Consider the following 117,269-nt stretch of genomic DNA (forward strand, 5'->3'; position numbering starts at 1 on the left):
CACCCATCTCCCTCCCGGCCCAGCCAACAGGGATTTTCAGGGTGCGGCCAGCAGTCCGGGCCTTCGTACACCGCCTGAGTCATTTGTCCTCCCTGCCCGGGGACCCAGCCCCAGTCCGCATCCTGTCTGTGGCTTCCCGCTGAGGCCTGGCGCCCCCCGCCCCCGGGAGGTCCCCGAGACACAGTGTGAGGGACACACTGTGGTGGGGGGGCGTCTCCGGGCCCCTGGCCTGCCCTCCTCGTCAGGACCGTCCGGTTCCACGCGGTATGATGGTGGGCGCCCGGAGGCTTTGTCAGGACTTCTTAACGATCTCTCTGTGATGCTACCCAGGGGGTCCTGGTCTTTCCCCGGCTGTGCGCCCTGTGTCTGGGCACAGACCCTCTCTGCGGAGCCCCTCTGGGTCCAGTTCCATCCGGCTCTGGCCTCGGCCCCGCCCCACCTCCTCCTCCCTGCCCCTGCCAGAGATGCTACACCCATCTGTCCCTCACTTTCTGCCGTTCCTTGATTCCCAGTCTCCTCTGCTCCCTCCCTGGCTCATGATGGAGTCCCCCGCACTGGGAACACAGCAGCACACAGAGCCGTGTTCCTTCAGTCAGGAGAGAGACCTGGGGGTGCAGCAGAGCGCCCCACGGCACCGAGAGCCTGCAAGGGGCCCGGGGAAGCCGCCGGGGACAGGGTGACGGCAGGGTGGTGACACACCGCGTCACCCACGCCGCTTGCCCTGGCTTCCTACCGTCATCCACCCCGACTCCCCGCGGTGTGTCTCCCCCCACTGGTAGTTCATTTTGCGGCCTTTTCTCGTATCCCCTAACTCCAGCACCCCCGGATCCGGTATGGTCTTTCCCGACTGATGTTTCAGCACCCTGACAGCGGGGGAGAGAGTCAACCCCACACCTCGGACTCCATCCCCCTGCCCTAGACCTCTCCACCCCTGCCTGCGTCTCTCCCTACACTGCCCGCCCCCTACGTCTCTCCCTACACTGCCCGGTGCTCAGGACTGGCAGTTTGACACCACCACACTCTTCAAACCACAGGTGCTCCACGGTGAGTCCTCCTCCCCCAGGCCAGCCCCAGGTCACCGACCGTGACCTCCTCGTCATAACGACACCGTCACCAGCCACACCGGGCCTGCGCGCGGCTCCCCGTGAGGGCCTGCCTGCCAAGCAAACACGCATCTGTTCAAACGAGGAGGGAAGCTGAGAGTGTGCCGTTCCCAGGTTGTTTGCTTTGGAGCAAAATCAAAACACAGTATGAAAAGTTAGCAAACTCGGTATCCATTCTGCGTAAGTTACATTTGCAGTTTCTCGTTATTCGCACCACCAGTAGGGGTGTGTATGTGTGTGTGTGTCTGTCTGTCTGTGTGTGTCTGTGTCTGTGTGAACCGGGTTTGCACGTTGAAGGGACTCAGATGCTAAACCCAGGCCACTTCAGAGTTAAGACCGTAGGTGTTGATTTTCCCCCAGCAGTCCATGGGAATGGGTTACCTTGAGCTGACACCCATAGTCTGTGGTTCTCTAGGGTATGGGGATTCTCAGGGGAAGATCTGAACTCAGCTCTCTTGCCTCCAACTCCGACTTGGGTGTTTTCCTTTCCTTGCTGGGTAGGCACTAGTTTCTTGCTCACTTGAGCATAACAAACATTGTGATTCAGAGGTAGCAGCCATCCTCATTAGAGCTTTCTGATTACAAGTGACAGACACCAGCTCAGCCGCCCTAACCCAAGGGGCATTAATCATGAGGCCAGAGGAGAATGTGGAGGGACCATGGGACTCAGAGACTAGGGGAGCCTCATTTTTCCCTCTTTGACTCTTTCTGTCCAGCCCTGATTGGGCCTCCGCCCGTGGGGCCTGCTCAGCCATAGCTGCTGTGAGCCAGTGGAATACACAGGTTTCCAGACAGACACACAGACCAGCAGAAAAGACGGGAGGACCCAGAAACAAACCCACACAGCTAGAGCCACCTGATTCTCAACGGAGGAGCCAAAATCAGACATCGAGGGAAGACAGCCTCTTAACCAATGGTGCTGGCAACACTGGATAGTCACATGCAGAAGACCAAAAGCTAGCCTCCCATCAGCCACAACGGGTCCAAGACTTAATATAAGACTTAAAAACATTTAAAGCCGTGGACACGGGGAAACCTTGAAGACAGAGGGACAGGCAACTGTTTTCTGACTAGAATTCTAGCTGCTCGAGAAATAAGAGCCGGAATTACCTACTAGGATTGCATCAACTCCAAAAGCTTCTATACAAATCAGAACGACTCTGAGGTTCCACCTCACCCCAGTTAGATTGGCCAACACCGTGAATTTGGACAACAAATGTCGGCAGGGATGTGGTGAAAAGGAGCCCTGTTGCACTGTAGGTGGAAATGCAAACTAGTGTAATCATCCTGGACGGCAGTCTGAAGGTTCCTCAAAAACTAAACACAGATCTTTCCTACAACCCAGCCAAACCATTCCTGGGCATCAACTCAAAACATCACAAACCAGGATACCGTCAAGACGCTCCAACATCGGTGATCACTGCTCACTATTCACAACAGCTAAGTTGTAGAAACAGCCCAGATGTCCTACAGTAGAGGAGTGGCTCTGAAAACGCGGTACCTGGACACAGTGGAATTTTACCATTAGAAAGAACAAGATATCTTCAAGGAAATGGATGAACCTAAGATAAATCATGCTAAGTGAGGGAAGCCAAGCTCAGAGAGACAAATGGGGCATGTTTCTCTCATAGGCAGAAGCTTGATGTCAGATACCGTGAGATATACGTTATACAGATCTCTGAGCAGTCACACAGTAAGACCAAAGGAGGACGCGTTCAGGAGAGGAATACAAAGCCCCAGTGCTGTGTGCATCTGATCAAAGTAGTACGTATCAAGATGAACTCCAGGAAATGGAGATGAGGTGTTTTTTTCCTTTTTTGCTGTTTTTGCTTTCTTTTCTTGTTGTTCTGTTTGTTTGTTGGTATGTCTCTGGGAGGATACGAGGGGACAGAAGGGGAGGGACAAAAGGTGAACAAATGCAGCAGTGGACACTGTTGAAAACCCACGATGGGACTTGTGGATGGGGAGTGGGGGGAGCGACTGGGAGAGAGCGAGGGAAGGATTACTCCTTGTCTGACTTATGTAACCTTAACCCCTTTGTACATCACTATCCTAATAACCATAAAAAAGTAAAGTAAAAAAAGCTTCTGCACAGAAAAGTAAACAACCAGAACCAAGAGAGCAGGAGGAAATCTTCCAGTGATTCCTCCGGTGAATGATCGGCATCCAGAATATATCAGATTAAACACCTAAAGAACAACGTATCCAACCAACCAAGAACAGGACAAAGCTGAACAGACAGTTCTCAAAAGAGGAGATCAAGTGCTTAATAACCACAGTAAGCAACGTCAGCCTCTTCATCCATCGGGTAAATGTAAGCCCCAACCACACGGACAATCTATTTTATCCAGTTGGAACTGCCGCCGTCAAGAAAGCAAGCAACTGTCGACTGGCAAGGATATGGAGGTGGAGAGGAACGCGTGTACAGTGTGGGCGGGAAGGTAAAGTAGCCCTCACGCAATGGAGATCGGCGTGGAGCTCTCTGCAAAGGCTAAAAATAGAAATAGCCTGGGATCTTGATATCCGCTCGTGCATGCATACCTAGGACTGAAGTCAGCACTTAGACACCCACACCCCGCGCTTAGAGAGCTCTGCTCACAGGAGTGTGCAGTCAGCCTGGGTGCCCAGGACAGATGACTAAAGAGAAGGTCATCCAGAATGCCGCAGAGGAGAGCCCTCCCCACAGGAGCGCAGAGCCAGGCCACCCGCAGGAAAACGCACCGTTCTGGAAATCACCGTGTGAACTGAGACTGGCTCGGAACGGCAGGTGTCAGCGGCATTCTCTCCTGCCTGGAAAGACATGGAGACACGGGCCCAGGCCTCGTTCCTCATTTCTGGGGGCCATCCCGCTCCCTGCTGGAGGTGTGAGCTCTGGGGTTTCCGGAATGTGCCTAGAACTGAGGATGCAGGCGCACTTCAGGAGGAGGACTCTGTGCTCTCTTGAGCAGGGCTCCCTTGGCCTTTGTAGTAGCTGGAGTCTGACCGATGATCCCGCTGAGGATCCCTCCCGAGAGAGGCCTACCGTTTCCCGAAACCACACTGGCTGGTAGAGCGCAGGGGGGACGCTTTCTGGGGGACGGGTCTGACATCCCCATTCTAGCCCAGCGAGAGCAGAAGTCTGCTGACCTAGGGGGTCCAACTAGTTTGAAAGATGAGGGGTGTGTCGCAGTGGGGAGGAAATCCCAAAGGTTAAACATCAAGTGAAAATGAACTCTAAAACATGAAACGAATCTGTCCTTCTGTCTGTGGTATTGGTGGGTTTGTGTCTCAGTGGTACTGGAGTTTGAACTCAGGGCCTCACAGGTGCTTTGCGGGTGCTCTACCACTTCAGTCATGTCCCCATCCATTTTTGCTTTAGATTTTTTTTGTTTTTAATAATGTCTGGCTCTGTCCGCATTGACCTCAGGTCTCCTGTTTGCTTCCCACGTCCCTGCGATGGCAAGCATGGACTGCCGTGCCCAGCTCTTGGTTGAGATGGGGTGGGGGGTCTGTCATGAACGTTTTGCCCAGGCTGCTGCCGTGGAAACACGGCCCTCCTGACCTCCACCTCCTGGGTGCCTCAGGTGGCAGGTGTGAGCCACGGCCCCGGAGTGTGAGTCTATCCTCAATCTAGTTGGCAGGTAAGAGGAGTTCTCAGATTCTCAACTCCCCTTCCCCGGTGTGAGGCCGGGGTCTCCTGGAGGGAAGGTGGACTGTCCTCCTCCTGACCTTCCGCCTCCTGACCTCCTTCCCCGAATCCCAGCCGCCCATGGGACCTGAGTGATAATTACGCAGCTTCTGTGCACACTGGGAGGGCCGCACGGGGGGACAGGAGGGACACATCGGAGCAGCCAGCTGGTCAGCAGGTCAGCGGGTCACGGGGAGGAAACTGAGGCTCGTGTGGGTTAGACAGGCCCAGGTCAAAAGGTTGCGGAGGGGCAGGCCTGGCCTGACTCAGTGTCTGATTCACTTTTACTATTTCACGGGCCTGAGGAGAACAACAGGTCCACCGAGATGGAGCAACGTCGCACCGGGCACCCCTCCGCCGCGTAATTCTGGGACGCGTCAATCTTTGGGTCTAATTCACTAGAGGGATGATTTTAAAGTGAGCCTGACAGCCTTCCAGGGAGACGGTCCACCGGCACGAGGCCGCACGGTCCCCTTCCGGCAGACAGCTCACCAGCGGCAAGTGCGCAGTCTTGCTGGCACCCCAGGGACGTGCCACAGCGGCAGTTTTCGTGAAAGGGTCTCCTAGGAGCAGGGCAGGAGGGAGGTAGGGAGGTCCCAGCCCCGCGTGCCCGTGCAGGCCTGCGATCGCAGCACTGCGCTCAGAAGGTAGGGCAGGGGAAGAACTCTGAGGGCAGGACTGTGATCGTCGTGGAAGGGCAAGGGAGCAGGAGGAAGGAAGGAGCCTATTTTCATTTATTCCCTTGGCGGGCGGTCTCCAGCCAGAGCCCTTCCCCACCTGCCCTTTGACCTCGTGTCCCAGCCCTGTGCCGGCTGGGGGCTGCCGCGGTCGGGCTGTGGAGGCGGTGGCTCTCCGCCCAGACGCTTCCCACGGGAGCGTTGCCGTGCGGCCGAGCCCTGAGCAGAACAGCTTCCCGCTGCACATCTGTCCTGTCCTGCTGGTGACTTCAGTGTCCTCGGGGGTGAGGATGCACCGCCACGAGGGCCCGTGCCAGAGCCCCATTCCCAGGCGGTGAGTTCACCTCCACGCAGGCCCGCGGCCCGGCCACCAGCTGCGGGACTGGTTCTCATGGACGTCAGACTCCAGCATGGCAAACTTCCCACCGAAACTGAGGGAGCAGAAAACTCAGGTTACCACTGCTGTTGCCCTGGGGGATTTTTATCAGGAATAGCCGCATTGCGGAACAGTGGGGAGACAGACAGACAGACAGACAGATAGACAGACAGAGACTGGCTGTGAGAGTCTCTGCTGGCCACAGCGGGCAGTGCCCTTCCTTCGCGCCTCTCAACCCAGGCACAGGAGAGCTGCATCTGGACAGACTTCACCCTCGAGTCTAATATAAACACCACGCCTCAGATTTCCTCCCCAGAAAGGGAGTTGAGATTCTACGGAGCTGAGTCACACAGCCATGCCTCCCTCCTCTGCATTAGCTCACAAAAGCACAGTCGTTTCCTCTGGGAGCCCTCCCGGCAGCCCGAGCCCCGTCTCAAGTGAAACCCTTAGCCCGGCCCCAGGGCCCTGATTTGCTCCGATAATGCCTCCGGAGTGATCTGGAGGCGATCTTCTCAGACCGGGGCGTTGAACCGTTGTCTGAGGTACGCCTCTGCGGTACACACATCGTCTGGGGTCCTTACGCTGCGCTCAGGGTGGCACCTCCCCGAGGAGGTTCCTCAGACTCGGGGGTCAAACACGCTCGGGCAGGAGAGGCACGTTGCCCTTGGTCCCCCTGCACAGGGGCAGACCCTGGCCCCTGCCTCTCCTCTTCAGCCAGGGCAGAGGGGCTGGCTTCTAACCGGGCTGGCTTGGATGTCCGGCACACCCAGCAGCAGCATGGGGACTATGTCCTGCCGACAGCCTGGGCGAGGTACTAAGCAGATCCTTCCTGGGACTCTGGACGTGAGATCTGCGCTCTCCATCACAGCATCTACCCAGCTAGCTCCCCGGCCCACCAAAACGGCGCCGTGCTAAATGTGCGCCGCTCGTCGGTCAAGTACAGGGCAGCCTCCTGGGAACTTCACAGAATGGACCTTCCTGCTGGTGAGGCAGCAGGCAACCTCCAGAGAGCTGCAGATGGAAGGCCAAAAGATGGCCAACTGAGGCCAAGTAAACGTGAGATGAGACCCCCGGCCTCCGCCGTGCTCCCCGTCCTCAAATGTGCAAATGACAGTGCTGTACAAAGACCACAGGCCCCTTCCCCCTCTCCAGCAAGGACCCCTGGCCCCTCCAGCTCGGGCCTCTGCTGTCACCGTCCTACTCGGAACATTTGTGGTGCATAAGGCTAGTTCATCTCCACGTCTTCAACAGAATCTAACCAGCACGACATTATAGGTAAGTCCCAGCATTTTTATTTCAAATGTCCATTCAGTGTTTAGCTTTCCAGTGCAAGTGTAAGTTTCTGTGTGTCAGGATCAAAACAAGGGCTGTGTGTGCTGATGGAGTGGTGTGTGTCTGCCGCTCTCCCTCCACCCCCTTTCAATTATCTGTCACTCGAAACCCGAGGGGCTATTACCTGACCTCTCTGTCGTTCCTGAAATCGGGCACCTGGACGTCCCTTCTCCCTCCTGCAGGGGGCGCTGTTCACCCTGAGGTCTCCACAGTCAGCCTCCTGCCCGGGAGCCAGAGGGCCCAGCCGGCAGGCAGCCAGACGGCTGCCACAGACACGAAAGACACAGAAATAACGGCACCAAGACACGGCTCTTCACTCTCAGACTGGCCACGGCACCCTCGGCCCAGGCTGCAACGTCCACATTCAGTTACAAACGAGTTCCCAGGTGCGGGGGGCAGGGGGAAGCGCTGATTTTCGGTGCCGGTAGTGTGCAAGCAGGGCCCAATCACCACTCTTTGAAGGAGGACATGAACACTATGAGATTCCATCCCTGAGCGTGTCTTTTTTCTTCCCTCAGGAGTTTCCTACTGTTTCTGAAGTGAAGCCACCTTTGGGCAAACCACAGTAGCAAATCACCCTCATCCAAAAGTAGGAGACAGTCAGGCTACCAAAGTCAAATGTTTGGAGGGGAAGCCTGCATTTGGAGTCCCGGGTGAGGATGCTACAAGGAGCAATGGTTTCCAAAACGATGCAAGCTGCCAGTCAAGTAGAGCGGGTGAGGGCTTGTCTAGGGCTTTTGTATAAAAAACACACTCTTCGTACCAGCCTGCTGTATATGCTGGGCAATATTTTGCTTGGAAGCCGAGTGAAGTTTCTTTGTACCACAAACAAAACTGCATCGTGGTTCTGCTGCAAGAACTCCCAGGAGCAAAATCATTTCAAATCCAAATGCAACGTGATTTTTGTGGTCAGCTCTGGGAAACTATTCAAGGTCTCAATAGAAACCCCTAGCTTGTGTGTGTGTGTGAGAGAGAGAGAGAGAGTATGAGATGGAAATCGTGAGCAGGATGCAGAAATCTGGGGTTGCTGTCACGGCACTGGAGGGGGGTGGAGGGGGGTCCGGGGGTCGTCTGGGGGGGTGGGGGGGCTCCCTGGAGTGCCAGCCCCCCAGCAGGCATGACTTCGAGATGAGCCAGGAAAGCTCAGTACCTTCTCTAATCTCATAGGAGACCTGGCCGTCCACTAGGGGAAGGTCAGACTTGGCTGGGAAACCCGCGGAGCCAGGAGCCAGGGCGGCCGGCGAGGCCCCGAGCTCCCGGCCCGCGAACTCCAGGCCTGCAGTCAGGCTGGGAGGGGAAGCGCACAGGCCGCATCCTCCAGGCCAGGAAGGGGCCGTCTGCACACCCGCACACCCGAGGGCATAGAAGAACCACCAGCGAGACTCGTCAGGCGCCTGGGCTGGTTTGCGTCCGTGCCCGGCTGAAGAACCGCGAGATGCTCCCCCCCCCCCCAGCCCCGAGACTAAGCCCACGTGAGCAGAGGGTCCTGACACAGCCCCCGCCGGGGACAGACTTCGGCGATAACGCAGTGCTTGTCAGCTGACGATGTCGTTGTAAGCCCGCTCCGTGGACAGCTGGGCCTCGGTGGCCAGGAGGACACAGCGGGCAGTGCTAGCTCTGGTCAAGGCCGCTGCTCTTGCCAACCTGCCTAACTGCCCTTGCAAGCGTCCCCTCCCCTCCAGCTTGGCTCTCCGCCCTGACCCCCCTCTCCCCCTTTCCTGGGGGTGGCACAAGAACCAAGCTTCAGCAGTCTGCTCTTTTCCCCAAGGGTAAGGAGGGACTCAAACTGGGTCCCCGCGGCCTCACTCACCGGCTAGGGCTCCACCGGCTGAGCCACACCTCCAGCCTCAAGAGGGAGTTTCCAAAACATGAATGTTGACACGTGCTGTTTGTTCAGTAGGGCAGACAGACAGATGGCAGAGGTTATGAGACTCATTCCCCTCTTCTTGGGGCATGGGGGCGGGGGTGAGGGGCAATGCCAGTGTGTATAACTGTATGAAGATGCGTTGATCCGAGTGCTGTGCACCACGTCATGGTAAAAATAAACCCTCCGAGCACCCCGTGAAATAATTGCCCAGACGGTGGTGTAGTGGGAACTGCCTTGAGGTCGTAGGGATGACAGTAGAGATCCCGCGTGTCTGTGGCAGTCCTGAGGTCACGGGCAGACATTCGGCTTTTACGGCTGTTGATGACAGGCCCGCCCACGGACTGACAGCCACACTCCCAGCTCAGGAGATCCAGCCGAGGACGGAGGGAACTCCGTCCACACCCCTGGAGCCCCAGCTCTGCCCTGGACTCTGACAGAGGAGCGTTTGTGCGGTGGAGGCATGGGGTCAACACATCCACCGGCCCCACGGAGGAACCCAGGCCTCTCCCTCGCCCCGAGACGCTTTGCTTCTCCCTTCATCCTCCGTGAAGATCGTGGCATTATTCTTTCTGGAGCTTTCACCCAAATGCATCCCGGAAAAGTGCAACGGGCACACGTGACCCCCAGTGCGGAGTCCCGCAAACTTCACTCCGCACGACGCGGACCCAGAGCCTCCTGCCCGCTCCTTCCTCGGCCCCTTCGTGGCTGCTCCAGCAGCCCCCAAACAACACAAGGTCCCCCAGGTGGCTTTTACCCCTCCAGCCAGCCACCCGCCCGTCCATCCACAAAATGCTACGGGAGGATTCTGGAGGTGGTTTCCCCAGGGACCAGCCGTTTATAGGGTCTCCGGAGAGGGGCCAAAGGACACAGCGGCCTGTAAACATCTGCGGCATCGTCGTAAGACCTTCACGGATCTGCCTCCTCTTTGGCCTGCGTCCCGCCAAGCGCTAGTTACGCGGGAGCCTGGGCTGTGCTGTGTGAGTGGTCATTCCCATGACTTACACACTTATCTTTAAGGTATAATGATATGTGTGGCTTATCATTCCATTCCTTCTACATTTAATATGTTTGGATTTTCCTACGATAAAGGCCTAAAACATGACATGTCCAGCAGAAAAATAAGTGTTTCATATTCATGTGTAGAAGTAAGTAAAAATAAAGCAACCTGGTGTATCTGAATATTTAGGTTCTAGCTAAAAAATATGGCTACTGTAGATTCTAATTTTTTTCTGGTGTCTTTTTTCAATAGAAGGAAATGACAGACGCAGTCAGGGAATCTCTCTTTTTCTTGCTGGGTTGTTACGACTTCACTGGAGATTTCTTTCAGTTATAGCTGTTCAAATACCTGTTGTGCTTTATGATAGAAAGCTCGCATAGCTTTGTTCTTCTACTTTGAAAATGTAGGTGGTAATCAACAGGGTAATAAATCTAAGAGTCCTGTGTATAAAATTCAGCATATATTTAAAGCAGAATTAAAACTCGTAATGAAGACTGTGTTCAATGACATCATGAACCCCATTATTTTGTAAAATTAATATATGTTAATAAAAAAGGCATTGTATTGTTTATTGAGTGGTTTAGAGAGTTATCTGATACATGAGACACACGCATGGCATTTGAACTATTAAGATATCTAGCAATAGCAAGGTATGAGTGAGACTTGGTTCAAGAAGATGTATCATGACGTAAATAATTCACCACTTTATCTTGTAGCCCAGCCATAGGCCGGGTATGGAAGGATTATCTCCTAAGTACATGGAACTAGCAGTTGAGGTTTATTGAGGCAATACTAATTACTCACGATGGCCCACAGCAAAGTGCGAACCAGTCTTAGGCCTGCTCCTCTATTGTTTCTCCATTTCCCCTTTCTTTGGCACCATTGAAAGTTTGTCGAGGATGAATATATGACACTCAGGAAAGATGGCCAGCATCCGGAGGGAATGACATTTTTTCCATGTATTGTCCATTGGCAAAAGGGTTATTCCTTCCGTCACTTTGTGTGGGGGGCTTGAACTCAGAGCCTAGGCACTGCTCCTTTTGTGCTCAAGGCTAGTGCTCTACCACCTGAGCCACTGCCCCACTTTAAGCTTTTTTTGGGTGGTTAATGGGAGATAAAAGAGTCTCACAGCCTTTCCTGCCTGGGCTGGCTTCCAACCATGATCCCCAGATCACAGCCGCCTGGGTAGCTAGGATTGCAGGTGTGAGCCACCGGCGCCTGGCTTCCTCCCTAATGTTTGATGCGATCAGGTGACTTCAGTGATGTCAAGATCAGCTTCCTGCGTAATCATGATTTTCTCTGGGAACCAGGAAGTCTTTCTGCACCATCGGGGGCCGGAGTGACGGGACAGGAAGTCCTGCCCATCTTCCTCCGCTCCTGTCTCCCGGGGGCAGGTGAGTCAAAGGAGTCCCAAGTTCTCCTTTAAGGAGATCTAATGTGTCAGAAATAAGTCATGCCTTTATCCAGCAAGGATTTCCTTTCTGCTTCCATTTTTATTGCTGTGATTCAGTTCATTACATAAAAAGTGCCCCCAAATGAGTCAGGTTTGCCACGGTGAAGGTTTTCAATCACAACAGACGCATAGCTTTCAAGACCACATTTTTAAAAAAAAAAAAAAAAAAAAAAAAAAGACCACATTTTTCTAAGGGCAAAAAAACTGAAGGACAGTGTGGGGTATAAACTTTGTTAAAATGACCCCATTGTGGTCTTCAAAGTCCTGCTAAAGCCAAATACAAGCCATGGAGAAAAGGATTATAGGACTGTTACAGCTAACGACCAGACTGAGCTACTTAATGCTAAAATGGAGAAGTGTTACTACTACCACTACTACTGCTACCTGGGGAAGTAGGTGAGCTGCCTCTCCCGAGGGCCAGCCCCTCGGCCCTCCTGGCATACTGTAACGTGGCGACATAGTCACAAAATGCTGAGTGATCTCAAGTCGCGTGCGTGGTGTTTCTCCTCTCACGCCCCAGCTGCCTGGCGCCAGGCCTCCGCCCAGGCCTCGGGCCGCTTGGCCCGCTGCCCTGCAGAAAACCCGGGCTCTTCCGTGAGTTCCCAGGCTCAGTTCTGCCAAGCATTCTCCACGGGAGAGAAGACTCGAGTCAGCTTTGGAAGTAAAAGAGAAAACAAACGCCAAGAAGCCAGCATTTGGTGTTGCCGAGGGAAACGTCGCTCTGAAGCCAGGGAGCTGTTACTTTTAGCATGTGAGGACAAAGTCCGATCCCCACGCAGCAGTGCTGAAGTGCCCTCCACAAAGGACCCGGATGGGAAGAAGCAGCAGAACGCAGCCTGTGCTTCCCATGGCAGGGTGACGGCACTGCGTTCCTGGGTCCCAGAACAGAAGTCCAAACAAAGCTGGAAAGTCAACACTGAGAGAGAAAGCAAACAGGGCTGACTAACACACTCCGGCTCTTCTGTGAAAACACATTGGGAAATAACTCCTGGCCGACACAGGTTCTTACAGTGGGGGGGGGGGGGGGGGGGACTTTTCACAAGAAAGTTCAACCCCTGTTTTTGGTTTTTCAGTTTTTGTAGATTCATCCGCCCAGCAGCCTTTCTATGTTTGCCCGTGAGCGCTTCCCTGAGACCTAACTCAGCTCTGATACTGCCCAGCGGCCTGCTGCCATTTCACCAGAGCTAGACAGAAGCCATCAGCTTCTTGGGTGGGACACATGGGATCAGATCGTGATCACCACATCGGAAGGAGGACACGGAGGGAAAGCCGGCCGGCTGGCTGCTCGTGAGGGAGAGCTTTGCACTCTCCCTGCGTACTTTACAAAGGACACAGTCCAAGCCCGTCAGTGGCTATAGTCATAAAGCATGCAGAAATGTGGGAAACCCAGGAAGGATTGTCCCCTCTGCCAGGCACGAGAAGGATGCTAAAGAGATAAACAGTACAAAGGAAATACCATCTGAGCTGAGGGTGTGGCTCAAGGGGTCAGAGCTCCTGCCTGGAGAGCACCAGGCCAGGAGTTCAAACCCCGGTGCCAGCACAAAACCTATCTGTATCTAAGGACGGACCTATGCTTGTATCAGTATAGATACAGAGACCTATGCCGTGGTAAATCCAACCACGCTCGTAAGTTCAGTTGCAACGCGTGTGGAGTTTTGCTTGGCAGCCTCCTGACGCTGATTCTCCCTGAGAAGCTTGATGAGGGTTGTGCTGGGCAGAAATCCTGCCCTTCCGTTGCCAGTGTGCGTGTGAGTGAAGTGCTGGGCGTTCAGGGCCGGCAGAGTGGAGCTCGGGGCTCGAGGTTGCCTGCCCGGGCGGCCCCGGGCAGCGTAATGGTCCTGGTGACGCCGTGGCAAAGGTCGTTGGCAGGGGCGGCAGATAACGGTGTTTGAGGAAGCAAGTGAAAGCGGTTGGAAAACACTCCCGGGAGCACACGCCCCTTCGGGTCCGGTGCTGGGACGTGGCAAGAAAAGGTGTTTTAGAGTCAAGCCATGGCGGCGTCCTGCCCGTGGAGGCGCGGTGTCCCGGGACCTGGGGAGGGATGTGTGCGGATGCCATCCAGAGCAGCGTCTCCTCCTCTTCAAAGTCACGGCTTGTTTTGACGTGGGTTGACCCCCGCCCCCCATGACAGCCCTGCTCCCGGGCTCTGGCCTGGCCCCCTTCATTCTGGCTTCGTTTTCTACAAAGAAGGACTCGCTTTCCCAGCAGGCCTTCCCTGAAGTGAGGGGGGAACTTCTTGCCCAAGAACCTGAATATTCAGGACTCCTTAAGAGTGCTCCCCCCCCACTCAAATTAGATCATTGGCAATCTGATTGATCAATTGGTCTTTTGTGGATTTATTTAGTACGGGCAGGTCCATCCGGGTCTGATTTCCCTTGAGAGACCTAGAAATAACTGACAAAACAACTTTGGACAGCCAAACATGCTCAAAGGGAGCCTGCCCCACCGCCCCTGGCTGGGTGCGTCAAAGCTGCCCTCTGGGGGGTCTCTGGTCCCCACCACAGGCAGGGACGGGGCCTTTGCCAGCTGCCAGTGCCTGAGCAAGGACAGGAGACCCAGCGGAGCCCCGAGCCTGGGGACGGGGGCGGGGGGGGACAAGCAGGGGAGAGGGGGACGGGAGGGGAGGGGGGAGGGGAGGGAAGCAGAAGACCATCTTATTCCCACTGGGCAGATAAAATCCTTATTGATATTTTAGGTGTGTTGTATTCACAGCAAGCTATGCTCAAGGCTCAAAGTCCTTGGTAGAACATGCCAGCCTTTCTGAGTTCCCCCCGAGGGAGTCTTCTTCCGGGTCTGACAGCCGTGTTACGCGGCTCACATGTTTGTACCTCTTGCGGTTTTTCCCTCTTCCTATGTGGCATGTTTTCGCATGCGTCCACCTTCTGCAGCGTGGCACGCTGTGCAGTGCACCCCAGAAAGTCGTGTGCCCCCTGAGAGGCCCGTGCCCTAATGTTGTCAGGGAAGGTGGGCCTGTGCCAGTGTCACCTCCCGACAGGACGTTTGTGCAGCGCCCACAGCCACCTCCCCTAGCCACAGCGCCACGCACAAACCCTCCTGACAGATGCACGCCAAACAAAGGCAGTGCACTGCAAAGACCCCAGCATGGCTGCTTCATGATCAGGACGCCGAGGGGCAGCAGAAAAGACTGTCTTTCTACCATGTCTCCACATGTGCACACAGCCGCTTACATCAGGCTAAGCATCCTGTCCTCCACCACGCACTACTTCAAAAGCTTTTCTTCTAGCTTTGGGAGTCCTGGAGCCCAGTTCTAGATGCTAAGATACAGCGAGGTGTTTGTTTCATTTTACGGAAGATCTCACAAGGCTTCGGGGGGAAAATGCTTGTCCAGAAACCAGGACATTTGCAGAGCTGAAATGCAGAAGGAGCACGGAGTGATTATCAAATAATGTAAATAAAGTTATCGGTGGTTTGATAGCGTATGAAAACAGGAGGCCCCACAAAGCCATTTCAACCATCTGTTCAGCCACAGAGCCACCCAAGCCCTGGTTTCTTTTTTCTGTTTTAAATGTCTTATTTTATTGTGAAGGTGATGTTCGGAGGGTTACATTTCCATAAGTAAGGTGATGAATACATCGCTTGTTGAATAGTATTACCCTCCTTTGTTTTCTCCCACTCCCCCCCAACTCCCCCCTAACTTGTAAAGTTCATTTCCAACATATTGTCTTATAAATATCGACGCTGCATAGGTTCACACTTTGTCCTTTGTCTCACCATTTTGTTTTCCTCATTCTTTCTCCAAATCAAGACACAGGAAGCCAGAATCAAAAACTGACAACAGGGGATAAACCAAAGGAAATAAAACTAAAGAAATAACTTCACATAATATATATAAAAAAAGCTATTGTTTCCATATCTTGGAGTTCATTTCAATTAGCATCATTTTAAATGGTCATATGTACATACCACATATTCCATTTGTCTACTGAGGGTCATTTGGGTTGGTTGCCTATCTTAAGTATGGTAAATAATGCTGCAGTGAACACGGTTGTGCTGGTAGCTTTAATCTGGCCTTGTTTGTGATCACTTGGGTAAATGCCCAGCAGTGGGATTGCCCAGAGTGGCTGAACCAGTTTACGTTCCCACCAACAGTGCAGTAGCGTTACATTCCCCCCCAGCATCTGTTGCTATCTGTTTTCTTGATAATGGCCATTCTGACTGGGGTGAGGTGGAACCTCAACATAGTTTTCACTTGCATTTCTTTTATCCAAACCCAGGTTTCTGAGGGTCTAAGGCTGAGGAGGACTGGCGCCCCACGGTCTGCACCTGGGAGTTTGGGGACACAGCCCCTCCCTTCCCAGGGGCTTGGGGACACAGCGGACCCCAGAGCGGTCCTTCTGGGGGCTAGCTGGCTCAATGTGTAACACAGGTCAGGAGGAAAATAACTCGTGCTTTACGAAGCGTCAGCATTTCCACATATACTCAATCTGACTCACTCTTGGCAAATCCTTTGCTATGGGTCTGGTATCTTAGGTTATATTAATATGTGCTATTGATTCATTCAATAAATGTTTTTCCAGGGCTTGGTGCCAGATGTCCTCCTGGGCCGGGAGTGAAAGGGCAGACACAGCCTCCCGGGGCCTACATTCTTGCAGCAAGACGGAGCTGTCACTAAGTGACCAAGCCAAGATGACAAATGCATGCAATAGCACGGTAGCAAAGAGACCTGCGAAGGACGCGAAGATGGGTGGAGAAGCCTAGGGCAGTGCCCAGGGTAGGCGCTGTCTCTGGAGGCCGTGGCGTACTGAGCACTGAGCCCCAGCATGGGCCGTCTGGGGTGAGGAGGGCCAAGGCTCCCTGCACGCCCCCTGTCAGAGGATAGACGCTACCCGTGGGAACGGCCGGTCAGCGTCCTTAACCCCCACGCACTGCCTGCACAGGGAACAGAAAATATCCATCTTTTCCATTCCTCCCTCTTTGAACTTTAACCTTGTTAAAACTTAAAAATAAATAGTAACACCCAAGTCCCGCCTGACCCCGAAGCCTTGGTTCTTTCCAGCTCCGTGCTACTGCCCACCAGGCAGTGGGGTGGGCGTGAATTCTAGCTCAGGACTGGAGATCAGGATTGAAACGGCGTCTGTTCCAGACAGCCCCACGGAGAGCCGTCTGGGATCCGAGAAGGAAGAGAGAACTTGGGTTTGAAAGAAAGGGGGGAGGGAACGCCCAGAAGGTTGACGATTCAAGAAGAATTGAGCCGCCGGAAGGACTCAATAGAACCTCAGCCGGCTTGGTCTCAGGAAGTAAATCTCCTTTGGCTGTGACATAGGACGTGAGTTTCCACATTTTCGGGGAGCGCGGGTGTGTGCGGGTGGAGTGTGAGAGGAGGCCGCGGAGCTGGGGACGGGGTTGCCCGGGGACTCTGAGCCGGGGAGCAAACAGCTCGTCTCTGCAGCACAGCACCCAGACGGCGCGGGGCTTCTTCCGACCATCAGATACCTCAACGTACCGTCGCAGCCGACATACCGACTGCTTCTCGGACATGAGAACAGGCTCTCGAAATGTCCATCTATTTCCTTCCCGGCAGAAGCACGCCAAGCCCCCCTCCCCACCTCCCTCACGGCTCATTTGACAGGCAAAGTGGGGAGTAGAATCACGGGTGCTCGTTTGCATTTTCTTATCTCCAAGGTTACCCTCTGTGGGCTTATGAGTTATGTACTCCTGCTTTGACAAGCTCCCATGCTTTACCTTTCTGCCTGCTGTGACATTCATGCTTTCTCGTCGTGTTTTTAATTAAGATTGTTTTTCTAACCCTCAGCAATCCTCTAAATATCAAGGAGGAGACCGTGTTGCAGAGATGACAGACGCTTGCAAGTATCTGTGCTCTCCAGGCTAGCCTCGGCTAGACTTCCTGCTGCCCGGCCCGCGCCCACCCTCCCTGGATCTGCAGGGTTGACCGCAGGCAGAGGGGAGCAGCAGAGCTCTTCTGTCTAAGGTCTGATTCCAGCATTTGCTCTAGTCGGAGAAGAATGACGTCTTGCTGGTTTTGTTTGTGGCAGTCTGAGGGACTCGCTTACCACACATTTGAATGCAATCGAATGAATGAGAAAAAGAAAAGCAAATGACATCGCTCCGATAAACAAGAAAGCAAATGTCTATTTGCTTATGTCTTTCCCCCCGTGCAACCCTGGGACAAGTCTTCAAAACAAATGACGATTCCCAGTTGCTGCTCAGCGGGGTTTCTGGAAGTACCTGGGGTCTGCAGGGAGAATGTCCAGGGTCTGTGTGTATGGAGTGTAACAGAAAACACGCACACCTGCCACATGCACACGGCACACCACATACGTGCCACACACGTGCACACACACGCCAGCGGTGCACGCAGATCTTCGTATATTCGTAAATAAGTAAAACCTTTGAGTTTCTGGCCTGTTTGGGACACACTGGAATATAAAGCTGCCATCTGAATTTTCTGAGAAGAAGAAAATGTTCCTTTTTCCTTCTAGGTTCTTCACTAAGGCATCTTTTTCTTACAGATTAAAAAAATAAAACAGCTGGGCACTGGTGGCTCACACCTGTTTTTTTTACTTTTTGTCGGTTGTGGGGCTTGAACTCTGGGCCTGGGCGCTGTCCCTCAGCTCCTCAGCTCAAGGCTAGTGCTCTACCACCTGAGCCACAGCGCCACTTCTGGTTTTCTGGTGGTTCATTGGAGATAAGAGTCTCATGGCCTTTCCTGCCCTGGCTGGCTTTGAACTGGGATCCTCAGATCTCAGCCTCCTGAGTAGCTAAGATGACAGGTGTGAGCCACCTGCATCCGGCATCATGCCTGTCATCCTAGCTACTCAGGAGACTGAGATCTGAGCACTGAGCCCCGAGCTCAGGGAGACTCTTCCCTTAAACAGCCAGACTCAGAGGCGTAGCTCACAGGATAGAGCATCCACCTTGAGCAAAAAAGCCAGCGAGAGCAAGAGACCCGGAGTCCGAGCCGCACGACCAGCACAATGAAGTGAAATAAAAACGAGATAAAATACAGGCAGGTTACATTCCCAGAACCTTCGTCTCCGCTGGTTGCTGGCTGTTGTCGATGCTGCGATGCTGCGGAGCAGGGCTGGGGGGAGGGGAGCGAAGGGAGGGCCCCGTGGCCTCACCTGTCTGTCCCACGATCTTTACAGAACAGTTTCCAAAAAGGATCTCCTGGAGCGATGGGCCGACGCGGGCCCAGGCGCTTCCTGGCTCTGGACACGGAGCCGGCAGGTTTGCAACCCTGCATGTAGCGGGGTTAACGGGGACTCATGTCTCTCTGAACACGAGCCGGCCAGGAAGCAGACTCTTGTAGTCTGGAAAGTAAACTCCTATGAGAGACAGCCAGGCTGCGCCGACCGCAGGGGCCTCCCTCCCTGCCGGAGGTTTGGCCGTGGCTCCCTACCGCCGCCCCCCGCCCGCCGCCCGCCGCCCTCCTCCTCTCCCTTGGGCTGGCTTCACGGTGCCAAGGGTTCCATGCGGGGAGGTGTGGCTCAAGCATCTCAGGAGGTGCCCACCACCGGGAGAACACGGGGGTCACTGAAGGTCGAAGGCCTCCCAAGCGTCCCAAGCTTCCAGGCGCACACTCAGACACGGGACCACAGAGAGCACTTGTACTAGTTAATTACTTTGAGGGGTGTTTACTGAATTCCTGACATGGCTGAGACTTCCGGAAGGAGCAGGATTGAGAAAAAGAGGTCACAGGTGAGGGTGGGAAGCGAATGACAGAACTGGCCACGCAGCCCTCCGGGGAAGGGGGCCCACCTGGGCTTTGCAGTTGGTGTAGGAGTCATAGAGAATGGAATGGAGCTGACGGAGGCTGCGCCCTAGAGGAGGGCGAAGCCCTGGGCCGCAGGGGCTCCGGCTCCTGGGGGCGGAGAGCAGAGGTCAGAGGCCATGCCGGTGCATGATGATGTGGGGTGCTGCCCGGGCAGAAAGCTGTGTGTGGGGCTCACCTCCCACACGGGGAGGGGCGGGGTGGACCAAGGGACCCCAGGCCCCCTCGGTAGCGAGGTGGGCGCCGCAGGGAGTGGCATCACCGTGATCGAGGCCACAATACCGCGTCCCGGAGAGATCAGTACCGAGGGGTCAGTATTGCGATCCGTGTTGTGGTGCTCATCGTGATCCATGTCCAACCGATTCTTCCTTCCTACCATGCACGTGGGTCCATCCCGGCCTGGGACACCGTCTTGAGCCGAACTCAGCGCCTCGCTTGTGTGTGTGTCAGGATGCTCGGGCAAGCGTGAACGAGTGTGTTCTCACGCTCACCCGCAGGCTCCCGTCCCATCCGATCGCTAGCACAGCGATCGTCTCCCCAAGCCGCGCACTGGCCTCGACCTCGCTGACCCCAGCCCGTGTCTTGAGCTCCAGGGTCACCAGGGTCTACCCCGCGCTGGTGTGATCGTTAGGGAAGGTAGCCGAGAGCTCCCGCCGTCCAGAGCTGGGACACCCGCGGCCCAGCTGGCTCGTGGGCTGGACACTCACATTCTCCTCAGCCGTGTTGAGACTCTGCACCAAAACTTCATCCACATCGAGCTTGTTTTTCTTACCATGATCAATTCGATCAATAAGAAACGGTATCTTATCAGGGTCTGAATTTACATTTTTTACCAGTGTTTTTCCATCCCCGGCCCCGTGGTTTACACTTCCTCCGGCCGTCTGTCCCCGGCTTCCCAGTGTCCCGGCCCCCGCTGCCAGGCTTCCCGGTGTCCCGGCCCCCACTGCCAGGCTTCCCGGTGTCCCGGTCCCCGCTGCCAGACTTCCCGGTGTCCTGGCCGGCGTCCTGAGCCAGGCTGGAATCACTGCCGACTCCTCGACCCATGGTGCAATGCGATCTGGAAGTGGTTTCCTGGTTCCTTTCTCAAGCAGGACATGGTTTGTAGGAAATCTGACATATTTAAGAGGAAGAAGCCATCCCAACCCACGCCCAAGGCCCCCGTAATTCTGAGAGTCCATGATGGAGGAGGCCGCAGCGTGACTCACGGCAGGCCGGGCCAGCCGGGGCTCCGACTGAGACCCACACACACCAGCCAGCAGGAGGCCCGAGCTCAGCTCCCAGCACCCCTCTCCCCCGACACCCGCAAGATTGAAGATAACCTGGCAGTTAGACATGGGCACTTGCATCGTTTTGAACAGCACATTCCAACCTCAAAATCAGAGATGACTAGAATATTCCTGAGATGTTAATACCTAAGGTTTTAATTGTTACGATAACGGTGCCGTACAGAGGAGTTACCGAGTCCGGCCCGCAGCACATACCGTCCTGGACAATGTCACCCCTTCCCTCGACAGCTAGAATTGTGTGGATAAAGTAACTCGGGCCTGTGCCTGGCGGGCGGGCCGGGGAAGGGAGACTCCGCTCACGCGGACGCTGGACATCTACTGGGGGGCCGCCGTCACCCCGCTGTTCCCTGCTCACTTTTCCCTTGGATCTTCGTTCAGATTGTCTCGTTGGGCCCTCGGTCCTTCCACACGGTACCCGGCGGGTCTTTAACATCCACCCTCCTTCCTGCAGAATCCGCAAGTACAAAGGAGGAGGCCAGCAATTCCCTTTTATGAGAATGTCCTGAGGTGATTAGAACCCTCGGCCCCCAGGCCTCTCTGGGTGTGGTGCGCCCTGCTTATTGTTAGCAGCCTTAAGCAAACAAGCTATCCTAGCTGACTGGTGCCCCGAGGATTTCCATGGAAGTCAGCAGGGCAGGCTGAGGTGGGGGGCAGGAGGGGGGCTGGGAGGAGCTCTCTGCGCTCCCAGCCACAGCTACGTGATTAGGACAGATGCAGATGTTGGAGTCGGTGTTACCCAGTGTCTTCCCGGATCCTTGGTCCAAACTTTGCCAGGTAGGAGACAGGCCCTGCGCATGGTTTCAGGACCCCAGACCTGCCCTGTGGGATGCTGAGCATTAGGAGATGATCACCTGTATCCCCCTACACACACACACACACACACACACACACACACACACACACGCATGCACACACATGCACATGCACACACACACATACGTGCGCGCGCACACACACATGCACATGCACACGTGCACGCACACACGCACATGCACACATGCATGCACACACGCACATGCACACGCACACGCACACACACAAACACATGCACACACATGCAATGCACACATGCATGCACACACAAACACACGCACACACGCACATGCACACATGCATGCACACACACAAACACATGCACGCACATGCACGCACATGCACACACACAAACACATGCACACATGCATGCACACACACACGGCTCAGTAAAGGTATTTTTCATCTCTCCTCTCAGAATTCAACATTACTCTTCCATGAACGGAGGCCTTATTTGATGGCATTAAAAACAGCCTCGTCAAAAAGGCCTCTGCCCACACACACACCTGTCATAGGTTCTTATCAGAGGGGTGGGGGGGCCTCTCCGAGGACTGTAAATGACAACCTGGGGACAAGGGTCACAGGAAGCACCAGTGATAAGGTGCCCGGCCATGACCGAGGTGACTCACGGCCAGCTGATAGCTCCGCTCCAGGCACCGCGCTCCCCATGGGGGCCGGGACACCCGGGCACCGCCCGCAGCCCCGGCCGGCCCGCCAGGCCCCCCATGACCCCGGGAGCCCGGGCTCAGGGTGTGAGGAGGATAACGCTCAGACTGACATCCCCCATAGCTGTCGCACAAGTGCATCCACTCTCCAGAGCCCCCGCAGGCCGCAGGCCTCGCCCGGACCGGGTTCCAGACAGGTGCAGGCAGGCCCCCAGTGCCATGATGGCTCGAGGCCGGGCCGGGGCCCGGAGGAGGCTGAGGCAGAGGCCTGGGCCCGGAGGAGGCTGAGGCAGAGGCCTGGGCCCGGAGGAGGCTGAGGCAGAGGCCTGGGCCCGGAGGAGGCTGAGGCAGAGGCCTGGGCCCGGAGGAGGCTGAGGCAGAGGCCTGGGCCCGGAGGAGGCTGAGGCAGAGGCCTGGGCCCAGGGGAGGGGCAGGAGGACAGGGAGGCTGCTGCCCAAGGCCAGGGCAGCCACTCCCTGGTTGGCTAAAGCAGTGTGACCACAGTGCCGGCCTTGGAATGGACATGGACAGCAGGAGGCGGCCCCCATCCCACCCCCCTCACCCCACCCCTCCCCCTCTCCCACCCCCCTCCCTCCTCCTCTCCCACCCCCCTCCCTCCTCCTCTCCCAGGCCTCTTCTCCCTGGGTTTGGAGCAGAGGGGGCCCCTGGTGTCCCGAGGCTGAGAGGGCCCCACGCTGGGCTTCCAGAGAGCGTGCGTGCGTGGAAGAAAGCAGCACCGTGGGGCTGAGATGCGTCCTTGCCAGCTCACGTCCCAGGCGGCTCTCGGGGAGGCGGGAGGGCATGGCTCGGAGGGTTTGTTCTCCTGGTGGTGAGGAGGAGTTCCTGCCTCGTGGGAAGAGCCCAGGTGAACCTGGAGGACTTCTGAACGGGTTTAAGATAGCGTGGGATCCCCTGAGCCGGGAGATTCCCGCCCCAGGAGTGTGACGCACACACGCACACGCACACACACGCACACGTGCATGCACACACACGCACAACGCACACGCATGCGCACACATGCACGTACACACACATGCACACACATGCACGTACACATGCACACACATGCACGCACACACGCACACACACACACTCACGCACACACAGAGTTAATCCAGAGAGAAATCAAAGCTCAGGGTGTGAGGAGGAGCAGAGGAGCGGGAGGTGGGTGCGTGGGGCCCCGGGGAGTCCGGGGGAGGCCGGGGAGTCCGGGGGAGGCCGGGGGAGGCCGCGGGAGGCCGGGGGAGGCCGCGGGGGAGGCGGGGGGAGGCCGGGGGGGAGGCCGGGGGAGGCCGGGGAGTCCGGGGGAGTCCGGGGGGAGGCCGGGGGAGGCCGGGGAGGCCGGGGGGAGGCCGGGGGAGGCCGGGGGGAGGCCGCGGGAGGCAGAGGGAGGCCGGGGAGGCTGGGGAGGCCGGGGGAGGCCGCAGGAGGCGGGGGGAGGCCGGGGGAGGCCGGGGGAGGCGGAGGGAGGCCGGGGAGGCTGGGGAGGCCGGGGAGGCCGGGGGAGGCCAGGGGAGGCCGGGGGAGGCCGGGGAGGCCGGGGGAGGCCGGGGGAGGCCGGGGGAGGCCGGGGGAGTCCAGGGGGAGGCCGGGGGAGTCCGGAGGAGTCCGGGGGGAGGCCGGAGGAGTCCGGGGGGAGGCCGGAGGAGTCTGGGGGGAGGCCGGAGGAGTCCGGGGGGAGGCCGGAGGAGTCCGGGGGGAGGCCGGGGGAGGCCGGTGGAGTCCGGGGGGAGGCCGGGGGAGGCCGGGGGAGTCTGGGGGGAGGCCGGTGGAGTCCGGGGGGAGGCCGGGGGAGGCCGGGGGAGTCTGGGGGGAGGCCGGTGGAGTCCGGGGGGAGGCCGGGGGAGGCCGGGGGAGCCTGGGGGGAGGCCGGTGGAGTCCGGGGGGAGGCCGGAGGAGTCTGGGGGTAGGCGGGGGGGGGAGGCCGGGGGGAGGCTGGGGGGAGGCCGGAGGAGTCCGGGGGGAGGCTGGGGGGAGGCCGGAGGAGTCTGGGGGGAGTCTGGGGGGAGGCCGGTGGAGTCCGGGGGGAGGCCGGAGGAGTCTGGGGGGAGGCGGGGGGGGAGGCCGGGGGAGTCCGGGGGGAGGCGGGGAGGCTGGGGAGCTCCTCCCCTCCCGGCCCCCAGGCTGTGCCTCCTGGGAGCATGGGAGAGGCGGGATGGCTGCTTGGGCAGGTAGAGCCCGAGAGCACCGCGCACACCTCCCTGGAACGTTGAAACGCTGCAGTGCTCGTGTGCACTGCACTCCCAGGAGACACCCGGGCCGGGCACCGGAGTTAACATTTCACCTGTAACCCTAGCAACACAGCGATGGGCGGAAACAAATCAATATTTAGGCAAAGCTCCCGGGGACAGACTCGCCAGCCAGTGCTCACGCCCCTCAGAGATCACCGCTGTGACCTTCTGAACTGAGACCAGACTCCTAGGGGCCACACGACACCCCTGAGAGCCACGGGCGGAAGGAACCCCAGCCATGCGCTCCAATCCCAGCTCACTCCACATGGAAGCCAAGAGAATTGCCCAGCCGAGCTGGCTGCGGCCGGGATGAACTTTAGTGCCTGTAGGCAGCCCTCTCTGCGCTGGTTAACCAGCAAGCACCATTGGGGGGGGCGGTATTTGGGGGTTCAACATGTGGCCGTGCTCAACAGCAGCCAGAGCTAGAGCCAGGTCCAAATCCATCTCTGGGAAGTGGCGCTGTGGTTCAAGCGGTAGAGCGCCATCCTTGAGCATTTGAAAAGCTCAGGGACCGCACCCAGGCCCCGAGTTCAAGCCCCAGGACTGGTGCAGGCACCCACGATGGATCCAACTCCGGGCCCTGGCTGGCAGGACGCGGGAGGACGCGGGTGGTGCAGAGAGCAAGGGTCGGGCATCACAGGGACTTTTTTAGGGAGCCTCATCCTGCGCTGGCACCGGCCGCACCCTCCGGGTGGCTCAGAAATCCCCGGGTCACCGCAGGTCAAGGCATAACTCTGCGGGGGGCGGGGACCACGCCAGGAGGGGTGCGGGGGGGGGGACCACGCCGGGAGGGGTGCGGGGGGACCACGCCGGGAGGGGTGCGGGGGGGGGGACCACGCCGGGAGGGGTGCGGGGGGACCACGCCGGGAGGGGTGCGGGGGGGGGGGGGGGACCACGCCGGGAGGGGTGCGGGGGGACCACGCCGGGAGGGGTGCGGGGGGGGGGGACCACGCCGGGAGGGGTGCGGGGGGGGGGGACCACGCCGGGAGGGGTGCGGGGGGGGACCACGCCGGGAGGGGTGCGGGGGGACCACGCCGGGAGGGGTGCGGGGGGACCACGCCGGGAGGGGTGCGGGGGGACCACGCCGGGAGGGGTGCGTTTTCTCGCCCCGCGGAGGTGTCTCCTCTCCTCCTCTGCCGCTGCCCACCTGCCCCTCCCTTGGCCTTCCCGTTCCCCCACGGGGACACAGCACACACGGCTGAGCCAAGGGGAAGGAGGGGCAGCGCACAGATACCAGAGCCCACGGTCACCCCGTGGCCCCAGGTCACCCCAGAGCCCACGGTCACCCCAGAGCCCACGGTCACCCCAGAGCCCATGGTCACCCCGGGGCTCACGGTCACCCCGGGGCCCACGGTCACCCCAGAGCCCACGGTCACCCCAGAGCTCATGGTCACCCCAGAGCCCACGGTCACCCCAGGGCTCATGGTCACCCCAGAGTCCACGGTCACCCCGGGGCTCACGGTCACCCCAGGGCCCACGGTCACCCCGGGACCCACGGTCACCCCAGAGCTCATGGTCACCCCAGAGCCCACGGTCACCCCAGAGCCCATGGTCACCCCAGAGCCCACGGTCACCCCGGGGCCCACGGTCACCCCAGAGCTCATGGCCACCCCGGGGCCCACGGTCACCCCAGAGCTCATGGCCACCCTGGGGCCCACGGTCACCCCGGGGCCCACAGTCACCCCAGAGCCCATGGTCACCCCAGAGCCCACGGTCACCCCAGAGCCCACGGTCACCCCAGAGCCCACGGTCACCCCAATGCCCACGGTCACCCCGGGGCCCCTGGTCACCCCAGGACCCACAGTCACCCCAGGGCCCATGGTCACCCCAGGGCCCACGGTCACCCCGGGGCCCACGGTCACCCCAGAGCTCATGGCCACCCTGGGGCCCATGGTCACCCCAGAGCTCATGGCCACCCTGGGGCCCCCGGTCACCCCAGAGCTCATGGCCACCCTGGGGCCCCCAGTCACCCCAGAGCTCATGGCCACCCTGGGTCCCCCGGTCACCCCAGAGCTCATGGCCACCCTGGGTCCCCCGGTCACCCCAGAGCTCATGGTCACCCCAGAGCCCACGGGCACCCCGGGGCCCATGGTCACCCCAGGACCCACGGTCACCCCGGGGCCCCCGGTCACCCCGGAGCTCACGGTCACCCCAGAGCCCACGGTCACCCCAGAGCCCACGGTCACCCCAGAGCCCACGGTCACCCCGGGGCCCACGGTCACCCCAGAGCTCATGGCCACCCCGGGGCCCACGGTCACCCCAGAGCTCATGGCCACCCTGGGGCCCACGGTCACCCCGGGGCCCACAGTCACCCCAGAGCCCATGGTCACCCCAGAGCCCACGGTCACCCCAGAGCCCACGGTCACCCCAATGCCCACGGTCACCCCGGGGCCCCTGGTCACCCCAGGACCCACAGTCACCCCAGGGCCCATGGTCACCCCAGGGCCCACGGTCACCCCGGGGCCCACGGTCACCCCAGAGCTCATGGCCACCCTGGGGCCCACGGTCACCCCAGAGCTCATGGCCACCCTGGGGCCCCCGGTCACCCCAGAGCTCATGGCCACCCTGGGGCCCCCAGTCACCCCAGAGCTCATGGCCACCCTGGGTCCCCCGGTCACCCCAGAGCTCATGGTCACCCTGGGTCCCCCGGTCACCCCAGAGCTCATGGTCACCCCAGAGCCCACGGGCACCCCGGGGCCCATGGTCACCCCAGGACCCACGGTCACCCCGGGGCCCCCGGTCACCCCGGAGCTCACGGTCACCCCAGAGCCCACGGTCACCCCGGGGCCCCCGGTCACCCCAGAGCTCATGGTCACCCCAGAGCCCACGGGCACCCCGGGGCCCATGGTCACCCCAGAGCCCACGGTCTCCCCGGGGCCCCTGGTCACCCCAGAGCCCACGGTCACCCCAGGGCCCATGGTCACCCCGAGGCCCCCGGTCACCCCAGAGCCCACGGATACCCCGGGGCCCCTGGTCACCCCAGAGTCCACGGTCACCCCGGAGCTCATGGCCACCCCGGGGCCCCCGGTCACCCCAGAGCCCACGGGCACCCCAGGACCCACGGTCACCCCAGAGCTCATGGCCACCCCAGAGCCCACGGTCACCCCGGGGCCCATGGGCACCCCAGGACCCATGGTCACCCCGGGGCCCACGGGCACCCCAGGACCCACGGTCACCCCGGGGCCCACGGGCACCCCAGAGCCCACGGTCACCCCAGAGCCCACGGTCACCCCAGAGCCCACGGTCACCCCAGAGCTCATGGCCACCCCGGGGCCCACGGTCACCCCAGAGCCCACGGTCACCCCGGGGCCCACGGTCACCCCAGAGCTCATGGCCACCCCAGGACCCACGGTCACCCCGGGGCCCACGGTCACCCCAGAGCCCACGGTCACCCCAGAGCCCACGGTCACCCCGGGGCCCACGGGCACCCCAGAGCCCACGGTCACCCCAGGACCCACGGGCACCCCGGGGCCCCCGGTCACTCTGGTTCTGCCCTTTAAAGATAAACCAGGAACAGCAGCTCCAACGCAGCTGCATCCAGTGAGAACATGGAGCTGTTTTTGTGCGGAGGGGCAGGCGCGGGGAAGCGGGGAAGGCCGCGGCCGCCCCGTGTCCTCCGTGGGGTCACCGTGGACGGGGACTCGTGGAGACCGGGGCAGAGGCCGCACCCGCGGGCGATGGCTCCGCCGGCTGGGCCACGGTGTCTTGTCTGCGCTGGTGGATTATTAACAGGGGTCATCGGTTGCCATGACGAAGGATTGAACGGTCGCACCGACGTAATCTCATTTATGGGTGCAGAGAGAAAAAAACCCACGCTGCGGGCGGGGAGGAGGTATAAAGGCGCGGCGCCCGCGGGGGCGCGCAGAGCCGACCCGGCCAGCGCGGCCACCCCGCCCGCAGCCCGGCCTCGAGGAGCCAGCATGTGCACCGGCGGCTGCGCCAAGTGTCTGGGGGTCGCCCTCATCCCCCTGGCCGTGCTGGCCTTCCTGGCCAACGTGCTGCTGTTCTTCCCGGGGGGGAAGGTCATGGCGGACAACAGCAACCTGTCCGACGAGGTCTGGTACTTCGGGGGCATCATAGGCAGCGGCGTCCTGGTGAGTAGCCCCGAGCCCCGCCCGCGGCCTGCCGCGTCCCGCCTTCCAAGCAGGGTCCGGCGCGGTGCCCGGCCCAGCGCGGCCTGGCCAGACGCCCCGGCCCCGGCCCCGGCCCGGGACCCCTGTGCGCCCGACCCCGACCCCGGCCCCCGACCCCGGCCCGGGACCCCTGTGCGCCCGACCCCGGCCCCCGGCCCCCGGCCCCGGCCCCGGCCCCCGACCCCGGCCCGGACCCCTGTGCGCCCGACCCCGACCCCCGACCCCGGCCCCCGACCCCGGCCCCCGACCCCGACCCCCGACCCCGGCCCCCGACCCCGGCCCCCGACCCCGACCCCCGACCCCGGCCCCCGACCCCGGCCCCCGACCCCGACCCCCGATCCCGGCCCCCGACCCCGACCCCCGACCCCGGCCCCCGACCCCGACCCCCGACCCCGGCCCCCGACCCCGGCCCCCGACCCCGGCCCCCGACCCCGGCCCCCGACCCCGGCCCCCGACCCCGACCCCCGGCCCCGGCCCGGGACCCCTGTGCGCCCGACCCCGACCCCCGACCCCGACCCCCGACCCCGGCCCCCGACCCCGGCCCCCGACCCCGACCCCCGGCCCCGGCCCGGGACCCCTGTGTGCCCGACCCCGGCCCCCGACCCCGGCCCCCGACCCCGGCCCCCGACCCCGGCCCCGGCCCCCGACCCCGACCCCGGCCCCCGACCCCGGCCCCGGCCCCCGACCCCGACCCCCGACCCCGGCCCGGGACCCCTGTGCGCCCGACCCCGGCCCCCGACCCCGGCCCCCGGCCCCGGCCCGGGACCCCTGTGCGCCCGCTGCGTCCCCGGAGTGCGGGTCTGGGGTCCCCCCGCGGACTCCCTCTTCACCCCAATGCCCCGGGAGCCCCGGGAGCCCGGCCGGGCCGCAGCGTCCCAGGACGGAGGCCGGGCCCCACCGCGCCGGTGGCGAGGCCGGAGCGCCCTGACCCGCCGGACCCCGCCCTGACCCGCAGATGATCTTCCCCGCCCTGGTCTTCCTGGGCCTGAAGAACAACGACTGCTGCGGCTGCTGCGGGAACGAGAGCTGCGGGAAGCGCTTCGCGGTGAGTCCCGCCCGCCCCGCCTCACCCCTGCACCCCCCAACCCCCCGCCTCACCCCTGCACCCCTGAGCCCCCCACCTCACCCCTGCACCCGAGACACCCCCCCCCTCACCCCTGCACCCCTGAGCCCCCGCCTCACCCCTGAGCCCCGAGACCCCCCGCCCTCACCCCTGCACCCCGAGACCCCCCGCCTCACCCCTGCACCCCTGAGCCCCCCACCTCACCCCTGCACCCGAGACACCCCCCCCTCACCCCTGCACCCCGAGACCCCCGCCTCACCCCTGAGCCCCGAGACCCCCCGCCCTCACCCCTGAGCCCTGAGACCCCCCGCCTCACCCCTGCACCCCGAGACCCCCCGCCCTCACCCCTGAGCCCTGAGACCCCCCGCCCTCACCCCTGCACCCCGAGACCCCCCGCCTCACCCCTGCACCCCGAGACCCCCCGCCCTCACCCCTGCACCCCTGAGCCCCCCCGCCTCACCCCTGCACCTGGCCCGGGATACCTGTGAGCCCCCCGTCACCCCTGCACCGCTGGCAGCGGGCCTGGGGCACCCATGAGCCCCCCACTACTCCCCGCACCCCTGCTCCCCTTCCGGCAGCTGTCGCCTCCATGTGCTCCCCTCCTCCCTGTCGCCTGCGCAGTTGGGGCTCGGCAGCAAACGGCGTCTGCTCCCTGCCAGGCCCTCCCCGTCCTCCCCAGAGTCCTCCTCCTCCCCGTCCTCCCCAGAGTCCTCCTCCTTCCCGTCCTCCCCAGAGTCCTCCTCCTCCTCGTCCTCCCCAGAGTCCTCCTCTCCGTCCTCCCCAGAGTCCTCCTCCTCCCCGTCCTCCCCAGAGTCCTCCTCCCCGTCCTCCCCAGAGTCCTCCTCTCCGTCCTCCCGTGCGCTCCTCCTCCCCGTCCTCCCGTGCGCTCCTCCTCCCCGTCCTCCCGTGCGCTCCTCCTCCCCGTCCTCCCGTGCGCTCCTCCCCGTCCTCCCGTGCGCTCCTCCCCTCTGACGTCGCTCCTCCTCCTCAGATGTTCACCTCCATCATCTTCGCCGTCGTCGGTGTGCTGGGCTCCGGCTACTCCTTCGTGGTCTCCGCCGTCTCCATGAGCCGCGGCCCCAAGTGTCTCACGGACAACAGCACCTGGGCCTACCCCTTCCAGGAGGGGTGCGTGCGGGCGCGGCCCCATCCCCGCGCGCCTCCTCCATCCCCGCGCTCCTCCTCCATCCCCGCGCTCCTCCTCCATCCCCGCGCTCCTCCTCCATCCCCGCGCTCCTCCTCCATCCCCGCGCTCCTCCTCCTCCATCCCCGCGCTCCTCCTCCTCCATCCCCGCGCTCCTCCTCCATCCCCGCGCTCCTCCTCCATCCCCGCGCTCCTCCTCCATCCCCGCGCTCCTCCTCCATCCCCGCGCTCCTCCTCCATCCCCGCGCTCCTCCTCCTCCATCCCCGCGCTCCTCCTCCATCCCCGTGCTCCTCCTCCATCCCCGCGCTCCTCCTCCATCCCCGCGCTCCTCCTCCATCCCCGCGCTCCTCCTCCTCCATCCCCGCGCTCCTCCTCCATCCCCGCGCTCCTCCTCCTCCATCCCCGCGCTCCTCCTCCATCCCCGCGCTCCTCCTCCTCCATCCCCGCGCTCCTCCTCCATCCCCGCGCTCCTCCTCCATCCCCGCGCTCCTCCTCCATCCCCGCGCTCCTCCTCCTCCATCCCCGCGCTCCTCCTCCATCCCCGCGCTCCTCCTCCTCCATCCCCGCGCTCCTCCTCCATCCCCGCGCTCCTCCTCCTCCATCCCCGCGCTCCTCCTCCATCCCCGTGCTCCTCCTCCATCCCCGCGCTCCTCCTCCATCCCCGCGCTCCTCCTCCATCCCCGCGCTCCTCCTCCTCCATCCCCGCGCTCCTCCTCCATCCCCGCGCTCCTCCTCCTCCATCCCCGCGCTCCTCCTCCATCCCCGCGCTCCTCCTCCTCCATCCCCGCGCTCCTCCTCCATCCCCGCGCTCCTCCTCCTCCATCCCCGCGCTCCTCCTCCATCCCCGCGCTCCTCCTCCATCCCCGCGCTCCTCCTCCTCCATCCCCGTGCTCCTCCTCCATCCCCGCGCTCCTCCTCCATCCCCGCGCTCCTCCTCCTCCATCCCCGTGCTCCTCCTCCTCCATCCCCGTGCTCCTCCTCCTCCATCCCCGCGCTCCTCCTCCATCCCCGTGCTCCTCCTCCATCCCCGCGCTCCTCCTCCTCCATCCCCGCGCTCCTCCTCCATCCCCGCGCTCCTCCTCCATCCCCGCGCTCCTCCTCCATCCCCGCGCTCCTCCTCCTCCATCCCCGTGCTCCTCCTCCTCCATCCCCGCGCTCCTCCTCCATCCCCGCGCTCCTCCTCCATCCCCGCGCGCCTCCTCCTCCATCCCCGCGCTCCTCCTCCATCCCCGCGCTCCTCCTCCATCCCCGCGCTCCTCCTCCATCCCCGCGCTCCTCCTCCATCCCCGCGCTCCTCCTCCTCCATCCCCGCGCGCCTCCTCCATCCCCGCGCTCCTCCTCCATCCCCGCGCTCCTCCTCCTCCATCCCCGCACTCCTCCTCCATCCCCGCGCTCCTCCTCCTCCATCCCCGCGCTCCTCCTCCATCCCCGCGCTCCTCCTCCTCCATCCCCGCGCTCCTCCTCCATCCCCGCGCTCCTCCTCCTCCATCCCCGCGCTCCTCCTCCATCCCCGCGCGCCTCCTCCATCCCCGCGCTCCTCCTCCTCCATCCCCGCGCTCCTCCTCCATCCCCGCGCTCCTCCTCCTCCATCCCCGCGCTCCTCCTCCATCCCCGCGCTCCTCCTCCATCCCCGCGCTCCTCCTCCATCCCCGCGCTCCTCCTCCTCCATCCCCGCGCTCCTCCTCCATCCCCGCGCTCCTCCTCCATCCCCGCGCTCCTCCTCCATCCCCGCGCTCCTCCTCCATCCCCGCGCTCCTCCTCCATCCCCGCGCTCCTCCTCCTCCATCCCCGCGCTCCTCCTCCATCCCCGCGCTCCTCCTCCATCCCCGCGCTCCTCCTCCATCCCCGCGCTCCTCCCCCATCCCCGCGCTCCTCCTCCATCCCCGCGCTCCTCCCCCATCCCCGCGCTCCTCCTCCATCCCCGCGCTCCTCCTCCATCCCCGCGCTCCTCCTCCATCCCCGCGCTCCTCCTCCATCCCCGCGCTCCTCCTCCTCCATCCCCGTGCTCCTCCTCCTCCATCCCCGTGCTCCTCCTCCTCCATCCCCGTGCTCCTCCTCCTCCATCCCCGCGCTCCTCCTCCTCCATCCCCGTGCTCCTCCTCCTCCATCCCCGTGCTCCTCCTCCTCCATCCCCGCGCTCCTCCTCCTCCATCCCCGCGCTCCTCCTCCATCCCCGCGCTCCTCCTCCATCCCCGCGCTCCTCCTCCTCCATCCCCGCGCTCCTCCTCCATCCCCGTGCTCCTCCTCCATCCCCGCGCTCCTCCTCCTCCATCCCCGCGCTCCTCCTCCATCCCCGCGCTCCTCCTCCATCCCCGCGCTCCTCCTCCATCCCCGCGCTCCTCCTCCATCCCCGCGCTCCTCCTCCATCCCCGCGCTCCTCCTCCATCCCCGCGCTCCTCCTCCATCCCCGCGCTCCTCCTCCTCCATCCCCGCGCTCCTCCTCCATCCCCGCGCTCCTCCTCCTCCATCCCCGCGCTCCTCCTCCATCCCCGCGCTCCTCCTCCATCCCCGCGCTCCTCCTCCTCCATCCCCGCGCTCCTCCTCCTCCATCCCCGCGCTCCTCCTCCTCCATCCCCGCGCTCCTCCTCCATCCCCGCGCTCCTCCTCCATCCCCGCGCTCCTCCTCCATCCCCGCGCTCCTCCTCCATCCCCGCGCTCCTCCTCCATCCCCGCGCTCCTCCTCCATCCCCGCGCTCCTCCTCCATCCCCGCGCTCCTCCTCCATCCCCGCGCTCCTCCTCCATCCCTGCGCTCCTCCTCCATCCCCGCGCTCCTCCTCCATCCCCGCGCTCCTCCCCCATCCCCGCGCTCCTCCTCCATCCCCGCGCTCCTCCTCCTCCATCCCCGCGCTCCTCCTCCATCCCCGCGCTCCTCCTCCATCCCCGCGCTCCTCCTCCTCCATCCCCGCGCTCCTCCTCCATCCCCGCGCTCCTCCTCCTCCATCCCCGCGCTCCTCCTCCATCCCCGCGCTCCTCCTCCTCCATCCCCGCGCTCCTCCTCCATCCCCGCGCTCCTCCTCCTCCATCCCCGCGCGCCTCCTCCATCCCCGCGCTCCTCCTCCATCCCCGCGCTCCTCCTCCTCCATCCCCGCGCTCCTCCTCCATCCCCGCGCTCCTCCTCCATCCCCGCGCTCCTCCTCCATCCCCGCGCTCCTCCTCCATCCCCGCGCTCCTCCTCCATCCCCGCGCTCCTCCTCCATCCCGCGCTCCTCCTCCTCCATCCCCGCGCTCCTCCTCCATCCCCGCGCTCCTCCTCCATCCCCGCGCTCCTCCTCCATCCCCGCGCTCCTCCTCCTCCATCCCCGCGCTCCTCCTCCATCCCCGCGCTCCTCCTCCATCCCCGCGCTCCTCCTCCATCCCCGCGCTCCTCCTCCATCCCCGCGCTCCTCCTCCTCCATCCCCGCGCTCCTCCTCCTCCATCCCCGCGCTCCTCCTCCATCCCCGCGCTCCTCCTCCTCCATCCCCGCGCTCCTCCTCCATCCCCGCGCTCCTCCTCCTCCATCCCCGCGCTCCTCCTCCATCCCCGCGCTCCTCCTCCATCCCCGCGCTCCTCCTCCATCCCCGCGCTCCTCCTCCTCCATCCCCGCGCTCCTCCTCCATCCCCGCGCTCCTCCTCCATCCCCGCGCTCCTCCTCCATCCCCGCGCTCCTCCTCCATCCCCGCGCTCCTCCATCCCCGCGCTCCTCCTCCATCCCCGCGCTCCTCCTCCTCCATCCCCGCGCTCCTCCTCCATCCCCGCGCTCCTCCTCCATCCCCGCGCTCCTCCCCCATCCCCGCGCTCCTCCTCCATCCCCGCGCTCCTCCTCCATCCCCGCGCTCCTCCTCCATCCCCGCGCTCCTCCTCCATCCCCGCGCTCCTCCTCCTCCATCCCCGCGCTCCTCCTCCATCCCCGCGCTCCTCCTCCATCCCCGCGCTCCTCCTCCATCCCCGCGCTCCTCCTCCATCCCCGCGCTCCTCCTCCTCCATCCCCGCGCTCCTCCTCCATCCCCGCGCTCCTCCTCCATCCCCGCGCTCCTCCTCCATCCCCGCGCTCCTCCTCCTCCATCCCCGCGCTCCTCCTCCATCCCCGCGCTCCTCCTCCATCCCCGCGCTCCTCCTCCTCCATCCCCGCACTCCTCCTCCATCCCCGCGCTCCTCCTCCTCCATCCCCGCGCTCCTCCTCCATCCCCGCGCTCCTCCTCCATCCCCGCGCTCCTCCTCCATCCCCGCGCTCCTCCTCCATCCCCGCGCTCCTCCTCCATCCCCGCGCTCCTCCTCCATCCCTGCGCTCCTCCATCCCCGCGCTCCTCCTCCTCCATCCCCGCGCTCCTCCTCCATCCCCGCGCTCCTCCTCCTCCATCCCCGCGCTCCTCCTCCATCCCCGCGCTCCTCCTCCATCCCCGCGCTCCTCCTCCATCCCCGCGCTCCTCCTCCATCCCCGCGCTCCTCCTCCATCCCCGCGCTCCTCCTCCTCCATCCCCGCACTCCTCCTCCATCCCCGCGCTCCTCCTCCTCCATCCCCGCGCTCCTCCTCCATCCCCGCGCTCCTCCTCCATCCCCGCGCTCCTCCTCCATCCCCGCGCTCCTCCTCCTCCATCCCCGCGCTCCTCCTCCATCCCCGCGCTCCTCCTCCATCCCCGCGCTCCTCCTCCATCCCCGCGCTCCTCCTCCTCCATCCCCGCGCTCCTCCTCCTCCATCCCCGCGCTCCTCCTCCATCCCCGCGCTCCTCCTCCTCCATCCCCGCGCTCCTCCTCCATCCCCGCGCTCCTCCTCCATCCCCGCGCTCCTCCTCCATCCCCGCGCTCCTCCTCCTCCATCCCCGCGCTCCTCCTCCTCCATCCCCGCGCTCCTCCTCCTCCATCCCCGCGCTCCTCCTCCATCCCCGCGCTCCTCCTCCTCCATCCCCGCGCTCCTCCTCCATCCCCGCGCTCCTCCATCCCCGCGCTCCTCCTCCATCCCCGCGCTCCTCCTCCATCCCCGCGCTCCTCCTCCATCCCCGCGCTCCTCCTCCTCCATCCCCGCGCTCCTCCTCCATCCCCGCGCTCCTCCTCCTCCATCCCCGCGCTCCTCCTCCTCCATCCCCGCGCTCCTCCTCCATCCCCGCGCTCCTCCTCCTCCATCCCCGCGCTCCTCCTCCATCCCCGCGCTCCTCCTCCATCCCCGCGCTCCTCCTCCTCCATCCCCGCGCTCCTCCTCCTCCATCCCCGCGCTCCTCCTCCTCCATCCCCGCGCTCCTCCTCCTCCATCCCCGCGCTCCTCCTCCATCCCCGCGCTCCTCCTCCATCCCCGCGCTCCTCCTCCATCCCCGCGCTCCTCCTCCTCCATCCCCGCGCTCCTCCTCCATCCCCGCGCTCCTCCTCCTCCATCCCCGCGCTCCTCCTCCTCCATCCCCGCGCTCCTCCTCCATCCCCGCGCTCCTCCTCCATCCCCGCGCTCCTCCTCCATCCCCGCGCTCCTCCATCCCCGCGCTCCTCCTCCATCCCCGCGCTCCTCCTCCATCCCCGCGCTCCTCCTCCATCCCCGCGCTCCTCCTCCATCCACGCGCTCCTCCTCCATCCCCGCGCTCCTCCTCCTCCATCCCCGCGCTCCTCCTCCATCCCCGCGCTCCTCCTCCATCCCCGCGCTCCTCCTCCTCCATCCCCGCGCTCCTCCTCCTCCATCCCCGCGCTCCTCCTCCTCCATCCCCGCGCTCCTCCTCCTCCATCCCCGCGCTCCTCCTCCATCCCCGCGCTCCTCCTCCATCCCCGCGCTCCTCCTCCATCCCCGCGCTCCTCCTCCTCCATCCCCGCGCTCCTCCTCCATCCCCGCGCTCCTCCTCCTCCATCCCCGCGCTCCTCCTCCTCCATCCCCGCGCTCCTCCTCCATCCCCGCGCTCCTCCTCCATCCCCGCGCTCCTCCTCCTCCATCCCCGCGCTCCTCCTCCATCCCCGCGCTCCTCCTCCATCCCCGTGCTCCTCCTCCATCCCCGCGCTCCTCCTCCATCCCCGCGCTCCTCCTCCATCCCCGCGCTCCTCCTCCATCCCCGCGCTCCTCCTCCTCCATCCCCGCACTCCTCCTCCATCCCCGCGCTCCTCCTCCTCCATCCCCGCGCTCCTCCTCCATCCCCGCGCTCCTCCTCCATCCCCGCGCTCCTCCTCCATCCCCGCGCTCCTCCTCCTCCATCCCCGCGCTCCTCCTCCATCCCCGCGCTCCTCCTCCATCCCCGCGCTCCTCCTCCATCCCCGCGCTCCTCCTCCTCCATCCCCGCGCTCCTCCTCCTCCATCCCCGCGCTCCTCCTCCATCCCCGCGCTCCTCCTCCTCCATCCCCGCGCTCCTCCTCCATCCCCGCGCTCCTCCTCCATCCCCGCGCTCCTCCTCCTCCATCCCCGCGCTCCTCCTCCTCCATCCCCGCGCTCCTCCTCCTCCATCCCCGCGCTCCTCCTCCATCCCCGCGCTCCTCCTCCATCCCCGCGCTCCTCCTCCATCCCCGCGCTCCTCCTCCATCCCCGCGCTCCTCCTCCTCCATCCCCGCGCTCCTCCTCCATCCCCGCGCTCCTCCATCCCCGCGCTCCTCCTCCATCCCCGCGCTCCTCCTCCATCCCCGCGCTCCTCCTCCATCCCCGCGCTCCTCCTCCTCCATCCCCGCGCTCCTCCTCCATCCCCGCGCTCCTCCTCCTCCATCCCCGCGCTCCTCCTCCTCCATCCCCGCGCTCCTCCTCCATCCCCGCGCTCCTCCTCCTCCATCCCCGCGCTCCTCCTCCATCCCCGCGCTCCTCCTCCTCCATCCCCGCGCTCCTCCTCCATCCCCGCGCTCCTCCTCCTCCATCCCCGCGCTCCTCCTCCTCCATCCCCGCGCTCCTCCTCCATCCCCGCGCTCCTCCTCCATCCCCGTGCTCCTCCTCCATCCCCGCGCTCCTCCTCCATCCCCGCGCTCCTCCTCCATCCCCGCGCTCCTCCTCCATCCCCGCGCTCCTCCTCCTCCATCCCCGTGCTCCTCCTCCATCCCCGCGCTCCTCCTCCATCCCCGCGCTCCTCCTCCATCCCCGCGCTCCTCCTCCTCCATCCCCGTGCTCCTCCTCCATCCCCGCGCTCCTCCTCATGCGCTCGTGGGTCAGAGCCGTGCGGGCCCGTCAGTGCGCGGGGCCAGGCCGGGGCCCGTGCGGGGCGCGAGCTCCGGAGCCCCGCTCCCCAGCCCGGCGGCGCTTCTGCCGCGTGGCCTCGCTGCACGCAGGCCTCCGTCCCTGCAGTTTTTGGTTTTGATGGTTTTGGTGGTGCTGCCATCACAGTCCTTCCCCGCATCCTGGCCTCCCCCCCTGCACCTCTCCATTTTGACCACCTGGTGGCGCTCCTGTCGCGTTGTTTTGCTGCATGCAGGCCTCCACCCCTGCACCTCTCCATTTTGACCACCGGGTGGCGCTTTTCACATTGCTTTGGAGCATCCAGGCCTCCACCCCTGCACCTCTCCATTTTGACCACCGGGTGGCGCTGCATCATAACCCTTCCCTGCATCCAGGCTCCATCCCTGCGCTTCCCCATCTTGACCACCAGATGGCGCTGCTGCCACACGGCTTTGCTGCTTCCAGGCTTTCATCCCTGTGCTTCTGCGACTCCACCACCAGGTGGTGCTGCTGCCCCACGCATTTGCTGCCTCCAGGCCTCCATCCCTGCGCTTCCCCATCTTGACCACCGAGTGGCGCTTCTGTCGCATTGCTTTGCTACATCCAGGCCCCCATCCCTGCACTTCTCCATTTTGACCACCAGTTGGTGCTTCACCACAACCCTTATCTTCATGCAGGCTTCCATCCCTGCTCTTCCCTATTTTGACCACCAGGTGGCGCTGCCATCACACACTTTGCTGCATTCAGGCCTCCACCCCTGCGCTTCTCTATTTTGACCACCGGATGGCGCTGCACCACAACCCTTCCCTGCATCCAGGTCTCCATCCCTGCACTTCTCCATTTTGACCACCGGATGGCGCTTCTTTCACATTGCTTTGCTGCATATAGGCCTCCACCCCTGCTCTTCTCTATTTTGACCACCGGGTCGTGCTGCCATCACACTCTTTGCTGCATTTAGGCCCCATCCCTGCACTTCTTCATTTTGACCACCGGGTGGCGCTCCTGTCGCATTGCTTTGCTGCATGCAGGCCTCCATCACTGCGCTTCTCCATTTTGACCACCGGGTGGCGCTTCTCACATTGCTTTGCTGTATTTAGGCCCCCCCCATCCCTGCGCTTCCCCATCTTGACCACCAGATGGCAGTGCTGCCCCACGCATTTGCTGCATCCAGGCCTCCATGCTTGTCTTCAGATAATGGGAAAATCGGGCTGCTGTCACCTTTTAAGGTCACTGGGCTTAAACGTTATAACGTTTAAGCCCGGTGACCTTAAAAGGTGACAGCAGAGCTACAGATACCTCGCAACACAGGAAGACAAAGGTCTGATGCAAAGTAAAAGCACTGTGTGGTCAATGATCTGTGTATCCTCCTGGCTCTGGAAGGTTCTGTCTCTTTTCAAGTGACAATGTGAGCTCAGGAGAGCACAGGGCTGCACAGGAATTCACCTGCTGGGAGGGGGCTTGAGTCCAAATGTAGCTTCCACTGACCCCAATCCCAGGCTCAGCCTGGTGCCTCGGCCTACACTGCCATCCCAACTACTCAGGCTGAGATCTGAGGACCACGGTTCAAAGCCAGCCCGGGCAGGAAAGTCCAAGAGACTCTGATCTCCAATGAACCACTAAAAAGCTGGAAGTGGCGCTGTGGCTCAAGTGGTAGAGCGCTCGCTTTGGGTAAAAAAGCTCAGAGGCAATGTCCAGGCCGAGCTCAAGCCCAGGCCTGGCACAAAAGCAAACAGCAAGTTATGGAAGTGTCTGACTTTCACAGACACCCCCTCTCTCTTCTGCTTACTCCAGAAACTACCTCAGTGACCAGGCCTTGTGGACAAAGTGCCTGGAGCCTCCTGACGTCGTACCCTGGAACCTGACCCTGTTCTCCATCCTGCTGGTCATCGGGGGGGTGCAGATTGTGCTGTGTGCCATCCAGGTGGTCAACGGCCTGCTGGGCACACTCTGCGGGGACTGCCAGTGCTGCGGCTGCTGCGGGGTGAGGGCCCGGGCTGGGGCGAGGGCCTGCTCTGCACTCAGGGGCACGGGGGGGGGGGGCCTGCCCGGGCCAGGGGGAGTCCGGGTGGCCATCCACGGCAGTCCTGGACTGGGATGAGGGTACCGCAGGCCGGCAGCCATGCATCCTCCCTGCTCCTAGAAGCTCAGCCCGGGAGGCCTCTATCAAAGGGTCCAATCCCGCCTCCATCTGTTATTCATTCTGGCTTCCAACAGAGCAGTTCTCTGTGTCACTCACCAAAGTTATGTTTAATAACGAAATAGGCAAAGCAAAATAGCCAAAGCCCAGGTGAGTCACCAGTGAAAGACCCAGAACAGCCTGGTCTGGAAACGGCTGCACAGGCAGCACTGTGGGCACGCTGGCCGGGGAGGGAGGAGCAGAGGCCCCAGACTGAACTTGCCTTCCCGGACTCCAGGGTGAAGGACCTGTGTAACCCGGGCGAGCTGCTGGCCCCGACACCCAGCGCGGGAAGGATGAAGGACAGACAGACCCGACGTCCCCGCTCTCGGCCGCCAGCCCCTGCCGTCTCCTCACCGGCAAAGCCGGGGGCTCCTCGTTCCCAAACCGCTTGGCTGCAGATAGAAGCTCATTGAACCACTCAGTGAACTTGAACTTGGTTATGTGACCCTCAAACGACCCCCTTTTTTAATCTAGTAGGTTGAAAGCCTGCGTTTCTTGATGTATTTCCCTCCCGAAGGTGTGAAATGTGTGAACTCACCTTCGCAGTGCCCTGCTCCTTTACACAGGCAAATGTTTCTCTGATTCAGAGGAGCAGAGCATGTTAAATGAGAAGCCAGCTTGCTCCGGGTTTCTGGGGAAAGAGGAGATTGGTGGGTGTATCATAAATACTTTCTATGTGGCATCTTTTGAGCCGATGGAGTTCTTGTGAGCAGTGTTTTGAACTCGCTAGGGGTCCCTTGCCCACAGTAAATGAGAATCTGAACCCGCAGGTGAGTGAGTCCACGCAGCCTGCCTGTGGAGGAGGAGAGGAGATGACCTGGGTGCGGGACAGACCGCTCCTTTCACCAGGCACAAAAGTTGACTGGGAACATAATTCTGCAGCCTTCTTCTCAGAGCTAAGGCACGGCGTATTTGGTTCTACACGTTAGACATATTTGGCTTTGTGAGCCAGACATCAACATGAGGCCAAACCATTTGGCTGGCTGGGCACTGTGACCCTAGCCATTCAGCAGGCTGAGATCCAAGGATTGCAGTACGAGGCCAGCACAGGCAGGAAAGTCCACGAGCTGGAAGTAGAGCCATGGTTCAAGTGGTAGAGCAATAGCCTTGAGCAAAAAGCTCAGGAACAGTGCCCAGGCCCTGAGTTCAACCTCTGTCTGGCAAGAAAAAAGAAGGTGGATTTGGGTTCATAGCTCCACACACTGGCTCTGCGGTCCCAGAGAAGTGGTTTTCTAATCCTCACTGGTGAGACAACCGTCCGGGACACAGCAGCCAGCTTCCGTGCACATCCAGCCCGGCCGCCGCTGGCGGGACCCGGGGCGGCGGAGGAGGGTACCGAGGCAGCTTCCACACCAAGCCCTGCGGGGCCTGCTCTCTCAGCCAGAGGGGCTGTGCAGAGGGCTCCTTGACCTCCCCCAAAATCAACGCCATCTGAAGATGCCAGTAAAGCCAGATACCCCGGGGACGCTACAACAGTGGCCACAGTTAACTTTCTCCGTTGGAGAGCCAAAGATCCCACAGATACTGCAGTCCAGAAAGGAGAAAAGGGGGGAGGGAGGGAGCGAGGAGGGAGGGAGCGGAGGGAAGGGAGGCAGGGAGGGAAGAGGGAGAGAGGGAGAACTCACTCTCTGGAGAATGAGGGTGTAACCCCCCCCCCCCCCCCCCCCCGCTGGCCGGGGCCCACGCCTCTCCTCAGATGTGTGAGGTTTTCGGAGAAGGTACCTCTTGGTGGCTTCTCCGAATGGAGGGGTCAGAGCCTGGGGTGCACGGGGCGGCAGCCTGCAGGTCACCCCAAACCCTCAGGACGAGAGCACAGACAGGCCACAAGGCTCAGGGAAACCCAATTGCATTTATTTTCTTGTACAGAATTGGAAAAGTCACACCCGCCCCAGACGCCAGGCAACAAGGCTGCCCTGCCCTGGGCAGGCCCAGCACTCGGGATTTCAAGTAAACACACCTGTGACTGCCCAGTGTAGAAGCAGGTTTTCTGGAAAGTTCTATCCCATAAGTAATGTCACCTGAGGGAGACTGTCGACCACCCGTTCTTGGGTTTCTCCTGAAAGTGCTAGGTGTGCCGGAGGCTGGCTGCGTCTCCCCTCGGAGCCACCGTCTGCCGACAGCCAGCTTTCCACACACGGGCGCGGGAGCTCCGACTGCTCCATGCGCGGTAAAGCCAATGGCCCCGGTGCTAGCCAGGCCACGCACAACCTCCAATTTAACAGACTTGCAAATGGGTTTTGACCATTTATTTGCTTCCAGAAAATGGCTTCTATCAAAGGAAACAAAAAGCCTTAAAAAAAAAATCTCTGACACTAGTATTTTTTTTCAATTTCACCTTCTCAGTAAGCTTTTTCTATGGCGAAAGTTTTCTGGTGTGAGAATGTGAAGTTTATGGATTGGTTTATTAGGACTAGGAGAAAAAGACTCCATATCCTACGGCTGTCCCGTAATAAGAAACGAGCATGAATAGCACCTTGGCAGGACTCGTGCAGGTGGCCAGCACTTAGAGCAGCCGCCAACGCCGCTCCTGAGCCTGGGGTGTGCTCAGCGGTGGGCTCGCGCTCAAGCCCAGCGTTGCACACACAAACGTGGCTCTTTACCATGCTTTAGCTCACACGTTCTTTTAACAAAGCCATATTTTATGGCTTTAAAAACAACAAAAATTATATCTGGCTTTTATCTATTAGTAAACAGTCAGGTCCACAATTTGTTCTGCAAAAATATTTATCATATCCACTAATAAATGTTCCAACTAATTCACTAAAAAATTATTCTAGTATCTTTCTAATGCCACAAGCTTATTAAAAAAGTACTTCTAAAACGTGGTGATATAAGTCATCAATGATTTTAACTAAAAAAAAAAAGAAAGGCGTCTTTCTTATACATTTGATAACCTGAAAATGAGCCTATAAAAATATTTTTTAAAAAAATACAGTAACACTGCTGAGTTTGGTTAGGTCCCTTGGCTTCCCTCTCTCCTTAGAACGAGTGTACACGCATTTGCAATTTCTGCTAAGGAAAGAAACTGAAAGAACAAGTGCTCCCTTTCATCGGAGCAGCCGCGTGAACGCCCACGGGTGCTTCGAGAGAGTCAGAGGGGTTTGGGGACACTGGGGGGTCCTCAGGAAAAGGTGGGTCCCTCGCCCCCCCCGCCCCCCCCCGCCCCCCCGCCCCCCCCCCCGCCCGAGGCCGTGGACGCGGGCCGTGTGCTCTCATGCCCACCTCCGCTGCATCTTGCTTTTGGGGCTCTGCCTGTCCCCTTCCCTGTCACTACCCCTCTCCCAGTCTCTGCTCAGCTTTCCTTCGCCACCTCTGACCTACATTTGCCACTGTCCGAACCACTCCAAACGCCCGCCGCCGTTAGTCCAGGTGGGGCGGGGGCCGGGCGTGGCTGCCCAGGCTTCTCAGAGGCCCGGGTCCCTAAGGCCCTCCCGACACAGATCCCACTCGCAGAGCACAGGACCCGCCACTCCCGACACAGATCCCACTCGCAGAGCACAGGACCCGCCACTCCCGACACAGATCCCACTCGCAGAGCACAGGACCCGCCACTCCCGACACAGATCCCACTCGCAGAGCACAGGACCCGCCACTCCCGACACAGATCCCACTCGCAGAGCACAGGACCCGCCACTGGGCGCCCAAGGGGCGGATGCCACCGCAGGCGGCAGGCAGTGCCAGGCACCCTCCGCCCAGGACGCCCGTGTCAGCGCGGGAAGGCTCTGCCGGCACGTGCCTGCGCACACTCGCACACACTTGCACATGCGCCGTGCTGCCGGGCCAGGTAAAATGCCTGCCCACGGACAGTGTGAGCACGGGGAGCCACCACAGCTTCAGGGGTGAACCGTCATCGGCCGGCCGTATGCCAGGCGCCCACTGGGGCTCGGCATGGCCCTGGCCTATCTGGAAGTTTCCAAGACAGAATTACAGGTGGTGCTGATGTGTAGAACCCTTGCGGCAGCCCTTTGTCTTCCAATACAGAATTAGAGTTCTTACAGAAGTGTCATCAAATGCTAAGCCATGCGTGGAAGGGAGGGAAATCCAAGTTGCAGTTTATAGAGGAGGTCGGGCTGCTGGGAGCCCCCGGTGGCCCGGTGCGCCGGGGGCTGGGCAGGAGGGGCGCGGCGCGGCCACGGTGGGCGGTGGCACGCAGGCTGTGGCACACGGAAGTACGGCAGAGCCAGCGCGTGCTCCAGGCAGGCTCCGCGTGGCAGGGTTTCCCTGCGGGGCCGTGATTTGTGAGGCTGGCGCTGGACAGCGTGGTTCAGGGAAGCACGCGCTCTCCTGTCGCCATGGCTCTGGGAGCCGTCGGTGAAGTCCGGTCTGGGCATGCCGTCTGCACCGAGCCGTAGGCCCAACTCACTGCCTGCGGTCAACTCTTACGGTCTGCAATCCATCGTAATGGGCGCGTGGCCCTCTGCTGCCCCACGCGAGGCTGGGCTGGAGAAGGCCCGGGCCTTGTCCAGGGGCTGCAGGCCTGACCTATGCTTCAGTGAAGAGGGGGTCGGCTGGACCTAGACCCCGGGAGCCCGGCCCTGGGGAACAGGGCGGCGGTGGCGCCGCAGACCAGCTCTGCTCCCCAAAGGGCCGGGCCAGCCCCTGGCCCACAGGGGCTCACAGCCAGGTCAGAAAGGGCTCACTCTTGCTCAGGGCGGACTCCACGTCGGTGAAGAGAGGAAGCAGGTCTTCGGATTCCAAAGTCCCCAGGTCCACATTGGTCCCCGGCAGGCAGTCAAGGAAGTCGGGGAAGCGGCTCTGCTGGGGCGTGGCGCTCATGGGCACCTGGCCTGCGCCCTCCCCTGGAACAGAGCAGGAGAGCCTCAGTCCCTGCCAGGGCCCCGGGAGCCCAGGCCCCCGTCCACGACTGTCGGGGTCAGTCGGGTCCTGAGCACAGCATGGAGAAGGGAGCCAAGACCACCAGGCTGGCTGTCTGGGAGGCAGAGGCCAGGGCCTGCAGCTTGAGGCCCAGACACAGAAGTGAAAGACTTCAACTCAGGGCTGGGAAGGTGGCTCAGTGTAGAGCGCTTGCCTTGCATGCCTGAGGCCCTGGGTTCGATTCCTCAGCACCACATAAGCAAAAAGAAAAAACCTGGAAGTGGCGCTGTGGCTCAAGTGGTAGAGCGCTAGCCTTGAGCTGAAGAGCTGAGGGACAGCGCCCAGGCCCAGAGTTCAGGCCCCACGACCAACCAAAAAAAAAAAAAAAAAAGACTTCAACTCAACCCATGGCAGGTGTGGCGGTTCCTGTTCCTCCTCCTCCCCCTCCTCCTCTTCCTCCTCCCTCCTCTTCCTCCTCTTCCTCCTCTTCCTCCTCCCTCCTCTTCTTCCTCCCTCCTCTTCCTCCTCGTCCCCCCTCCTCTTCCTCCTCTTCCTCCTCCCTCCTCTTCTTCCTCTCTCCTCTTCCTCCTCCTCCCTCCTCCTCCCTCCTCTTCTTCCTCCCTCCTCTTCCTCCTCCCTCCTCCTCCTCCCTCCTCTTCCTCCTCTTCCTCCTCCCTCCTCTTCTTCCTCCCCTCTCCTCCTCCTCCTCCTCTTCCTCCTCCCTCCTCTTCCTCCTCTTCCCTCCTCTTCCTCCTCCCTCCTCTTCCTCCTCCCTCCTCTTCCTCCTCTCTCCTCCTCCTCCCTCCTCTTCCTCCTCTTCCTCCTCTCTCCTCCTCCTCCCTCCTCTTCCTCCTCTCTCCTCCTCCTCCCTCCTCTCTCCTCCTCCCTCCTCTTCCTCCTCCCTCCTCTTCCTCCTCCTCCCTCCTCCTCTTCCCTCCCCTTCCTCTTCCTTCTTTCTCCTCCCGCCTCCTGCACTGAGCAAGCGCTCAAACCTATCCCTATAAAGAGGGTGTTTGCAGGAGCTCTGAGGAGTGCCCCTGTGGGTTAGAGTGGGGTGAGCCCGGGCACTGTGCGGAGGAGGGCAGGTCGCGGGCGCAGGCCTCACCTGTGTCCATCTCGTCCACGTTGCTCAGGAAGTCCTCGGGCGTGGTGGGCAAGCTGTAGCACCCCAGCCCCAGGCCGCTGTCGGTGCTCTGCTCCCGGGAGTGGTAGGGCCCGCTGCGGGAGAAGGGCAAGACGTCCATCCGTCAGTCATTACCAAAGTCACATGTCCAGGCGGGGAAGCCAGGAGACCTCTTCCTCCCTTTCAATTTGAAACACACACCCTTGTCCCATGGCCACTGACAGAACCGCCACTCCCAGCAGTGGGCACTGATCTCCTGTCCATCACAAATAACCTCTACACCAGAGCCTGCAGGGCAGGCCGCCATCTTCGGGTTTTGCTTTTTAACTTTTTAAGTAAAAAACAAAAGAACAGAAAATAACGCTGAGTCTCTATGGACACACAGGATGGGGAGTAAGAGGGCCTGCAGTCAGGCACAGGGCGGCAGGCTGGCAGCCGGCGTCTGGGAGGCTCGGGCAGGAGGCCTGGAAGCCTGAGGCCTCCCACAGAGCGCCCCGCCATGCCCGACCTCCTGACATCTGAATCTAAGGATGCTTTTAAAGGATAGATTAGTACCTCTGCTTTTCTGTTTTTCCTTCTGCCAATTCCCCCAACTTTCTCTCTGACTTTTCCCCTCGTCTCAAATCCCTCCCTTCTCCCAGTGTCACAAAGACAGTCGCAGTCTAACTGCAGAATGTGGAGAGCAGAAGGCGAGCTCCGGCCAGACGCCGGCTTACCTGCTGAGGAAAGGGTCAGCGTTGCTACTGCTGATGGACCTCAGGTCTGCGGTCATGGCGGGCGGGTTGACGGCCTGCGCAGCCACCATGGGCTCAGCCTCCACCGGGAGCTGTCTGCAGAGGGCTGCTTCCTGCCCAGGAAGAGGAAGAGTCAGCGTCACCATCCGGCCTGGCACACAGCCCTCTGCCAGAGAGCCTTCCGGGATACGAGGCACTTCCTATTTATTTCCAGGAAGCCACTGCGGTGGTCGATGCTCGAGGAAGCCCCGGGCACTGCCTACCCCACAGGGCGAGCGCCGGGCCAAGGCACAGGCCCAGCGCTGTCCCACCTCGTACAATGCCTGCGCCGCTCAGATCCAAGGCCCCTCCTGCCCAGGTTCTCAGCCCCCATCCAAAGCCAGCCAAGCCAGCCCGACTCCCCTGGACCAGCAGGGATACCCTGGCCCGTGCACTCAGACACCACTGGATCTGTGGCCGGCAGCCTTTAGGGTCCACGTTACATCTGGTGTGCGCCCCATAACACAGGTAGAACACACACGCCAGACGTTCGTCTTCAAAAGCCTCATCCATTGTTCTTCATGACCACATCGCTGACCTTGTGCTCCCTGGCTCCCCACAAAAGCCCGCAGAGGGGTGGGAGCGTGGCAGCACTCGATTTACAGCACACACCAGTCCTCCAGTCACCCCAAAACACAAGGCCGTGTCCACCAGTCACTCCAAACACAAGGCCGTGTCCACCAGTCACCCCAAACACCACACAAGGCCGTGTCCGCCAGTCACCCCAAACACCACACAAGGCCGTGTCCGCCAGTCACCCCAAAACACAAGGCCGTGTCCACCAGTCACCCCAAACCCCACACAAGGCCATGTCCACCAGTCACCCCAAAACACAAGGCTGTGTCTACCAGTCACCCCAAAACACAAGGCCGTGTCCGCCAGTCACCCCAAAACACAAGGCCGTGTCCACCAGTCACCCCAAACACCACACAAGGCCGTGTCCACCAGTCACCCCAAACACCACACAAGGCCGTGTCCACCAGTCACCCCAAACACCACACAAGTTCATTCCTGCCAGTTACCCCAAAACACAAGGCTGTGTCTGCCAGTCACCCCAAAACACAAGGCCGTGTCCACCAGTCACCCCAAAACACAAGGCCATGTCCGCCAGTCACCCCAAAACACCACACAAGTTCATGTCCACCAGTCACCCCAAACACCACACAAGGGAAACACGTTCCTGGCCGTGGAGCCACGAGGGACACGAACAGGCCATCGTCTCCGCCTGCGCCACCTCCCTCCAAACGTTTGTCAGGACAGAAACCCGCCGCGGGCGTGCCTCTGTGGGCTCGGGACGGCACGGGGCGCCAGCTGGCCCGCCGTCCCAGGCGCGAGGGGCGGGTGAGGGAGGGAGGGAGGGCGCGGGCTGCCAGGACGGCCGGCCCTGCCGTCTGGCCACGGAGGCCAGGCTCGGTCAGCGCGCTTGTCTGCTCTGCGTTCTCCAAGCCCCCAGCCTTCATTAAGGATGGAGCAAACGTGGGTCTCCAGACCCCGGGGGAGGCCTGGGAGGAGCCAAGCCCTCGTCGTGGTCACCAGCCGCAAGTCCATGAGGCGGCATCTTCCTGGCCCCGGTCCCCCCACGCCCCCCTCCCCAGCAGCTTTCTGCTTCCGTGAACCAACACACGCGTCCTCCAGACCAGTCCACAGACCTCGCCTCCCGGACACCAGCAGCAGAAATAACACCAGCCACGCCACCCCCCCAAACCGCACACACACATGTGTGCACGCTGCAACGCACACGCCCTCCTGTGCACACACACGTGTGCGCTCGGACACACACATATACTCATGAGTGCATTGCGTACAGATGTACGCACGCACAATCTGTACAAGCCACTGTGCACACACACGCACACACACGCAGCGGCTCCCTTGGGCAGACGCGGAGACCCTATGTGCATGTGCACACATACTTGTGCAAGCCACTGTGCACACACGCCGCATACACACAAGCCGCAGTAGACTTGGACAGCCTTTTCTATGCACATGCATGTGTGTACACACTTGTGCAGGCCACTATGTGAACACACAGGCTGCACACGCACACAAAGCAGCACAGTCTTGGGTGGACACAGATAGCCTTCCCCTCTTCTCTGCAGTGTGGGGCCTGGGACCACACTGCACACGTGCACACGCACACACACGCACACACACACCAGCGCAGTAGACGTGGACAGCCTTTTCCCCGCTCTGTGGTGTGGGACTGGGACCACGCTGCGCACACACGCACACACACACACACACACACATGCACTCACGCACGCACATGCACAGGCACACCAGCATAGCCCTGAGTGGATGTGGACAGCCTTGTCCCTGCTCTGTGGTGGACTGGGGCCATGCTGCACAAGACACCCTATCCCACAGCCTCCAGGATGGCCCAGAGGTGAACTCTTGTCATTTCTGTCCTACAAACCATCCACAGTACCTACGTGTGCCCCATGCCCCCTGCAGGAAGCAGGGGTGGGAGGAGGAGAAATACAGGGGCCACACACACTCACCAATGTTCACTGAGATACAAAACCAAACAAACCTCAATGCCACCGTAACCCTGCCTACAATGCACGCCACTCACAAGATAGAGACGTTAGTCCAGGTGGAAATGCTATCCAAAACAGACAACAATAACACAACTGCTTCCTGCCAAGAAACATGATCATGGCATCTAAAAGCAGCACGGACAACTGTTACCCTTAAATAACTGCGCAGGCCCGAGCCTAGGCTCCGGGGGAAGGCCCAGCTGTGCCCACCTGGGCAGGCCAGCTCAAGACAACGGACAAGAACCACTCAGGCCTCCTCCTTTTACTTCCAGAGACGGTCTCTAAGATGCGACTGCTGTTCACCAGGCACCTTTCTTCCTGTGCTGGGGATGGAGCCCGGGGCCTGCGAGGAGCTGTGCCCCCCCCCCCCCCTCACACTCAGCCTCTGCATCCGACGCCTAGCAGTCCTCTCCTGAGAAAGCCACGTGGGAACCGTTAACAGTCCACACATCTGGCTTTACAAGGCTAAGTCGAAACAACGATAGAACAAACCAAAACCTTTCTCCCCAAAATGTAGCTGGAGAAGGTGCAGACCTGCAAGCATGCGTGCGACAGGGAAGGGAGGGTGCTCCCCTCCGCAGACCCAGCCACCAGTGAGGCGCGGCGCTGGCTCCAGTTCTCAGTTCTGCCTTGGCTCCAGGCTGCTGAGATGGAAGGTGTGCACCACCAGGCTCCTCTCATTCGCTCCCGGAATGAGCCCCTGGGCAGCGTCTGTCTGCCTAGTGAACGGTCCAGCCAGGTGTGGCAAAGTACGCCTGTAATCCCAGGACTTGGGAGATGAGGCAGGAGGACCAGACCAGCCCGGCTACACGGCAAGACTCTACTTTATCTGTCTGCTTACCTTGTTTATTATTTTACCCAAGAATGCCCAACGGCGCAGTGCAGGACTGCGCCTTATCCAAGTCCCTTCCTCCCTCACCCCCTCCACATTCCCTTTTCTGTCATCTACACTGGAGCAGAGGAGGTGGCTGACACCATCTCTGTGAGAGACTCCGCCATCTTCCCCCCTAGGACGGGGTGGGGGTGGACATGGCTCCTGGGCGGTGTGCGGGGCTAGGCCTCACTGCGACTCTCTGCCCACACCCTCTCCCCAGACACACGGGGCCCCAGTGGTCTGTTCACCTCAGGCCTCCATGGCGGGCCTCCACCCAACACACTCCCACAGTCAACCGGCAGGGAGGAAGGGCTGTCCAGCTGAGCCCTCTCCTGATCCCTGGCTCTCGAAGTTGTTCGGTATAACCAACGCCACTACGTCTGGGGTCATTTGTGGCCACACAGCGTGGAACCTGCTCTTTCTCCCCACTCTCTCCTGCCTGGGCTTGGACGCGCGCACACATTGTAGTACACTGACACACTGTGACACCCACTCGTGGATGGAGCCGCATAGCTGATGTGCACACAGCCTCTTGCACTAGGTGAGGCTCTCAGGGAGGCCGAGGGCCCCATAGGGCCTGCTGCCCAGCCAAGCCGTCCGCCCAGCAGTGACTGCTGCCCGCTGTACCTGCCGCATGAGCTCCTCCTGCCGCATCCGAATCCTCTCCCTCTCCATCTGGATCCTCTGGAGCCGCAGCTTTTGCTGCTGCTGCTGCTGGGTGGTCAGCGCAGGGGGCACGGGCACCAGCCCCGCGGAGGGGTTCTGCTGGCCCAGGGCACCGGGCGCCATCGGCGGCTGGTGTTGGGAGGTCATCACTAGAGAGAGAAGAGGAGATCAGTGCCCGGGCTCCAGGTTATCATCAGTGAGAGGTCGTGATGTCCCCTTAGCCCACGATGAGGTCACGGATGAAGTCAGCTTCTTGCTTCCCATCTGACCACAGAAGGGCATTCCTGGCTCAGCTAATGCTGGGCTTTTGCGCTCCATTAAAAATCTCAGTGGTGGTGCGCACTTCAAGTCAGAGAAGCCCTCAGGCACGCGGTCACCCCTCTGGAGGATTTCTTCCGGGGAACTGGGTGAGGCAGGCAGGCCCCTGATTACCATGCAGTGGGTATGCAGGAGCTCTAGGACAGACAGGCGAGTGGACAACACTGTGCAAAACACATACAGAAACACTTCCTGAGTGCTTTATTTAAAAGGATCCCGGAAGAGGCTGAGCCAGACTCACAAATGAATGCCTAACAGAAAAGGTTTGGTTTTTTCCCAAGGGAAAGACAGATGAAAAAAATGATACAAAGCCAGGCACCGGTGGCTCACGCTTGTCATCCTAACTACTCAGGCAGCTGAGATCTGAGGATAAGGGTTCAAAGACTGCCCGGGCAGGAGAGTCCATGAGACTCTTATCTCTGATAAACCACCAAGGAAAGGCAGAAGTGGAGCTGTGGCTCAAGTGGTAGAGCGCTAGCCTTGACCACGAAAGCTCAAGAGACAGTGCTCGGGCCCTGAATTCAAGCCCTTGAACTGGTGCACATGTGCACGCGTGTGCATGCACACACACACACACACACACACACACACACACACACACAATGTTAAACCCATCTGTGATTGGACAGAGGAATTACAAGTTGGTTTGTTTTTTTTTTTTTGGGGGGGGGGGGGTCTGGTCGTGGGGTCTGAACTCTGGGCCTGGGCACTGTTCCTCAGCTCTTCAGCTCAAGGCTAGCGCTCTACCACTTGAGCCACAGCGCCACCTCCGGCTTTTTTCTTTTTGCTTATGTGGTGCTGAGGAATGGAACCCAGGGCCTCAGGCATGCAAGGCGAGTGCTCTGCCACTGAGCCACCTTCCCAGCCCGAATTACAAGTATTTTAAACACTGAAGACGGGGGAAAAAGAAAGAGCAGCCCCAACTGGTGCTACGGTAGCTCGCCCAGCTTGGGAGAGCAACTTGAAGCCAGGGGCAGGAGGCCAGCTCTGCGCACACCTGCTCCCTCAGAGAAGAGTTCACACAACCCACCTCAGGCTACAAGAAAGAGCACAGTGGTAGTTCCCAGCACTAAACGGGATCTTACGTTTTCTGACATAACCACTGCAGGCACAGAAGATGGCCAGTGTTTTTATTACCTAAAATCTTCAGGTCAGAAAGGAGGCTGGGGAGCTGGGAAGGTGGCTCAGTGGTAGAGCACGTGCCTTGCATGCCTGAGGCCCTGGGTTCAATTCCTCAGCACCACATAAGCTGTGGCTCAAGTGGTAGAGCGCTAGCCTTGAGCTGAAGAGCTGAGGGACAGCGCCCAGGCCCAGAGTTCAAGCCCCATGACCGACCAAAAAAAAAAGAAAGAAAGAAAGGAGGCTGGAAAAGCACTGGGTGATAATCCTGGTTTTTATTTTTGATTGCTTATTTTCCTTTCCTGGGGCTTGAACTCGAGGTCCTGGGTGCTGACCTGACATTTTATTTGTTTAGTATGCATGCATGCATGCATGTATTGCTCAAAGCCAGTGCTCTATACTTGAGCTGCTCGGCTGTCACTGAGCCCTGCCTGTGTCGACACGGGACAGAAGAAAAGCCGCAGACCCCTCCACTCCCTCTTCTCCTCTCCCCGCTCTCTAACCCTCCTGTCTTGTCTGCCTCTCAGCTCAGCCAACAGCAACCCAATTGTTTCTCTTATTTCCCAGAAACTGTATTAGCCTTCCAACAAGGTCAGAGGAAAAGTAAAAGCAGCTTTTCACTTGAGGGCACATTTGCTTCCAAAAATCTGTAAAGTATTAAACCAAGAAGTGGCCAGGCCCCAACTCCACACCGATGCCCTTGTTCCATTCAGGGTAAGGGGCCTCTGGACCAGGGTCAGTCATGAGGCCCTGGCTCCAGGCTCTGGGCTAAGCCACAGTTGGCCTCGCCTTCCTGGCTAGTCTGCTTCAGTTACAACCGCTTCCACATGCCCCAAGGTGTGGTGTAGCCTGGGCGCTCGGGTGCCCCGAGCCCACCAGCTGTAGGCAGGTCCAGGGTGTGGGGCTGGGTGCCCTGCCCCGCTGGCTTGGGGCTTGTGACAGGACCTGCATTCATTTCCAGGACACCCTGAGCACCGGGAAATGACTTGGCACGTCAGAAATGTGAGCATCTGGAGAACTCTGCTGAGGACGAAAACCCCACATTGCTGGGCTGCAGGCACACCCCACCCACAGCCCATGGACACAGGAGACTCAGACATTCCCGCTGTCTGGGCTGAGGCGGCCAGAAGCTGCAATCCTACCTACTCAGGAAGCAGAGATCTGAGGATCACAGCTCAAAGCCAGCCCAGGGAGGGAAAGTCTCTGAGACTTACCGCCGATTAAAGGGACGAAAGTGGAGCTGTGGCTCAAATCATAGAGCACCAGCCTTGCAAAAAACAGGTCAAACCCCAGTACACACACATACACACGGAGCCAGAGAAATCTGGGGTGGGGGACCTCACGCCCCTCTGGCTTCGAGTTCTCCAGACCCCTGTGCTGTAACAGAGCCTCCCTTTCCTGCAGACAGCAGCCCAGTGTGGGCCTCCAGGGATTCATCAGCCTGGCAGGACGCCCCAACTTGGGGTAGCAGACACTGGTGTTGGGCTGTGGTTCTAGAATCGCCTGCCGCAGGCAGTGTGGAATTTAACCCCTCGCCAGCAGTCCCGGCCAGCCTATCTCCAGACAATAGGTACACTTTTGTCCCGGCAGGAAATGGAAACTCTGATTCATGCGTTTATTTTCACTAGCTGGAGAAGGTTTGTGGAGCTTTTTTATTGGTCGGCTCTGCAGGGAAGATGAGGCGCAGCTGGGCTGGGCAGGCAGAGGAGAATGCCGGCCCGGGCGCAGCGCTGGCCTGCGTCTGCCCCAGGCTGGGCACCTCAGTAAACATACAGGAGACAGCCCTGAGGCCCAGACACAGACCAGCAACACACATGGAAAACTACTGGCCAGCTCTGAGGACTCGTAGAAACGTGAGCTAGAGGAGCCCTGTTCCCAGCCAGGCCATGTGCAGAACCAAAAACAACAATCCTAAACAGGAAATGGACCCAGGCGGCAGGGCTGGGCGATCTGGTCTTCAGAAAAGTCCTATGACAAAGCAGCAAAGGCACCCAGAGGCCTCCAGACAGCACACTGGGCACCGGGGGCCACCATGCTGGGGACCCCCACCCCATGGGGAGAGAACCCTACTGAATGCAGGCATCGCGGCCTCAGACAAGAGCGGGCCAGGGAGAGTGTCTGTCTTGATATTTGAAATAGGAGGCGGTCTGAAGCAGCTATGGGAATGTCTTGTGAGCCAGGCCGTAACCAGCCACTCTCACACTTCCTCCTTCCTCCTTCCTTTTCCTCCTTCAACCTCACTTCTTTCCAGCTCTGCAGACATTTAAGCCTTGGCAAAGTACAAAACTCACTCTTCACTGGTATCTGAGAAATATAAACTGAAAAGGAAAAGGACAAAAAATAATAAGGAACAAAATGCAGAACACATACTGGAAGCAAAATAATTTCCAATGAAACTTCCTTTTAAGGCTTAGTGAAAACATGTGGAAACAGACAGAGGGGGCTGGTGGGAAAGGGAGGGCCTGATTAAAAATACACTTCCCATGCCAGGTGCCAGTGGCTCACGCCTGTCATCCCAGCTACACAGGAGGCTGAGATCTGAGGATCAAGACTCAGAGGCAGCCCAGGCAGAAATGTCCACAAGACTCCATTTCCAATCAACCAGTCAAACAGCAAGCTGGAGGCATGGCTCAGATGGTAGAGCACCAGCTCTCTCTCCTTTTTCTGTATAGCATTATCTTTATCTACAGTGAGTAAAATAACAATGATATGTTTGGTTTTGGTGTTTGGGGACAGCGGCCTAGGCTGGCCTTGAACTCACAAGCCTCCTGCCTCAGCCCCCTGGTGGCAGGCATGCAGCACACCATACAGGAGAGAAGAGGCCGTCCAGACCCAGTGCCGGCTCGCTGCTCACACTGCGTTTAGACTCATCTTCTGGGTTTGCGTCCGGCTCGCTGCTCACACTGCGCTTAGACTCATTTTCTGCGTTTGCACTCCGGCTCGCTGCTCACACTGCGTTTAGACTCATTTTCTGGGTTTGCGTCCGGCTCGCTGCTCACACTGCGTTTAGACTCATTTTCTGGGTTTGCGTCCGGCTCGCTGCTCACACTGCGTTTAGACTCATTTTCTGGGTTTGCGTCCGGCTCGCTGCTCACACTGCGTTTAGACTCATTTCCCTGCCTTGCTCCCAGCCTCCTGGCCTCCTGTGCGGGTGTGGGCCGGTGTCGTCGTCGTGGACAGTGGTTCAGAGTGAGGCCTGGGGAGCAGCTGTCCTGGCCACAGCAGCTGCACAGCCCCCGGGGAGTAAATGTAGACTCCAGAAGGGAAGAAGGAATTGGTCAGCTGACGCGGGCAGGGCACACAGGGGCACAGGGGCAGGAGTGACTGCCCCGCCCACCCCACCCCTCCACTTTGAGCTGTGAACAGGGCCAGGTGCTAGGCAGGGCCGCCCCTGGCCAGCATGACCAGAGAGGGGCTCACAGTGACACATTCTCGCCACAACTCCCCTCAGAGCCCAAGACCGGCCTCCTTTACAGATAAAGGGGCACAACCAACCGGGAGCTGGTCTCCCCTGCCCTCCTGAGGGCAGGGCAGGGCTCTGCTCAGGGGCAGGAGGGCAGGGGCTTGCTTCTGTGAAGGTGTTCAGGGAGTTGGCTCTGTCCCGCAGGCAGAGTGGAGACAGGTGCGTTATGACCCAGGAACCCTCCACAGACCACCAGTAGCTGACTGATGGAGGTGCAGAACTCTGTGAGCCGTGGGGACACCATTCTCTAGGCCCCAAGGGGCACAGACCATGGCAACCCTGAGCCATCTTACTTGCTTTCGATAAAGTATTTTTAAGTGGCTTTAACTCCTAGAGGGAAAGGAGAAAATGTAGCAAACCCAGTTCAGGCAGGATTTTCCATCTTGTCTGAACATCACGCCACACATGTTTATAATTTAGGTACAGACACTCTGGGCTGTGAGTGTGTGTGTGCATACATGTGCGGGAGTGTGCACAGGTGTACATATGAGTGTGTGGACATGTGTGTGCATGTGCATTTAAAATACTAGCTGCAAAAAAGGTAAAAACACTACGGGCTGCACTCTGCTGGAGTCCTGAGGGCTGGCAAGGACCGGCAGTCTGGTGAAGTCGTTCGGTCTGGAGAACTCAGGCCAAGAAAGAGCTGCACCGGTGTGTGCCAGGGCCGGGCGCCCATGCCAGAGAGCAAGGTCAACAACAAACAACTGCTGTCTCTTTCTCCAGGGCAGCAAGGTGTCTGAGGAGGCTGTGTGGTCTCCACCTAGAGCACGGCGCCTGGGCGGGCTGCACTCACGCCTGGGGGGGCTGGCGAGGGACAACAGAACAAGGACCGAGGTGGTAAACTGGGTCACAGCTGTGGGCACCCGACCAGCCACACTGGGGAACACCCAAACCCCTGCTCTGTCAGTGCCCTCCACATTGAGGGTGAGGAGCTTAAATATCTAGCCAAGAAAGGGCGAGCCCCAGGGAAACCCAGTTCTGATTCTGTGGACCATTATCCAAAATGGTCTCCCTTTCCAGAAAAGTCTGTAACATTCTAGCTCCAAGATAACCAGCAAAGAAGCCAGGCTGAAGGCATGACTCAAGTGGTAGAGAGTCAACCCCTGATCAAGAAAGGTGAGAGGCCCTGACTTCAAGCCACTGGATGAAGCGCACACACGTGCATGTGTGTGCACATCCATGCATACAAACATGCATGCACACCTGTATGTGCACGTGCGTGCACGCACACACACACACACACCTGTCAGCCCCTGAGTGACATCATTAGGGACACAGATCATCTCTCTTCTACGCTTCCGACCCGGGGGTGTTTGCAGGTTTGCACTCGAGATCAACCATCTATCTACTCAGACAAAACAGAGCTGTGTAAAACCCAACTTGGCAAACACAAAACTAAAAAATCCCAGTTGACACACTACAGCAATCTGGAGGTGATTATCTGAACTAAAGTGGGGAAAAAGGTTTTCTGTTTGTCAGTTTGGTTTGGGTGTTTTTTTTTTTGCAATTTTATACTGCTGAGTCCATTTTGTTTCCACTAGATTTTTTAAAATATGGTGAAGCTAAACAGCAAATCTCTTTTCACAAAGTGATGGCTTCAGGCCTTGCAACCGGGTTTTACAAGACACACTTCAGAAATGCACCTAAACCCTCAGACACAGCAAGGTGCTTTGTGCACCTTGGGGAGTCTTGGGGCAGGGGAGCTGATGCATTTCCACCGGGGCCACCACCCTCATTGAAAGCAATGCAGGGCATTCCTAGCTCAGAGCACTACACAATCCAACCAGCCCCAAACAAACTTCTTTCTCTCTTGAAATCCCTTAAGAACAATGAAACTGTCCTCGATTCCCTGCTCTGTGTGGAGAAACTGAGGCATGATGTGACTCTTGACAGGGTCACGGAGCTAGTAACCGGCAGTCAAGATGGAAAGACTGGAGTCCAATTCCCAAGTCTCGCTGTCTCACCTGCAGAGAGTTAAGGACGCGGGCAGAAGGTTTGTTTCCGCTGCGCAGTCACCGCTACGCTCTGGATCTGACTGCAGAGCACCGCCACCGAGTGAGCGCTATGAAGGTGCTGATCCTATCCCCTCCTGCCCAGAAGTCACCCGCCTCAAGGGCACAGACAACTTCCTTTCTCCTCTCCATGGAAAAGAACTGAAGTTCCAAATTTAAGAATTCAAAGAGGAAAAGGATCAGCACTTGGTATTTTTAAACTGGTAATAGGGCTAACATGAACCGACATTCGCAGACCACCAGGACGGAGCTCTCTGCTGGTGGCTGGCATTCTAGCCTCCTCCTGCTCCTCCTCCTGCGCTCCGACCTCACGAGTGATCCTCTGCCCTCCAGCAGTGCTCCCTCCAATGGGCAAACATTCAGATATCGCTGGAAGAATCCAGAATGTTCTTATGAAACTCACTGAGAAACAAAGGTACTTAATCCAACAATAATCATGTTTCAGAATGTCTGGGTTGCATTCTGTAGGCGGCTCCTAGTGAGACTGGGCTGTGTGTGCGCGCGCGCGTGTGTGTGTGTGTGCATGTGTTATGTGTGTTACGCTGTGTGTGTGCATGCGTGTGTCTACCTGGGCTGGGAGAGGACGGGCCACCCAAGTTATCTGTTCTTGGATGGAGGGCGAGCTTGATTACCCAGGCTCTTCCTGGATGAGCTCAGCCCACTTGAGTTGAAGCTGGCTTTGGCTAAGCAAAGGCAGAGAGAGGCAGGAGTCTGAGAATAAGGCCTCCCTCCACGTTTGTGTCCTGTCATTCCTGAAGAGCACCAGGATGTTCCTTCACTCCCCAGAGTAGCCCTGCAGTGTCTGGTGGTCCGAGCTGAAGGAGAGGCCATGTGGGAACAGCAGCTCTTTCATAAAACTTTCAATCAGCTCACTGATTCTTAGCCCTGTGTGGGGTGGGGAAGCCCCACAACTCTCCAGGGCCTCTCGGAGCATTCCAAGGAGAGGCCGGGAGCGGGGCCCTCTCTAAAGCGCTACAGAAGGCACTGACGGATTGTGGACTAGATTGAGGTCAGAACTGACAGGGTCCATACTGCAGCAGGGTGGCCCACAAGCTGCACGTCTGGGGGCCCCGTCTCCACAACGGGATTCTGCTACTCCTCGTGGGGAGCGAGGTCGGTCTGAACACAACTACCCAGAGCCCCCCCTCCCCCACTTGCGCTGGTCTGGCTGAAGATGCAGACTATGGTCACTGCCAGACATTGACCTGGAGGACGCCAGAGCCCAAGAAGAGCTGGCTGAGAGGCAGCGGGCACTGGGGCTGAGGCGAGCACTGTGGGCACTGGCAGTCACGGACGGCCCCGTGGGGTGTGCCTGCCCCGGGGGGGGGGAGCGGGGTCAAGACTTACCCAAGTTGGGCTGGGACGTGGCCATGGGCCTCTGTGGCACTGGTGTGGAGGCTGGGGCTGCGTGTAGCGACGCATGGCTCAGGGGGTGACTTACGCTCTTCCGAGGGTCTTGCCATGTGGTGATCTTCTCTATGTGGCTGGAGGAGAGAGCAGCTCATTACTTTGATTCATTACTTCTAAGGGAGGCTCCTCACCCTCACCACGTCCAGGCTCACTCCCTCCCACCTGCTCGTGCACAGCGGGGGACACCTGCACTGGGCCCCATCCAGGGACGCCGTGCCCCTCTGCTCACAGGCTGGCTGTGAGCCTCCCCCTCAGCTGTCAGCCTCCTGCTTGGCAGCTTGGGTGGAGCAGCACTCCCCAGCCCCAGGGGAGGCTTTGACAGTCACCCTCTCCCCAGAAGGCTCCGGCCCCAGACCTGCCTGCTCCCCCTGTCTTGCTGAGGGACAAGGCTGACCGCCAGGCTCTCTGGGAATACTCAGCTGGAAAGGTTGCAGGAAAGGGCTCTCCCCTGGATGAATTCCCTTTAGCAAAGGCGTTCAGAAAGCCACCTCTCTTGGGGTAAATTCTGTGGGGGTTGAAGGGCCCTGCTCTCCCCCTCCCCCTGGTGAGTCCCCTCCCAGGCCTCCCATCCTGCCACACTGCCACCATTCCTGGTGACCTTTCCCCCAGGAGGTGGGGCCTCCACCCCCCCTCCAGGCCCAGAGCCCACGAACACCGGGGTCCCAGTGACCCTGTGCCTCAAGGTCGTGGTGGCCCAGGCTTCATTCTGCCCGAGCCAGTGAGGTCACCACAGTCCCTAGGGGACCAGCCTCTACCAAAACCACCGTCACCACGGCATTGGTCCAGCTCTGCCCTCCCTCCCAGGCCAGGCAACAAGGGGCTCACTGTCCAGGCCAGCTCCTAGTCCCTGAGGCCAGTATCTAGTCCTCCCCAAGCCGGCTCCTAGTCCCCCCCAGACAAGCTCCTAGTCCTCCAGACCAGCTCCTCATCCCCCAGACCAGCTCCTAGTCCCCCAGACCAGCTCCTAGTCCCCCAAACCAGCTCCAGTACCCCAGACCAGCTGCTAGTCCCCCAAACCAGCTCCTAGTCCCCCAGGCCAGCTCCTAGTCCCCCAGACCAGCTCCTAGTCCCCCGCAGGCCAGCTCCTAGTCCCCCAGGCCAGCTCCTAGCCCCCCAGACCAGCTCCTAGTCCCCCAGACCAGCTCCTAGTCCCCCAGGCCAGCTCCTAGTCCCCCAGGCCAGCTCCTAGCCCCCCAGACCAGCTCCTAGTCCCCCCCAGGCCAGCTGCTAGTCCCCCAGGCCAGCTCCTAGTCCCCCCCAAGCCAGCTGCTAGTCCCCCAGACCAGCTGCTAGTCCCCCAGGCCAGCTCCTAGTCCCCCAGACCAGCTCCTAGTCCCCCAGACCAGCTCCTAGTCCCCCGCAGGCCAGCTCCTAGTCCCCCGCAGGCCAGCTCCTAGTCCCCCAGACCAGCTCCTAGTCCCCCCCAGACCAGCTCCTAGTCCCCCCCAGGCCAGCTCCTAGTCCCCCCCAGGCCAGCTCCTAGTCCCCCAGACCAGCTCCTAGTCCCCCAGACCAGCTCCTAGTCCCCCGCAGGCCAGCTCCTAGTCCCCCAGACCAGCTCCTAGTCCCCCAGACCAGCTCCTAGTCCCCCCCAGACCAGCTCCTAGTCCCCCCCAGGCCAGCTCCTAGTCCCCCCCAGGCCAGCTCCTAGTCCCCCCCAGGCCAGCTCCTAGTCCCCCAGACCAGCTCCTAGTCCCTCAAACCAGCTCCTAGTCCCCCAGGCCAGCTCCTAGCCCCCCAGACCAGCTCCTAGTCCCCCCCAGGCCAGCTCCTAGTCCCCCAGGCCAGCTCCTAGTCCCCCAAGCCAGCTCCTAGTCCCCCAGACCAGCTCCTAGTCCCCCAGACCAGCTCCTAGCCCTCCAGGCCAGCTCCTAGTCCTCCAGACCAGCTCCTAGTCCCCCAGGCCAGCTCCTAGTCCCCCAGGCCAGCTCCTAGTCCTCCAGGCCAGCTCCTAGTCCCCCAGGCCAGCTCCTAGCCCCCCAGGCCAGCTCCTAGTCCCCCAGATCAACTCCTAGTCCCCCAGGCCAGCTCCTAGTCCCCCAGATCAACTCCTAGTCCCCCAGGCCAGCTCCTAGTCCCCCAGTTCTGCACTTGGGAGAAAAAGGAAACTAACGATTAGGTTAGTTCCTCCTCCTGAGGATGAAACAGGGCCCACATCACACCTCCCCACTCAGCAGAGATCAGTTTACCTATTAGGCCAGATGCACTGGGTAGGTATAGAAGTGAGAAATAATTTGTAAATATCAATCCCCCACCCTGACTAGCAACAGCACCACTAAAGACAAAGATGAAACCTCATCTACACAGAATGCACAGAATTCTTGTGGCTCAGGAAAAAGGCCTGGTGTATCTGGACAAATGTACCTCGTGTATGGAAGAAGCTAAGTTACACGTTCTGTATGGCAGAAGCTATAAACACAGAAATGACTGCAAGGGTTTCATTTTGGAGGCATTCAGAATTCCTAGTAGCAGAATGCTTGTTCCTACAGCCAAACACTTCATTTTGAAGTACAAGCGTCTTGTCCTTTTGCCTTCCACGTGTGTATGTGTGCGCACGCATGTGCACACGCACACACACGGGTCCTCATAACACAGAGGGCGTGAACCCGGGCCTCCTTGCTTGACCCCTGTGCTGCCCTCAGCCCCAGTCCCTCCTGCTTTCAGGGCTGCTCAGGTATGGACTCTCCAGGCACTAGCTCTCCTGGGCTGAGAGCTGGCCTCCCAGCTCTGCCTCCCCATTAAGTGAAGGGAACCTCAAGCCAGGCATCTACCAGAACAGGGGAGCTTCAGGTGACCCTAAAGCACAGGGAGCTGCCCCCTCCCACCATGGTATCTACAGGCTCAATCAAGGTACTGAAAACCCACCAGTGTTTAGGAAAAGGGACGGTTAAGATTCTGATTTACTAGTTTGGTGCCTTCTCAATGTTACAACGATGTCAGGTGTGGAGGATGTGTTGCTTAGGGCTTTCCTAAAGCCAACAGCTCTGCAACTTGCTTTTCATGAACTGTCCCCACCAGACCCCCTGAGGCTAAAAATGGAAAGGAAACAGATTTGGTGAGGTGGAGACATTCCCAGATAGGGCTTGCCACAGAAACTTGAGCTGTCAGCTGACCACGGATGCTATGTGGAGCTTTAATCCCATACCAGATGGCAAGAAGCCTTGCCCAAGACACACAGTGAAGTTTTGAAATTCCCCCCAATTAGGACGAGAACACACACATGGGAAATCAGATTCACTGTCCTTGTTGTATTTCAAAGGTAAAGAATAGCTTCGTTTCAATTTAACTGCACGTGTCAGCCATGCTCTGACTCAAGTCTCGGACTTGGGAAGAGCATGTCCTGTCGTACACCTGCTTTGCGTGTGCTGGAGTAACAACTCTGTTCTGCTCCATGTCTGCCAGTGGCACTTCACTCCCCTCACCAGCACCGGAGAAGGGTCTGCACAGAGCAGGTGCCCCACACATCCTTCTGGCCCCAGCACCTTTTTCCACGTAGCCCCTATCCCCCCCAAACCAGGCCAGCAGGACCCCAGAGCAACCCCCAGCCCACTGGCCTGGCCCTGTCCACATGACTGAAAACAAGTCTGCTGCCCCCACCCCGTCCGTGTTAATCCTGCCCTCCATTTGGAGCAGAAATGAAGGCCTGGCTCCCAGGAGAGCTACAGGTTTTATTGTATTTCCTTTTCTTTTTTGGCTGTACTGCGATCTGAACTCAAGTGCTTGCCAGTAATGTAATTATGACTCCTGACTTCTTTCACACTGGCTGTTTTTGAGATTTTGCTTTTTTTTTTGTCCAAGGTTCACACTTGGACAGTGACGCTCCTATTTGATGCTCCCAGGGTAGCTAGGGTGACCGACAGGTGACACTGCATCGGCTTTTCCCCGCAAACTTGTTTGTCCTGGCTGGCCTAGAACTGCCATCCTCCAGATCTCAGCCTCCCGAGTAGCTGGGGTGTCAAATACATGTCACCTGGCCAACTCTTGGTTGAGAAGGGATCTAGCAAACGTCCTGCCTGGAACAGCCTCCAACCTGTGTGTTCCAGTCTCCACTTCCGTGTGGCTAGGACTGTGGTGTGAACAGCTGGCCTGGCTTGGCTTATTGGCCTCCCTGCCTCCCAAGCTGCGCCCTGACCGGCTCCACTCCACCTGATAACTGCGTGGGAAGGAAGCCTCGGCGACACATTAGAGGGGCCTCCCCGCTATCCTACTGCACGACAACTAAAAAGTCAGGCCGCACCAACACGCTGCGGATGCGCCACCAGCAGCGTGTTCAGAGCTTCAGCCCAAAGCTGCGTTAGAGGTTGGCAGGCTTGTGCGGGCAGGAGCTGCCCCCTTCCCAGAGTTCACACAGGAGGGTGTGCCTGCCAGGTTCCAGGGGATCTGCGTCTCTGACGCGGGAGTAATAGTTCTTACAGAAACAGAGACGTGAGGCCCCGCAGGAGGGGCAAGAAGATGGAGCGTTTTTCTGGGGGCATGCTTCCGGCCTCCGCCATTCACTGGCCAGCCCAAAAATGTCAGCTGTCCCTGGAATTCCCAGTGAATGGCAGGGGTTGTATTTTTAACTACCGGGCTCTAATCCTCCACTTCCACCCCAGCCACACCAGGGGCCCCGCTTGCTTAAATAGCAGCCTCAGGAGAAGAGCAGGGCGAACCGGCTTCCGCCCGCCCGCGTGGCCAGCTGCGCGGCACTGCCTGGCCCAGCATCCATGTGGGGCCGGCTTTGCTGAAGCCACGGGCAGCAGGGACAGGCCAGCCGGCAGCACTGGGAGTAGACCTGGAGCAGGAATAGCTTAACATCCGTGCTTCCTGCCAGGGCTTACTCACCACCACTTTGTCCCCTGTGGCAGAGGGGACACCATGAATGTGAAAAGCCCTTTGGGAAACGGTGACTCACCCGGCCCCACGCCCTGCAGGGACCGCTACCCTCTGCTCCTCAACACCACCCAACTGGGGCCAGTCTGACTATCCTCTGAAAACCCAGCCAAGTGCTCAACCGCGTTTTCCTAATCTCTGTGAAAACTCGGAAAGTACCAGGACTTCTCCTGGCCTCAGGCTCCATCCCTAGCACAAGGAAAGAAAGAAAAGTTTCCAGCAATGTGGGGTGCAGTGAAGGTCAGGGGGCTGCATACAGGGAGAGGGCTGTGCTTGCTGATGGTCTCCCAATCGGCGAGGGGACACCTCGCCTATTCTACCCCGGCCTCTGAGGGAGCAACAGTACTCCTAAATACACAGGTGGGAACTGCAACAGCACCCCCAATACACAGGTGGGATCTGCTAGGCCTGCCACTTAAATTTGCTCGTGGTACGGGCCAGGAGTCCCCACTTCCAAAATTCATGCTGGGTTCCCTCCCTGGACCTTCCCGCCACGGAGGGTGCCGTGGGAGGAGGCGACGGCCCCGCACAGGGGCAGGGGCCATCTAAGGTCCCTCGGCCTGGAGTGAGGGGAGGGGAAGAGGGTCCTGTCGGCACGCAGCTCACGCGAGCGGAGGGCTCTGCAGGCGGCACAGCCAGTGTCTGCACCCCAACTGTTCATCCAGACGTAGCGGGGCATCTGTGTCCTACCTGTCCACCTGCAGACCCCCAGCTCCATGCCCCTGCCACCCGCCCTGCCCAAGGGCACTGCCTGCACCCCAGAAATGAGAAGAAAGCCTGCCTTGTAGAACACAGCTCATTTTCTTCTCCAACCACCTGGCTTTCTTCTTGCCAACCTACAGCAGCTGTGTTTTTCATTTTAACTCCATGTTAATTGCATGTTTGCGACAAATAACTGTTTACATTCAGTCTGATGACCAGCTGGGGGGGTCCTCCCTTCCCACCGGGCCTGCCAGCCTGTATGTAATCCGGACACAAGAGGGGTGGACGGGATGATGGGTGCACCGAGCATGGCGAGAGGGCAGGACCAGGACATCAGTGCGCGGTGCACATGCACGGTGCACGTGTGCTGAGGGCCGGGTGAGGACACGCGGTGGATGGTGCACGTGTGCTGAGGGCCGGGTGAGGACACGCGTTGCACGGTGCACAGTTCACGTGTGCTGAGGGCCGGGTGAGGACACGCGGTGCACATGCACAGTTCACGTGTGCTGAGGGCCGGGTGAGGACACGCGGTGGATGGTGCACGTGTGCTGAGGGCCGGGTGAGCACACGCGGTGCACATGCACAGTTCACGTGTGCTGAGGGCCGGGTGAGGACACGCAGTGGATGGTGCACGTGTGCTGAGGGCCGGGTGAGGACACGCGGTGGATGGTGCACATGTGCTGAGGGCCGGGTGAGCACACGCGGTGCACATGCACAGTTCACGTGTGCTGAGGGCCGGGTGAGGACACGCGGTGGATGGTGCACGTGTGCTGAGGGCCGGGTGAGGACACGCGGTGGATGGTGCACGTGTGCTGAGGGCCGGGTGAGGACACGCGGTGGATGGTGCACGTGTGCTGAGGGCCGGGTGAGCACACGCGGTGCACATGCACAGTTCACGTGTGCTGAGGGCCGGGTGAGGACACGCAGTGGATGGTGCACGTGTGCTGAGGGCCGGGTGAGCACACACGGTGCACATGCACAGTTCACGTGTGCTGAGGGCCAGGTGAGGACACGTGTTGCATGGTGCACAGTTCACGTGTGCTGAGGGCCGGGTGAGGACACGCGGTGGATGGTGCACGTGTGCTGAGGGCCGGGTGAGCACACGCGGTGCACATGCACAGTTCACGTGTGCTGAGGGCCGGGTGAGGACACGTGTTGCACGGTGCACAGTTCACGTGTGCTGAGGGCCGGGTGAGGACACGCGGTGGATGGTGCACGTGTGCTGAGGGCCGGGTGAGCACACGCGGTGCACATGCACAGTTCACGTGTGCTGAGGGCCGGGTGAGGACACGCGGTGGATGGTGCACGTGTGCTGAGGGCCAGGTGAGCACACGCGGTGCACATGCACAGTTCACGTGTGCTGAGGGCCGGGTGAGGACACGCAGTGGATGGTGCACATGTGCTGAAGGCCGGGTGAGGACACGCGGTGGATGGTGCACGTGTGCTGAGGGCCGGGTGAGCACACGCGGTGCACATGCACAGTTCACGTGTGCTGAGGGCCGGGTGAGGACACGCGGTGGATGGTGCACGTGTGCTGAGGGCCGGGTGAGCACACGCGGTGGATGGTGCACGTGTGCTGAGGGCCGGGTGAGGACACGCGGTGGATGGTGCACGTGTGCTGAGGGCCGCGTGAGGACACGCATTGCACGGTGCACAGTTCACGTGTGCTGAGGGCTAGGCGAGTGTGCACGGTACACAATCGGGAAATACGTTTTCTCTACACGATGTGCAGGTTTTTCCTTTTAGGGACACGTTTGCGTCTTCGGTACAGGTTCCTCGTGACTGTGGCCCTGAGCCAGGAGATTTCCCACTGACTGGAAGGTCTGCTCTCCTGTTACTAATGGAGGGATTTCTGTCTGTGAAGGACTTGCGGGACTGTGCCCCCCACGGAGAGCTCTCATCCCCTGTATTGGAGGACCTCCGAACAACACTGCCAAAGGCTTACACAGAAAGAAACACAATGTCCTCTGAGCACCCCAATAACTCTCAAGTTTTCCGGATGGAATTCCATTTGTGAGGAACTGAGGAGCCACTGACTGAAAACACTGCGTGTGGAAACATATGTGAAACACCCCTCGTGTGGACAATGCCTCTGACAGTATGGCTTGCAAACCAGCCAAGAGCAGGTCAGTGGCCTGACCCTGATGGGAAACTGGGCGCTCTGCAGGGGACTGCCCGGCCACCAGCCTGGGCTGGACACTGGACAGAGACGCCACAACTCCAAGTAACAGAGGCTGGGAGCCGCGGGTCGAACCAGCACATGGATGCTTCCCGGAGACTCTGCTGGCCCCAGAAGCCCGAGCTTAGCGTCCCACAGGATGAATAACCAGGTTAATCACCAAAGTTCACGAAGCCGGCCAGTGGTGGTGAAGGGCTCTGGGTCCACGAAATCCCGCCAGACAGGCACTGTTTGCAAAGGGCTGCGACATGCCGTCTGCTGCCATCAAAAACAATTCAAGGGTGAGGCTCTGCCTGGGTAAAGCTATCCAAAATAAAGAAAGAGCGGGCAGGCTGCCAAGGGGCCTACGTTGGAAGAGGTACAGTAAGTACCAGAACTCAGTCCTAATGGGATCAGAACCAAGTTACCATATGTGAACTACCTGGTACTTAGCAATTACTAGCACTCAGCCCTTATAGGGTCATAACCGATTCACTATAGGTGACCTAGTACTTAGTACGTCCTGAGAACTCAGTCTTCACAGGATCCTGAGTTACCATAAGTGAACTACCTGGTACTTAGCAGGAAGTACTGGTACTTACTAGGAAGTACCAGTAAGCTAAGAAAGACCAGGGGCCAAAAGGACAACTGGCATGCACGCTCTACCCACTGCTAACCCCACGCCTGGCCACTGGGAGCAGAGGTGAGGTAGATACTCGGGCCTGCGGGTGTCCCTTGTACAGCAACTCCTACTCCTCCGACACTTAGCAAGGTCTTAAGGCAGGGTCTAGGGTTCGTCTCCTGAGGGACCTGCACGCGGATTTCCATAGTGGTTGTAGACTTTGTAAATCAGGTCCTGCCCCCTGTGCTAACGGCTAAGCAACCTTCCAGCACGCTTGAGAAATAAATAATGCGTGTCTTATTTACACGGTAAATATAAACCGGCAGCCTTGTGGCCACAGGGTGCCGCGTGACCGCGTCAGAGGCCACGTAATGTACTTTGATCAAATTCACTGCCTCTAGACATCCGTGCCCCTTTAAAACAGTGGAGTGGGAGGTATTACTCAGTTTTCAGACACGGCCCTCCCCCACTGCGCCTGCCGGCTCTTCCACCCTTTCTGTGGCTCCCACCCACCCGGTCCCGTTTCACATTCACGTCACTCTTTTTTTAAGGTGTAGATTCCACATATTCCACATGCAGGAGAAGAGTCGATACTTTTCTTGCTTGGTCATGAAAAGCTTCAAGCGGCCATGAACCCCACCCCACCCCACCTGCTGATATGCTCGTCACTGTCCAAATTAACTTGGCTGATATCCAGATATTTAGGGAAAAGCCTCATTTTAAACAACAACAACAAAAAAGAAACAACAGGATTCTTTATACTCTAGGTTTCAACTATGGAAACCTATTTACAAACGTCAAAAAAAAGTTTTAGCTAAGAACTTAGAAAATCCAGCAAGAGGTTGAGGGTACGCGCAGGTCTTACTTGGAGGAAGCAGGGTCTCTGAGGGTGGGGCCTTCCCTGTCCCCCCGCCCCCCCTCCCCTCCTCCTCAGGCTCCCAAACTGGCCCTTACCACACCAGTAAGACTCTGGCTTCTCCAACTTCTCAAGGAATGATTTACTAGTAAGTTCGGTCAAGAAACCAAATTCTATGAAATAATAAAGGAAGACAGAGTTCATGTCTGAAACCAAGCTGTGCGGAGACATAAAGGGTCTTTTGTTAATGGTTGTACATGGGAATGCAAATCAAGACGGCTTCACAAGGAACACTGACATCTTAATGGAGGTTTATGGAGAAGCTTCCAACCCAAGGGGAAATACAGCTTTGTGATTGCTTTAGCTTAGAAACAATTCCACACAGTTCCTTCCTGATAAGGCTAATAATTTAATTGTACTTTTCCCCTCATTACTCTACTTCCATTCCCTACCCCCCCTTCTGTCCCCGCTCGCGTGCCTTCAGGCTTCAAGCTGCCCCAGAGAAATCATGAGAGATTGCATTCACTGCCCGGCTCCACAGAAAGTTTTGTTAGACTTTTCTTGGTTCACGTTAGTAATGCAAGACTCAACTGACATTTCCTTTGGATTGTGACGGGATTATGAGACGGTGAACGAGAGCGATGCTGCCAGGGCGAGGCTCTGCTGGCGCCACACACACACATGCCAAGAGCAAGATGGCGGTAGGGCCAGGCCAGCCGGACCAGGCCCAGGACCACGCCATGGCCAGAGCAACGACGGAGAGGGCATCGCCTTCCGTGACACAGAGAGTTTGTGAAATGCCCATTCAAGTTTTCAGACATTTCACACTTTATGACCAGTAGTGATGCTGCTATCAATAGCAGAATTTGAGCTGGGCACCGGTGGCTCACACCTGCAATCCTAGCTACTCAGGAGGGCTGAGATCCAGCCTGAGACTCTTATCTCCAATTAGCTACCAGAAAACCCAAAGGGGCGCTGCGGCTCAAAGTGGTAGAGCACTAGCCTTGGACAAAAGAGCTCAAAGACACCGCCAGGCCCTGAGTTCAACCCCCATTACCAACAAAACAACAACAACAACAACAACAAAAAAAAAAGAGTATATTTTGCAAAATATTTTGACATTTCCTCCTACGTAAAGCATTTTTGTCCCTGTCCTGTTCTTATTGAGACAGGGTCCCACATGCAGCCCAGGCTGGCCTTGAACTTGAGACGTCTGATCTCCCTTGGATTTTGCTGGCAGAGGGCAGCACCGCTGCACTGGGGGGGGAGGGGGGCACGTTGGCACAGGGCTTTGCAAGGGGCCTAGCCAGCTTCAGCTTCTACTCCCCATTCAAAGGGGGACAATCAGGAACAGTGTGCACAGAGCCTGCTATACATACACATAGGGTGCCATCAAACGAGGCTAAATTCTGAGCCTGTGGGGCGTGGAGGAAAGCAGGGAGGCAGAGCTGGAGGGCTCCCAGGGGTCACAGCTGCCACTTCCAGGGATGCCTTAATCCCTGCGGCCCGGCCTGGCCCGCAGCCGCAGGCAGGGCAGCTGCTGGGGGGCTCTGTGAGCCGCCCCCTGTGGCCGTTCCCACACCCTTGCAGCACACACTGGCAGGCCGCAGGCAGGTGTGAGGACAGGTGCTGGAGGCCAGGCCCCAGAAAGGCCACACAGGGCGGAGGCGACGGGTCCTGTGTCCTCACCGAGGAGCACACGGCGGCCTGAACCCCTGGAGTCATGTCAGGTAGTGAGCTCATGACAGCCCTCCATGCCTGTGCTCTGGAGGAAGGAAGGGCCACTAAGTGAGGAGACAAGCACTTCACACAGGAGCCCGGCTGTCCCAGAGACAAGGGAGATACCACATGTGGGCCAGGCCAAGCCTGCTCCAGGCTCCAGGGAGCCCGGGGCCGCTCACGTGGGCCAGGCCAAGCCTGCTCCAGGCTCCAGGGAGCCCGGGGCCACTCACATAGGCCAGGCCAAGCCTGCTCCAGGCTCCAGGGAGCCCAGGGCTGCTCAGGTGGGCCAGGCCAAGCCTGTTCCAGGCTCCAGGGAGCCCGGGGCCGCTCACGGAGCCTCCCCCTCAGCCAGGCACCCAGCACCATGCCAGCTGCCACACAACAGCCAGAAAGCAGCCACTGGCTCATGTTCGTAATCCCAGCTTTGAGGACCACGAGACATAGCGTGGCTTCTTCACCAGCCGTGGATGTATTGTAATCTCACAGCGCAGCCTGAACAGCTCTGATCCGTATGAGCACCTGACCACCACTCGAGTCTACGCGTTAAATGGCAGGATGAGGCCAGTACCCACCCAGCATGTCCAAGACAGCATCACTGCCCGGGCATCCAGCCCTGTGCCTCGTGGGCCAGGAAGTTCCTAGGAAATCCTATCATTCCCTCGATCGGAACCTAGCCACGCTTAGCCAACAGACCCTAGAGCCTGGAAGATGTGCAAGACCCAGGCTATGCAGCCACCACCCCACGTGAGAGGATCTGCCAAGGCCCTCAGGAAATGGCAGCCAGGCCTACCCACTCCCAGACTCCCTGCAACCGCACAATGGTTTCTACATTTTTAACTAAAGGAGCACAGGCATCCTTCATGACAGGTTTAGTTAGGTACCCTACCACTTGAGCCACAACCTCAGCCATTGATTTCAGACAGGATCTTGTGTTTTTGCCCAGGGCTGGCCTTAGACCACCTATACCTCCCAGGTAGCTGAGATCACAAACATGAGCCATCGCACAGGGGTTGTTTGTGAAGATGGAGCCTAACTTTTTGGCCATTTTGGCCTTGAATTGTGGTTCTTTCCATTTCCATCTCTCAAGTAGCTGGGATTATAGGAGTGCTGCACCATGCCCATTCCCCACACCTCCCCACAATCCAACCTTTTTGTCTACACATATAAAGTTGTATGGATGGACACGGTTCCACACACCTGCTTGTAAGTTGTGTGTGGTCACGTCACAGCAGCAGGTCTAGACGGCGGTGACAGAGGCTGTGTGGCATTTATGTGGCCATGACAGAACGTGGCTGGCCAGGCTCACCTTCCCGCCTGCCAGCTGTGGTCACCCCCATGCTATTTCCTCTTCTTTGATTCCTGAAACTCCACAGCAAGCTATTGTTTTGCCGGTCACCCAGCACACAGAGATAAAAGTTTCCACAGAGGAAGTAACCAATGTCCACATCTGCCTCCGCTCCACAGAGATGAACGGCAAGGCTTCCTTCTCAGAACCGGTGGTGCCGATCTCCGCGAGCAGGTCAGAAGATGCCCACGGCTCTCCCGCTAGCTCTCAGAGATAGCAGGCGCCCGATAATTCCACGACCCCTGTGGGAAAGGAGAGTCCATAGCACTACCTCCCATGGGAGCCAGGCCTCTTCCCTTGACAAGCCACGGTCCTTTCTAACATCAAGTATGCACGTCTAAAACTGAGCATCGCTAAGACCCACACTTCCATAATCACCTTGCCAGTTTTGCAACTGTGAATAACTGCTCCAATGATTTGAAATGAAATGAAGCTTTTAGTTTGGTACTAGTTTCCTCTTAGAGTATACAGAGCACTTCATGTAATGTAAAAGCTAGGGGGTCAGTGGGGGGGGGGGAGGAGTTGTGTGTTCCCTCACATCAGGAACCCAGCTGTTGAAGTCACAAATGGCCACTCTTCATTGTAATTACACATTTAAAGAAACCTGAAGCTGGTTCAAGATGGTAACCTGTATCCAACACAGAATAAATAGAGTTCCTTGAGCTGGAAATGGCTGCTGAGAGCCATGGAGAGGAGATGAAGGAAGAAGAGGCAGGAAGCGGAGCCCACGGAAGTCCCACAGATGGTGACATGCAGAAGTCAGATCCTGAAGCTGAGGACAAAGCCAGCAGGTAACTTGATGTAAGAAATAAAGCTTTACTAGAATATGACCACATTTACCCACATAGGTGCTGCAGTTAGAGGTAACTGTGAACTATAAGGCCAAAAGTATTTCCAGTGTTTTACTCAGAAGTTTGCCAGCGCCCACAAATGGCAGGGAGCAGTCCCTCCGCCAGAGGCCAGGGGAAGACGCCGGTCTGAGGAGCAGGCAGAGCAACGAGAGGCACCAGGAAGGAGATGGAGAGACTGACAGCAGCGAGGCCCACCCAGACCGCAAGGTCCAACAGGAAGGAGAGGGAGGACAGGAGAAGAGGCTGACAGCAGCGAGGCCCACCCAGACCGCAAGGTCCAACAGTCAGCACAACACGGTAGCTCCACAGCCTTCGTAAGCTAGTCACCATGCATTCCCTCCATGGAAAACTTTGCTGCGACACAGCGAAACCCAAGGTGCATTATGGGAGGTCACAAGTGCTTATTGACTGCTTGCTAAGCTCCATCACAGTTCACACTCATGTGATTTAAAGGATACTTTTCTTTACATTATTTTCTTCATGCACTTGCATAGAAATCTCCGTCATGGCAACCATTATCTCTTTTGGGCAAAGGAAGAAACTTCCACAACCTCAGATCTCAAAGATAATCAGGAGTCATGAGACCGGCCTGGACCCCTGGATTTTTCATTCCACCCCAAATCTTATTTAGATATCACTGAGGGAGAGACAGCATTCTAGACTATCAAATACTGCTTGGACTAGAAATGTGGATAAACACCAAATAGCCAAACAAGTAGCATTTGCTAATACATCCTTGGCAAACCTGAACTGTGGCCTGACACTTCCATTAGCTAAAGCCTGGTGCCACTCAAAATCTAGACCCAAGACAAGAGCAGGGCCAGGTGGAGTGGGGCACACCTATAATATCAGCACTACCTAAGCTGAGGCAGACGGATCCTGAGTTCAAGGTCAGATGGGCTATTGGACAAACTGCCTCTAAAAGCAGCACTCAACAGCAAAGGCTGAAACTTGAGATACACATGTTCTGTGTCTCAGCTCAAGGCAGCCCGGGCCCACACCCTAGCATCAAGTCCTGGGAAAATGTTCACACATATTAAACTAAATCCACAGCAGAATGGGGAAAACACCCCAAATCACAACCCCTACCTGCCAACACAGCCCTGGCAGTTGAAAAACCTTTATTCTGCACTGGAAATAAGGTTCCTTAAGAGTATGATTTCCTCTGTCGTTAATTTCCCTCCTGAACCAATACATGGTGTCTGTACTCTAAAAGCAAGAGCACAAAGTCCTGAGTTCAAACCCTAGTACCAGACCCAAGAAAAGAGAGAGACAGCTATGGATGTTAGACTTAAACTTTAAACACACACAGGGACATCCACAGATAGGTGCCACCAAGCTGATGCAAGTGTAGTCTATGCAGGAGCGACTCTCCACGTGAAACCCCTTTGCACACACAGTGAGTATCAGGAAACCGAAACGCATCTCAGAGCAGGGGGAGAATGGGAGGAAGGCAAGACCATGGAAAAGGACGAAGAGTCACGGAGTTCACCTACGTAGGGGAAGAGGGAAGAGGGATGTTTGATGTCACTGGTGAGGAAGGGGTGGAGGGAGGGGAGGGGAAATGATGGAGGGGAATGGTGGAGGAGGAATGATGGAGGGGGAATGATGGAGGGGAACGATGGAGGGGAACGATGGAGGGGAACGATGGAGGAGAGTGATGGAGGGGGAATGATGGAGTGGGTAGGATGGAGGGGGAATGATGGAGGGGGAATGATGGAGGGGGAATGATGGAGGGGAATGATGGAGGGGGAATGATGGAGGGAGAATGATGGAGGGGGAATGATGGAGTGGGTAGGATGGAGGGGGAATGATGGAGGGGGAATGATGGAGGGGGAATGATGGAGGGGGAATGATGGAGGGGGAATGATGGAGGAGAGTGATGGAGGGGAACGATGGAGGGGGAATGATGGAGGGGGAATGATGGAGGAGAGTGATGGAGGAGAGTGATGGAGGGGAACGATGGAGGGGAATGATGGAGGGGGAATGATGGAGGGGAATGATGGAGGGGGAATGATGGAGGGGAACGATGGAGTGGGTAGGATGGAGGGGGAATGATGGAGGGGAATGGTAGAGGGGGAATGATGGAGTCGGTAGGATGGAGTGGGAATGGGGAGGGGGAAGGATGGAGTGGGTAGGATGGAGAAGGAACGATGGAGAGGAATGGTGGAGGGGCAGGAGGAGGAGATGATGGAGGAATGACCTGATCAAGATGCTCTGGGCACACAAACAGTAGGTTAAGTTGAAACCCACTAGTACAATCACTGCAAGACAAAAATTTGAGTATGAGAAAGATGACTAGAAGAGAAAATCCTCAGAGAAGCCCTGCTGACATGCAGCACTGCCTCCGGATGCGCTCTTGCCCGGCGTCCACCGCAGCGTTGCCTCCGGACGTGCCCCACCAGGCAGGCAGGGTCTTTCTTGACCGCTTTCAAACATCAGGTTGCAGTTGTGTTTCAGCTGGAAAATGGGTTCCCTGGAGCGTGATTGCTGATGTTGCTCACAAGCAACAGTGATGCCTGGATGTTCCTTTTCTCTAGAACCATAAGACTGAGCAGTGCAGCCATTTTAATCCACAAATCTTTTTAAAAACAGAAGTCTTTCAAAGAAGACACCACAGTGACAATTTAGATGGTGAAGGGCATTTGTAACCTTCCATTATCAGAAATGCTGTAGCCCAGCGCTGGTGGCTCGCACCTCCAATCCTAGCTACTCAAGAGGCTGAATTCCTGTTTGGAGCCAGCCAATCTTATCTCCAATTAACCACCATAAGGCCAGAAATGGAACAGTTGCTCAAGTGGTAGAACACTACTAGCCTTGAGCAAAAAAGCTAAGGGACAGCGCCCAGGCCCATTAAATAAATAAGTAAGAAGTGCCTTACCTATGCACCTGTGGGTTGGTTTAGGTGTAGAACAATATGCAAGGTGTTCACTAAACTAAATAAATACATAAAATACATAAATAAAACTCTGACCAGTACTCTGACCAGGTGCCAGAATACTTGAACCTCAGCTGTTCAAACAATTTTAAAAAATACTGGATATGGTAAGACCTGCCTATAAGCCCAACACTCAGAGGACAGAGGCAGGAGGACCGGACGCGGGAGGCTGGCCTGGGTTCCCCAGGATAAGCCTGTCTCTAAGAAACCAAAGAAGCCCAAAAGAAAGACCAGGATGAAGGACCCGGAGTACGGGAATGGTGGTGAGGGAGGAGAGGCGGCAAGGGCCCTGAGGCCTCTCTGCTTGCGCACATCCTGTTTGCACAACGCCAAGGCTTCTCAGTCACCGTGCGTGCCCTGCTCTGGTCCTGAGCCAGCCTCTCACACTCAGCACAAAGACAATCCAGCTCCATGGGAACTCCTCACAGCAGCCCTGCTTGCTTACTGTGATCAGTCCAGGTTTGCTGAGACACTGACCTCTGAAGAAATCGCCAAGTTGGCCAAGAGCCGTGCAGGGGCCAGCCAGGTGGGGGAGTGAGAAGCAGCAGACCGGGTGGGGTCTGCGGCCGCACTGCCTGCTCCCTTTATAAACAAGATTGTACGTGCCTGCACAGGTCTGCCTCAGTGTCGCCCGCAGTATTTTAGTGCATCCTGTTTTTCTTGAAAAATGAATCAGCCTCCCTCTGTTTATCCAAGATAACAAAACAAAACAAGAAAGGCCAGAGAACAATATTGGTGGATGGAGGCCATCCTGACGGCAGGGGAAACCTCAGGAGTCGGTATCCTCTGCGGAAGACACCCCTTCACCAGACACCCCAGGGGCAGCCACGGGGTTCAAGTACGCCAACGTCACAGCTCAGAGGACCTGCGCTCTCCTCGGCTGTGGGGAACTTCCTGTCTCCTCTCTGCCTGGCACATAAACCCTACCCTCCCAGCTTCAGGCTTCAAGGCCTGGCTTAGTTCTCTCTTTCCCACGACTCCCGATCTTCTCTCCTTTCAAAATTCTACCCCATCCTCACCTACCCCACCCACGCCTCCCCCTCCCTGTAACTGAATCAAATCCCCTGTCTAGAACTCTGTTTCTTCTTTGAACTTGCCTAGTTCCACCAATTTCCTGCATTCTGCCATGTGTTTTAAGAAACTGTTTTCCGACTTCTCTTGCTGACTGAATGCCAGCTACTTAGGATATGTTTTGATTATCGGGCCCTACTGGCCCAGACCTCTGAAGAAAGACAGGAAGGAGGACAGAAATGCTGCTCTCCCTGCCCCAGCCAGAGGTGAGTCGAGGCTCTTAACAACCCCCTCCCTCATGCTAGGAATCAGACCCAGTCCTGCATGCGCTAGGCAAGCACCTACCACCGTACCACCCTGGCTGCCGAGGTCAGATCTTACATCACCACCAATGCGGAACTGAGTTGGCGATTGATGAAGCCACCATCCCATTTCCCTCGGGCTTTAGAACAGCTGCTGGAGTTTCCACTTGCCACACTGTGCTGGCCACCCCTCCCCCCAAACCAAGATGAGCAGGGGGAAGAACAAATTCCAAGATCATCTTGCACTCACTCCAGGACAGCTGGATCGGACTGCAATCCCAGCTACCTAGAGGCCAAGGATGGAGGACGGCTCAATGAAGTCCAGCGCTCACACAGCCCCTCGCAGAAGCGCAAGGCACGTGCGGCGTGACTTCACTGACCTTAGCATCACAGCTGTCTGGGTTTACCTGTGTCCCACTACTGCTCTAGCACAGCACATGGAGGCTTTGAAAACTGGACAAATCCAAACTCCGATGTTACTGATGAACTCCAACCCCCATCCCACCGAATCAAAAACAAAGCCTACACCAGGCCATCATTAACAGTCTATCCTTGGCCGAGAGGTCCTGTTACAGCACAGAGGAACCTTGGAGGAGGCAGGGCCATGTGCATATTCAAAGCTGGATATGTGTGTGGCATCGTCCTTGTTGAATAAAGAACTACGGTTTCCTTTTAAGTACTTTCCAAAAGCTACTGTCAAGCCCTTAGGGATGGACTAAAGTGAGAGGTCTGAGAGCCGCACCTGTCACCTCTGGAGCGGGAGGAGCGGGAGGAGCACTCAGGCCGGCGGGCCATCCGTCTGTGCTGGCCAGCCTGGGGCCACGGGCTCCTGCAGGCAGCAGACGGGTCTAGGCACGCCTGTGGGGCAGCAGACACCGAGGCGCTGCTACAGCGGAGGGACCCGCATCTCCCAACATCTAGCCATGCAGGTCTCGGTGCCAGAGGCTCGGCGTGCTCTGCTCTAATCCTCCCACTGCCCCTACAACATGGTCCCCAATTCCCTGAAACTTGCAGATAAGTGGAAAGAAGAAGAGAGAGAGGAATGCCAGAGGTGAGAGAGCCAGCGGTGCGGGCAAAGTCCTCAGCGCCTTGGAGGTGGATGTGCAAGAAAGCTCACAAGGGGCACAGCTGAGATTTGAACCCAGTTCTGTCTGGATGTAGTCTCTGGGCTTATCACTGCAAGGGCGGCAAGGCTCCAGCTGAGGAGTGGTACAAGAAGTCACTGGGCCAGGCCAGGCCTGGGTCCCCCATCCCCGCCCAGTACCACTAAACTCTGGGAGAAAAAAAATGAATCGGTGCTAGAGGCTACCCCCTCCTCCAAAGCCCCCTGCGAAACTGAGAGACACCCAGGCCACCAGGCAAACAAGGGACAGGTGGCCTCCTCCTGCTGGCAGATGGAGAAGTCACCCTGGAAGTCATGGGCCATGCCTCTCTGGGGTGAGGCCCGGGGAGGGAGGGACAGGGACTTCCTGCCCTAAAGGCAAACCCCTGCCACCCACCCCCACCCCTGCAACTTCTGGAAGAATGAACAAATCTCAGGGCCCCAAAAACTCTTCACACACAAACTGAGACACGTGAGTGAGGAAGGATCTGGACAGAGCCCTCTGGCTATGTTTTCTCCAACTCCAGCTGCTCTCAAGAGCACACCTGGAGACTTGAACCTTGAACTGATAGCCACAGGAGGCCTGGTCTTCCTGGACTGACCAAGCGTGCTGGCCAGGGAACTTGTCCTCGGAGGGATTTCCCTCCACAGACAGAACCTGGGGACCCTGTCACATTCAATAGCCGGGGTCTCCAAGGAACTTAAGGACTTGGCTCCTAGACTGTTTTCCAAACTAGGGATCCTCTCGAAGTTATGTAGGATTCTGCCCTTACACCTTCCTTCAGATGCCTGGCTGAGGTGTGGCTCTGCTAACATCCACACTGACTTACTGTGTTTTCTAGTCCCGGGCTCGCTGGCCTAGAGAGAGCTGTATCCCCAAGGTGCTTTTGCAGCGTCTTGATTCTGCCATGAGGAAACTGAGCTAGAGCTAAGGTCAGGAACCTGGAACCTGAAGCCTGCTCTTGGCCCACCTAGCCCAGACAGAGTTCACAGGACAGGGCAGGCTTTTCTGGTCTGGACAGAGCCCGTGAGTGTACACAACCTCAGCTTGCCAGACACAGGGGATAACTGGATCTCCTGGAACCCATGAGGCCAGCCCTTAAATGGACACAACCACAGGATGGTCAAGTCTGACCGCAGAGCTCCGCTTGGGGACGGAGGGGACGGAGGGTCGGGTGAGCTGCCTTCAACTCCAAGGGCCTTCAGGAAGAAGACACTATAGGGAATGGAACTTCATTCCAACCCCATGCCCCTTCTGCAACACAACAACACAACACACACACCACAGCACACGCACACACATCTATTCTTATAGGAGCTGAAATGAACAACCAGATCCTTTTTACCTAGTGCTTACCCACTGGTACCTCAAGTTCTGGACCAGATCCCATCTGTCTTTCCACTAACAGCATTTTCATTGCAAAAAGTCACCACAGTGTCTGCCCACCTGCAGGAACAAACCATCTGTCTCCGGGCTGCAGGCGGAGGGGACCACACACCAGCTTCACATAGGCGCTTGAGCTCTGCCCCTCTGGGCCTCCCATTAGGCTGTTTGTTTAGGATGACAGAAGTGGGGAGACAGCAGAGAAACTGCCCCAAACTTGGAGCATGGTGAAATAATCCAGCTTCCCACCCCCACTTGGGAAGAACACAAATCCACGCCACTCTTAGCAAGAACAATCCAGGACTGGGATTCACTTCACGGAACAAACCCGAGGTCCCTGAGAACAAACTGGCTGCTATTCTCACTTATGGGCCTGAAAATGTCACAGAACGACCTGCTTTTCTATTCCAGCTTGTACTTTGCCTGGTGGTTTTGAGGTTTACTAAATATGGCATTTTAAAGGGTAGAACCCACAACCCCACGGCTCACAGCCCTCCCTTATAAAGAGACATTTCTTGTGTCTAAACTTTGAAAGCTTCTTAAATTTGCTGCTTCACTGTCTAGTTTTGAAAATTCCAGACAGCAATTCTAATCACTGAAGTCTTTGTGAAATCGTACTTCTGTGATTTTTTTTTCTCTCAAATAACTCACGCTATGTTATTGGAAAGAAGCAGAAAACCACAGAAGTGACTAACGCAGAGAGCAAGTGCTGCGCTGTACGAGCCCAGGGCAGGGCCAGGGCACCACAGGCGCCTGTTCAGCGGTGCCAACCCGGTGGGCCAGGATGGTCTGGAGACCGGCAAGCTGACTTTCCAGCGCTCTTGATGTGTCCGTCAAGGTAACCAGGTGCAGCAACTCTGCTAGACAACAGAAAGAAAACACACAGGAGGGCCTGGGCTAAGCAGAGGAGGAAACTCGAATAGCACATTTCCTTCTGGAGGAGGTGGAGTCATACCAAGAGGCCTGTGACCCTTTAACTTACAGACCCGGCTTTAAAGAACTGCACACATTTCGGGGTCTGACGTCACTTGGGCATTGCAGGTATTCCAAAAAGGTGTGCGTGGAAGGCAGACCAGCAACCTCACCTCTGGATTTCTGTTACCGTTCCAATACACAGCAGGCTTCTAAAACCCTGTGTGGCTTCCCTCTGGCCCCAGAAAATGTTTGCTCTGGGACCCAAGAGTCACAATATCCTAATGAATCATCAGGGCTTCCTTATCTTTATTGCTTTAACTCTCACTCACTCACTTTTATCTAAAAACCAACTGGGTAGATGTTATGACTCCATGCCCTACATCCTCCCCAGCAAAAAGAACACAGACCCTCATCTGCCAGAGCTCCCACATCACCTCCTTTTCTTTAAGATAGGGTCTACGCAGGCTGGGTTTGGCTAGTCTTGAACTCACCACCCTCCTTCCTCAGCCAGTGCTGGCATTACAGGTGTGCCCCACTGCTCCCCCGCAACCTCATCTGTGACACGACCGGCGACAGTGGTTCTTCCTGCATGCTTGTTACCAGAGCTGGCCCCTGAGAAGCTGCCTCTCTAAAAGCCATGCAGCGAGAGAGCAGCCACACTGATGAAAATAAATTCAAGGTGTTTTCTCCAGGGCTGGAATCTGGGGCTTGAACTCTGGGCCTAGGCGCTGTCCCTCAGCTCCTCAGCTCAAAGGTTTGCACTCTATCACTTGAGCCACAGCACCACTTCTGGTTCTCTGGTGGTTTATTGGAGATAAGAGTTTCTCGGCTTTTCCTGCAGGGTTGGCTTTGAACCACGATCCTCAGATCTCAGCCTCCTGAGTAGCTAGGATTACAGGCATGAGCCACTGGCACCCAGCTTGGGATCTTTTCTACCAAGTTGTTATTACTTGAATAACAGATTTATTTTTTCTGAAACCAAGAAAATATGAACAACTGTCTGGGGACACTAAATAATGAGTTTATACCAGTAATACAGGACATATGTAACATGGATAATATACAACTATTATTGATTCAATAACTAGCTAGTTGAATAACTAACTCACGTGGCTCTGACTTCATCATAATCCTTTCCCCATCAACTAGCAGTACTAGTTTTGGTCCAGTTACTCTGGTTCTAAAGAATGAATTCTAATGAAGCAACCAGGACATTTACCAAGTGTAAAATAAGAAATAAGCCAACTGCTCGGAAATAGAAGCCAGACACAGAACATACCAGAAAGCAGACCACTGAACAGCCACTGAGTCATGACATCACCGATGGTGGAAATATCTGTGTCATTTGTGTAAAGCAAGGGATCTTCCTTTTTGAATCACCCCACAGCCTGAGCATACACTCTGGCCCATTCACTTGTTTTCTGTGGGCAAACGTAGCTCTGCACGGGTAGAATTACGTCACTGCTTTTAGGACTACTGATACTGGACCAGGGGCCTAGAGAGAGGAATGCCGGGAAGGAAGACTGGGGGCCACTCACAGACGAGAGGTCGCATCTCCTGAACCCTCACAGACCTGGACAAGTGGCCACGGCATCTAAGTGCCCTGGGGTCCCTCTCTCCCTGAAGCTCTGTGGCTTCTTGGGCCAGCCTGAGGGCTGGACCTAGAACCTTCTCCCACAGGCTTCATTACTCCATCCACATCTCTTCCCACAGAACCACCGCCCCCTCTGCCCTGCCTCCGGCCCTACCATGCCGGCTTCCACGACCCCTCTTGTTTCATTCTGGATGCTGTCTGGATGGAATGTGGATGGTATCCGATCAAGGCCCCTGCTCCACCGGGCTGCAGGAGAGACGCAGTATACACACCGAGGCTCGGGGCACAGGAGGCCCATGACCTGTGCCAACATCTGCCCAGGCCATGTCCTCATCTCCTGGAGAGGGGAATGTGGCCAAGAGGCAGAGAGGTCTGGATGCTGGGGAAATCGTGGGGTCAGATGCCAGGACCCACCCTGGGACACCAGATAACACAGCAGCAGGTGTGAGCCAGCCAGACACCTGTCACTCATCGCTGCCTGCCACACAGGGCACAGGAAGAACTTGCCACACTCAGCGGCATTCACGGCCAGGGTATGCCCCCAAGTCTCCCAGGGAGAGGGAGCCACACTTGTATGAGACCAGAGCTTGTGCTCAAGGAGAGAAGCTGGTTCCCTCGGTTCCTTCTAAACGTAGAAAACCAAATCACAACACTTTTCATCTTCATAGAAATGTCCGACCAGGAAAAGCTGCTGCTAATGGAATAAAATAAGACGAGTCTGCCTTTTACCCCTGCTTTCCATGAGAGAGTTCTGGCGATTTGGTTTTGGTTTTTGTTTTTAAGGAAGAAGAAATTAAGGCCACATGCAAACTAGTGTTTTCTCATTAGGGAAGGAGCACAGAAAGCCCTGACTCAAAACCAAATGCCGCCTCCTTCATCACTCATTTATTCCCTTCAGCACCCCAACAAATGCCGCCTCCCTAACCACTAATTTATTCCCTTCAGCACCCCAACAAATGCCGCCTCCTTAATCACTGATTTACTCCTATTCAGCACCCCAGTTTCCCCCGTAAGTCCAGCCTTCCTAGATGTGTCTGCCCCACTGAGCTCAGAAACCATCCTGCTACAGCCACCCAGCCATGCCGGCCAAGTCCCTGTCACCCATGACACTGTTCAGGGAACCGAACAGCCAGGGCCTTCCGAGTCAAACCGAGGTACAACTGGGGTAAACACACAGGAGACTGTTTCAGTAGGAAATACCTGTAGGTAACTTAATTCCACTGTCAGTGCTGGTACTCATGACTGGGTCTGGCTAGTTAACAAATGGAGAACAAAGGCAGGGCTGGACTGTATTCGTACACTGATTTGTGTAACCGAAATCCCTCAGCACAGCCACTTAAGTAAAAATAAGTAAGTAATTTTAAAGAACTTGAAGCCAGAGGTTGGTGGCTCATGCCTGTACTCCTCCCAGCTGTTCAGGAGGCTGAGATCTGAGGCAGGAAGTCTGTGAGACTATCTCTAATACTACTCAGAAAAAGCTGAAAGCAGCACTGTGGCTCAAATGGAAGGGCGCTAGCCTTAAGTAAAAAGAAGCTCGGCAACAGCACCCAGACCTTGAGTTCAAACCCAGGACTGGCACCAAAAAAAATTTAAAGAGTAGAGCCACCAAATGATGTCCCATCCGAGCCCCCGCTGGGAAGTCAGTGTCCAGGGCAGCCCGTGTGGACGAACAGACTGCACAGTGCCATCGTAGACCCCACGGTCTCCTCCCCAGAAACCAGCACTACCCAACCTGAGGCCGAGCACCAGGGGGATGCCCGCTCAGCCACACACACATCCCCCATGGGGTGATCAGAGAAAACAACGGACCAGAACGAATGTCATATCTGACATGCAAATGAAGAGGGTTTTTTCCTGCACATAATTAGCATGAAACCCCCAAAACACACTCCACATGGCTGGCTACTCCACTTTTCCCCAGGTTCAGAGAAAATCTCCTGGAGGGGTTGGCCCAGGTGCGTAGAAGGAGGATGGTGAGCTGAGCCTGCGGAGTGCGGCGATGAAACCCACACAGGGCGCATCCAAGAATAGCGCTGCCCCTCCTTGAACACCCACGGCCCAGCTCGAGTGTGCCCCACCCTCTCCTAATTCAGGAAGGAGCGAGGTTCTGCCGCCCACGGGGCCACTCCCTCAAACCTCTCCAAAGCCAAGAAATCTTAGGCTAGGTAAGCTGGAAGCTCACGGAAACATGAACAGGGCACTGAGAAGTGTCTCAGGGATTCAGCATTGCCAGATTGAACACATGGAAATACTAGATGCCCGGTAATGCCTAAAGTTCAGATCAGAAATAAAACGTGAGTTTAGAACACGTTCACCGCAGTAACATGCGGATGCGCTTCTACTGAAGAGTGTGTTTATATGAAATTCAAAACTCCTTTGACAATAGTGGGATTTGAACTCAGGACTCCACACTTGCTAGGCAGGAGCTCTACTGCTGAGTCACACCTACCATCCTTTCTTGCACTAACTGTTTGAGACAGGTCTCAAATGTTGCCCAGGGGGATTCCTGGACCGAGAGCCGGTCGTGCCAGAGCTGGCCTCCTTCCATGCGGATGGAGTCTTGAGGCCTCTTCCGCACGGGCTGGCCTGGAGTCTCAGTCCTCCAAATGGCATTCTCCCCATGGCCGGGGTGACCACCGTGTGCCGGTGAGTGCACCAACCGTACCCTCAGACCCCGAGGAGCATGGATTATTACAGGCATGAGGCTTGAAATGCCAAGCGACACAAACAGCTGTATTTTATCTGACAGCCACTCTTGGGGTGAACATCTGTTGCTGACTACCTGACCACAACCCAAACCTCCTTTGGGGAACACTACTCCCACTTTTATCCGTGTGAGATACAGTCAACCCCAAATCCAAGCCAAGCCAAGAAAGGCGACAAGGGGAGGACACTAAATGTTGTTGGCAAGACAGTCCTGTGTACGTGCCTAAGGACGAGGAAGCTGGAGGGAGGCAGGTGAGCGGCCCTTCCCGGCACCAGGACAGAAGGAGAGTGCTCAGCTGCGGGGGCCGGCACCCATCCCAGGCCAAGCTGTGCAGTCCTGTGCTAGGCCAGCTGGGCCCAGGCTGTGCAGCCGCGAGAGCCCCCCAAGGTGGGTGCCCTTTTCTTACCACAGGGCCTCCCACAGTCTTCATTGTCTTCGAGGTGTTACAGGTGTGAGTCTCCTGTGACGAAGCAGCTTGGGACTGAAAAATGAACTCTTCCAAGTCTTGGCCGTGGCTCAGCCCCGCGCCCTGCCCACCCCTGTGTGCCCGAAGCACACGTGCACCCCCCGCCTCACCCCTGCGTCCTGTGTGCTGGGCACGTGGGCCATGTAGGGGATGGTGACGTGGTTTCCTGGACGAGTCTGGCGACTCCAGACTTTAACCAGATGGAACAAGGCCACAGACGGTTCTCCTGGCAGTCAGGCCTGCCAGGGATTTCAAGGAAGTGGGAGACAAAAAAAGAGCATTTTCTGATAGGTGCGATGAAGAGATGAAAAGGAAAAGCATGACACCCTGCCCAGTCTGAAGACTGGAAAAGACGCGGGCTCCTTGAAGAACAAATCCTGCTGCCTGTTCAAAACCAAAGCAGCCACGCCGTCCACTAGGGAATCTGTGCAGGAAAGCACCAGTCTGCAGAGCGTGCATGCAGACATCTGGGAAGACACGAGCGTTTTTCCAGTGCCTCTTTACCTTGGCTAAAAAAACATCCCAGGAACTGAGGGGAGGGGCAGGGCTTAAAAGAGGGGCTCAGTGCGGGGATCTGCTCCTCGGTGCCACGAGAAAGGGATGAATCAACGTTCCAATTACTGGAAAATGTAGAAAATCCTAAAATCTAAAAGAACTATAATTTTTAAAGAGGTCTCAAAATAGCAAAGGTGTGCTATGGCAATAAACAAAGCAGGTGCAGAAAACTGGACAAGAAAACCAGCAGCTTGGCTCCGGGCAGTAGCCAAGCTCCACCTTCCTTTCTGGCCTCCGTCTGGAGGATCACACCTTGCTCCTGCCCCTCCACAGACAGGCACGGTCCGGCTCTGCTCCACAACACAGGCCTGACAGACAGGTCCACGGATGGCACTGGACGTGAACTGCCCGGGTCATGTGCCCAGCCCCTCTGACCTCACTGGGCAAACCTGAGTCCACAAGTCAATCAGGAGCTTCAGCCCCAGGCCCTGGGGGAAGCTGAGTCACGAAGTAACAAGGAAGACTAAGCACTCCGGTGACTAAACCTTCCTTTCCAGGTCAGGTGGCCCCGGGCCCTGAGGTCACCTCTGAAGGAGGTCCAGGCTCACTTCCCATTTGTTTGAGCAGGTTGCATGTCAAGGCAGTAAATGAAAATTCCTTTACATATTGCTTTCTTGTTTCTAAGCTCTGCCTATTTCCAAAAAGGGCCACCACGCAAGGCAGGAGGACAGATCTGACATGAAATGCACACTCTGTCCCCGTCGCCCCACAGAAGCTGCGGAGCACATCAGCCTGAAAGATTCTCCCTTGCCAGGGGGCTGGGCACAGGTAAGGCTGGCAGGAAGGGTGCCAGACACGAGCCCCCACTCATCTGGGCTAGAGTAGAGAGGGGTTCAGGGTTCTGAAAGCTCACAGAGTCCCCCACCCAATTTCCTCCACCCCCCACCAAGATCACAGATGAAGAGGCACGTTCAGAGGAAGAAAATTCGTAATTTCTATTCTCTCAAAAGATCTGCCACTGTGTTTCTACAACCTCCTTACCTACAAATGAATTTTAAAAATCGGTTCTTGTGTTAGGCAGGGCTTAAAATCTAAAACTGCAGCCGTAAAGGGTCCCTTACAATTTCCTGGGTCCTTTATGACAAACAATGCTAGGAAACCAGCGGCACAGTTAACAAACACCACGTCCAATTAAAGTCTGGATCAAATTAACATTTGTCTCTCATTCACCCAGTTGTTTTCTTTTACAAACTCCTCCACACGTAAGAGCCAATAGATGGTAAATAGCCATAAACAAGCTTGGGGTGTCGGCTGCACCCCAAGAGGACACAGGAAAACAACCATCTCTTCCAGCCTATCCCACAGGGAATGAAGCACACTTCCTCTTGGAGAGTGTCTGTCTCCCCTCCCCCCTTGCCCTCCCCCCTTCCTCCTACACACTGTCCCACTTTTCCCTCCCTCCCCACACTCCTGCCAGTGGCTAGATGAAATCGTGGCCAGGGCAGACATCTGGACTGGAGATGGAGAAAGACCATTAGCACATCAAAGGGAGACATGCCGGTCCTGACCAGAGTCCGGCCCGGTACCCAGCATCACAAATGGCTTGCTGGCCAAGGAAGGGCAGAGGCGCAGCATCACTGTGACTGATGACTTCGAGCACTTATTCTTTTGATGTTTGTTTTTCAGGGTCCAGTGCAGTAGCTGAGCTGTCCCAGGCCCCACCTCCTTTCCAGCATGACTAAGGAAACAGGGAAGTTTCCATTTTACAAACAAGGAGGCTGCTGCTTGCTGAGGTTATGCAAGCTCACTAAGTGGCAGTCACGCATCAAACCCCAACGTCTGACCAGGAAACCCCCACCACTCCCCATGCCCGTCTCTGCCGCCAACGACACAGTCTGTCAGTCTGTCCATCTTCACTCTGCCCCTCCAGCCACCAGCAGTGGAGGGAAACGGACTTGCAACTACGAAGCCACCAGAGCTGGCAACCCATCCAAAGGTAAAACGTGAAGACTCAGCTGTGTGTCCCCCCAGCAGCCAGGGAGAACCCATGTGCGGGGTGGGGCGCCATCCAACCAGAGGGGAACTGTTCACGATGATCAAACCTTCTAAAATTGGTGGCCACACGTATCCATAAGTATACTTTTAAAAAACCCACTGGATTATACACTTTTAAAAGGTGAGTTATAGGATATATAAATTACATCTCAACAAAGCTTTTTTTAAAAAGTAAGTGTAATTTGTTAAGAAAGTTAAAAAAGGGGGCTGGGAAGGTGGCTCAGTGGTAGAGCACTTGCCTTGCATGCTCGAGGCCCTGGGTTCGATTCCTCAGCACCACATAAGAAAAAGAAAAAAGCCGGAAGTGGCGCTGTGGCTCAAGTGGTAGAGCACTAGCTTTGAGCTGAAGAGCTGAAGGACAGCGCCCAGGCCCAGAGTTCAGGCCCCACGACCGGACCCAAAAAAAAAAAGAAAGTTAAAAAAGAACCCTGAGCAGCTGACTAACCCCAGCCTCTCAGGACGGAGAGGCAGGAGGAACAGGAGTTGAGACCAGCCTGGACTCCTGGTGTTCTTATCTCAAAAGGGCCCAACTAAAGTGAAAAGAACCTGGGCTGTTATCTCCCTCCAGATCCTCAGTTAAAGGTTAGGAGAGCATGCAGCTGGCCTGCGCAACCCTGGCCTCTCAACCCGCATGCTAAGTAAGGTGCTGCACCTATGAATCTTGATGCTGTCTGGGAAACCCGCTCGGTGCTGGGCCAACAAGAGCAGCAGGCCCCCTGAGGATTTCAACCCAGGCGGGCTTCTGAGAACAATTGGGCGAGGTGAGGCCAGGGCCCTGCGCACTGAGCTGCGGGGCAGGAAGTGAGGCCTATAGAACCGACAGGGCAGGCTGGACTGGACGGAGGGGACTCAGGAAGGGGAGGGGCGCCGCGGGGCCCTGTCATCACTGCAGGCAGGCAGGCGGTGACGGAGCTGGGCAGGCTCCTCAGGCTGCAGACGGGGACAAGGCGGGAGGCCATCCTGACAGGACAGGACACCAGGGAGAGCTCTGCAGTGGGGGCCAAGGGGACAGGAAAGGAAGGACAGTCAGCATCCGCCTGGGCACCACGAGGGAGAGGCTGCGGCCGAGCCAGGGTGGCCAGAGGAGACGGAAAAGGAAAGGAAAAGAAAGACAAGAGCCTGATGAAAGAGGGGAGGGGGAATGAGAGCCAACCACGCCACAGCCCCGGCCGTGGGAGGAAAGGGAGAGCCAAGAACATGGACTCTGTGCTACTGCCTAGGGTTGACAGTTTCCCAAATAAAGTGAGGAGACAGGAGCTTACTTATTAAACGCTGGGTGTGCGTGACCTTAAAGGACATGTAAGGAACAAAATAGCTCAAACCAAATCTTCACATGATTTAGAATGGGCTGCTTCCAGGAAAAAAAATTCCCCCTGGGCTTATCCCACTAAACTTCCTTTCCAGAAAGTGGATGATGGAGACACCACGGAGAATGAAGGAGAGGCTGTGGCTAAGCCTGGGGACTCGGCCGTCCCTTGGGACCTGTCCTGTCATCACTGACTCGGCTCATCTGCTTGCTCACAGTCTGTGGAGACCTTGAATTCCTCTATGTATCCTGCATCCCAAGAAGCCGTCCAATTGGAAGGTTACAATCTTGAGATCTTTTGAGAGGCGAAGGAGGTGGTGGTGATGTGGAAGTCACCCGGGATCCTAAATATATGTATTGTTATTCCTTCTATTAGGTCACCCTGCTCCACTGAAGGAGGTAACTTCTTAGAATTTACAATGAGACTAAGAAGTTAAATACAGGGAATGGGGTACGTTCCACAGTAAAATATGCTTTCTAGTTACCCACTGTGCTAAGCAGAGAAGTGCACAGAAGAGCTCAATAACTGGCTATTGGTATATACTACATGGAAGAGAATCACCAAGTTATCTAAATAATAGAGAAATAAAAAGAATCAGTTACACTTATTTCAGGAACTATCCATCAAATCCCTAGTATATGTGCTAGGATTTGGGTGAGGTGCTACAAAAGTACAGGAAGGGAAAATTGGTTTCTGGTCCGTGTAAGTCTACAACAGAAGTCTGAGCTCAGAGGTATTGTATCAGTCTTAGCAAGCAAGAGACTCTGAGTTCAAATACCAGTACAAAAAGAAGAAAAAGAAAGAAAGAAAAAGGAAGGAAGGAAGGAAGGAAGGAAGGAAGGAAGGAAGGAAGGAAGGAAGGAAGGAAGGAAGGGAGGGAAAAGAAAAAGCAGGGCACTGGTGGCTCATGCCTGTCATCCTAGCTCCTCAGGAGGCTGAGATCTGAGGATCACAGTTCAAAGCCAGCTCAGGCAGGAAAGTCTGTGAGACTCTTATCTGCAATAAACCACCAGAAAACCAGAAGTGGCACTGTGTCTCAAGTTGTAGAGCATTAGCATTGAGCTGAAGAGCTCAGGGACAGCACCCAGGACCAGAGTTCAAGCCTCACCAAAGAAAGAAAGAAAGAAAGAAAGAAAAGAAAGAAAGAGAGAAAGAAAGAAAGAAAGAAAGAAAGAAAGAAAGAAAGAAAGAAAGAAAGAAAGAAAGAAAGAAAGAAAGAAAGAAAGAAGAAAGAAAGAGGGAGGAAAGGAGGGAGGGAGGGAGGGAGGGAGGGAGGGAGGGAGGGAGGGAGGGAGGAGAAAAAAACCTGAGCACCGATGGCCCACTTGTATAATCCTAACTACTTAGGAGGCTGCAATCTGAGGCTCTCAGTTCAAACTCAGCCAGAGCCGAAAAGTCTGTGAGACTCTTAGCAAACAATCGGCAAAAAGCCTGAAGAAGACTGTGGTTTAAGTGGTAGAATACCAGACTTGGGCAAAAAAGCTAAGGGTCAGCACCCAGGCCCTGAGTTCAAGGCCCAATACCAGCATAAATACCAAAGTGTGAATTCCCTCTAACAGGGCAAATGCAGGTATTCCAATTAGGACTGAGCTCATTTGCGGAGCGAATCCCTTGTCCTGTTACAGCTGACTAAAAGCACTGTTTCTGCCCATGCCCACCCCGACCTTAGCAGCCATTCCTACGGCAGTGGGTATGAGCGGGGCAGATCCCACATGACCTCGTGCATTGCTCAGCTGAGCAAACAGTGGGCTTCTCACACCTCTGCTGGACACAGGAGATGAAGTACCAGACTACCCACAGAGCCCACTGCTCTGGGGACCTGGAGCAGGTGGTTTCTCCAGGCAGCAGAGAAGATGGAGGTGGGAAAGTCTTCTCCACCAAAAGCACAGCAGACTCACCCCTCCTTCCAGATGTCAACAGAGGAGCCACTCGGAAATAGGCCATGGCCATGCGTGGAACACAGAGAAGACTCTTGGGCCCCAAGGCCGCTTCCTCTAGACCTGCCTGGTCACGCACTTAGGCCATCACACTTACCCAGGTGAAGGTGGCTGGCTAGAAAGAGACCCCGGGGCCAGCAGCCAAGCCTCTGACATGAAGAGCCATGACACTTGCCGAAGGCCAGCTCTTGGTTTTTGGTGATTTTTTTTCAGTATTGGGAGGATTTGAACCCAGGGCCTTGCCCTCACCGACGAGCACCATACACCAAGCCTGTCTCCAAAACCTCTAGTTCTTACCAAATGTTTTAAATGGCCGTGTTATCCCAGTGTGTGTGGCACTGGCCCTCTTGCCCTATCCATCCTCTCTGTCCCTTTATTTTTCACTCTCCAGTCTTCTCCATTTATTTTTTTAAATCAATGCCACAAGTCTGTACATTCAAATCCAGCCCACATGACATTTCCTTTGTATTTAATTGCTTCCATGCAATTTATATCCGCCAGTCACGCTAGACCCCAGAGCACGGAACACGCTCTTTACAAAGCCGCTCTTGTCCTGAACAACCCCCATAATCAAAGCTCAGGAATCACAGGGAGGCCCAGCCGGCTGCTGGGTGGCAGGCAGGTTTCCAAGCTCATCCAAGGCAGTTCTGGGCCGGACGCTCACCTCGCCTGCCACTCTCCCATGAGGCGGAGGGCGGAGCTCCGAGCACTGGCGACAAGGCCATCTCGGCACCCCCGCCCGTCCATCCACAGCGACGTAGCGCCAGCACCACAGACCACCACTCAGAAACTCCAGACTACATTCTCTCCATCTTCAAGTCACTGCATTTCAAAACGTCCTCACAGGGACAACAAAGGCTGCTCTTTAAGATTTCTTTACGAGAATGGACCATTCTCCCTAAGATTCTCAAGTTTCCATTTCTATCGTCCCGCACACAACCCGGGCAACATTTCTGGTGCTGTCCTTTAGCCAAGGCCACCCTTGTATCTCGAAGCCTTTGAGGACGCCATGCTGCTGGACGCCATTCGGCAGCCGCTGCCTCCCACGTCCCCACCTCCAGGGCCGCTGGCCAGCCTCCCGGGCTCTCTCTATCCCATGGCCTCTTATCACAAGAATTGGGCCGCTGTCCTACACAAACCTTGCAGACAGGATTTCTGGGTTTCTGCAATGTCTTGTGATCCATTAGGATCAGTAAGCTTTGAAAAAAAATTATTATTATTTTTTGGGTCTGGTCGTGGGGCTTGAACTCTGGGCCTGGGTGCTGTCCCTCAGCTCTTCAGCTCAAGGCTGGCGCTCTACCACTGAGCCACAGCACCACTTCTGGCTTTTTTTCTTTTTGCTTATGTGGTGCTAAGGAATCGAACCCAGGGCCTCAGGCATGCAAGGCAAGCGCTCTACCACTGAGCCAACTTCCCAACCCAGCTTTCAAAAATTTTATAATTTCATCAATCTTCAAGTTCAAAGCCTATTCAGAGTTGTTCATCAGATCCAACAGCCCAGGCTCAGAGGACTGAGGGAATATCTCCTTAGCTCTCCACATCAACTCGGGCCCACCGATGAAGATTACACCCAGTACCAACTGACCAACTACATCATTCTAGTCCCAAGAAACTCACAGGTGAAAACCTTTACCTTATATCCAATCAGCCTATTGTCATAAAAGGCAGTCTCTGAGGTTGGAGGTACGATGTGACTAAGGTGGAAGAGCATCACTCAATGAGCAAAAATGCAAGTGCCAGATACCAAGTTCAAGGCCCAGTCTCAAAAAAAAGAAAAAAAAGCACTTTCTAAGCAAACACAAGGTTGTTGTGTCTTGTTTTCTTCGCTTTGTTTTGTGACAGGGTCTCGCCTTGTAGCTCAAGCTGGCCTGGAGCTCACAGCCTTCTGCCTCAGCCTCTCAAGTGCTGGGATCAAGGCACACCACACTACTCCCCTATTTGTAAAGATGTATTCTTTACTGCCATAGCCACATTGAAATGACACTGAAACCTCCTGTTTCAATGGCAGTAGCTATCACTTATTACAATGTGTCTTTTTTATCTTGTTCCACAACAAAGCTTTTCTGTCTCATTTCGTAGCTGTTACTGTCCCTGTGCGGACAGACTCTGTTTCTAAGGAACAGCCCTGTGAGCTCCCTGCTCACACAGAGCGGACGACACTTCCTTGCATCTCTCACGCACGGACTCCCGAAGACGTGTCACTCACGACTTCCCAGACTCTTCACACCTATAAGCCTAGCACGACTGGGACCCCAGGCCAGACCGGGCAAACATCCGCAGCCGCTGCTGCCGCCCTGCTCAGAGGCCAGACCTGTTCTCACGTTCACACGTGAGGAAGGTTGGCTGAGCCCTGTGTGTGTCTAACACAGAAATCTGAGCCCTTTCATGTTTTCAACCAATCGACCAGGACTGGCCAGTTACTGGGTTAAAGGAATGTACAGGGGCTAAACCTGACTCACTTCGCCATGCTATTAAAAAAAAAAAAAAAAAAAACTGCTTTTCTACTCATCTACCAAAGTTTTAAAATCATTTCTTTAGTGGTAACATTCCCAGCTGCCCCCAAGCCCCAGGGTTCAATATGTTAAAAATCACTGACTATCCAAGAGTTATTAAACGTAAGCAACAGACACACAAAGAACAAAGGCTCCACTGAGGGCTGGACCTTCCCGAGAATGCCGCAGAGCCTCAACTAAGCCTGTCAGTCTCTACACTCACAACACACGTCCATGACTAACCTTCCTGCAGGACTGGGGGGGGGGGAGAATGGGGGGATGAGACATTAAACCACAGCCTCTAAGTAGCTGATCCTTTCTTGGGTTTTATCTTCCTTTCCTTTAAGTTTCTCTCTCTCCCTTTTTTTTTTTTGGGGGGGGTGTCAGTCATGGGTGCTGAACTCTGGGCCTGGGCACTGTCCCTCAGTTCTTCAGCTCAAGGCTAGTACTCTATAACCTGAGCCACAGCGCCACTTCCGGCTTTTTCTGTGTATGTGGTGCTGAGGAATCAAACCCAGGGACTCATGCATGCAAGGCAAGCATTCTACCACTGAGCCACCTTCCCAGCCCTCCTTTAAGTTTCTCTACAATGCAAACTTTGGTTAGGTTTTATATTAAACTGCACACGTAGCTAAGTGTATTTGCCAAGCTCTGCCTGCATGTGCTGGTATTTCACACAGTACACAAGCAAACACCTGTGAGAAATGGCAATGCCATGCAAAAAGTGTGTCCAGAAAGCCTCCGAGCTGTCAGGAGGAACCCTAAAGCTTACTGCTCCTTTTATGATCCTTAATCTTTCCTATTAAATGCACCTGTCTATACGAACCCCAAGCTTGAATGAAACAAGGCCACCAGGGGCTCCTAAATTAGACAAACACCACCAAGGGAACAGCCCTTTCCCCACAACACAGACCTGAACTATAAAATGTCTCCAAACACAAGCCAGCTTGATAGAATCAAACACAACCTAGGGAATTTACCTTCACCTGCCTTAATTGCTTCATCAGTGAGTTCTGGCAAACCAAAACACAAAGACAGGAAAGATAAATGTTCTTCTGAAACAATGCTTACGTAATATTCAGAATTACATAATTTTAACTGATATCCTCCACACGTAATCAGGTATTTTCATGGCTGCTAGTAAGACGTACCCCACACACTACAAACCAGGGCGGGGACATGGCCATAGTTAATATTTGTACCCAAAGCTCATCACTGGTGACGGAATTCTCCATCTCATAACTGGATTTAGTGTTAGGAAATTCAACCTCATGGTAGTAGGGTGCTTAAATAAGCCAACATGCAGTCCTTCCTGACAGCAGGTCTGGCAGCCCATGGCAGCAACACGGGAGAGTCCATGCCTGGCAGGTTCACATCACTGCGTGTTTCACATTTCCAAAACTTACCTACTGAATCACCCCCAGAGGCTCCTGCCTCTGCCTGCCCCCAGGAAAAGCAGCACAGCACAGATGGAAAAGCAGGAAGATGTGTGAGCACTGGGCGGGTGGAGAGGAAGCAGACAGGTGGAGGTCACAGCAAGGCTGTTTTGCTACAGAAGCTTCTGACCATGCCAACTCCTGGTTCCAGACTGTCCTGGGCCATGACCTCTGCCTGCTGGTGTCACAGAGAAGCCACTGTTCACGCTACAGTGTCCCTGACCTCTAGGCTGGCTGCAGGTCCATCCTAGCTGGTCCCTGCATCCGCCCAGCGGTGTTACACACTGGTCTATAGGGACAGGCAGACTGACAGAGAAGACCGTGGGTGAAGCCAGATGACAGACAAGCTAGTTGGATAAGAAACTAGACAGAGGGCCTTTGTACACAGGTTATTTCCAGGTAGGATATTAACTGTGGTCCTCTTCACAGGGGATCGAGAGATCAGAACGGTGAATTTCCCATGCTCCGCCCTCTAGCCAAGTTTTAGCAGATAGCTAAAGAGCGCAATTTACATGTTAATGAATAGAGACCAGGTAAAAGTAGTAATGACACAACCAAACAATTAAGTACTAAGTAGCGATCAAAGAAACAAAGCAGAACTTTATGCAAGGAAGGGAAATGCCTGTGGCGTGCACTGAGTTCGGAGAGCCAGGCAGAGGTTCACATGCATGGTTCCCGTTGGTGCCCCACTGAGACGGCTCAGCTCACAGACGCCTGCCCGGGCTTGCTGGCATGCAGTTTCTCTGGAAGGGCCCTGAGAAGGACAGAGGACTAGAGAAGGGAAAAGAACATCCTCATGGCATATGCACAGCTTTTATAGGTCCATCGCCTGTTCAAAGCGTCTTTAGTTTAAAAGTCATGTGGATACGCTGACTGCCGGGCTGGGCATCACCAGGGGGCCAAGCCTAGGCATTCTTGGCAAACAACAATGGTCCCAGAACTACACTTCTTCTGTCTGTGAGAAGTTCATCTACCTCAGAGGAAACGAGAAACTATTCAAAACCACACCAAGTGTTTCAGGGACAACCTGGCCCGACCCTCTCCCTATATAAGCAGAAATAGAAGCTCAGTGGGCACAGGACTTGGGCCCCTAACCTGGAAAGCACCGCTTGCTGAATTTAATGAAAACATGACTGATGGAGGGTCTCAGCAGGCAGGAGACTGCTGTATGAAGTTCTACCACTCCCAGACTCTAGATTAAGCTAGTGCTTCACCCTTTCTCCCCACGTCCATCTCTCAGCACTCCATTTGCATCCCATCTAAACACTGGCCCCTCCGTTCCTCTCCCCTTGTGGAGTGTCTCAAGCTGTGACTGGACATTTGGTCAAGAGGCCCACGGACACTGTGGAGCTCACCCCACAGCGTGGCGGGCCCAAGACCAATCTGCACAAATGGCTAAACACTGGGCTGCAAGACTGTGCAAGCTCTGTGCTCAGGTCACACACACATCACACCCGCCCTTATGGGGCCATGGTACAGCGATAGGAGAGCGCACCCACAACAGCAGGGCCCACCAGGGCACCTTGGGACACTCGGCAGGAAGTGGCATCTAGCCTGGTGCCTTGGAGGCAGAGGAGTTAACCAGAAAAATAAAAAAAGTTTCAGGCACAGGTAACTCCTATGCCAAGATGCAGAGACCAGAGGGAGTGGAGCCAATGGAAGAGACGCAGCTGCTACTCCATGCAGCGGCTTGACTCAGATGCATAACCACGATAAGACAGAGGCAGGCAGGGCACACCTGGTGAGCCTGCTCTGCCCACCAGGCGGTGGTGTGCTGTGTCCTGGTGAGTGTGTGCTGGGAGGTGGTGTGGTGTGCCCTGGTGTGTGCTGGGAGGTGGTGTGCTGTGTCCTGGTAAGTGTGAGCTGGGAGGTGGTGTACTGTGTCCTGGTGAGTGTGTGCTGGGAGGTGGTGTGCTGTGTCCTGGTGAGTGTGTGCTGGGCAGTGGTGTGCTGTGTCCTGGTGAGTGTGTGCTGGGAGGTGGTGTGGTGTGCCCTGGTGTGTGCTGGGAGGTGGTGTGCTGTGTCCTGGTGAGTGTGTGCTGGGAGGTGGTGTGGTGTGACCTGGTGAGTGTGTGCTGGGAGGTGGTGTGCTGTGTCCTGGTGAGTGTGTGCTGGGCAGTGGTGTGCTGTGTCCTGGTGAGTGTGTGCTGGGAGGTGGTGTGCTGTGTCCTGGTGAGTGTGTGCTGGGAGGTGGTGTGCTGTGTCCTGGTGAGTGTGTGCTGGGCAGTGGTGTGCTGTGTCCTAGTGAGTGTGTGCTGGGCAGTGGTGTGCTGTGTCCTGGTGAGTGTGTGCTGGGAGGTGGTGTGCTGTGTCCTGGTGAGTGTGTGCTGGGAGGTGGTGTGCTGTGTCCTGGTGAGTGTGTGCTGGGCAGTGGTGTGGTGTGTCTGGTGAGTGTGTGCTGGGCAGTGGTGTGCTGTGTCCTGGTGAGTGTGTGCTGGGAGGTGGTGTGCTGTGTCCTGGTGAGTGTGTGCTGGGCAGTGGTGTGCTGTGTCCTGGTGAGTGTGTGCTGGGAGGTGGTGTGGTGTGTCCTGGTGAGTGTATGCTGGGAGGTGGTGTGGTGTGTCTGGTGAGTGTGTGCTGGGAGGTGGTGTGGTGTGTCTGGTGAGTGTGTGCTGGGCAGTGGTGTGCTGTGTCTGGTGAGTGTGTGCTGGGAGGTGGTGTGGTGTGACCTGGTGAGTGTGTGCTGGGAGGTGGTGTGCTGTGTCCTGGTGAGTGTGTGCTGGGAGGTGGTGTGGTGTGTCCTGGTGAGTGTGTGCTGGGAGGTGGTGTGGTGTGTCCTGGTGAGTGTGTGCTGGGCAGTGGTGTGCTGTGCCCTGGTGTGTGCTGGGAGGTGGTGTGGTGTGTCTGGTGAGTGTGTGCTGGGCCGTGGTACGGTGTGTCCTGGTGAGTGTGTGCTGGGCCGTGGTACGGTGTGTCCTGGTGAGTGTGTGCTGGGAGGTGGTGTGCTGTGTCTGGTGAGTGTGTGCTGGGAGGTGGTGTGGTGTGTCCTGGTGAGTGTGTGCTGGGAGGTGGTGTGGTGTGTCTGGTAAGTGTGTGCTGGGCAGTGGTGTGCTGTGTCCTGGTGAGTGTGTGCTGGGAGGTGGTGTGCTGTGTCCTGGTGAGTGTGTGCTGGGAGGTGGTGTGGTGTGTCTGGTGAGTGTGTGCTGGGAGGTGGTGTGGTGTGTCTGGTGAGTGTGTGCTGGGAGGTGGTGTGGTGTGTCTGGTAAGTGTGTGCTGGGCAGTGGTATGGTGTGTCCTGGTGAGTGTGTGCTGGGCAGTGGTGTGCTGTGCCCTGGTGTGTGCTGGGCCGTGGTACGGTGTGTCCTGGGAGGTGGTGTGCTGTGTCCTGGTGAGTGTGTGCTGGGAGGTGGTGTGGTGTGTCTGGTGAGTGTGTGCTGGGAGGTGGTGTGGTGTGTCTGGTGAGTGTGTGCTGGGAGGTGGTGTGGTGTGTCTGGTAAGTGTGTGCTGGGCAGTGGTATGGTGTGTCCTGGTGAGTGTGTGCTGGGCAGTGGTGTGCTGTGCCCTGGTGTGTGCTGGGCCGTGGTACGGTGTGTCCTGGTGAGTGTGTGCTGGGAGGTGGTGTGGTGTGCCCTGGTGTGTGCTGGGAGGTGGTGTGGTGTGTCCTGGTGAGTGTGTGCTGGGCAGTAGTACGGTGTGTCCTGGTGAGTGTGTGCTGGACAGTGGTACAGTGTGTCCTGGTGAGTGTGTGGTGGACAGTGGTACGGTGTGTCCTGGTGAGTGTGTGCTGGACAGTGGTACGGTGTGTCCTGGTGAGTGTGTGCTGGACAGTAGTACGGTGTGTCCTGGTGAGTGTGTGCTGGACAGTGGTACGGTGTGTCCTGGTGAGTGTGTGCTGGACAGTGGTATGGTGTGTCCTGGTGAGTGTGTGCTGGACAGTGGTACGGTGTGTCCTGGTGAGTGTGTGCTGGGCAGTGGTATGGTGTGTCCTGGTGAGTGTGTGCTGGGCAGTGGTGTGCTGTGCCCTGGTGTGTGCTGGGCCGTGGTACGGTGTGTCCTGGTGAGCCTGTGTATGCCAGGAGGTGGTGCGGTGACTGCAGCTGCACACAGGTTGGACCCCGCCATCTAATCAGGTGTGGTCTGGCTCCTCTCCTGTTGGGGACAGGAGACTGACAGCAAAGTGGGCCTGAGTTCCCTGGAAAGTGCACAGGGCTGCACAGGGGCTCAGGAGGGCCTGCAAGCCCTTTGATGTGGGAAGGCCGTGGAGACTGAGGGTCCCTCACCACCCGAACTGGAATGGGGAGTGTGACGAGGTCCCAAAGTGTGGCCTACAGATCATCGCCAGCACACAGCAGCCTGATGAAAATGGGTGTGCGAAACACTGGCTCCAGCAGAAAGAAATGAGGGGCATCTCTAACATACCCCAGACTGAGTGCACAGGAGCCCTCTGCTCACAAGAAGCTGAATGCACTAGGGCTCCCAGAACACACTGTGTAAACCTTAGGTTGTCTCTCCTTCTCACGGCCCAAGTGAGGAGGAAGAGGAGGGAGAAGATGGACGCGAGCCAAAGTTTCCAGAAGTCTCATTTGTCAGCAAACTGAGACTTCCCTCAAACGTCAACCACATGTTCAATCTCTGCAATTATAAAAGCTTCGGAAGCAACCTGGATCTTTTTCTTCTTGAGAAGATATGCTAACATTATCCAATTAACCCCAACAAGTTTTCAGAAAATGGCTAGGTTCACTGGAAAATTCTCTTATCTACCCTTGCAACACCTGGATTCACTGTATGCGCTTTTATTTCCAATGGAAACTGTGTGTATATGTGTACATGTACATACTACTGGAAAGTGAACCCAAACCTTGCACTTGCTAAGCAAGTGCTCTACTGCTGAACTACTTTTCCACTTACAAAAATGTTTTTAGACATTTTGAGACAGGATCTGATTCTGAACTCACAATACAGCTTCCTCAGCCCCTGAACACTGGGATTACAGAAATGAACTGGGACACCAACTATGGTGCAGATGTTGACAGATGGCAATCTGAGTGGGCACGGTAGGTGTGCTGCCCGTTTCTGGCTGCACTATCTCTGCCACAGTGACGATGAGACTTCAGATGGGTCTCCCAGACTCAGCTAGAAGCCACCCCAGGCTGTCACCAGGGAGACCTCATTTCAGGGACCCACCTGACGGAGGTGGCCTTGTGCTGGGCAGCCCACGGGGCTGAGGGTCATGCGGTCTCACTCCCTCTACCAGTCACCTGCAACATGGCACCCAAGGCACTGACCTAACCTTGGTAAGCCCCAGTCTCTACACAGTAAGACTAGATAGTATGGACCTGTCTGTAGGCCCGCTGAGAGGACTAAAAGAAAGAATAAATGGCTGTCACCCAGAATTGGCAATGTAAGGTTAGTGTGAGAGTAAACTAATGGACTGGTTGTGACCCACAGACTCTTTGGATCACAAAATGGGAAGTCAAGAAATACTATCAACGGTTGGCCCCAAACCAGCATTGGTGGCTCACCCCTGTTACCCTAGCTTCCGTACTCAGGAGGCTGACATCTGAGGACCGTGGGATAACTGCCTGGCATCGCTGTCGTTGACCAATCCCAGAAACAAACAAAAATAAAACAGCTCTTGACTCAAGATGTCAACAGCTCTGAGATGGACAGGAAAAAGGGCTCTGTCACCAGCATGAGTCAAAGACTTGGCTGGAGCAGGCGCCTCTGTCCATCACTGTGTGCCATCTCAGGCCTCATCCATCACTGGTGGCCAAGCTCCACCAACACGCACGAGGCAAGCATCAGACCTCGTGCCAGCGGAGAACCTGACCAGCCTTTCAAACCGCACGGCCTGTCTTGGCTCTCTAACCATGACTCTGAAGGAACAGGATCACTCAAAGGAGCTCTGAGTTCTTAGAGGTAGGCAGCAAGTGCCAAGCAAGGGGTCCTGGTCACAGCTCCCGGGGAAGCCTAAGCAGCCTGGCCTCCAGGTTCCACGTCCAGCTCCAGCCTGGCTCCCCCACCCAGTGCAACCAGCTTAGATACCGCAACCCAGCAGCCACCTCTGGCATCTGAGAACTCGCTCTCTAACCCACCTCACGGGAGGACGGTCATCTACGGTCAAGGTCATTCCATCGAAGGGCTCGAGGGAAGTTGGTGTGGCTGTACTGCTCCGGACCCGTCCCCGCAGGTCCACTGCCCGGCGGGCGGCCGGCGGGCATCACCCCATCCACGGCGCAGGCGGCACCCCGTGTCACCCACCGCGTCACCCACGGCGCAGGCGGCACCCCGTGTCACCCACCGCGTCACCCCGTCACCCCGTGTCACCCACCGTGTCACCCCGTCACCCCCGTGTCACCTCCGTGTCCCCCACCGCGGCACCGGTCGGGGCCCCAGGGCCTAGAGCTTCCCAGCAGAGCGCGCCAGCGGCCGCGGGCCACCCACCAGGCCTCGCCTTCCCCGCGCCGCCGCCCCACGCAGATCTGCGTCCCGGAGGGCCGGGGCGGGGTGAGGCGGGCGCGCGACCCCCGCCCCGCCGGCCCCCGCCCCGCCGGCCCCCGCCCCGCCGGCCTCGGCCCCCCGGCCCCCGCCCCGCCGCCCCCCCGCCCCGCCGGGCCCCGCCCCGCCGGCCTCCGCCCCCGCCCCGCCGGGCCCCGCCCCGCCGGCCCCCGCCCCGCCGGTCTCGGCCTCCGCCCCGCCGGCCCCGCCGGCTCCCGCCCCGCCGGCTCCCGCCCCGCCGGCCCCCGCCCCGCCGGCCTCGGCCCCCCGCCCCGCCGCCCCCCGCCGGCCCCCGCCCCGCCCCGCCGCCCCCCGCCGGCCCCCGCCCCGCCGGCCCCCGCCCCGCCGGCCCCCGCCCCGCCGGCCCCCGCCCCGCCGCCCCGCCGGCCCCCGCCCCGCCGGCCCCCGCCCCGCCGCCCCGCCGCCCCGCCGCCCCCCGCCGGCCCCCGCCCCGCCGCCCCGCCGCCGCACTCACTTGAGGAAGTAGCGCTGGCCGGCCGCCGTGAAGGTCATCTCCCAGCCGGGCGGCAGCGGCTCCTCGGGCAGGTCCGTCACGTCGTAGGAGCGCTGGCGGAGGTGCGCGTGCGGCGCCCCGGCCGCGGCGCCGGCGCCCGGCGGCAGCGAGGCGGGCGACGAGTGCGAGCGCACGTGCTGCGCGGCGGCGGCGGCGGGCCGCGGGCCCGGGGGCGCGGCGGGCGCGGCGGGCGCGGCGTGCGGGCCGCCGCCGGCCGACGAGTCGGTGCTGGACTGGCGCGAGTGCGCGCCCGAGTCGGGCTCCCTGAAGAAGGACTCGGGCAGCACCTTCTTCCGCCAGGAGCTGGGCCGCGGGCTCATGACCGCCGTGAACAGGGCCTCCAGGTCCGTGTCCAGGTCCCGCGTGACGTGGATCACCTGCTGCCCCGGCGGGGGCGCCGCCGACGGGTTCATGTCCGCGGGGAAGGCGCGGGCGCCCGGCCGCGGGCCTGGCGGCTACCACGCCCTCGGGAAGGCGGCGCGGGGCGCGGGGCCGAGGGGTCGGCCCGCGGCGGGAGCTACCTGCGCGCGCCGGCCGCGGCCGCCCTGAGGGGCCGGCGGCGCGGGAGCGGGCGGGGGATCCCGAGCGGACGCGGAGCCTGGCAGCCCAGGGGCCTCGGCGCTCACATCCCCCGGGTCGGCGCGAGCGGGCAGGGGCGAGGCCGGGCGGGCGGCGGGCGGCTGCGGCTGCGGCTGCGGCTCGGCTCCGGACGGTCCCACAAACAAAGTTGGAGTGACGCCCCCGGGAGGGGCGGGGCTGGGGCGGGGCTGGCGGCGAATGGGAGGGCCGCGAGGGCGGGGCCTGGCGGCGAATGGGCGGGGCCGTGCGGGGGCGGGGCCTGCCGTCCTCGCGCCTGGGCCGGGAAGGGGCGGTGAATCCTGTGGAGTGCTGCGCTCGGGGCCGCCCCTCCCGCCTCACCCCCACCCTCCACCGGTCCCCCCTCACCCCCACCCTCCACCGGTCCCCCCTCACCGCCACCCTCCACCGGTCCCCCCTCACCCCCACCCTCCACCGGTCCCCCCTCACCGCCACCCTCCACCGGTCCCCCCTCACCGCCACCCTCCACCGGTCCCCCCCTCCCCCTCACCCCCGCTCCGCCCGTCCCCCCACCCCCCGCCCCTCCCGCCTCACCCGCCCCTCCGCCCGTCCCCCCCCCCGCCCCCCCCCCTCCGCCCGTCCCCCCCCCCCCGTCCCCCCCCCTCCGGCCGTCCCCGACTCCGGGCTCCCGCCGCCCTGGGGCGTGGACCCGCCCGGCCTCCCCCGCGGAGCCCGGGTCGCATTCCTTTGAGTTGACCGCGGACTTGGGGCGGGATCAAAGGGAAAGTGTTTCATCCGGGCCTGTGCACCGAAACCCGCCCGAGGGGCGGGGGCCGCGGAGCCGCGGGGGCCGGGCCGGGCCGGGGTCGCTGCCGGGGCTCTCCGCGAGGCTGCGCAGCGCGGACCCCCGACCCCCCGGACCCCCAACTCCCCAGATCCCCCACCCCCCGGACCCCCAACTCCCCAGATCCCCGACCCCCCGGACCCCCAACTCCCCAGATCCCCGACCCCCCGGACCCCCAACTCCCCAGATCCCCGACCCCCCGGACCCCGCCCGGACCCCCGACGCCCCGGACCCCCGACGCCCTGGACCCCCAACTCCCCAGATCCCCGACACCCAGGACCCCGCCCGGACCCTGCACGGACCCCGCCCGGACCCCCGACGCCCCGGACTCGCCCCGCGACCGCGCCCCCAAGGTGGCTGGGTGTCCTGAGGCGGAGGGGCCTCCGCGGCCTGGCTGACCCCCGCGCCCGCCGCCCCGCGCCCTCCGCCCCCCCCTGCCCTCCGCCCCCCCCCCGCTGCCTTCCGACTCCCCCCCGCTGCCCTCCGCCCCCCCCCCGCTGCCTTCCGACCCCCCCCCGCTGCCCTCCGCCCCCCCCCGCTGCCCCCCGCTGCCCTCCGCTGCCCTCCGCTGCCCTCCACCCCCCACTGCCCCCCGCTGCCCTCCACCCCCCCACTGCCCCCCGCTGCCCTCCACCCCCCCACTGCCCCCCGCTGCCCTCCACTGCCCTCCATCCCCCACTGCCCTTGCTGCCCTCAGCCCCCCCCCCGCTGCCCCCCGCTGCCCCCCGCTGCCCTCCGCTGCCCTCCACCCCCCGCTGCCCTCCACCCCCCACTGCCCTTGCTGCCCTCAGCCCCCCCCCGCTGCCCCCCGCTGCCCTCCACCCCCCCACTGCCCCCCGCTGCCCTCCACTGCCCTCCATCCCCCACTGCCCTTGCTGCCCTCAGCCCCGCCCCCCGCTGCCCCCCGCTGCCCTCCACCCCCCCACTGCCCCCCGCTGCCCTCCACTGCCCTCCATCCCCCACTGCCCTTGCTGCCCTCAGCCCCCCCCCCGCTACCCCCCGCTGCCCCCCGCTGCCCTCCGCTGCCCTCCACCCCCCACTGCCCCCCGCTGCCCTCCACCCCCCCACTGTCCCCCGCTGCCCTCCACCCCCCCACTGCCCCCCGCTGCCCTCCACTGCCCTCCATCCCCCACTGCCCTTGCTGCCCTCAGCCCCGCCCCCCGCTGCCCCCCGCTGCCCTCCGCTGCCCTCCGCTGCCCTCCACCCCCCACTGCCCCCCGCTGCCCTCCACCCCCCCACTGCCCCCCGCTGCCCTCCACTGCCTTCCATCCCCCACTGCCCTTGCTGCCCTCAGCCCCCCCCCGCTGCCCCCCGCTGCCCTCCACTGCCCTCCATCCCCCACTGCCCTCCGCTGCCCTCCACCCCCCACTGCCCTCCGCTGCCCTCCACCCCCCACTGCCCTCCGCTGCCCTCCGCTGCCCTCCGCCCCCCCGCTGCCCTCCGCCCCCCCCGCTGCCCTCCGCCCCCTCCCGCTGCCCTCCGCCCCCCCCCCGCTGCCTCCCGCTGCCCTCCGCCCCCCCCCCCCGCTGCCCTCCGCCTCCCCGCTGCCCCCCGCTGCCCCCTGCTGCCCTCCGCCCCTCTGGCTGTCACCCCTGAGCCAGGCCACGGCCCGCTCTCGCCTGCTGTGGTTGCAGGCACGAGGTGTCCGCGGCCTGTCCGCCAGGCCTGGCATGGAGCCCGTTCCTGACCTCAGCCCGGGTCTGAGCACAGACATCCCTGCCGGCCTAGTTCCAGCCAGACCCCGCCCGTCCACAGCCAGCCCGGCCTCCAGCCGCCCCCTTCCACACTCCCCAAAGGGGCCTTCTCAGCCCCCCACCCCACTCAGGAGGAGAGCAGAGAGGCCGCATCCCTCCGTCTGACCCGAGGCTCTGGAGGCGCTGACATCTCCCACACCAGCTGACCACATCTCCCACACCAGCCGACATCTCCCACACCAGCCGACATCTCCCACACCAGCTGACATCTCCCACACCAGCCGACATCTCCCACACCAGCTGACCACATCTCCCACACCAGCTCACCACATCTCCCACACCAGCTCACCACATCTCCCACACCAGCTGACATCTCCCACACCAGCCGACATCTCCCACACCAGCTGACCACATCTCCCACACCAGCTGACCACATCTCCCACACCAGCCCACATCTCCCACACCAGCTCACCACATCTCCCACACCAGCTCACCACATCTCCCACACCAGCCGACATCTCCCACACCAGCTGACATCTCCCACACCAGATGACATCTCCCACACCAGCTCACCACATCTCCCACGCCAGCTGACATCTCCCACACTAGCCAACATCTCCCACACCAGCTGACATCTCCCACACCAGCTCACCACATCTCCCACACCAGCCGACATCTCCCACACCAGCCGACATCTCCCACACCAGCTGACATCTCCCACACCAGCTCACCACATCTCCCACACCAGCTCACCACATCTCCCACACCAGCCGACATCTCCCACACCAGCCGACATCTCCCACACCAGCCGACATCTCCCACACCAGCCGACATCTCCCACACCAGCTGACATCTCCCACACCAGCTCACCACATCTCCCACACCAGCTCACCACATCTCCCACACCAGCTGACATCTCCCACACCAGCCGACATCTCCCACACCAGCTGACATCTCCCACACCAGCCGACATCTCCCACACCAGCTGACATCTCCCACACCAGCTCACCACATCTCCCACACCAGCCGACATCTCCCACACCAGCTGACATCTCCCACACCAGCTGACATCTCCCACACCAGCTGACCACATCTCCCACACCAGCCGACATCTCCCACACCAGCCGACATCTCCCACACCAGCTGACATCTCCCACACCAGCTGACCACATCTCCCACACCAGCTCACCACATCTCCCACACCAGCTGACATCTCCCACACCAGCTGACATCTCCCACACCAGCTCACCACATCTCCCACACCAGCTGACATCTCCCACACCAGCCGACATCTCCCACACCAGCTGACATCTCCCACACCAGCTGACATCTCCCACACCAGCTCACCACATCTCCCACACCAGCTGACATCTCCCACACCAGCTGACCACATCTCCCACACCAGCCGACATCTCCCACACCAGCTGACATCTCCCACACCAGCTGACCACATCTCCCACACCAGCCGACATCTCCCACACCAGCCGACATCTCCCACACCAGCTGACATCTCCCACACCAGCTGACATCTCCCACACCAGCCGACATCTCCCACACCAGCTGACATCTCCCACACCAGCTCACCACATCTCCCACACCAGCCGACATCTCCCACACCAGCTGACATCTCCCACACCAGCTGACCTGTCTTCAGAATGCCTTTATGCACACCCCCACCCCCGAGCAAATGGCCAGCGATCCCTCACGGTGCCTGTCCTGGATCTGCTCACAAAGGTCCTCCAACTCCACTATCTTCATCATTCTTTTTCACTAGGTCTTCCCTGTTCTCGGACTAGAAATGAGCACAGCACCGCTTCCGGCAGTACCTCAGCCACGTGTGCATACACTGCTTCACGAATGGCTCCGACCTGGGACACACATCTTTGCCCAGGGCCTAATAGCAAACCTTGGGTGGTTTTACCCATCGCTCCTTCAACACCATTGGTGCAGCTTCTAACAGGCCTTCCTTCCCTCTTCTGGCCCTCCCATACCTGACCAGGATCTTCAGTACCTGTGGCCATCTGGCGCAGAGGCTGTGGTCTGCCATCTTGGCCTCAGGAGAGCTTTATCCGCACCCCCTCCCCCTGGTGGTGGGGTGCTGTGGTTGGAAACGTGGTGAGGTGTCAGTCCTTGCAGCAGAACCTGCTCAGACTTGCTGGGCCTGTGTGGAGAGGATTCACAGAGGCAGCCTGGGTCACCACCGGCAACTGGAGCAGAGCAAAACACATCAGGGCCTTGAACAGAGAGAGATGGGTTTGGATAATTTCTTTAAAGCCAGAAAACCATTGCATAAAGCTATTTTTTAGTTCCAAATCGAGATGAGAGTCCCTCGACACTTGAGCAGGGCACTGCACATCCAGCATACAGCACCAGTATGTAGAAAGGCGCGGGGACTTAATCCCAGACCAACGTGTGCTGCGCCATGTTTGCACTGCTCTCCCAGCCCCCGCTCCTTGTTCAGCTTCACTTGCTATTCTGCTTTATCCTGTCTTATTCTTTTTCTTTAGGGGGCGGCGGGGGACAAGGTCTTGCTATGTAGCCCAGGCTACCTTTAAAAGCTCTCCAGCCTCCTGCGTGCCAGGACTACAGGCGGGCACCACCCTCCGCGCACTGCATTGTTCTTCCACAGCCCATCACAGATGCACTCGTAGAGATAAAGAGGAGATGGCTCTGCTGCTGCTATCTACTGCTTCAACAGTGTCCTGGGGCAATTACTTTCTCCAGACTTTTGTACCTGTATAAATTATTATCCTTTATTATTTTCACTATTCATCTCTTTTTTTAAAAAAATTACATTATAAACAGCAGAAGAAAATGCCCGAGTGTACCTAATAACTTAATATGACCTGTGAGATGTGTGTGTGTAGAGTATCTAACCATTCAACAAAGACTTTCTTTAGGAGGCAGTGTCTGTTGACCAGAGTAGCCTCAAACTCGTAGGCCCACGTGACCGTCCTACCTCGGCCTCCTGAGTCTTTGGGCAAATGCAGATTGTTTGGAAGCTCACTATGTATAGGAACGGAAGTCAGCTTCAAGATGAGCTTGGAAGAGTCTGCCCCTGGTAAGACCTTCATTGGCTGGTGATGTCGTAAGTCCTAGGTCTGGTTTCATCAGCTATTCCAGCCACCTCTCTTCCCTCGTCGAAGTTTTCCGGTTGACCGAAGGCAAATACTACTACTATCTCTCTAGTTCTGCATTGTCCAGACTCAAGTTGGGCTGCTTTTCCTGCCTCGCACAAGCAAGGTCCTGAGCTGGATCCTCAGCCCTACAGAACGAAGAAAGCAAGGTCAATTTGTGGTCTGGAACCAGTAAGAAGAGATAACCTACCAAGGCAAAGCAGGATCCAGAGCTAGTGTGTGATGCAGCTCACACGTGACGTGAAAGCAGACACAGGGCAGGCTTGACTTCATCCTCACAAAATGACTTTAAAAGTTTTTCCTTAAAATGTGTTTTTTTTTTTCAGGCAATTTTAGAGAAGAGGATGGACTCATTTTCATACAGTGTTTGACCACAATAAACCCTAATTTGACGCTATGACTGAAGACATGATCATTAAGGGTTGTTAGTATACCAACAACAATAATTAGAAGTAAATACATATGTGTACGATCTCACAGGTACCGAATTCATGCCTCAGTCTCACAGTGGGCCTGGGAGTGGGTGGGCTGGAGACCAGACTTCTAGAACTGCGGCGTTATACTTGAGAAAACCCAGGTGTCAAGACGTTCGTGTCTGGACAATGGAGTCATGCATACTAAGAGAGCCAAGACCTGAGCTCTCCTTACCTCCCAGGCTTCCAAGTTCTGCTGTCTTCTGACTTAATGGAATCAGAATCTTAATTTCTTCCTCATCAGAACAGACACTGTCTTTTCCTGGAGAAGTAGCCTGACATTTTTTTTCTCCAAGAACTTACAGTATTTCACAGATGCCCTGACACTAATGATTATTCAATACTGCTCAAGTTAAAATGGAAGTTTAGTTGTCTCCTCCCTCTGGTTAAATAAGTGAAAACTCCAATGTGTGAGAGAGGCACTTGCAGTGCAATAAACCCTGACTGTGGGAACAACTCTGTGCATCAGAAGGGTTTGTGAGGTGAGTCATCACTAACATGAAATGAGCAGCCCCTGGTTTGTTTTTCTTCTTTTTTTTGAAGCTAGTTGTAAACTGGTCCTTTGGAAGTCAGAATGTGTTTTGTTATTGAAATAAAATATGTATTTTTAATGATAGCTAGGCTCCCCAGTAACCTGGCGTGCTGCAAATCCTTGAGGAACTCCAAGTTTGGATGTGTCCCAGGACTCTGTGGCCTGGAGGTCTCCACTAGGTTCTTAAGAGCTAAACAATTTCAGGACTGCGTGGGTGCGAACCTCGCGGCATAGTACAGGTCTACTGACTCATCGCCGCCCATTGTTTTGGCAAAGATAGGCAATGGAAGAAATTTTACTGGCCATTCTGTGAATTTCCTCTCATGCTCCATGATTTCCTGTTCCACAGGAAGAAGATTCTGACGGTATTTGTTCACAGGACTAAGACATTTTGGTTAAGTGAGAAGATGCCTGCGCTTTCCCTACTGATTTATTTGAAAATTCTAATTGTCCTTTTTGTTGTGTAGGGTTTTTGCTGTTTGAGGGTTTGGGGAGCTTTTTGGGGGAGGGGTGTCTTACTATGAGAGCCCTGCCCCAGTCCTGGGTAGCTGGACTACAGAAGGACCTGGGCCACTATGCCCTGATAAAACTTTCTGTACCTACTGCCTATAAGCTTGTGGTCGCGGCTCTTTTCTGGTAGAGACTGCCCAGCTGGAGGTCAGCACAGGATGCTGTGCTCAAAGTCTGGCTACTTGGCACTGAACCCACAAAAATAAAGCTGGCTCGTGACTTTTAAGGAAAAACACCTCTAGATTTTTAATCATGCAGTTTTCTGGCAACCATACAAGACTTTTCCTTCCCAACGAAATATGACAGTGTGTACCTGCCAACAGGGAAGGATGAGGTGTTCGTGGAACGTGTTTAAATCCATTCTCAGATAAGCCATCTGCCTGTTACACATTGCCCCACTGTGGAATGAGCTTTCACCCCAAATCACATCCAGTTCCCGGTCACAGGCAGGAGGAGGCTCTTGCGAGACCCCAGGCCCCTCACCACACCCACGCCACTCCCCACGCTTCCAAACGTGGTATTAGGGTTTGAAGGCCCCTCAGAAATGCTCAGAAAGCCTCGCCCACTGAAGGTCAGCCTCACAGGCTTCGGGATCCTCTGGTGGATTTCCGGGAGCCCTGGCCAGAGGGGTCACTGCAGAGCCACCCCAGCAGGGGCCGACATGGAAGAGGGGGTCCTCAGAGTCACCTACAGCCTTCAGTAGTCCCGGCCTTCACCTCTAGACTGGCTTTTCACAGCCAGCGGTTTTGTTAGTATGCAAGAGGTAACTGGAAGCCCACAGCCAGGGGTTCTCCTGGCAGGGGACCTTCCCCATGACCACAGCCTCCCCCCATGGAAACCCTGGTCATTCCTGCACCAGGCCCCCGCTGGGCAGCAGCCGGGAGCCCGCTGAAAACAAGGGTGCTCTGTCTTCCTCGTCCGTACTTCCATCTGAACCCGGGAGGACCTCACTTAAATCAGAAATTTCCATTCTTCTGAAAATGTCATTCTTCTGACTTGCAGTTCTGTTGTTTAAAGGAGACAAGGTCCCCATTATCAGAGCCAGTGAAAGGAGGAGGGAAGAGAACACCCGAGGAGCCCAGGGTAGCTTTGAACGTGACCTTGGCTCCGGCTACACATCCTAGAGGGAGCCAAAGCACCCAGTCGCGGGTCCAGACCAGCGGCAACATCTGCATCCACCGCAGAGCCGGCCGGGGAGGGAGGAGGAGGACAGGCAGAGGGTGAGGTAGACTGCTGGGAGAATGGAGGAGAACGGGCAAGGAACAGGCCAGGACTGTTTACTGAGGAACAGCGAGGGGCCCAGACCCTCCCATGGGTTTGGGTTGTGCCAGAGAGTTGGGACAGGAGCTGGGTGTTCATATGAGGCCTGAGTAAGGAGAGAGGGGTTCATGAAAAAGCCACTAGGTCAAGGAAGGTGGGGGCCTTTCAGGTGGACCCACAACGGGGTGTTTACAGCTGGGCTCAGGTGGATTGCTCTGCCAGCACTTCAAACGAGTTCGCACGTGCCTGGGGCTTTGCCTGGCTCTGTAAGGGCCTGGGACGGGGAGTGGGGGGGGGGGGGTGTCAGTCCTTCATAGACAGGGATGAGCATGGTGTGTGGGATCTACCAGGACATTCCAAGACAGCTGTGCAGGAGACGTGGCAGGGGAGGGGGGGGGTCTGTGAAGGGTAAAGGGGAGGGGGAAAACCAGAGCACCGTGGCCTAGTGATGCTGCAGAAAGAAGAGAGGGAGGGGGGAACAGAGAGGGGAGGGGGGAACAGAGAGGGGAGGGGGAGCAGAGAGGGGAGGGGGAACGGAGAGGGGAGGGGGGAACAGAGAGGGGAGGGGGGAACAGAGGGGAGGGGGGAACAGAGAGGGGAGGGGGGAACAGAGAGGAGGGGGAACAGAGAGGGGAGGGGGGAACAGAGAGGGGAGGGGGGAACAGAGAGGGGAGGGGGGAACAGAGAGGGGAGGGGGGGAACAGAGAGGAGGGGAGGGGGGAACAGAGAGGGGAGGGGGAACAGAGAGGAGGGGAGGGGGGAGGGGAGGTACAGAGGAGGGAAGGAAGGAGAGAAAGAGGGAAGAAGGGATGGACGGAAGGACTGTGGGCAGGAAGAGCTCTGGACTTCGTGAAGCTCCGAGACCGTCGGAGCCAGGCCCACGGGAAGGGGAAGCGTGTCCATTCAGTGCCCACACTGGTAGCAAAGGCGCCGCTTTAGGACCGCTGGGTGCAGCCAGGGCAGACCGAGGGGCCATGACCCCCAGGGCCCAGAGGGAGTGGCCTCAGGTGCAGCACTGCTGTCTTCACGGTGTGACCGGGTGGTTGTCCTCTGCATTCACCATGCGGGGCCATCTCCACCAGCCGCCTGGGGGAACTGAAAAGGGCCCTGGTGTCGCAGACCACAGCCCTCGCTGCGGAGAGCAAGAAAGAGAGCAAGAACGGGCGGTGGAATCTGCCTCCCCCGCCCAGCCCCCACCTGCTGCTGAGCCCCTTCCTGCTGCAGCCTCCCTCAGAGGTGGCCCCTTTGCCGCCACTGCCTCCCTCCGTCACTGGTCTGGGTGTAGCTTCAGAATGTGTTATCCACCAGACATGGCGTCGAACGTGCTGAGATCCTCACACCTGCACCTTATTCTCAGGAATCCCTCCCAGAGACTGGATCCCAGAGACGCCATCTTATCAAGCTCTGGTCTCTGCCACCGTGAGTATCAGCCTGCAGAATACCCGTCCCGGCCTGTTCTCCCCCCCGGTAGGCATCTCCTCACCGGCACGGCAGACCTGTGACAGGCCTGGGTATGTGGATGCTCTGGACGCAGGACTAAATGATAGAGAAGAAGAGTTAGCACCGTCCCAGGACCAAATTATAAGCGAGTATGGTTCATCCCTCACCAAGATGAACCGTTCCTGATTCTTTCTGACTGGCGGGAACTCAGCTACTTTGTCTGGGCGATGTTCCCCCTCCTGATTCTTTCTGACTGGCGGGAACTCAGCTACTTTGTCTGGGCGATGTTCCCCCCGCCTTTCCCCCTCCCATGTCACGCTTGACACCTCCTTAGAGAGGAAGCGGTGCCACAGCGGCCTCCCACTGCTCCACTGGAGCCTGCACTCTGTGGCTCTTTTCTGGGTAGGGTCCCCCTCTGAAGTCTGCACAGTCCCGCGTGGTCTGGAGAACTAAAATACAGGACGCCTGGAATACCACCTGGAAATGCTCCTGTGTGGAAAATGCAAAAGAGATGCAGTGAACACCGACACCTGCTACTGACCCAGGCGCAGCCCCAGGATTCCGTGGCTGCCTCCCTGGGTCCCTTTCCTCCGCAGGCTGACAGGCTCCCAACCCACACTGACCACGTGCGTTCCATACGGACAGCACTGTCACACCCTCACGGTGTTCCCACCAGCACCACAAAAGCTCTGCGCGTGAGATTAGTTCCCATCCCACCTCAGCCCACACCGACTCTCCTCCAAACACTCGGGGCCACAGGGCTTCAGCTCGGCAGCTCTACCAACCAGAGTTGCATGCACAACGCTGGCCTGCAAAGGCGCGCCTCAGCCACCACACTGGCCAGCGGTGATGGCAGGGGCTTCCTGGGCACGTTTGGGTCCCTGGATGGACAAGCTTGCCAGGTGCCAGCAAGAACCAACCCGTGGGGACTGGGAAGGTGGCTCAGTGGTAGAGCGCTTGCCTTGCATGCCTGAGGCCCTGGGTTCGATTCCTCAGCACCACATAAGCAAAAACAAAAAAGCCAGAAGTGGTGCTGTGGCTCAGGTGGTAGAGCGCTAGCCTTGAGCTGAAGAGCTGAGGGACAGCACCGAGGCCCACAGTTCAGGCCCCACGACCGGACCAAAAAAAAAAAAAAGAACCAACCCGTGCTTTTCATCTTGACATGCGCAGGACACTCTCTGTGTTCAAAGACAAACGCTCTGCAGACAACACGCATGTGAGAGACGTGGTCTTGGCGCGGCAAGCTGATGGGAGACTCCTCTCGGACGACTGTTCAGGCTGTCCGTCCTGTTGGTTACAGGACTCCTCCCTTAGGAGCTCTCCCGCCCCCCAAAACAGAAAATTTAGATGAAAAACATACGTGCTAACATTTGCCAGCAGTCTAGGTCCTTGACAATCACCACGTACTCCAACCCCATCTCCACCCCTCCAAATGTACAAACCGACCCACGTCTCACTGCAGAATGAAGGATGGTCAGCTTTCTCCTTGTAGATGACTTCAGTCACCCAGAGAACTCTGACCCTGTCTGTCTTTCTGTCCGTCCATGTGTCTGTCTCTCTGTCATCACCAGTACGCAGGCTGGAAGGAGCCGGCCAGCGTGGGGGCTGGAGCCCGGCGCTGGTGCCGGGAAGCCTGTGGTGGGGAAGGCATGTGTCACCGGGACCCCATCTGGCCCACACATGCTGTTTACGTCCATGTCCACATAAAAGGTGACAAACAACCCAGGAGGGTTTGGCCAACAAACAGAAACATTTACGACAACACGCAGCAGTTACGTCGGCCAAAAGAGTGAAAAACCAGCTCGACACTAATGAACCCCTTTATGGAATCATTCCAAGAGTCATGAGTTTGTGTCATCAGAGGGCTCTGGGTAAGTTTTCGGAATAAATCATTAGAATTCTTTTTTGGAATGGTTACTTTCTTGTTGTTTTAAAGGTGATATTCTAAAGGTGACAGAGGGATTGCAGTTATGAGTCAGGTAATGAGTACATTTCCTTTCACACTTCCCTTCCCTCACTCTTTTAAATTCTTAAAGACCTTATTGAATAATTTTTTAAATAACTTGTACTGAGATTAAGTGATTACATAAAATTTGGTTTTTCTTTAAGATCTCCAAACCTCCATTAAAACAAAAGTAAAGTAGCCAGGTGCCAGTGGCTCACGCCTGTAATTCTAGCTACTCAGGAGGCTGAGACCTGAGGATCATGGTTCAAAGCCACCCTGGGCAGGAAAGTCTGTGAGACTCTTATCTCCAATGAACCACCAGAAAGCTGGAAGTGGCGCTGTGGCTCAAGTGGTAGAGCGCTAGCCTTGGGCTGAAGAGCTGAGGGACAGCGCCCAGGCCCAGAGTTCAAGCCCCAGGACTGACAAAAAAGAAAAAAAGTAAAGTGATTTAAAGAAATTAAGAGGGGAGGGAATAATGATAGCAAAAGACATTCCCTAGTTGAGAAGCTGGACCGTGGGAGCTGGTGGTCCTGGGAAAGGGAGAAGTCTGAGCTGCACCTTCCTCCAGCTACAGCTCCGTAACCGGAGGAAGCCATGTCTGCAGGAAGCATGGCACAGCTCTCAAAAGCCAGAACTTGGGTGCTGTGTGAGCGCTCAGAGGCTCCTGCGTGGCAGGCTTGGGAGCCTCCCGGCCGCTCACAGGACGTGACGGGTCCTGAGGACTCGCACCTAACCTGTAGAAGGGCTTCTGGTGGATTCACAAGGGAGGTGGTGGGAACCCACAGTGTCTGGAGGAAGTACATTGTGGGGTGGCGACACGGCGGGTCAAAGTCAAGGGTCTAGCAGTCTGTCTGCTTCCCACCCCCCTTGTGGACACCCCCACGCCCTCTCCACCATGATGCTCTGTTCACCGCAAGCCCCAAACAACAGAGCCGAGACGAGCCAGGACCAAAAGCTCCTCAAACCCTGAGCTGAGACGAATCCTTCCCACTTTGAGTTGCTTCTCTCGAACAAAGCAGTTGTCAAGGAATGCAAGTCCCGGTGGGAAGGAGGTGGCAACTGTGAATCCACCCAGGAGACAAGATTCCACGGCAGTTTCCAGAAACCAAAGGGAAACGGTAGATAGATCGCTGCAGTGGGCGATGCTTGGAGAGAAAGTCTAATTCCAAACCCACATTTATAGGACAGGGAATTGAAACCAAAGGCTCAATGTGTTTGAGTTGGACTGAGAAACAGATGACAGTGGAGACTGCTTCCTAATCCCTGGATATCAGCAAATTGCAATGATGGTGGATGCCATGGGCAGCTCACTAGGCATTTCTAGGGCCAATTAAAGTAGGTAGAAATAACTACCACAATCTTGCAGTTAGTTCAAGAAATACTAAGTAATTTACCCAAACAGAAACATTTATACATAATTGGTTAAGAAGAGAAGCTAAAATTCAGACTCTAAAATCTATTTTGTCGGGGTGGGGGGGGGTGTCATGGGGCTTGAACCCAGGGCCTGGGTGTTGGCTGGGTGTTGGCTCTGAACTTTTTACTCAAGGCTAGTATTCTACCACTTGGAGTTACTGCACCATTTCCAGCTTTTTAGTGGTTAACTGGAGATAAGAGTCTCACAGACTTTCCTGCCTTAGCTGGTTTCAAACCTTGATCCCCAGCTCTCAGCCTCCTGAGCAGCTAGGATTATAGGCACAAGCTACCCAACTGGCTCTGAAGCTCATTTTTAAAAACTTGAAAAATAATGTTCAGACTTAAATGGTTTAAGCACGTTTGTGCTGTTCAACCAACTTTGCACTGGCTTTGTACACATGTATGAGAACTCTGTCTTTTCTAGAGAGAACAGGGCAAAGAAGGGCAACTGGCCAGATGTTCTTACAAAACACAAGGCAAGTCCACGACTTTTCTCAGAAGCCTAGTTTGGTTGGCTGGCAGGAAACCTAGAGAAACTTTTAAGGAAAGAAAAGACTCGGGGCTAGGGACAGAGCTCAATGGTAGAGGTGTGTGTGAGAGAGAGAGAGAGAGAGCATGCGTGCGCACACCCACGCGTGAGGGAGAGGGGAGGGGAGCTTACAACAAAGATCCCAAGGAAAGTGGCCGTGCTTCGGCTGTAGCTGGACTTGTATCCAACTGCTCAGTGTACAACAGGGTTCTGCACAAGCCTTTTTGTAAGCTGGCCTGGCAGGCCATTTTTATTGCACAAGCCCCTATACTGAATTTTCCGTATTAACTTGCTTCCATTGTTCTAGGTCAGGCCTGCAGTAACTTTAGTCCTCTTCCAGATGTTTCCTGACATCAGCTTCCAAGATGTGAGGGCCAGCTGTCTTTAAAATTGCAGGAACTCTGCGTTGTGTGAATTGCTTATGCAAATGGAAAAGCCTGGCGAAGCCAGCAGCCAGAGCCCAGGATGAAAGGCCAGGGGAGGGCGGGCAGGGGTGGGGGTGGGCTGGGGGGAGGGCTGGGGGGGGGACCTGGGGGGGGAACTGGGCGGCCTGCACTGGCTCACAGTCTAGGTAGAGAGCCAAGAAAGCAAGCCGCCTTTGATGGCTGCCCCTGCCTCCGGCTGTCCTTAGTGTCCTCAGTTCCCGGGTCAGGACAGGACTCTGGAAGCTTCCACATTCAGTGTCAGTGACAGTAGGTGGACTGCCCACAGACTTCTCAACCTCCTGATCAGCAATTAGTTAACAAAGGAGTGTCCTCAGAGATGAAGACAAACTCCCGCCCAGTGTGGCCCTGAGTCTGCTTCAGGAATGAAGAGAGGGTGGGGCCTTTCAGGGAGCTTAGAAAGACCTGAGTTAAAGGACCTCTTCTCACAGCACCCTGCCTGCTGGCCTGTGTGTGTGCCCGAGAGGGTCTGAGGGGAAGTTCTCAGGGACCAAGGCTCAGCCACGGCCTCGCTGGGCCGAGACCCCACAGCCACGTCACCGAGACAGGCTGGCCTCAGACTCGGGGGTCACAAGCTCTCTCCCTCAGTTTCCTCAAGGGGCCCCAGCCCTCCTCCTCTCCTTCCTCTGTGGACTCTGCCCACATTTGACTCCCAGTGGCCAACAATGCCAGACCTTCCCGTTCCAGTTCATCTTCCCAACTGGCAGCTTGCATTGTTTCCTTGAACACATTCCTTGAAGACAGAGTCTGACTGGTTTGGGCGGGAGAGCAAGGCTGTCCGGATACCGCGTCCACCTGGGCTGGACACTCAGCCAGGTCCAGAATGACCTGGGGGAAGTCATGCCTGGGCTGGGTGCCACGCCGGAGGGCTTCCTCCCAACGTCGTGGCGGGGCTGGGGGGGGGGGGGAGTGGCTGGCAGGTGTACACAGTGCCCGGGAGGGCCCGGCCCTGCCAGTGCAAGCCACACAGCTGGGGTCAAATCTGACCACTTGCCAGTTGTGGAAAGCAGTGTTAATGACAGCTCTGATCACGTGGATTATTGCAAAGATTAGATGGATTCACAGCCACAGAACATTTATGAAACATTCCTTCTAGCAAAGGAAGGAACTGGGACACAGAGAACTCAACTTCTGAGCCCAGGAAAGAGCAGACGAGGTAGTACACTCAGGGTCAGAGTCTGCACTTTGTGTCTTCTTTTCTTACTGTACCAAGCTCCAGGACCAGGACAAGAAATAAATAATGAAGTTGTGTTTAATAAAGCCCCTGTCCTACAGGAACCGTTAGGATTGCCTGTGCCAACTCTAAGACAAAGTGAAAGCGCTACGTTCTCTTCTATATACCTCACGTGTTTTGATCTGCC

The 117,269-nt window shown here is 58.1% G+C and overlaps 4 protein-coding genes across 5 annotated transcripts; 2 read left to right on the forward strand and 2 right to left on the reverse strand.

Annotated features, from left to right (window-relative positions):
* Positions 1–20,885: 20,885 nt before the first annotated feature.
* On the reverse strand, positions 20,886–27,959 carry LOC122095220 (collagen alpha-2(I) chain-like). Its single transcript, XM_042665676.1, has 5 exons — positions 27,849–27,959; positions 27,567–27,751; positions 25,777–27,475; positions 25,555–25,729; positions 20,886–20,956 (listed from the first exon to the last, which is right to left on the reverse strand). Exons 1-5 carry the CDS (start codon positions 27,957–27,959, stop codon positions 20,886–20,888), a joined length of 2,241 nt encoding a protein of 746 aa, XP_042521610.1.
* A 147-nt stretch (positions 27,960–28,106) lies between these two features.
* Positions 28,107–40,497, forward strand: Tm4sf4 (transmembrane 4 L six family member 4). Its single transcript, XM_042665665.1, has 5 exons — positions 28,107–28,314; positions 29,309–29,398; positions 30,408–30,544; positions 39,430–39,619; positions 40,053–40,497. Exons 1-5 carry the CDS (start codon positions 28,141–28,143, stop codon positions 40,068–40,070), a joined length of 609 nt encoding a protein of 202 aa, XP_042521599.1. The 5' UTR covers positions 28,107–28,140; the 3' UTR covers positions 40,071–40,497.
* Wwtr1 (WW domain containing transcription regulator 1) lies at positions 28,113–101,568 on the reverse strand. Of its 2 annotated transcripts, XM_042665647.1 has the most exons (8): positions 101,113–101,568; positions 58,868–59,004; positions 50,570–50,757; positions 46,472–46,602; positions 45,738–45,850; positions 44,426–44,616; positions 44,385–44,387; positions 28,113–28,126 (listed from the first exon to the last, which is right to left on the reverse strand). In XM_042665647.1, the coding sequence occupies exons 1-6, from the start codon at positions 101,562–101,564 to the stop codon at positions 44,432–44,434; spliced, it is 1,206 nt and encodes a 401-aa protein (XP_042521581.1). In that variant the 5' UTR covers positions 101,565–101,568; the 3' UTR covers positions 28,113–28,126; positions 44,385–44,387; positions 44,426–44,431. The 2 variants fall into 2 exon arrangements, with proteins under 2 accessions (XP_042521581.1, XP_042521580.1); XM_042665646.1 differs by lacking the exons at positions 28,113–28,126; positions 44,385–44,387 and adding an exon at positions 41,108–41,121.
* Positions 101,569–101,962: 394 nt separating this feature from the next.
* Positions 101,963–104,858, forward strand: LOC122095221 (extensin-like). The gene is made up of 3 exons (XM_042665677.1): positions 101,963–102,219; positions 102,624–102,885; positions 104,508–104,858. The coding sequence occupies exons 1-3, from the start codon at positions 101,963–101,965 to the stop codon at positions 104,856–104,858; spliced, it is 870 nt and encodes a 289-aa protein (XP_042521611.1).
* Positions 104,859–117,269: the final 12,411 nt, after the last annotated feature.

The sequence above is a fragment of the Dipodomys spectabilis genome, unplaced genomic scaffold, assembly GCF_019054845.1.
Source record: "Dipodomys spectabilis isolate Male_0828 unplaced genomic scaffold, ASM1905484v1 ptg000340l, whole genome shotgun sequence".
NCBI classification, from domain to species: domain Eukaryota; kingdom Metazoa; phylum Chordata; class Mammalia; order Rodentia; family Heteromyidae; genus Dipodomys; species Dipodomys spectabilis.

What these genes read in the sequence shown, in the direction of transcription:
- LOC122095220 (XM_042665676.1), bottom strand. Translation starts at nt 27,959, where the DNA reads ATGACCCCTGTTAATAATCCACCAGCGCAGACAAGACACCGTGGCCCA. An exon ending in GGGTGACCGTGGGCTCTGGG is followed by an intron (nt 25,730 to 25,776) that starts GTGACCATGGGC and finishes GGTGACCATGAG; the next exon opens with CTCTGGGGTGACCGTGGGTC. An exon ending in CCGTGGGCCCCGGGGTGACC is followed by an intron (nt 20,957 to 25,554) that starts GTGAGCCCCGGG and finishes CGGATTCTGCAG; the next exon opens with GAAGGAGGGTGGATGTTAAA.
- Tm4sf4 (XM_042665665.1), top strand. Translation starts at nt 28,141, where the DNA reads ATGTGCACCGGCGGCTGCGCCAAGTGTCTGGGGGTCGCCCTCATCCCC. An exon ending in TCATAGGCAGCGGCGTCCTG is followed by an intron (nt 28,315 to 29,308) that starts GTGAGTAGCCCC and finishes CCTGACCCGCAG; the next exon opens with ATGATCTTCCCCGCCCTGGT. An exon ending in GCCTACCCCTTCCAGGAGGG is followed by an intron (nt 30,545 to 39,429) that starts GTGCGTGCGGGC and finishes TGCTTACTCCAG; the next exon opens with AAACTACCTCAGTGACCAGG.
- Wwtr1 (XM_042665647.1), bottom strand. Translation starts at nt 101,564, where the DNA reads ATGAACCCGTCGGCGGCGCCCCCGCCGGGGCAGCAGGTGATCCACGTC. An exon ending in CACGTCCCAGCCCAACTTGG is followed by an intron (nt 50,758 to 58,867) that starts GTAAGTCTTGAC and finishes TTCTCTCTCTAG; the next exon opens with TGATGACCTCCCAACACCAG. An exon ending in CGTGGACGAGATGGACACAG is followed by an intron (nt 44,617 to 45,737) that starts GTGAGGCCTGCG and finishes GCTCTGTTCCAG; the next exon opens with GGGAGGGCGCAGGCCAGGTG.
- LOC122095221 (XM_042665677.1), top strand. Translation starts at nt 101,963, where the DNA reads ATGGGCGGGGCCGTGCGGGGGCGGGGCCTGCCGTCCTCGCGCCTGGGC. An exon ending in CTCACCGCCACCCTCCACCG is followed by an intron (nt 102,220 to 102,623) that starts GTCCCCCCCTCC and finishes CCAACTCCCCAG; the next exon opens with ATCCCCCACCCCCCGGACCC. An exon ending in CCCGCGACCGCGCCCCCAAG is followed by an intron (nt 102,886 to 104,507) that starts GTGGCTGGGTGT and finishes CTCCCACACCAG; the next exon opens with CCGACATCTCCCACACCAGC.